General features: G+C 39.9%; 5 protein-coding genes across 9 annotated transcripts; 2 read left to right on the top strand and 3 right to left on the bottom strand.

Annotated features, from left to right (window-relative positions):
- Positions 1–81,155: 81,155 nt before the first annotated feature.
- LOC118230493 (pinin-like) lies at positions 81,156–89,199 on the bottom strand. Its single transcript, XM_035423583.1, has 9 exons — positions 89,032–89,199; positions 85,985–86,056; positions 85,806–85,874; positions 85,359–85,434; positions 85,014–85,108; positions 84,735–84,810; positions 83,637–83,792; positions 83,405–83,543; positions 81,156–83,268 (listed from the first exon to the last, which is right to left on the bottom strand). The coding sequence occupies exons 1-9, from the start codon at positions 89,142–89,144 to the stop codon at positions 81,992–81,994; spliced, it is 2,073 nt and encodes a 690-aa protein (XP_035279474.1). The 5' UTR covers positions 89,145–89,199; the 3' UTR covers positions 81,156–81,991.
- Positions 89,200–91,228: 2,029 nt separating this feature from the next.
- On the top strand, positions 91,229–99,354 carry LOC118230868 (zinc finger CCCH domain-containing protein 14-like). Of its 4 annotated transcripts, none has more exons than XM_035424286.1 (17): positions 91,229–91,434; positions 91,955–91,997; positions 92,163–92,277; positions 92,369–92,409; positions 92,639–92,831; positions 93,141–93,555; positions 93,672–93,856; positions 94,013–94,113; positions 94,397–94,558; positions 94,822–94,890; positions 95,083–95,242; positions 95,451–95,665; positions 96,986–97,121; positions 97,240–97,376; positions 97,487–97,563; positions 98,661–98,767; positions 99,117–99,354. In XM_035424286.1, the coding sequence occupies exons 1-17, from the start codon at positions 91,399–91,401 to the stop codon at positions 99,118–99,120; spliced, it is 2,196 nt and encodes a 731-aa protein (XP_035280177.1). In that variant the 5' UTR covers positions 91,229–91,398; the 3' UTR covers positions 99,121–99,354. The 4 variants fall into 4 exon arrangements, with proteins under 4 accessions (XP_035280177.1, XP_035280176.1, XP_035280175.1 ...); XM_035424285.1 differs by having other exon boundaries at positions 91,230–91,434; positions 95,448–95,665; XM_035424284.1 differs by having other exon boundaries at positions 91,231–91,434; positions 93,138–93,555.
- Positions 99,355–107,653: 8,299 nt separating this feature from the next.
- On the bottom strand, positions 107,654–113,115 carry LOC118230350 (transmembrane emp24 domain-containing protein 10-like). Its single transcript, XM_035423280.1, has 5 exons — positions 112,871–113,115; positions 111,644–111,764; positions 111,145–111,218; positions 109,753–109,879; positions 107,654–108,947 (listed from the first exon to the last, which is right to left on the bottom strand). The coding sequence occupies exons 1-5, from the start codon at positions 113,060–113,062 to the stop codon at positions 108,826–108,828; spliced, it is 636 nt and encodes a 211-aa protein (XP_035279171.1). The 5' UTR covers positions 113,063–113,115; the 3' UTR covers positions 107,654–108,825.
- An 11,255-nt stretch (positions 113,116–124,370) lies between these two features.
- Positions 124,371–127,245, bottom strand: LOC118229166 (proto-oncogene c-Fos-like). The gene is made up of 4 exons (XM_035420879.1): positions 126,907–127,245; positions 126,109–126,330; positions 125,698–125,805; positions 124,371–125,555 (listed from the first exon to the last, which is right to left on the bottom strand). Exons 1-4 carry the CDS (start codon positions 127,045–127,047, stop codon positions 124,932–124,934), a joined length of 1,095 nt encoding a protein of 364 aa, XP_035276770.1. The 5' UTR covers positions 127,048–127,245; the 3' UTR covers positions 124,371–124,931.
- Positions 127,246–133,792: 6,547 nt separating this feature from the next.
- Positions 133,793–137,160, top strand: LOC118229370 (proto-oncogene c-Fos-like). Of its 2 annotated transcripts, none has more exons than XM_035421279.1 (4): positions 133,793–134,085; positions 135,041–135,247; positions 135,623–135,730; positions 135,848–137,160. In XM_035421279.1, exons 1-4 carry the CDS (start codon positions 133,939–133,941, stop codon positions 136,517–136,519), a joined length of 1,134 nt encoding a protein of 377 aa, XP_035277170.1. In that variant the 5' UTR covers positions 133,793–133,938; the 3' UTR covers positions 136,520–137,160. The 2 variants fall into 2 exon arrangements, with proteins under 2 accessions (XP_035277170.1, XP_035277171.1); XM_035421280.1 differs by having other exon boundaries at positions 133,962–134,095.
- Positions 137,161–144,179: the final 7,019 nt, after the last annotated feature.

Below are 144,179 nucleotides of genomic sequence, written 5' to 3'. Positions count from 1 at the left end.
GTGTCTGTACTTGACTGAAGAAAAACTACAAAAGAATGATAAAAGAAAGGCACTGTTAAATAGCCAGTTGTTGGTAAAATTGTGTGCACAGAAAAATAAAGCACTTCTGGAGTCGTGCCATGTTTTGTCTACTTTTATCTACACACTTCTGCAAAATGAAATATGTATTTTTATTACTGTTTTTTAGTTTCTTCCTTGATCAATTTGAGACCCTTGAAGGCACAAACTTAAAGGCAATCTAGCTGGCCTCAATATGGAGAATGAAGGTATACATCTCAACCCTCCTTCAAGGCATTTAGGCGGCATAAAATATTTACTTCAATAGCTGCAGGGTCAGCAGGTCAGTCACGCAGTAATTGGACGGTCCCCTTCGGTTGAAACCAGTCCACAAAAGAGAACTGCCTTAGAGGAGAAGAAATGGTGTTTTATTGATGTTCCCTGTGACTGCTTTTAGAAATGGGGAGGGCCAGTCTTTAGATCAAGACTGATAATCGCTGCTCTGCATGACAGCTGGGTGAAGAGGCTTCCCCAACGGAAAATGTTCAATAACTATTTGGCATGGAGGCTGGTGTGAATCTCTCTATATTTTATGGCCACTTAGGTCCAGACTGTATTGGACACCTTGTTCAGTCTAGTTGCAAATACTTTGTCTCCAGATTTGAATAAAATTGATACAAGATACATTTTCTATTAAAACACTGTTATTTTATTTCAGGGACAGCACAATCAATGTTTAGTCCAATATTTGTTAAACAAATATAGCTAATTTGTTTCTTCACTATTGGCTTTTTATTAATTTATTTATCTTTTTGTGTGTGTGAAGTACAATGTATTATCTCACGGAACAACAGGAATGTTTTCTACTAACAGGACACTAAGACTTTGTGAATTTAAAAATGGATGGATAATGTTTTATAATATTCAGCATGGTTCTCAAATTAATACAGCCGGTTTGCACTGCACATCACCCAGAAAAGACGAGAAACACTTTGTAGAAAACTAAATCATATTGAACTACATATGAAAGTGTTTTCAGGATACTGAATATAATAGGTATGCTTCAGATGTTGATAATGTGGTGACCTTTCAATCTTACATGCTGTGTGATATAATGAGCAAGAAAAGAAACCACACAACAGGTGCAAATACTTTTTAAAAGAAAATAATAAATTTGGCATCCAATGTGGGGCTGACAGGGTTTCCACTCTTTTTAAACCTCTGGGGTCTAAGGGTAAAATGAGGCACACTGGTGATTGTGCGATGCTCTGACATTTGTGTAAATTTCATCAACTTTATATACAGTGATTCCAAAGTGTTTCATATCTTTGTTTTCAGCACAGACTCAGCTACAATAATCTGGCAGCAGTAAGTAGGTCATAATCATGTGTGGATTGTAAACTGCTCTAAAAACACACAAACTGTAAACAGTAGTTTTGAACATGCACAGGAAGGTTGTAATAAAGCACACTGAACAATTGTGACTAAGACTTTTGGTCACTGAAATGTGTTCATCAAGGTCTTGGGTATCAAAAGATGACAAAATATTTTAGCAAATCCAATGAGAAATATAAAATACATTGCTAAAAGTTAGTGTTGTGACTACTATTTTTCAACACCAGGTGAGAATGGGAGGGCAAATGGCCTTTCTGTAATGAATATGCATTGGGTAGGACGACCTGCCAGCTAAGTAGGCTATTCACACCTGGCCGCATGCCTCCCCACCACTAAGACAAAGACTCAGTGAGCCATTTAGAAGACAGAAACAAAGACATCTTTTGATTTTCAGAACATTTATTGAAGCAAACTATACGCATGGAAGATGAGATGAGACTGGTCTACGCTTGCGTGGCCTCTTAGCTAGTTGTGAACTAGGCCGTGTTTCCTGATCAGCATCTCTGTAAATATGATAAAAACAAAATTGTTAGGAAATGTGACATCAAATCAAACTTTATTTATATAGCACATTTCCTTCAACAGGTGAAAATTAAATGTGCTTTACAAAAAAGGGGCAAACCACTAACTAATGAAAACAAAACTTAGGAAATGTGACATGGTTACATCATATACAAACAAAGAACCAAACAAACACAACCAGACGCAGAGAGGTAGCCTATAATTTTGAGAAGCAATGGTTAGAATCGTTCGTAGTGTGGGAATTTACAAGCGCGCATATTAGTGAATATTCCTACAAACACACAGAGAATGCAATACAGCACACATTTACAAATAATGCAAGCTATCAACGAAACAACATTAGCTAAACTAAATAAACATTGCTATTCCAGCTCAACTACACGCAACTCATCAATAACAATGCCTCAATCTGAAGTAGGCTAGGTCTGTTTAGCTAAGTGGTTATTATATTGCTATTTCCCAAATTTACTTACAGTATGCTAATATCGATTGTGCGAGGACATCAGTTTTAGAATCTTAGCCACGCCACGGGCTATTTATTACCAATATGATCGAAAAACATACAGTCTACCTGATACTTCTAACACAACCAAACGCAGAGAGCCTAGCCTATAATTTTGAAATGCAATAGTTAGAATTGTTCGTAGTGTGGGAATTTACAAACGCGCATTTTGCTGGATATTCCTACAAACACACAGATACGTTGCAATACAGTACACATATTTACCAATATGATCATAAGAAATATACTTACGCATGAAGTTGATCCTCAGCTGGATCAGTTTGCTGTTAGAAATGACACCGCTCTTCATCAGTGTCGGCTTCCGGACGGACCATTTTCCAAAATTAAACGAAATGTTCACCTCAAAAGAAGTGAATTTGACACACACAGCTTCTCACTGTATATTTATGAAGCTTCTCATATAAACAGAAAAATATCACATGAAAGGCATTGATGTAAACACAATGGCAATTTCAAAAATAAATAAATATGAATTTTAAAGAAATTATTTAACAGATATATACAGACGGGTGATAAATTAAAGAAAAAAAAACAATATAAAGTGTCTTAGTAAAGTTTGGAGCCACCACGAGCCACCAGAACAGCTTCAATGAACTTCGGCATAGATTCTACAAGTCTCTGGAAGTCTACTGGAGGGATGGAACGCCATTCTTCCGAAAGATATTCCCGCATTTGGTGTTTTGATGATGGTGGTGGAGAGTGCTGTAACACATCAGTCCAAAATCACCCATAGGTGTTCAATTGGGTTGAGATCTGTCAGCAGGCCATAGCATACGATTCACATCATTTCCATACTCATCAAACCATGTAATGACCCCTTGTGCCCTGTGGAACAAAGCAATGTCATGCTGGAAGAGACCACTTCCATCAGGATATGTTTCATCACAGGGTAAAAGTGATCACTCAGAATAACTTCATATTTATTTTCAATGTCCCTTCCCTCTAAGAGGACAAGCGGACCAAGGCCATGCCAGGAAAATTCCCCCCACAGCATAAGAAAGCCACCGGACCCCCTCACTAAAGGGTTCAAGCATTCAAGCCTGTACCATTCTCTTGGTGTGCACCACACATGCACTCACCCACCTCTCGTGAATATGGTGAAGGATGGCTCATCTGACCGTATCACATTTTCCACATCTCTGAAGACCAGTGCCTATGGTTTTTGCACCAGTGAACTCTCAGTTTCGTCTCTGTAATGAGGGGTCAATGCACTGCAGCCCTACTATAATATCCCTCTATGTTGTTGCCGACTGACTTTTCTTGCTGATCACATCCTGCATTGACATTTTCAGTCACCTGAGGAAAAGTTGCTCGTCTGTTTTTCCTTACATATCGCTCTAATCCACAAGCATCACAGTCATCGAATGTACAATTTCCATCCCTTTTCCATAGATCTAAATGCAGATGTCATTTTAGTCACTGTTGCTATCGAAACACTAGCCAGGTAAGCAATCTTTGTGATTGAAGCTCCTGCCATCCATGCTCCAATAATAAACCCGCTTTCAAAGTCACTTAGATCTTTTCCTCTTGCAATCTTGATCCAAAATTTAGGTCAGCTGGGCCAGCTCAGCATTTTTATATATACCACAGAGCATGAGAGGATGTTAATTGCTTCATTGTATCATGCTACAATGTAGTACCTGCATGGGAGCATCTGCATTCGTTATGTTTTTCACTCCAGATTTGTGTGTATATATTGAAGTATATATATATATATATATATACACACACACTATATGGCCAAAAGTATGTGGATATCCCTTCTAATTAATGGGTTTGGCTACTTCAGCCACACCCATTGCTAACATGTGCGTAAAATCAAATATACAGTCATGCAATCTTCATCGACAAACACTGGCAGTAGAATGGGTCGTACTGAAGAGCTCAGCGACTTTTGACGTGGCACTGTCATAGGATGCCACCTTTATAACAAGTCAGTTCATCAAATTTCTGCCCTGGTCAACTGTAAGTGCTGTTATTGTGAAGTGGAAACACCTAGGAGCAACGACAACTCAGCTGCTCACAGAATGGGACCGTCGAGTGCTGAAGTGCGTATCACCTAAAAATCATCTGTCTTTCGTTGCAACACTCACTACCAAGTTCCAGACTGCCTCTTTAAGCAACATCAGCACAAGAACTATTCATCGAGAGCTTCATAAAATGGGATTCCATAGCCAAGTAGTCACAAACAAGCCTAAAATCAGCATGTAAAATGCCAAGTGTCAGCAGGAGTGGTGTAAAGCACACCGCCATTGGACTATGGAGGAGAGAAAACGTGTTCTCTGGAGTGATGAATCATGCTTTACTATTTGGCAGTCTAACAGATGAGTCTGGGTTTCACGAATGCCAGGAGAACCCTACCTTCCTGAATGCATAGTGCCAACTATAAAGTTTGGTGAAGGAGGAATAATGGTCTGGGACTGTTTTGTTCATGCCAAAGTCCACGTGCCTAACACCAACAAGGGCCATATAAAACACCACACTAAACGCACTACCACAGCACTGCACATGATCTCAATCCCAACACACAGAGTTAGGCTACATTCAGTTTATTTCCTTATACAACATACGTGGAGAAAAGAACCCACCCCACCCATTTCAGTGCAACCCCTTACACTGCCTGTCTACCGGCAACCTAATTATAAGCTTTATTAAAACAACACACACCCACAAAACATTAGACTAAACACAGTGCCACATTGCATAAATATTAAAATATCGCAATGCCCTGGTCACCGATTAGACCCCGCTGTCGTGTTCCAGGGAGGGGGTAGAGGTAGATGATTGGCGTCAAATCCCAAGACCCAGCTGGTACCCCCGTAACTAGTGAGCAACACTGAAAATGTCCAAAAACCCCCTACAGCAACCACTCTAAGTTATCTTACTATATAAGTTCCCCTCGCTATCTGGTTTGGTTTCGCTATTTGGTAGGTCATTGTCCATTGTTTTCCTTCTCTCTTCAAAAAACCTGAGAACCTTGGTATTCACTGTTGGACCATCCATTAAGATTTGCAACAGTTTCTTGGGATCAAGTAGTGACATGAATTCCTAAATTTTTACAGAGACTTGAATGCAAATGAGAACATCTGAACTGAAGTAACAAACCATTACCTTTCCCTGTTCTGTCAGGATGACTCTGTTCATGCACTCATCAAATGAAAGAACATAATTAGCAGTTTGACTGCTAAATGTCTTGGAAATATGGACCTCGACCAAAGCACAGGAAGTAAGCAGCTTTTGTTAGACCACAGGTAAAACACTTAACTATTTCACTGTCAGGAAACATTTTTGTGAAAATGTCAGACACTTTTTTCATTAATCAACTGAATAGTGGGACCTACGAATATTTTAACCCAGCAAATCTCAGTTTCAAGAAAACTTTCACTCTGAATTGAAGAGGATAAAGATGCTTGAGGTTCTGTGCTCAACTGTCTTCTGCTACTTGCTTCTACTGTGTTAGTTATCTGTGCTGGAATGGTTGGCTGCACTGAACTATGTAATACAGGACTGCCGTTGTATCTGGTTTGTAATCTTGCAGTGTTCTTTCCCATTTGGATGGCTTCTAATGGCAGAGAAGCCATGTTTCTGATGTGGAAAGAGTTCCCACCAAACTTGTAGTAAGCCTTGTGCACATCATCTCTCACTTCCCCTATTCATTACTGGAACTGAGGATCCTCCTTACTCTCTGCTTTAAACTTGCACTGCTTTTTCATTCTACTCAGCTGGTCATTCTAAATTCTGGATATTTAAAAAAAATATATATTCAACTATTTTTAAAAAAGATTCCAGAATTTTCTGATTTTTTAAAATTATAATTAAGCCATATTTTGCTGAGTGTATTTCTTCTTTGTATTTTGTAATTTAGTTCCTAATTAACTAACTAACTAACTTCACATATATTGTATGTTATCCTGCTTTCCAACCAACACAAACCAGATTTGCAAGCTGGCAAGTTAGTTTTATAGTGAGTCTGCAGTGACTGTGTGGTATAATAAAAGTGTGGCTAACGTTAGCTGTCAGCAAGCCCAGCCTTCTCTGTGGAGAGAGAAAGGGCTCTGTGATTTAACACATCTGTCACTACTGTAAATGGCAATGTGAATGTTTTAAGGTTACCTAGGGATTGAAATGACACACATATGCATTTAGTTCCACCTGTGAGTTTTCTTTTAACCCCATAACCTTGCAAGCACTTAAAAAGGCAATTTCCACCTGGTTTGCATTGCTCTTAAATAAAGCCTTATAACTTTGCGGTAACACACAGCAGGGACATGGATTATGACATTATTTGAAGGGCATAGGTGTACCATCATGATTAAGTATCAAAACCTAGGAAATATAAGATAAATTATTCATGGTACACACATAATGTACATAAAAATGCAACTCTCACAAAGTCCACATCAGAAAGCCTCAAAATGATTGTATACAGTTCAACCCAAGTTTCCCAGCTCTAGAAAAAACATTATGCAGATAAATTATGAAAGGGTTTTTCCAAGACATCCCAAAACCATATGTAATTACATTGTATATTGGCATTTAAAACTTTCTTCTGAATGATTTATTTGGTGATCTGAGGCTCTGTTCTGACAGCTGAAATGGTATAAGGGATTGTTTCATGCAAAGAGAAACAAGACAACATAACTGTTGGATGTATTTTAAAAATATATGTGTAATTATGTGATTAAGCATGTAATAAGCAATCGGTTGGAGGAGGTTCCTTTTGTTTTACTCACATGTTTTGCCCTGAATGTTGATAAGGGAACGAGCGGTATTGTTCGCCAGAAACAAGTCTATTGCAGGAGCTGAGTGAGAACTTGCAGCATGGTTGTCACACATATTTTAATAAATTGTGGATATTTGCTTTCCCTCCATTCTGTGGGTGGTACTGCCCACAACATTAGGGGGCCGGAGGGATAGGGATAAAATGCAAATGTGCAAGTTACTTGCGTGTTGTCAGTCTCAGAAACTGCAATGTTATTACAAAAAATTTGGAAACCATATCAGCCACTGCATAACCATTAGACTGGCCAGATAATAGTGTGTGTAACATGGTCATTGTCAACCCTTATCAGATTGCTATGTACTTCCAGTTGTCATTTAAAACATGTTTAATCATTTTTGTAACTTCAGAAAAGAAAGATGCACTTACCTTTGTTTCGACTTCCTGACGAGTGATAACACCATCATCATGCAAAGACATCAGGCAAAGTAGGCACCAGCATTACCTAAACATTTCTGTAGTTTTTAGTTGCTGCAATTAAAGGGAAGGTCTATGTTCTGGGTGATTTCAAGCAAATATAAGAACATTATGAGAGGCAAGGTACTTTAAAGTAATCTGCTGAAACCAGTTGATGTATTTAATGCATTAAATATTGAAAAGGTGTTCCTTGTGTAGCCTGGTACGTGCTAATATTAAATTAAATTATGGCAAGGTAAAGGCGCAAGAAGAAGAAACAAGTAGAAGTAAGAATATTATCAAGTTTTGATTGATAATCTAAACTTATTTTTCAATATGAATTGGCCATTGTGAATGCAAGAAAAGTATTAAAACAACACATCAAGAAAGAATTCACAGATTGCTTTAACCAAACAAGCCACCCAGCATGGTGTGAATACTTTTCAAAAGTATTCAAAATTTGTACTAGCTAAAAAAACACTTTGGTGAAACATATTTTGTAAGATTTGAAGCCTTTTTAAATAATTCTGCTGGAAAATTTTAACAGCTGATACTAATCTAAGTTGAAGTGCCTCTTCATTTTTCTAAACTCTTACTGACAGAAATTGTCTACAGACAACATAGATTCCATAGAGAGTTTTTTCTTTCTTTTCTTACCTTGGCAAAGAACCGTTTCCACTTACTCTCATGCATAATAAAATGACTTACCTCCACCATAATCAGAGGCATGAAGAATTTAGATTAGCCCTAAGGAAATGAAGCACTTTGCAGGATGATTCTTTTTCATCAAGGTGGAATGATCTTAGCTGGGTCTTTCACTGTTATGCCACTTGCACTGAAAATGAATACATGAGGCTTCCTATTAATTTGCAGTAGTGCAATACAGTACACTAGCCACTGTAGCTGTGAGGAAAATGTACACAATTGATGTCACATTTAAATAGAATAAAATTTTATTCCTTTCCAATCGCGGACTAAAATGAGTATGGACATATTTCACATTCATCAGCAAATACATGAAAACATTTTATGAAAATGTATGTTGAAAAGTGTATTTTTAATTTTATTTTGAAAATAAAAATTGTCTGCTATGAATTGTGTGAACATCAGCGAGCCTATTTCTATGCATATGACAGAAAGACAAAAAATTAGGGTAAGATGGTATATATGCATGTCCTCCACAATTATTCACCCCCTTGATGAAGATGAATAAACAAGGCTGTATAATTAACAATTCAGGTTTGCACTAATGCAAACTTTCTGCCTGTTAACATTCTTTGTACTTCAATAAATATATACAATTGTATATGTATTTTATTTATCTATCGAAGAATACAATGTCAGCACCCCACCTGGGAATAAAACTTACACATTTAGACAGAAAGTTGTATCCAAACTTCTGAGCTTTTTATAAACAGAGCAGCAAGTTGTTTTGAGTGTTTAAAATTCCCAAAAGAAAGAAAAAACCCTCTCACCAGAGTTAAGCAAGTCATATTCTGTACTGTACATTATGTGAGCTCCATAATGTTTGGACAAAGACATATTTTTCTTCATTTGGCTTTGTACTACACAATTTTAGATTTGTAATCAAACATTTCACATGTGGTTCTCGGCTCTTATTAAGGGTATTTTATATGTTTTGGTTTCACCATGTAGAAACAGCCCCCCATTTCAGGGTACCATAATGTTTGGAACAAATATCATAGTGTTTGGGACAAATGGTGTGTTCCATTGTTTCTTTGGTACAGGTAAAAGAGAGCTTTCAGTATAGTCTTGATCCCAGGCGTTTGATTGGCTTTTGAGTTATTGGCATCTGCCAACATGAAAACTTCCATTCTGCCAATGAAAGTCAATGAAGCCATTATGAAGCTGAGAAATAAGAAAAAGAAACAGTCAGAGACTTTGGCCAAATGGTAGGCTTACCAAAATCAACTGTTCGGAACATCAATAAGAAGAAGGAAAGCACTGGTGGGCTCAGTAATAGAGTGGGATTGGCCAATGAAGAGCTCTGCAGTTGAGGACCAAAGAATTCTCACCATAATGAGAAACCCCCAACCACCTGTCTGACAGATCAGAAACACACTTCAGGAAGCAGGTGTGGATGTGTCAGTGACTACTGTCAGCAGGAGACTTTATGTAGAGAGCTACAGAGGCTGCACAGCAAGATGCAAACCACTACTTAGCCACAAATACAGCATGGCCAGGCTACAGTTTTCTAAGATGTACCTAAAAGAGCCTAGAGAGTTCTGGATAAAGGTCTTCCGGGGTTCACTTGTTTCAAAGCAAAGTGTGGAGGCCAAAAAGAACTACCCAAGATCCAAAGCACCCTCCTTCATCTGTGAAACAAAGGTGATGGGGGTGTTATTGTTTGGGCATGCATGGCTTGTCTTCATCTGACAGCAGAAAATGAATGAATTCTGAAGTGTACAGAAGCAGCTTATTGGTTCAAACGCAAGGAAATGCCTCCAAACTCATTGGGCGGCACTTCATCCTAATGCAAGACAATGATCCCAAACCTAGTGCTAAAACAACAAAGGAGTTTTTCAAAGCCAAAACATGGAAAATTCTTGACTAACCAAGTCACTCACCCGATCTGAATCCAATTGAATATGCGTTTTCTATGCAGAAGAGAAAACTTAAGGCAACTAGCCCCCAAAACAAGTAGGAGCAGAGCATGGCTGCAGTATAGACCTGGCAGAACATCACTAGAAAAAATACTCAGTACTTGGTGATGTCTACAGGTCATCAAGCAGTCATTGCATGCAAAAGATATGCGACAAAGTACTGGCATGAGTAATTTCAGTTATGTAACATTAATGTCCCAAACATTGTGGTGCTCTGAAATGGGGGGGGGGGGGGGGGGGGGGGGGGGGCTGTGTGTGGCAGGATCCACAAATATATAGAAATTTCTTCTTAGAAATTCTTTAAATATTAGCTTTACAATACAATTATGAGCGTCATTCATCAATTTCCTTATTTGTTTATTATTTCCCCGTAACTAACACACTCTCACAAGTACTTAGGCATTTCATGTGACTATGTGTGTGTGTGACACAACAGGTGAAAAAAGGATTGATGCGCCAGCATGCCTATTAGCTGAACACTTGAAATTAAACAAACAATAAAGAAAATAATATATACGGTAAATGTGTGTGTTTGTTGTGGTTGTAACAAGCTTTCTATAACAGTCTTTCTGGGCATCCTGGCCACGTATTCCCTTGTAGAAATTAAGTGTGTATTGAATATTTCAAATTCAATCATTTTAAATAAGTGTTGTTCGCTGGCTGTCTAGTTTTGATACAACACTTGTCTGGTTGTAAATAAATACCCGTTTGGAAAATTATAGCAAACACCCTTCATGCTATATTCCAAACTGTCCCTTGGCCCTCCTCTGACCAAATTTTGATCATTCGATCATGAAAATCAATCAAAGGTTAAACCCTCTCTGCTGAGCCACAGGCTCAGAATTGTAGGGTCGAGGGCGTTCATGGGTAAAATCAAAGCAGATTTACTTCTCTTCATAGGTAGTATCAGCAGTTGCCATAATTAACTCACTCGATTAGCTTGTTGGTTTGCCTCATGTGACATTATTTCTGGGCTAGGAGACAAAGAGGCCTTGTATTGGTACATGATGGCAGAATGAACCCAAGTAAGTTGAATAATGTATGGTGTTTTTAAATTATGATATGAACATCCAATTACCACAGTTGTTTACTCAATAATTTTACGATAGCATGTTTAATCTACAATGTGCCCTTTGACCACATGTGAAATGTTTGATTACATTAAAGCTAATATGATGGAGTATAGAGCCAAATCAAGAAAAAAATATGTCTTTGTCCCAAAACGTTATGGAGCTCGTTGTATGTGAGCAGAATTTTCTGAATTGCATTACACAGTCACGATTTTTAACCCCAACTGTTTTCTTTTCAAAGCTCAACAGCATAATTGTAAAGTAAATTTCATTTGTAGCTGATGCAGACAAATTGAAGGTGTGGTATCAGCCAGAGGAACTGTTCTTGTGCAAATAATTCTGCTGACTGAAACTTCCTCTTCCTAAGTGACGTTCTTGCCAATTATGCATTACCCTGCAGAGCTGCTGGTCACTGACATCAGTGGCTCAGTCAAGATTTGACCCTAGACCATGGGGGTACACTCTGGTACAGTGACAGCAGGATGGCCAACCAAGCATCGAAACAATCAGAGTTGTAATAAATGTTTGAGATTCACCCAATGCCCCATATATGAATGAAGTTAGTAAATGAGGAATAACACTATTTCTACACAGCATTTGACATTTGTTACTGTAGATGATAGTAAGTATGTATTGCATTTTTTTTTCATGTGGTAATTTAAAAAATAAACTCAAAACTGCCATAGTTATCCTCTAACAAGTGTGTGTAATGTACATTAACAGCATATTTGTCTGTCTTTACAGTAATTCTGTGCAATGCAATTGCAAAGAACTTTATTGTCTGTTCAATTGCACATAAAATGGAAAGTCCTCATTATGTTGTTAATGAGCTTTGCCAATGTCCACTTATTTAAAACGAAAAAGAAATTTGTCAAGCGCTAACAATCACACAGGCTGGTAAATCTGATTACGTGTTTACTGTCACGGATCAGTGCCCAGCCCTAAACGCTTGCTCACCCCGCACCACAGGGCACCAAGCCCTCTGGTCACATTAGTGTGACAGAGGCCATTGACAGCCCCGAGAATTGAACATCACGTTTCACGTGTGGGCTGAATTGTTATGCTTGTGGCGTTTGACTAGCAGGCTAAAAGGAGAAGGGCATGACTTGATGAGAGTGTAAAACAGCAATGGAATTAAAAACTGCTTTGACTGTGTGTGAAAAGTAGCAGCATATGGCTCACAATAGACCTTTCTTGTCTCACAGGAACAGGAAATGGTAACAAGGGACATAAAGGCATGCCAAATCTCATACCAGGGACATAAAGACATGCCAAGTCTCTTTAATTAGTAAGGTTGGCATTCAGTCTAATCAGTATTTCAATAACAGATTTAGGCATGTGGCTTCACAGCATCAAGGGAAGAGTGGGTGTAATTTAGCCTTGGCTGTATTACTTTTGCCCAGTGACAAGCCAAGCACCCACAAGCTACTTATTTTCAAGTGAGAGACACACATCTTCTCCAATCAGCACAAGCTCTTTCCTGTAGTACAGTGTAGCCAGTGGGGTGTGAAACAATCAATAGCTTGCATAAGAGTATATTAGCTTATTGCACAGCTGAGGCTCTCCAAAAATGGGTGGGAAAAATGGGACCTTCTCATTATAAAGTGTCTTTCAGGATTGAAAGCATTCACTCCTAAATAGGTTTCTATAGACATTATTTTCCATGCTGATTGTTTATTTTTACTGGAATAGCACATTTAGTTGAGAGTATTGCTTGGTGGGTGGGGCTGGGAGCACAGAACAGTCATTGCTAATTTTCTTGGATAAAACGGACACTAGCTGAGAACAGTGGTATGTTTCTGGTAGCACAGGTAAATAACTTTAAAAATAGTCAATAGAATTCTGAAATGCACCCAATCTCGGAAAATACCATAATTTATTTCATGCAGTGTAATGGAGTCACTTGTAGGCCTTTATATCCTGTTCTTTTTCTATGATAGGCAACAAGAAGATTCTCTAGTTGCCTATCATATTCTCTAGGAGTCTAGTTGCGCCAAAGAATGAGACTGCCCTCCATGTTTCCAAACCATTAATGCTGAGCACAAAATGGGGGATATTCTGTTGCTTTAAACTGCTCATATTATTTGCTTCTGATTGTAATAACAGAACAAGAGGCCTGTTCTTTTTCCCCCTTCCGATTAAAGTAGACAAAGGGACACATCTGGATTCAAACAAAATGTATCCTCAATTGTGACATACAAAAAATTGCAAGAAAATCTTTCTTTAGGTCAGCAAACACTAAATTCACATCACAGAAGAGTCCAATAAGAAAACTCAAATTGAAAATCGACTTGAGCCTTTGAAAATGCAATTTGCGATAAATAGGTTTGTCAATGTTGGCACAGCGCACCTGTCATCGGCTGAAACCTTTATTCGTAATTGTGTCTAATGTGATAGAATCATGTTTTTGCAATTTGCATTCAATCACTTCAATTATAGCAAGTTCAGGTTGCATTAAATATTTGTAATTACGGAGGTGCTAGGTGCCTTATCTAGGAAATACACTGATAAAATCCTGACCGTGCCAAGCAATTGGCAGGCCCCCAGAACAGCACATAATTAGCAGTAGCATCACCCATCAACACTCATCAGGCAATAGCGCCTACTCCGGTCATTGGGGGTACGTTCAATGTGCCTGTGCCAGCTGCATGATTTAACAGCTGTGTGGCTCACCTGGCGGACTGCAGAGTGAAAAGATGTGTCGTCGGTAGTGCATACTTCTGAGGATAATACAGTCATAATTTCACACCCCATAAGCTTCTGTTTATCTCGATTGTTGCTTTATGTAGACTCACAAGTAGAATACTTTATCAGGCCCAGTGAATCTCTGTCGAATTTGTTCCTTCAGTGTTAGCTTTCTGAATAAAGCAACAGAAAAACACAATTTAATAACTTTATTAAACTTAACAAATTACACTTACCGTTAACCGTTTTTAAAAATGCAGGTGGGAAATAGAGGGATTTGAGACTAGATTAGACATTATTTATTGAAACCGCCTGCTGATATTCACAAAAAAAAAAAAAAAAAAAGTCAAAAACACATCAACGACAGTCATAAAGTCTATGTTGGTCTTTTAGAATTACATTTAATTATATTTAAATTTCTATGCACAAAGGTTTGTCCAGAGTCTGTTCCGTTTCCTCATAATAGTGTGCAATTCTCAATTTGTTCTGAGTGGAAAGAGGTGTTTGTTGGGGGGTTTTATTTTATTAATTTATTTATTTATTGCAATGGCAAGACATTTTAAATAGTCCTCCTCCAAGATGGAATTCAGAGGGAGAGTGACACAGAGGGATTCATATACAATAATGAAGCTAGGGGCTTAGCCATCATCATAACCATCACACCTTAGACAATGAGAAAGGCATTTTCATTCTCACTTCTCCCAGATTTCTGTCATTTCTCAACCGGCTTACTGCCACTGCTTTGAAGTGAATGGTGATTCTTGCCAGTCATAGGTACAATCTATTTTAATAAGCAAATTTTGAATACTCCTGTGCCTCATTACTCTCCCACCTCCAACTGTGCACGAAGCACTGAACATGAAGCATGTCTTCTCTTCTGAAACACTCATTGGTGACTATTTTGTTCACTGTAGACCACACAGTCGTAATGGCAAGTACTGACTAGACTCCTCCAGTGAAAGAGGAAACAAGGGTAAGTGTCATGGAAGTGTGACACTTTATAGCCAATAAATAAAACTTAAAGCGATATAAGTATATTATTACATTATCGACTCCTGTTATTACATTTTTTAATGATTTTTTAAAAACCCAGCTAATAATGTAATAACCAGCCAATAATCTAATAACTTATTACATTATGTGCAAAAAGTTATTACGTTATTGGTTCAGAAATTTTATTACATTATTGGTAAGTTATTACGTTATCGACTTTTATTACATTAAGAACGGAAAAATAATTACATTATGTACGTTATTACATTAACATTATTGGCTGCTACATGCCTATTTTTTAATATATTTCTAATATGTTAGCTCAAAATGTCAAAAACAAACATTTACCTTTCCAGAGCCTAATGTCAATAGATAAAAAAATGAGCTACATGTTTTTGTCTCTTTGTATGATATGGATATCACTTGTGGCTCAGACTGATTCCCTACTCTACATAGTTTGAGCTGAGAGGAAAAATATCCGCAACTGTGTTGCATGCCTCATCTATGCTGAGAGCTGTTTGCTTCACCCATCAGAAAACAACTAAAATGCTCTGTCTAGCTAGTTCTGAAATTTTTATTACAACAACTTTGGATTCAGGTTAAACTCGTCACAAATTCCAAACTCAAGAATGTAGAAGCTTGTTCCACAAACATGAATGAAATAAGTAATGTGAATCTGAGAGTATGCCAGAAAAAAGAAGAACTAAAGAAAACTGCCATGCAAAAGTTCTGAATTTCAATATTATTCTTGTTAACAGTTCTTTGTTCCACAAAGTACAGTAGCAGTCCTAAACTGTCCATTTCACAAGATCAACTATATACATTATATTAATCTATGAATTTAATATGTATAAGAGTTTGCTTTAGCTGTCACTTACCACTGGAAAAAATGATCAAAGTCCCGAAAATGTAAAGGCTTCCAGAAATAAATAAATAAATAAATATTTGTTTCAAAAGCATAGCAACTTATTGTTATCACCCTGAATCACACTCTAGCATAAAGCAATGATTTCTATCAGATCTAATCCACACCAAGAATCCGCCTGCAGATGGAGAAGTGGCTTATGGGGCTGATAGGGGTGTAGGGAGATGCCAGTATTTGTATTTATATCTGTGTTTCTTCAACCAACACAATTATTTGCATTTGTATTTGAATAGAAAAGGATGTGGGCATGACATACACCTCTTACTTACTGTCTCTCTGCAGGTTTGTGTGTGTGTGTGTGTGTGTGTATGTGTAATTGAGAAACTTGGTGCTGACTTCTGAGTGAACTGCATCAAAAAGGTGGGGAAAAAAATATCTGAATCCGAATAATATTGGCCAAATTTAGGAGGACAAAACTTTCGGAGAGAACGCATTGTTCAAGTGTTGCCAGTTATGGTATTTGTATTTGGCATCATCCCTAATGGCTAATTTCAAGATTCACTAAAACTCACAAGATATAAAATTTCAAGTCAGCAGCTGCCCCTTCAATGTCCTAATGTACCCCTGTAAATGAAAGGACATTGCCTAAGGACAATAGTTGCAGGTTGTATATCATAGATAACCCCAATGCTATTTTTATGCCCGTCGCGCTTTTTACTCTGTCAAATGAACTACTTGATGAACTTGAATAGGCCTAATGATGAGCTTGATTTGATCTGCAAATTAAATGTATTATTCTGCCCTGTAGGCCAATGAATGCATCATCTAGTATCCATATAAGCATATTCACTTTGGTGAATAGAGGAAATTGTGTTTATTAGCTTGATAATTTTTTATCATCTTTATTCAGTAAGAGATGAGCCCCCTTTATTAAAAAGAAACTATGTTTCAATCATCAACCAGCATCTTGACAGGTCCTTTTGTTCAGTAAAGGATTATCACACACTTCAAATAGTTTTTGAGCGCAAAACTGCAAGATTATATTGTTACGTATCATTAAACACCCCTGCCTATAGCCCACTCTTTAATAATAGATATGGCCAGCATTTTTATCATTTATCCAACAGACACATATATCAGGTAAATAAATACATTTAGAAATTATACTCTGAGCTCTAATATAGATTCATACTGTGTATAGTAGAACAGCAGTCATCTACAGAATATCTGCAGCCCAACTAAACATTGCTGCTCTATTCACAGAGGGAACTTGGTCTCAAAACAGCTCAAAACAAAACTAAAAAGACAGGCTCACCACAAGCTGGATGTTATCTAAAAATGTATGAACCAGAAGTTCAGTAAGAGTTCAAGGTACACACTAACTTTCTTCTGAATGAAGAGAAGAATGTAGATGACTGCCACCACTCAGTGATAACTTTGGTGGTGTGTGGTAATCTACAGGGCTGAAGTCAAGGTAGTCGGCACGGAATACCTGAGGACAATAGCACATACGTTCCTCTAACGTCATTCATATTTCACAACGGTGCAAAACGAGCGAGCTTGAGACAGCACACAAGCAACACACAATCACTCACATACTCACACACTAAGGAAATCACATAGCAGAAAATTAAAATAGGTGCACAAAAGAAGCAGAACAGAGGGATTGTAACATACAACCCACTGAGAAAGGAATTCGGAACCAGGAAATTAGGCCTGGAAAAGAAACTGAATATTCGCTTTAGAAAGAGCATGAAAAGGTGCCTTTCAATGAGGGGGGGGGGGGGGTTTGACCTTCTCCTATAAAGTCTGAAAGGTCCCTCTAGTTCGCTTAATACCTGATGTACCACTCCATTCTCATGGCATATCTCTGCAAAACTCTTTGAACCCACCATTGCACCCAGCAGAACTCTGCCTGTGGTGTCTCTCTCTTACCAAAGGAGTCTCATCTTGCGAGACTTCAAGCACAAAGCTTGCAAGGGCCAGTGATGTTATCAAACTGACAACAAGGAGGCCATTTAAAAACCACTGCTTTCAGGGTTTCTTTTAGTTTAGTTTCATCATCTTCACATTGCAGAACAAGTATTTTGTCAACACAGCCAGCGTCTTGCTCCCTCAAGCAAGATTCACACAGTAGCAATTACTTTGATCTTTTTAGTTAGTCGCATTTTAATTATTATAGTTTACTAGGCAGACACCATACAGAGATATTTTCATAGATTGCATTTATCATACTGTACAGAATACAGAGCACCATGATGAAAAAGCAACAATACGAGACCATTACAAACAGCTCCTCTAGTAGAAAGGCCACTATACCCTATCCAGTGTGCCATTGTGTTCTGTGCCAAAACTGGGCTCATTGCCCATCCATGTACACATTGAACCTTTGCCATATCATAAAGGAAATGGAAGGTTAAAATATATCACACTCATCATCATACTGATGGAGGAACAAGTATGGATGTATACAGCTGGATGTTTACTGAATCGATTCAAATTATGCACTTTGCTCAAAGGTACATGCGTCCCCCTTGGGAAACATGATTAGAACATCTGTTGCCAAGTCCATTTATAAATCATGCTTAGCACCAGATTTGTGTGTATACAGTGTGCATGATCCTTTCCATTGCAACTTTGTGATTTATCACATTTGAACTTGATCTGTACCTCATGATGCAAGCATGAGACCATGTCTATGTAAAATTGTAGTACAAGAGTCTTAGGCATATATTTTATTATTTTGCTAAATCAAAGAAGAGGTTGTGTATGTACCCAGGTATTCCAAGGATTCTGTTGTACCAGTTTGTTTCAACAAAACTCCGGGAAGCAACATGTCTCAATGACACATAATCATCAATCTGAATAATAATGTCTTATTTACAGAAAGATACATGTATAGGATTAATGTGAATTATTAATAAAACTTTATTTGTGTACCATACACAACTTTGATAAATACCTAATTATGTGCACATACAAGATAATAGATCTCAGCATACTCTCAAGTTTACAATGAAATTTCATGCCAGATTTGATAAATGAGGCCCCAGGTCATGACCTACAGCCTCATATCACTGGTGGATAATAAATGGATAAGAACTCAGGCAACTGACATAAATGGATGAGTGCACCGGCAACTGACATAATATGATTTACAGCAGTAATAGCACTGAATAAGGCTATTTTGGTGGTATAAAAGGGTAGCTGAGTACAAAGACTAGGCACCCTCTTGCAATATCAAGTCAATCATTTCCATTCCTGCAACCTCCAGCTGTTGTTTTGGGGTTTGGTGGCGTCTTGGTCACCATGGCACCGACAGATCAGTCGCTCTTTTCATGCCCTTCAAAGGAAAAGTGACTGGCAGCTGTGACCTTTCCTTTTGCCACGGCAACCTCAGACCCCTTGCCAAGATGTGTAAATTGAGCAATTAAAATGTCTACCCTGGCATTTGTGATCTCATCCCGAGCACCGGTCTGAGTCACAGGGTTGCGAAAGTATGCCTTTTTCAGCTTTACACCTGGGCCTCCAATGTAGAAAATCCGGGTAAAACATGACTCCGTGGTGCAGTGGTGTGCCCCATCATCCAGAATCAGACCTTGGCAATGCTGGTGCAGACCAGGACCTTTATAAAACAGCACACAACTGGCCTCAGTGCCTCCCAGTGAGGGAGGATTTAAGGGTCTTTTTGTGTTCTCACATAATTTATAGTCTCTCAGATATGACATGAGGTATAGCATGGTCATCCTCGAAATATCAATCTGCCCAATGAAACGAAATAATGACAAAAGAATGGAGGTGAATTACGGGTAAGGTAAGGTCATGTGTTCCCTGCAGCCTGATTTTTTTTTTTTAGCCTGTAGGCTAGTCCACATATTTTCTGCAGTATTGATCATAATGTGACGATAATATATTCATGTTCATCAGTAAGAGAATTATATTTGAGCATTGAAGTTAAGCCCCATCCTGATTTAACTCATTCTTTAATCTTGAACTGATACTTGTGTGAAGCATGGCGTTTGTGCAGAATAACTGTTATCCATCTGTGTACATTGCACCAGGAGGATCGGAATACTCTTCAAGCTCCACTGCAATTTACCGCAGATACTGTCCTGTGAATCATAGTTGTCCGACTGACCAGGGAGTCATTAGGGAGCGATGAACCGAGGTTTGCTCTGTCAGCTGTAAGCCACCCCCCAGGAAATGCTATTTCTAATACACTGCCCCAGTGACACCTGGCCTTTCTCTCTATAACATGTTTTACACATTTTCTCTTCACATGAAATCACTTTAGCTGTAACAAAAAGACTAATGGGGTTTTGGTTAAAACTATCTCTGATCTCTTTGCCAGAGTCAAACATGTGCTGACCTCCTTGATATAATAAGAATTACTCAATCTGAAGTGCAGGAAGCTATCGCTTTCACATTAGGCACCGTTAAGTGAAAAGGAACTGGCCACAGACAAGTGAGCCTCAGTGGAATTGATAAGATTGTTCATCGGTGGTCAGAATAAAAATGGACGACTTTCTATAGAAGGCTTTAAAAAAGTGATAACACTGTTTGAGGAGAGGTGGCACACAAACTCAATACACAGGACAGCATGGCCTTGAATATGGATGTGATGAGACCATTTTTAAAATAAATTAACCTGTATTATGCATAATACCTGATTATACATAATTCAATCACAAGTGGCCTAAATCAACACAACACACAAATCAGGATACAGTGCCGTCAAAAAGTATTTTCCTCCTTCCTGATTTCCTCTATTGCATATTCGTCACATTGAATGGTTTCAGATCTTTTGACAAAATGTAATTATAGAAAAAGGGAATCTGAGAAAACACAGAACATTTTTTAAAATTATTATTATTATTTTGTTTATTTAATGTAATGATGGACGGCAAGTGCAGGTTGTAAGTTGTAAGTGCACTTATGAGTAAATTGGCATTGTCTGTGCATTGCATTGGGAAATGTTAGTCTGTGTCTAATTTATGTTTATATTAAGGAAAACTGCTTTGGTGCCATGTATCTGATTGGTCCACAACTGTCAATCTGATTTTTGCTACTGTACAGCTACACAATGTAAAAACTAAAACATTTTTATTTATTTATTGTATTTAAAAATTGTATTCTAAACTGTATTTAACCTACTCTCCAATCCATATGTTATGTTGTTGCTTGGATTTAAAATGTAAAAAATTTTATTTAAAAAAAAATGAATGTGACCACATTGCACTAGCCCTTGCTTGTTTTCATTGCCTTCCCCTAAAATACTGTCTAAACCTCAAATTCTGCCCTTTGCCATAAAATAACTCAATGGGTCGGTTCTGCCATATGTCTGTGAGTTCATTATTCAGGCTAATCCTGATAGACATGAAAAGTCTGAGGCTGCTGGCCTGCTGTTCACCCCAAAAATTTAAAATATGGAAACAGGCGGCAGGTCATTTCACTGCAAAGCCCTAGAAAATGACAAAACGGTTTGTCTCATTATGCATAGAAATTGTAGGCTATTGTAGGATCATTATTTAAATCCAGATCAAAACCCCACCTCTTTAGCCTTTCCTCTGGCTCAAAGCCCCCTGCTCCTTGTAATGTACAAAAGAACCTGTACCTGCATGCCCTTAAGATTTTATGCCCACTTGCAAGGCAGACCGCTTTTTTCTTAAATGTTTTTTTATTCTCTTACAGTTGTCCTTGGCCACAGAAGGAATGTTTTCCAATGTTTTAATTAACTACCATATATGGTTGTCTTTCCTCTCAAGAGTAAATTGTTTATATATCATATCTTGTTCTTACAGTATCAAGCTAATTTGGGTGTCTCTTGACTGAAATCAAAAGTAGATAGATCATTTCTCATTGATTTGGGGGCTTTAGATATTAGTGAGTGATTATATTCTAGTGTGAATTATTTACAGGAAATATGCTCAGCAAGGCTTTTTAAAGTTTCCTAAGAGTGCTAAACCTAATTATTTTATATTCAGTCTATATATAAACATTCAATTTTTATATACAGTCTCTCTCTCCCTCTCTCTCTATATCTATATATATATATATATATATATATATATATATATATATATATATATATAGTGCGATTAAAGACATCCTTTATCATGTGAACAAATGTCATGTCTCCACTGTTTCATTTTTTGGAGAAAATATGGGGGGTTGATGTACAGTCACTACGAAAAGCCCTAGAGAAGCCAAAGCAAACCACCATAACTTAAGTTACTGTATTCTGTCTTTGTTTCACCCCACTCAAGTGGAGTTACTGTAGCCTGCTCTGCTACAAGCACACTCGGACATATCTAGCTCTAGCCAATTAATAAGGTAAACTAAAATTATTATTATAGCCTGGGTCTGGTTTCAGCAGAACGGCTGAATATTCTTTGGGGAAAGTGAATCATTTCATTATCCAAATAAGGATTTTTTTTTATCATAAGTATAATTATATTGCTTTTAATTGTGATCAGCAACTGAAGTAAAATATAAAATGACAGTTACTGTATTTTGCTATGGTATGACCCAATATGTTCTGTGTGCTATGCAAAGGCAGAACATTGTAACTTCCTATTGAGGGTCAAAGGTCAACTCAGAGGTCAGCATAAATATACGTAAAAAATGACCTAATAAAAAGCAAACAAACTGCCACATCTCCAATGATCAGTGAATAATTGGCTGGGCAAGAAAAAAGCTTTACTGCCTTTTGGCTTTGTAGGGCAATATTGTCTGGCGAGCGGTTTTGTGAAGAGAATTGCACAAATATATTTCTCAACTGATTTATTTTTTTAGGAAAAGTCATGGAAGAAATAGGGTATTACATGTACAGTGTTGGAGTCACTTTAATTTTAAAGTCTGAACGCGTGATGATGTGGCCTCTGGCCTTTCTCATGTTAACACAATATTTTAATGTCTCTGCTCAATTATTAATGCGAATGTTACCCTGTCTGTGTTTCAGGAGCTGCCTTTTTATTATTTTACTGTGTTTATGGATGTTAATACAACCCACATGCCATGGAGGTATTAATGCCATTTTTTGTTGGAATTTTGTCTATATTATTCATATGGCTGTTGTTTTTAAACAACTGAACTGATGCGTATATTGTCTTGTTCGTACACGACTCATGCTCTTTGTATATCAAAAGATCAGGATGTATGTATCATGCCTGAAAATCAGTTGAACTGCCACAAGGAATAGTTTTTACACATGGTCTGAAACTCGCGTAGAGATACATTTCAACAACAATGATACACATTTTCACAACAATGATACACAAGGTTTATTAATCTCAACGTTGACTGTGGATCTTTTTTGTTAAAAGCGCTATACAAACAAGAATTGAAAAATTGAATTGCTGTGGATCTCGGTGTGCGCATAATTTACAATCAAATCTGTGCATACGACCGTTTGATGCATGAGACCCCTGGTCTTGAAAACCCCTGCTACATGTCCTGGCAGGCTGATCCACACATTGACTACTCTCTGCATGAAAAAATGCTTTCTAATGTCTGTGTGGAATTCACCTTTTGTTAATTTCCATTTATGTCCCCTTGTTTTACTAACAGAACTCAACCTGAAGTAAATGTTGCAGTTCACTTTGTTAATGCCCTTTATGACAGTTCCAAACCCACCCTGAAATACATCCTCTGATTCCTACTGTCTTTATTTTGCCAATAAGTTTTGATGGTACCTTATCAAACGCTTTCTGGAAATAAAAGTATATAATGTCATAAGCCTTGTTATAGTCAAAACACTTGGTAGCTTCTTCAAGAATACCTAAATGTTTTTCAGGCATGACCTTCCCTTGCGAAAACCATACTGGCTATCCCTTAGAATGTTGTTTGATGACTGTTTAGACATCTGTGACCCATTGACAACACCAGATTCTGGGTATCTTCCCTGGTGATGCTCTGCCACGTCTGTACTGTACACCAGCCATCTTCAGTCCCTGTTTGTTTTGGGGTCTTTTTGCCTTCAGCCGGCTGGGAGTCCAGTAGCAGGGCTCATGCTAGGCTTACAGAATGACCGTATTTACAGCATGAGCCACCCAAATGAGGCCTGCATTTTTGCTTCTTAACATTGTACTGAACAGTTGATTTAGACACCCCTCTCTGATCAATTTTTTTTTCAGATTTTTCTGCTTTTTGATAGCCGGCTTTACTGGCATTGACTCTTGGTCTTGTCTTGTTGAAAGACAAAAGCAACGGACTCCAAATGCAAATGCCACACCTAGAATTAACACTATACCTTTTGTTAGCTCTCTTGTGCATGAACTAATGATGCAACGACACACAGCTGGCCAGGAAACAGCTGAGCAGACGGAGGCCAATTACTTTTGCTCCCTTAAAATGGGGGCTATGTATAAAAAGGGCTGTAATTCCAACACATTACATATGGATGTAAATACCTTCAAATTAAAGCTGACACTTGTTAACCTCATATTCATGGTTTCAAATCCAATGTGCTGGAGCCAAAACAAAAAGTGCGTCATTGTCCAAATACTTATAGACTGCACTGTATATGAAGTGATGTTCTCAGACATAAATAGACAAAACAGATTCAGTCATTTTAAAAAACATTTTCATGGTATTAATTATTGATGGAGTCTCTAGAGAAAATGATGAACTGGGATGACTTTAAAATTTAGTTTTGAATCAAACTTTATTCATTGTGGATGGTGTTTAACACTCAACAAACATGACAGACAAGTGTATTCATGAGATTCACCCCTAGATTCAATCTAATGCATTTATCCAGTTTAAGAATATAAGCAATTCAATCAAATCAAACTCAAGTTGTTTCATATTCAAACAAACCTTAAAGCTATTTGAGAAACTCTCATTTGGAGCATTTGAGCATATGCTCATATGCCTACAGCTCATGTGGGAGGTACACTTGAAATGATGGAGGAACAACATTCTTGGATGTAGAATGTAATGCACCATCACGTTTTGGGCAACAGGGAGTCTTCACAGCTTAACTGCTCATCGTTTTTTAAAGATCAAATGAACTTACCACGGATGGGGGGGGGGGGGGGGTCACATCAGGGGGCCAGGTCTCAGTGTGCATGCATAGTATCACAGAACACCCGTTTGTAGGCAATGAAAGATGGCGACATTGACAAGGGCCGCGATCACAGACCTCTTCCGGCATGTGACCCTAGGCCCAGGGGTGACTCTGATGCCAAGGTTGGTCTTCCTGTTGTCGGAGAGGGTGGAAGCCACAGGAACTTATTTTGTTCCACTCTCTGACCCCATCCGTTACCCCCCCCAAGACACGTACATGCACGCACACGCACGCATGCACACTTGTCTACGTACACACAGGCATTCGCACAGGGACACACACGCTTTTCTCCACGAAGGCTTCTCCGGCGTAACAGATGCAAGAAGTCATCTGGACAGAATGGCAGTAATTTACAGCGCAGAACCCGTGGGAGTTTTATTGACAAGCCGTAACTAATTCCTCTTCTTTTTTTTTCGAGGAGCACGGGGGCAAATTTGCATGCCGAGCATGTGTCTGACATTTATGGCACTCGGCAGTCCCTGGCTTGGCCCGCTGTCAACAGCGGCTGCTGATAGCCCCAGAGGCCACCGTGAGCCCCAGCAGAACAGCACGAGCCCCTGATTGGGGCTTTGGCAATATATCGGCTGCGGTGGCATTTTGTTTTCTACTCATTTGCTTTTAGAGGTCATCCTTCACGGAAGCTTGAGCCCGTTGCATAAACGATTTCTTAGTTTAATTCCAGGAACACGCTTTCAATTTTACTGCAAACAAGGAAAGAGACAGTTAAATAGGTCATAATCATGCAGTTTATTGAGTGAAGCCTAATGAAGACAGCGGTGAGCGTCTACAGGGATGGTAACCTCGGATTCTGGTTTGTCTCCTGGCTCTGTTTGAAACCTGAGGCGAAAAAAAATGTTTCAGGTATTTTGGTTAAAACACGAGTTTCCCCAAATGGCAAAAGTCGCACTGTCGATTTAGGCCCCACACACTCTGCCCCACTTTTTTTTTTGAAAACCATTTTCTCAAGCTATTTGCCTTGACAGCCTCTTATACCTTTCCGCTTCCCCAGAGATCAAGTCATCTTTTGTGTTATTCTCTGGCCCTTGATGTGATGCACACAGGAATAGTATCCAGGAGACAAGTTCCCTTTTATGTGAAAGCAGACACTTTTATCTTCATTTCAACTTCTCATTTTGTCCTATGGTCCTTGTAACAAGTAGAAAATGCTCAGTTGTTACGGCTAATCCATTTTCCATCCCAAAAGTAAGCTCTTACCTTGAAATGATGAGTAACAATATCGGTATGTCACATTTTCTTTTGTTTGCCTTTGTCACACCAGGTCCCAGCAGAACATTGTTTAACTGTCAGCAGAAGTCACGGCAGAGAGTATGTGCAGTTTTGTTTGCAGTGGTTTTAACTTGAACACTGATGTGTGTTTGCCATCTCGTTTCTAGTTCATATATTTCTGAGAGTCAAAAGCCTAAAACGTTATAGGATATGCACCTATATGAGAACAAGCAATCCAAAACTCACAAGCAGCCATGTATCGGTGTGACCGCAATTGTCGCATTTCGTGTTCAGACCAAGATCATTATACATTATCCACATATCCATGCAATGCACCGCTTAATTTGAGGGCAGTAATCACAGTGAACTTAATAAGTAGATCAAAGAGCATTCCCTGGCCCTAAAACAATTATTTGGCAACACATTAACACCACGCAAGCAAAGATGACTACCTCATTATTACGACATTTTTTATCTGTCAGCTCAAGCACACATCCAAAATTTCTTCCACAAAGGACTCACAGCGTAATTGTGTCACCTGAGGTCATCCCCAAAGCCGCATTCATTTTAAGAGCTCCGCCAAACCAAACTAATTAAGAACTCAGTTGGAACACTAGTGTGCGCTGGCACATACCCTCAGGAGTAGCATGGAGAAGCCCTGCAGCAAGCTATAATACCAACCAGGGGTCTGTGGAATCAGTTTTTGATCTGCAACGCACTTGAGTTTTGAATAGTCGGGTAATCATGCAGAAAAGCCTGTTTTGGTATTCATGTATTGGAGGGGTGGGAAAGAAGTTCCATCTCTGTTTCTGGATTTCATGCCAACTTCAGCTCTCAGTTATTCCATTCACCCAATCATTTACTTGATCTGCCATTTTTAGCTCTATTTCTTGATAGGTTCAAGACAGCGGAATACTGCTTGTGTAACAGAGATTAAATAAATACTTTATGATTGAAGTGCATGAGGATAAGCAATGCCTAAAGCACTTTTAAGCTCTGCAACCACTCCATGTCGACTGCTGACATGGAACAACAATCAACAAGAGTCACTATTGTGCGATGTGGCAGGGAATAACCTGAGTCTCCCTCCCAGGGTAATGAAATAGCATACACTGCCTTCCAAAATTATTCAGGTCCTTGAAATGCCCTCCAACATTATTCATGGCATGTCCTTGATAAACAATAGTAAATAATACTGTATAAAACAAATTAACCAGTACTTAATTATATGCTCCAACAATTGGGAAATTATATTATTTTACTCAAATATAATTTCTCAGAGAATAATAGGGTTTTTAATCAATTATCCAAGCATTTTTCCTCAAAAAGATATGTCATATTTTTTTCACACACCACACCACTAAATAAACTGTGTTAACGTGCTATTTTTATTTTTACTTTTTACACAGTCCCCTCATTTTAAGGGAGAATTTTAGGGGAGTCTTTGCATTATTAGTTCATGAAAAAGCAAGCAAACAAAGGGTCTAGAGTAGATTCTAGGTGTGGAATGTGCATTTAGAGTGGCTCTCTCTCTCAACATGAGGACCAAATAATTGCCAAAGACATGGTCAAAACATTATGTCTGTGAAATCAACTGTTTGATACATTGTTAGGAAGCAAAAATGCAATGGTGAGCTCAGAAATAGAAAACTATCTGATAGATTACAGAAGCCCACTGCAGCAAAATGCAAACTACTGAGAAGCATAGGATTTACCAGGTTAGAGTTTGCTAAAAAGCACTCAAAAACTGTTGAGTTCTGGAGCGAGGTCATATGAACAGATGAAACAAGTAACCTGTACCAAGTTGATGGAAAGAGGAAAATGTGGCGAAATTAAGGAACTGTTCATGATCCAAAGCACCCCCCATCTGTCAAACATGGTGGAGGTAGAGTTATGGCTAGAGCATGTATGACTGCCACTGAAATGGGCTCACTTGTCTTTACTGATGATGTGGCTGCTGACAGCACCAGTAGGATGAATTCTTAAGTCTACAGAAACATCTTATCTACACAAATCCAACGAAATACCGTAAAAGTCATTGGACAGTAATTCACTTTGAAGCAGAAGAATGAGCCCAAACAGAGTGTGAACGCAAACAATAGGCAATTTCAGGGCCAGAAAGTGGAATGTTCTTGACTTTTAATGTCAATCACCTGCCCTGAATCCAATTGAACATGTGTTTCACTTGCTGAAGACAAGATTAAAGGCAAAACACCACCAAAACAAACAGGAACTGAAGATAGCTGCAGTTCAGGCCTGGCAGATCATCACCAGGGAAGATGCCCAGCATCTGATGATGTCTATGAGTCACAGACTTCATCATCCTCAAATTAAAGGAGACAGTCTTCACTTTAACCCCATATTCATTGCTTTATTTGAAATCCAATGTGCTGGAGTACAGCACAAAAAATGCAATACTTCTGCATTTAATTGTAGCTCAGTAGTTGTATTGTTTACTTAGTCTTTTAGTTAATCTTTATCAAGGGTATGAATAATATTGGAGGGTACCATATATGACGGTCATGGGGGACTCCCAGTCACTGCTGACATTAACACGGTCAGGGTTTGATTCAAGGAGGTGGAGTAGATCCTAGACTGCTGCATACATTACTCAAGACTTTCTCATCAATTTGAAAAAAATGAGATTTCCATGTAACATTTAGAGAACTATCATAACATTGATTAAATTTTGAAAAAAAAATTCCAGCATGGTAGAACTGAGTGGAATGCTAGGCCTGACTGCAAAACTCAAAGATAATTAAATTAAATTTAGAGGTATTCATTTCACATAAGTATGTCACACTGTAATTATTCAAAATAAAAATGGTTATGACAGCTGGATTTGGCTTAATTTTGGAATACATAGAACAGCAAACTTCAGTCAAACACCTTCTTCATTTTATTGACATTTAATGACATTCTGTACAGAATGTCCCTCAGCTTGCTGTCTGTCCACATATTGTATTTTATTACAGCATACAGCTTGTAAATTATTTTATGCTAGTCTTTACTCTGTTACTGTACCATCATTTCCACTTCAGAGGGAGTCATTATTATAAGATTTGTGCACAGTAACCTCACTGCAGAGGGTGACAGCCAACAGTTAGGGCCATTTTACAGTCATCCTCACAAGCAACTGCATTAAATGCCCCAGTTCTATCCAATTTAAGAAATTAAATTATAGTTTTTTCCTTTGTTGCTTAATTTCAATTCATAGGTCGATGAACTCGTAATATTGTCGTAGGTGAAAAAAATGAAACCTCATTCATCTAATTATTTATATTGAGAACAAGGTGCATTGTGATTAAACCAAAACTCATTACCCTCACATTTATGTGTATAGATTTTCCTTTGAAAAACTGCAAGATATTTTTTGAACAAGTTGCCATTAATAGAACATTTTTTTTTTTTGGAATTAGTTTTATTATACTTTGCACCTTCTTGATGTTTTATCACCCTGGAGTCATAGCTGTTATAGAAGAATGGCAAAATATCTCAATGAAATGGGAAAGAAACATTTCAAACTCTTTCAGAGCCAGCACTAAGTAACTAGATCAAATGAGCCTTTTTGCTCTGTTAACAATCCCCCCCCCCCCCCCCCCCCCCCCCCTTTATAGCACCTCCAGGGGCATAAGATTCCACAAATGTTTCCTGAAGTGTGACTAAAATAAATAGGCTTTAGTCCTTACAACATGTATTGAAATCTGCCCAGTATCTGAGAAATCAAAATAGGCAGTTAAAGTGCATAATTGTTCCATGGGAAGTCGTGTGTGGAATCAGTTTGCTCTACCAAAGAGTGGCTGATCCTGTTGGAATCATGGTGGGTCAGAGCATTCACATTCACAGTGGAGATGCATCAGTTTATAGATGCGTCTGGTGCTTATTGTCAATTATCTGTACTATATCTCTTTGAAATTTTTACTCAATTTAGTCCGTTTAGAACAGTAAAATGAGTGGAGATTATTGTGAAATGTATTATTTAAGTAAGGACACCACACAGCAGGTACTTTGTATAGGCCTTGGCTTTCACAATCTCAGGACATTATATTGTGGTGCCAGAACATTTTCTGAAATCTGCATTTCCAATGGCCATGAAGCAGCCAGTAGTTATGACTGTGAAAGAGTTTACCTAAATTATATTGAAACTACTATCGTAGCAATATTACTTTTGTTTTTTAATTTTTAAAACACTGTGTAAAATCATGTTTCACCACTATGGATCATCGGCAATAGATTTTCTGAGCACGTTTCATGATTGGCAAGCCAATATGTATGACGCTACCCTTACCTGCAAATCAAGCAAACTGATGAGATGTCCTAATTGTTTAGTGATTGTATATAGAGAATGATAGAGAGATGTAATAATGTAAATGGTTATAGGATGTGTCTGTGTGTGATTAGACTTGCCATTTGGAAGTTGTGACTGACAGTTAATTGATGAACAGTCTTTTGGCAATATTTCACAGACAAGGTCCTGGGGCAGCCCACGTAGTTTTGGTTGTTCCATGTACGTGGCCCGTGTGCTTCTAAGCTGAGCTTTCATTTACTCAGGTTTGACTGAACAGTTGATGAAATACTGTTTGACGTCTCTACATTCACCCTACTATAAATTCTCTGTGACAGAAATGTGCTGCTGGGGATGCATTTGCACTAATAAAGAGTGCAATTATTTATTCAACATATTTTAACTTAAAGCTGTTCAACACATTTAGAGCTGCTGTTTTAATTAAGTTTAATCAGCTGTTCATTTCATTGTTCTATTCCCCCACAAAACATCCAATTATTCATCATAAATAAAACAGAATAACTGAGTCACTACATTCTTGGTAAATGGACTGCATTTATATAGTGCTTTTATCCAAAGCGCTTTACAATTGATGTCTCTCATTCGCCAGAGCAGTTAGAGGTTAGGGGTTAGGTGTCTTGCTCAAGGACACTTCGACACGCCCAGGGCGGGGTTTGAACCCCTCCGACTGCCAGACAATCGGTCTTACCTCCCGAGCTATGTCGCCCCTATACTTCTACTTCTTCACATAAAAAGAAAAAAAAAATCAAGAAGAAACTTTCCTGGGGAAATTCCACCAGAATAAACATTTCCAGGAGCCTATAGACAGCAACATGACTAATAGTATTTACTGTGATGTAGTGTCCGGATCAGTATTCAATTAACAACTTAACACTAATTAGCAAGGCTAGGGTTGTTGAATTTGTGTAATGAAGGGGTTGGAAATGCAGGTGACAACACAACAGAAGCACACCTATCTGTGCCGTAAGGCTGGAATGAACAGTCCCTTTTTTCCCCATTTTATTATACCCCTGGGACAAGCAAAGTTAAACCTCCAAATTGACCTTTAAACCTACACTCACATTTCCTCTGACAAGCAGGACAAGAAGATGCTCAGGGAGATTACCAGGAAATTCCACAAGCCAACTTTTAATCGACCAATCATCCGAAAGAGCTTGCCTACCATTTCATGCAAATGGAAGGCCATGCATTATCTGGATCCCCAGTCTTTTAAATCTTATTTGAAAATGTTTCCAGCGGAATCAAAATGGCAGGAGGGAAATGAAAAAATGCATGCACCTCTGCACTTTATTTTATGAAACCACCAAAAAAAAAAACAGTGAGATCACAGGAGATTCAAGGTAAGGCACATATTAATACAAACAGATGGGTGACATGACTCATTCCTATTTTAATTTCTCCACACATACGTATTGTTTCCCTTTTCAAAAGTGAGGCTGCAGGTGCTGCTTAAGGACATCATCAAACCAACGCTAGGCTATTATTCCTGCTCCACTGGCCTTGTTTTGCCTTCATTTGAGCTTTATTTGTATCTCCTGACCATGTGAAAATTCATATGCTTTTTATGCATTGTCTATCCAATCATTACCATTTTTCAGCCTTGGAAGCCAACAGACTGTATGAAAGCTGGCGTGAGGGCAATAAGTTCTCCACACAGACACATCAGCCTCACAAAAAACCTTTACAATGTAAAACCTTATAAAACATAAAATATAAAACCTTGTCTAGTTTTTTTTTTTTTTTTCCTTGTTTGTCTTATGAAAGGTATCGCAGGTTTGGCATGCATCGTAAGTAACAAACAGAAGACCACCTACCTAGTGATGGATTACTGCAGCACTTTCACCAAACAGCACACTGTCTGAAAAAAAAAAACAAAACCTATTCTGCTCAACTGTCTCGTTGTCTCTCATTGTCATTCGTTGCCATGGAATTGTCCAAAGGCCGAGTGATTTCAGCTGTGGCGTTACATGCTCCCCTCTGGTCAGTCGTCACTGAGACAGAGATAGTTTCTAATCATCTGGATGTTAGCATACTTCTAACGCGCTGTCCAATTAAGGCTGTGCGCCTAATTATCCGCACTCCGGGAGTGCGCATTTTTTCTGCTTCCCCATCGTCTGTAATCATGTGCCTGAATGCAATCAAGCTGTTTGTGCCATTTAACCTCTTCATAGCAATCTCCACTGCCTGACAAAACCTTGCCTGTAAAAAGTTGTCATTAGATTTTCATTCATTAATATGCCTCCATATATTGGCTTACTAAACACTATTTGATAAACTTGTACTTTGCAGATTAATTTCATTTGATGCATCTTATATGGCTAGACACCTACTGTAGTACTTCACTGAAATGTATAGCGTCTTTAAGATGTAGCCCTACAACCACCTACCTTTAATTCCCCTAATTCACAATGGCATGCTGTTTCCTTTGAATTATGAACTTGGCTTTTGGCCTGAATTCTGTCAACATACACCATGATGTAGTATCATAAATGTAGCAATGTACACAGAAACAAGTGACTAGAGACAAATAGCCCAAATACAATGGCACCTCATATTAGTTCATATGGTGAATGAATGAATGAATGAATGAAGCATGGCATTTATATTGCACTATTTCAGATGCTCCAAGTGCTTTACAGTTATGAGGGGGAACTTGCCTCAACGAATGCGTAGCAACCACCTAGGATGCAAGGCAGCCATTTTGCACCAAAATCACTCACCGCACATCAGCTGAGGTGGAGAGCAAATTAAATCAGGGGATTATTAGTAGGCAGGTTGAGAGAGCCAGGACACCGGGGAACCCCCTACTCTTTGTGATGAGTGTCATAGGGTCTTTAATGACCACAGTGAGTCAGGTGCCATCTCATCCGAGAGATGGCATCTCCTACAGTACAGCATCCCCGTCAGTGCACTGGGGCTTACTTGACCAGAGGGAAGATTGCCCCCTGCTGGACCACCAACACCACTGCTCACAGCAGCTTAGTTTTCCCAGGCAATCTCTCATGAAAGTGCTAACCAAGCCCACACTCACTTAGCTTCAGCCATTCGACAGTGACGTGTCCTTTGTGTTTCATTACTTTATAATGATGCGCCTAAGCTAATAAATAAAGCATGATAAACTGGTGGACAGCACAGGCTATGTTAATACTTCTCATTTCATTTATTATCCAAGCAAATTGATTAGCCGTTGCCACTGTTTTTTTCCCATCAACTGAGCTAATATTAGAAAAAGTTAGTAACCTAATTGGCTATACAATAGCACTGGTAATCAAGTGAGTTAGGACACAGTAACATAAGCTAGTAGCTACTGAGATGAAAATAAAATAAATAAAATCCTCCTGGTTACAGAGAATACACGTGTACACAAACCAAGATGACCATGCCAACAGTTGCAGTTTGGGTGTGATCACAGTGATCACAGTGACATAGTCACTTTCATGGTGTATTTGTTTTTAACTTTGAATGAATTAAAGTTACTTTGATTAAATTTAAGTGTAACAATTTTACACTTAGGCTACTAAGTTAATACTGGTGATCATTTAAACAGGCCAAAACTAGGCCTTTCCCAGTCCATCTCCATGTAGACAGCATAAAAAACTATTTGAAAAAGAGAACAGCACAAAGTAGCTGAGAGTTTGGAAGCAGTGTGGTTCATCCAGTGCCCTGAACAGACAGTGTCAAGCATATTTTAGTCAGGAAGTGTGATGGGCCTTACCACCTTATCTTCTGGGGAACAAGAACACAGTCAGGTAAATGGCACCAGCAAGCCTGTTGTGTTTTGTCCAAAATACAATGCAATTCATCTTCATCTTCATTCACCATCAATGACAATTCATTTGTTTTATGTTCCTGTACGAAGTTCTTCCAGTCTAGAGTTACATTACATTACAGGCATTTAGCAGACGCTCTTATCAAGACATACTTACACAACCTTTTGCATAGCATTTTACATTGTATCCATTTATACAGCTGGATACATACTGAAGCAATGCAGGTTAAGTACTTTGCTCAAGGGTACAACAGCAGTGTTCTACCCAGGAATTGAACCCAGGGGCGTTGCTAGACATAAAGCTCTACTGGGGCACAGGCCCCCTATTACCCAAATCACACAATTTGTTCCTTGAATGCCTGCTGCGTGTATGAAATGTGCTATATGAACTTCCCTTGCTTAGCCCACTGTTACTGCCACTGCCATACTGCTGCTGCTGAAACTGAAGCAACTACCACTGCTAAAAGGTAAAAATGTATAAAAATGAATTTTCTGATGTCCATCTACAGGAGTCAATAATGTTCAATAAGACCGTCGATATCATTAAAAAACTTACTTTAGTCTCGTCGTGTCATCATTCCTCAATCCTGATTCTTGTTTCGCGCGCCGATGCACAGATTGCTGTGTGCACGCCGTGGTGTATCGGTTACGACATGCACACTGCCGTGCACGGACAGTAACGTGCGCGCCGCGGTGTACATTAGGGGCGACATAGCTCAGGAGGTAAGACCGATTGTCTGGCAGTTGGAGGGTTGCCGGTTCAAACCCCGCCCTGGGCATGTCAAAGTGTCCTTGAGCAAGACACCTAACCCCTAACCCCTAACCCCTAAGTGCTCTGGCGAATGAGAGGCATCAATTGTAAAGCGCTTTGGATAAAGTGTCCTTACCCAGGAATCGAACCTGCGACCTTTCGGTTACAAGCCCAGTTCCTTACCCACTGTGCTACACTCCGTCCTCCGTGTACGGACCCGGACTGCGAGGTGCGCGCCTCAGCTCGTACTTTGGGTTAAACTGCGTTGCTTTGACGTTGTGGATTAAAAAAAAAAAATCCATTCTTTTCCCGTTATTATCTAAATGAATCCACTGCCAAATACAGGAGCTTGTTAAAACTCGAGCATGAGATTTTACTGGGGCACAGCAGATCAATACTGGGGCACGTGCCCCAGTAAAAGGGGTCTAGCAACGCCCATGATTGAACCTATGACCTTTTGGTTACAAGCCCAGTCCCTTGCCCACTGTGCTACACTGCCGCCAAGCTGCTGAGCTCCTAGTAGTACCAATTACTCTCTGAAATAAACAAGTGTTTTGATTTTGAGAAATCAACACCCTCCATGGCATCTGCTGAAATCACAACCACACCAGAAAGGTGTAGGTGCAGAAGCTAAGACAATTTTTTCACAGCTTTCCCATATGCTTGTGTTGCCAGTTTGTTCTATAAATACAATAATAATAATACTAATAATAATTTGAGGCCTTGTGCCCCTTATTGTTGGAGCTGTCAATCATCACAGTTGTGAGCTTTGTGGTGCTTGATGTTCTGTCGGTAATCATTTGAGACAGAAGGCATCTTGTAAGGTCAAGCAGTGAGAACACTGGCTATCGTTGCAAAGTACCTTCTGTGTCAAGTGAGACACTCATTGCTGCATGCGCAAAAAGGCGCCAGCTGGTGGTGACACAACAACCTCGAAAACATACGAAACAACCTTGCACCTGTCATAGCAGAATGTCACCAGCACTTGACTGCAAGATCCCTCTGGGTAGTGAAATAACAGATCCTTTTTTTAAAAAAAACTTTTGCTGGGTTATTCTTCAGGTTTTGCCTTAGCCAGTCTTAGTTCTGGAGTTATTCATATGCACAAGCAAGTCAAATCAGAATAGAACCAATATAGGGAGGTATTTTTGTAGAATGGATTCACAAATCTGTAAATGGTTTCACGAATCTCTAGAATGGTTTCACAAATCTGTAGAATGGATGCACAAATCATTAAATGATTTGTGACTTTTGCCCCCAAAATGCCTCCATACCAATAGTTTTAGTGCTTATATGTGTATTTCCATCTACAATTATGCACCTGTGTTTGGGTTTATCCTCAATAACAAAAAAAACGGGAATGTAACTAGTTCACTAGAAAGCTGTCCAATAACATATATGGGATTATATTAAATCTACTGATGTCGTTCAAAGAGGTCATCTACTTGTTTTTCTAGTGTATTTTTGTGTTTGTGTGTATGTGCACGGGTATAGTATGGTGTCGATTAGATTTGATTACATTAGCCATAATGGGTAATGTGACTAATTAGATTAACCATAGTTAGTCTTGAATCAAAAAATACTGAGCTTTTTAACCCTTCCAGTGTTCTTATTCAGACAACTCCATGATTCAGTTGGAACAGCCTGAGGCGTGTATCAGATCATGTCTTTTACAAGTCTCATCTTCAGAGAAAGCTCAAGGCAAATCTTCCCCATGCTGGAGAGAGAAGATATCTGATGTGATGTGGAAACCTGGGATCAATGGTGACAGGGTTTGGGGTTTGTCCAGTGGAGATACTACCAGGAGGGTATCTGTGATATCTTTCAGCCCCTGGCCCCTCTGCTCTGCCTGCAAAACAGCAACGCAGAGCCAAAATCCAACAGGAACACTCCCGGTGCATTCTGGGACTCAGGTTGTGTCCAACAAACCGTGAATGCCACCTGGGAGTGCCTCTGTATTGAGGTTATTGTTTGTATTTATTCAACAGCTGAGCAGGGGATCAAAACTGAGGTCTGGGGACCCCTGGAGGCCAGTGGTGGTCTTCAGAAATGAAAATATATATATTTTTTCCAATCATTTTTAAGATCATTTTGTTTATATTTCTATAGTTCATTAATTGAATATTTTAGATTTGAAGATACAATAAACTGCTATATATATATATATATATATATATATATATATATATATAAATTTGTGTCTCAATATACTGCAAAATATTGAAATAAAATATACTATCAAGATACCGCAAGGCTTTACAATATATAGCCAAGCATACAAATTATTTATGCTATGAAATAGTTTGTGCTTGTGACAGCTGTACCCTCCAGCACTGATGGAGGCCCGAGAGAGCCGTATGTGAATCAAATTATTATTTTTTGTTTGTTTCATTTTGTTTTTGTGAAACCTTGTTTTTGCACTTGTTTTGCCTGCATGCCAGCTGAAATAAATAATTTTATTCAGTGAGGACTGACATGTGTTGCAGTGTGCGGTGAGCATTACAATTCTTTGCAATTAATTTATGGCTTTACGCAATAGCAGTACATTTTGAATACTTTTTTGACTGAGCACAACCACACTTTTCAAAATTTCCCTCTCAGATACTGCAATATATACTTTAAATACATTGCTGTGAATTATTTATTGTTACATTTCCAAAAGGTCCACTTATTTACAATACATTTCAGTATATTTCTGAATATCCCATTTATTTCTATAAGTGCTCATACAACATTCTAAGTGCGACACAGAAAGAAAATATATGTATTATTTTTTTCTAGTTTATGTTGGGTTCAAACACAGACCGCACTATAACACCTGTCTGTACTTGTGAAAGTGGCTGAGGTGTCTAAAAATAAAAATAACTGTCTCCAGTGAACTCGCTTCCAGGCCCGAATGAAAAGAATGAATATCCTCTGCAGCCATGCTCTGTATACCAGCTAATGTAAAAATATTTCAGTAAATTCTACAACTCTCTGATAGGGAAAGCAGCTACATTGAGACATGAAGGTTCAAGCTTGAAGTGTTAAAAACCAACCTTGTCAGAATATATGGAGGATAAGACTCCCCTCATATACATGTCCCACAACACTTGAAAGGGTCATCAATAATGTGGTTACTGTTTTTAATATATATATATTCAGAGAAGAGAGGGTGTACTTTTAGCAGGTACAGGTATTTGAGGAATTCTGTCGCCATGTGACTCTGAAATCAATTTACAAAGAACATCTAAAATCAATTTACAACATGGCAGGTCAACTAAGACACCTGACTTGAGTTTATGACCCTAGAGCTGCAACTACAAATGCAAGATTTTCAGCAAATGAGACCCAACACAGTTGTCCATTCCCAAAGGAGAGCAATGCTGAAATTCTGTGGGCATCTTGTGCTGCGTGAAGAGGCTTAAAGACCAGCAACAAATGACGGTGAACAGTCTGCAATTGAACCACGCAAAAGTAAAGGGATCACAATGAGGCACACTCCTTCACAGACAGGGACATCCTGGTCAAGATGAAGAAGAAACTGTGCTGTGGCTTCACTTTACCAAGAGAGACCATGGACAAGTCACTTTTCAAACTGCACACAGGTAAGGTTTTGCCTGCAGTGCTTCAAAGAATGCTCTGTTCAAGTATACTTTCAAATGTCCTTGAGCCAAAGAGACACGTAGTGCAGGGAGAATGAACAGCACAATTTAGAGATAATTTCCCCACTTTCACTCATCATGCATCAACAGCAGCAAAATTTGGCTTTAGTTAGCTTGCAAGACTACAGCCAGCATACAAGCATTATTGTCGCCAACTTTGATTTTCATGTAAATGCATGTGTTGGTTTCTTCCTTTTTCTTCACAATCACAGTTTGGCAAGTCAAATGTTATGCGCTCTCCTCCTAAGCAAGCGCTTGGCTGCAACTTCTTTTTACTCCACAGTCCACAAATTGAGCTCACATAATAACAGTCTTTTGCATCAGAGGAGGACACTTCATATACAGCTTCTGCAAACAGAGTACAACGGTATGGGGTTGGTGAGACCTGCTCTAACTGCAGAATTAAGACTTTTCTTCCTGGGATAACTCTACAGGCAATTGAAGGAATTCTATGTCCTGTGGGGAATGTCTATTCAGGATTAGCCACCCAGTAGCCTGCCACTATGAATAGAGAGTATCTCGTGTTGAGAAGCTGTGGCATGAGGGATCAAAGGTCACAGGTTTGACTCCCCATTAAGTTGGTTGAATGAATATAATTACCGGTGTAATTTCATCATGACATTTCAGGTCGCAGCGTGAGTCCAAAAAAAAAAGGTGTTTCAAGAACTGAGAAGTTTGGAGCCGTACTTTAAAGTTTCCTGTCAGGCTTTTGAAGTGTAATTACTGCAGATCAGTGCTAGGAGCAGCAAAAACGCCAATCGCCTACAGCTAATTGAATTGATCTCTTTCCACACGAAGACTTTCCTACCAGTCAGTCTGCAGGCTTTTGCAGTTAATTCCCCACAGGACAGACGGTGAAGGTAGCGCTCTAAGACCCTGCCTGCTAAGCATTCTGTGCATATCCTCGGTTTACATTAATCTCCTTAAGAGGCTAAGTAGGTCTTTGACCCTGGATACTGTGAGGGAATGTGACACTTGAGTATTACGCCTGCAGAGAGTACTGCGCCACAGCATCTGCCTACGTTGTGCCTATGAGTTAATATCAATATAAATGCAAAGATAAAATGCTTAATTCCACATAAGAAGTTAAATTGGCTTTTTATATGCATAGGAGTGTAGAGATGGCGATTTAGTCTGTTATTAGGCCTTTTGTAATTCCTGAACAGAATATTGGGGTAGCATCTAACTAAAAGGCATCTTTGGACAATGTACTGCCTCACATTTACAATCATTTACAGATCTGCTGTGGGAGAGCCATTGATGTGTTTGCCACATTTTCTGAGGCTCACTTTAATAAAGAATGCCAGCCAAAAATCATTATTTTATATACTGGTTATCACCTTTCTATCTAATACTTCAGCTCTAAGCAAAGAAAATGTACCCCAAACAATATCACCTTGAACAATGACCTCACCTGAGTGTTACACCTCTATTTTCCCCTATTGTAATGAATGGCATAAAAAATGTAAGAGGCTGCAGATCAGATTAAATTAAAGACTCTTAAATATTGTGATTGTGACTTCAGGTGCATAGTCATCTCAGATCTTTGTAAAATAAAACATTAATATGTCCCAGAGAGCAGTACTTTTCACAAACTTTTCAATGTGTAAGAATCCCGACACACCAAACAGCGGAATTATATTATGGTGAAGGAATGCATGTAGTCTTATCTGGTGATACTGAAACAGGATTAATTTAATGATTGCTGTATCAACTATGTAGTCATGGGAGCATTCCACAGAGGCAGCACTCTAAATCTAAAGAGTACATTTGGAAACTATAAATTTGCTATAAAAATGCTCTTTGCTCCAGAGAACACACATTTTGTTTTCTGTGTTCAGAACAAGTTTAAGATTAAAACACTAATGAAAGACTGTTGTAACTTGTTGGCAGCTGACTGTATGGACTCTAAGCACACAAAAAACAGTAGAACAATATCATCAGTACATAAATGAGTCCTACAAGAAATCAAGGCTCACACAATATCATTGATATAAACAGTAAACAGGACAAGACCGATCATTGGTGTACACCGTTAGTGGTATGTAAAAACGGTGATAGATTATCGCCAGTTTTTACACACTGAAATCTGTCAGAGAATTAAATTTGCAACCATAAGCAAGCATCAGCGTCTAAGCCAATGTGAGATCATTTATTCTGCAGCAAAGAATGATCCACTGTATCAAAGACTTTGGAGAGATCAACAAAAAGTGCAGCATAGCACTTTCTGTTATTCAATGCAGACAGAATATGATTTAAAACAAGAGGCAGCAGTAATAGTGCTATGTCTAGCCCTATAGCCAGATTCAAACAAGCGCAGCACGGAGAATCTAGATGAAATGCCTTAAAAATTGATCAATGACAAGTGATTCCAGAACCTTTTCCAGACAGGATAAATAATTATTGAGCCATCTATAAATTAACTTATTTCTATCACCACCCTTATGAAGGGGAAGAACACAAGCCATTTCCCATGCTTTTGGGATTATACAGGACAATGCTGTTAATTAAAAAATTTGAACTATATAATATGTATAGTATTAAATCAGAATGGCTAAAAGCTTAAGAAAATACAGATCTAAATGATTTTTACCAGTTGATTTGTTGGAGTGTTTGGAGTACTGAATAACAGCTAAAGCAATGCAGGCTATAATAAGGTGCACAGCTCAAGTCAGTGATGGTATGGGGGACCATATTTTCTGTGGGGCTAGTAATATTAGTACATAGGTTTTCAAACAGATGACTTGATGCAGCAAAATGAATATTAAATGCAATGTTTAATGTATTTGTTACGGGGCACATATAAAATCTGATATTGCTTTTGTTACAGCCTAAGTGCATTAAAGTGCCTGAAGAGAAGCCAATGAGATGGATCATTGGTGTGTCTGGCTAGAGCCAAGGATTTATTTACTGAAAAAGTATTTATAGTTCAGTGCTGAACCATGGACTTGATCTGTCCTTTATTCTTACTTTAAGAGATGCATGTTTATCCCCTGCTGATTAAAAAAAAAAAAAAAACATTCATAAAATAGCTCAAAGCCAGTTCAGCATCTGGAATTTGCATAGTGTAAGATAGTTCACTGTGATAGAGGTCATAGAGAAAGGCTTGATCATAAAAGTTTACAAAATTCCTTTTGGCTACCACACATGGATTGGGCTTCTACTGTCTGATATCCCTCATGCAAGCTATTGGGCAGTGATCACTTGCACCAAGATGAAACACACCACTGACTACGTATTTCTCAGGCCTGTTACAAAAGATAAGATCAAGTAAGGTAGATTTACTCATATCTACATATATAGATAATGGATGGATGGACTACTGCATTGTCACCTAATGACACACCAGGTTTCCACAGGCGACTACTTACTTGTCATTGGTAAGAGATGTATTCTTTTCTGACCAATGTTAACTCTCCTCTTGTGTACAAAATGTGTGCATTAAAAATATGTATGCACATCATCTGTGGTGCTCCAGGCATACTTGAAATAATTCCAAACATAGGTGAAAAGAAAGGAGTGAAAATGTATTAAAGTAATGCTTCCATTATTAATAATTACCTTGGAGCATTCCAGTAAACAAGCAGCCCATGGCACTTGATAACGAGAATGCAAAGTAAGAACCAAAAAGCTTTTAATGCAGTCTTTTTAGGTTCTGTATCGTTATATTATTGACTTAAAGTTTTGCTATGTGTCTACAGGCCTCTGCTAGTCAAACATATTTTCCCAGATGAGATTCCAGCTCCATCAGTAGGATTTTCATAGATGTGCTCATGATTTTGCTCAAAAGATTTCATTGTCTAATTATTTTAGTGAAACAGTATGCATTGGCATAGTATTCCTCAGAAGACAAAAAAAAAATGTTTGAGGAAGCCTGAGCAGTATCTAAGTGATTATTAATCTTCTCAAACTTGATTTCACAACCAATTTATTTTCGACAAATGTCTTTAACTGTAACGACTTTTATGCATGTCAAGGGAAACCATTTGTGTAAGTGAGACATTTAGAGAATGTCAGTAACAAAATGTTTTAAAAAATAAAACGTGATAAAACAGTTTCACACCTCATAGCCCCAACTCTCACTGGAATCCAAGGCGGTTATTCACAAATTTTCCTGTGAACTTACATTTAACCCCACTCATTTACTTCTTTCCCCCCAATTTGGAATATCCCAATTGTAGTTCAGAACCAGGCTCATCCCTGCAACCATGTTCTGACAGCTGCCACTTCTTTTCGCTCCACAGTCCACTAGCTCCACTGCAGTCATTGCATTTGAGGAGTAAACTTCAAGCGCACCTGGTATCGGTAGACTGCAGGTGTCAGATAGACTGAGAGAAGGTAACTGGCAAATGTCAGTCCACCAAATGAAACCACGCCATGGCTAACAATTATCCTCCATCCTGTGGTTATGTCATCCACAGCCATCACTGGGATGGTTAGGATTCAATACAGGACTACTGGACCACATCCACAGACTGGAACAGCCGTCGCCTATACAGTGGGTAAGGAACTGGGCTTGTAACCGAAAGGTCATACGTTCGATTCCTGGGTAGGACACTGCCGTAGTACCCTTGAGCAAGGTACTTAACCTGCATTGCTTCAGTGTATATCCAGCTGTATAAATGGATGCAATGTAAAAGTACAAGGTTGTGTAATTCACTCTGGATAAGTGCCTGCTAAAAGCCTGTAATGTTAGTTCTGGACAGGTAATATGGAAATGTATGTATGTGACAGATAAACTTCATGTAAACTTCTATGTTTCCCACAGGTTGTGGGATTATATTTCAGAAGTAGTTTCAGAAATGAATAATATGATTGCTATTCAAATCACGTTGTTTTCCATTAAATAACAATACTTCATTAGCTCTTTGATTCAAAAGAGTTTTATACAATCCACTGGCAGCTGATTAAAAATAATATTTACTTACATTTTCTTTTCCGTTCTACATTTAATATTTATTGTCTGTAATACACAGGTGACCTGCAAGCCTTGGCTATGTATTTGATCACTGTATGGCATGTGCATTTCAATCAGTCATCAAAAAGAATATTGAGCATCTAAAGCATCTAATTCACCAGCTTAACAATATTATTACAGGTCAGTTGATTCATAGTAATTTATGGTGGAAAGCACAAACTTTGTCAGTATCCAATTTTTTATCACCAGCTTGGGCTGCAGATTTTCTGTTCAAAATTTGCAGCTTTGAAGAATATTGTTTTGAAAAACAATCATAAACCTTTAGTTATTTTTGAAACCTTTTCAAAAATATTTTGAAACTCAGAAACAGTTTATATTTTAGTATGCTCCCCTCAAGCTTAAAGCTAAGCCCCATTCAAAATGCATTTGCAGCTGAAAAGATAATGATCCTTTTTGTAGTTTTGTTATACCACTCAGATACTGAGAAACTCTTGCACTTAACATACTGGGATTGTTCATGCACTTACATCTCTTTCAGACCAGAAAAGGCAACACTTTTAGGAGAAGATCAAGCCAATTAAGCAGAAAGACAAAAACAACCTCAGTGCTTTCTGTTTTTTGGTGCTGAGCATAGTCCAATACATGGGTGTAGGGGGGGGAGTAAATTTAAACAGCCTTTGTCAAGAATACTTTTTTCCTGAAAAGAACTGTCACATCCCAAGTGCTGCTTATAAACACTTTCACACACTCCATTACTTTTTTCTTTGTGTAGGAAATGTCAGGGATGGAAGGCCAACAGTGACTCTCCAAGTTCCTCTCTTTCACTGCAAGCACCCCCTCGACCCCTCACTGACATTGATGTAATGGCATCAATCAGCAAAACAAACACACAAAGCATTTTTGGCACAGAAGCAGCTCCCTCACTGGTTCATGTCTCTGCTAGAGGTCTGCACGTAGAAATGTGGCCTGAGCCTGCTTTGGCCTGACGTCTTTACGGCCAGATCCAAGCATCAGCAAGACACCCTCTATCCTCTATCTAGAATTTTGAGCTTGAACCAAAAATAGACCAATCACTGGAAATGACAAGCAACAACACCATACAGCACAACAGAAAATAATGCAGGAAAGCTGCTAGTGATGGTGCTTGTGATCAGGGAACAGGGGGGTAACACTTCCGCCAGCTGTTAAAGGCATACTATGCAGGATTTTAACCTTGAAAATAAAACAGTCATCACTATGATGCACTGGCAGTCTGCGCCTGTGTTCACGTCTGCCCAGTCCTTACTAGCCTGCCTGTATTTGTTATTCAAAAGTTAAATTGTTATGTTTTTGCTCCTGTGCTGTCAAATATGGCTGTTTAAATTTGCTCGCTCCACATAATGGTACATTACAAAAAATGGAAGTTTTGCACCATTGTTGTCAATCATTGTTAACAACAGCTGGCAGAAGTGCTGCTACACTACTATTTGAAATATTCTGTATCTAAAAGTGCAATGCTAGCCTCTGCATCAGCAAAGCCCCTGCCCCCGGTGGCCTTACTGTATGTAACAGCATGGAGGGCACACACTCAGGATCATTAGTGGCCTGGATAAGCCCTTGCAGCAATGTCATTCCTGTGTTTCCTTCAGGGACATTGTCAGTTGAGAAACACCACTGACCAAGCTCTTATGAGGGCAGCAGGGTGGCAGTGAGGGTTAATGAGAGCTCTGTGTGCAGTGAAATAGCATGGGAATGGTAGCCCCACCTTCTTACTGCATCTCCGTGGGGTATGGACAATAAATGCTTCTCCTCATTCTCCCATGTGAATTGACTAACAGTTCCTTCCTGAGGTACCACTGTGAATTAGCAGTTGTCAGGGGAGGGGGTGGGGTGGCTTGTTAGCTCATATTATAGATGTATCCTCAGGAGAGGAAATGTGCGAGAGTCGAACAAAGAGCATTCACCACCGTTTATGAAAGCACCCCGACCGGTTGCACCGATTCTTCAACAGCGGAACGGGGAATACTGGGCAGGGTTCGCAGACACAATCTCATCAATCTAACTGCCCACCAACCACGTACCAGGTAACTTTATTTTTCAACCCGGTTCCCTTTCTTTGGTCCAGGCTATTTATGTTTTCATGCATCCTTTGTCAAGCAGACGTTTCAGTGGCCCTAGAAGGACATGGTTTTGGCTCCAAGATTTGCTGTAGGACTTTGAGCCATTCAAGGGGGAAATTGATGCATGACCGGTTCAATGTGCTGCCATTTTGATATTTAGTAGCTGCAGGCTCATATGTTCGTTGGATCCTGCCCATAGATTTCTTAAAGAACGCCTTTCATGCAGATTCAGGAATACAACTCATCAGATGGCTTTGACTGCATGATGAATAGAACTTCCCTGAACGTGGAGGCTGGTGAGAAATGGAGGCTGTTAAATGAACTGTTTGATCAGTCAAGTCAGTTTACCCTCTGACACATTTCTAATTGATGAGTAGCTTTCACAGTGTAGTTAATTAATGTCCAGCTGGGTAACCAGACTGCAAAGCAACATTTCACAAGGCTTAGTAAAGGCTTGTTAATAAATTCATTCAAATATGTTGGAATGAAAAGTTTAACTGAAAGGTTTCCATTCATTGATTTATTTCATTTCTAATTATGAAAATATAAAAAGCATATAAGGCATCAAGGACTCATCAAAGACAAGTAAATCTAACACTGGCCGCTCATAAATAAAAAAGGATCTTGTTAACAGGGTGTGTGTGTGTGTGTGGGTGGGTATATATATATAGTGCCTGAGATTATTTGTAAGTAAAACTCATCTTTTTGAGTTGTTGTAGGTAAAAAGTAGAGAAAAATTGGCATTTTTTCAAAGAACTAATAAAGCCTTTCAGCAATGGTGTTCACAAGAACAACTATATTGGTTTATACACGAGGGTATGTCTTTTAATCTCCAGAGAAATTGGCTCTGATTTTTGGAAAGGGGAGAGGAAAGAGAGAAAAACATGCCAATGATCATCAGGTGACCAGGACAAGCCATTTTGTAACATTATTGTGTGGATCATTTTCAAATTACCCATAGCAATGCATATTGTCTCTCCTTCTCATATGCCATAATATCCCAACATATAGACCTTCGACAAATAGACAGCTAGGATGGAATTGAGTTTAAGATGCAGAATTATGTAACTCGCTGTCCCACTTACACAGTACGTGACATGACAGAAAAAGGGTCATGCTGTGTAATTATCAAGGATCCCAACTTGTAGAATTTTCAATTTCCTTTATCAAAAACTGAAAAAAAATGGCAAATAGGGAAAAGCTAATTCTGCACTTTGGGAGACAGGAGAACACACTGATATATCTGTCCTTGTAGATCTTCACCCTGAGGAGCCAATTGCCTTTAGACCTGGGACAGAGGAAATGAAAGATGGCACATCTTATTGAAATCGTTATAGTTGCTCAATTAAGTATTGTGGCCTCTGGCCTTGGCTGCAAGACATACTGCCTTAACCAAAAAAAAAAAAAAATGAAAATACATAAAAGAGAAATGAGAAATAATGAATTAAAATGTGTTTTAAAAATATAGATTCAAGCAAGAAGCACAAGCAGCCCTTACTTTTATAGTGCATTGTATATAGATGGGAAACTGGCTTTTCAGAGAGGTGCAAGATACAGTCTATTTCATGCAGACATTATCTGATTGGCTCTGTATGGAGCTTTAAGCCAATGACTGAATTAAACTGAACTTCGCCCTATAAAAGTAATAGACCTCGTGCGAATTGATTTAGCTTTCAAAAATGTTTAGTGTATGGATATTATCCTAACTGAAGATAGACACTTGAACTACAATGCATGAGAATAACCAGCAGCTCTCAGCACCTGTGAGGAAGAGTGGGTGATAAAGATTAAAAATCTCAGCCGCAATTGTGTCTGGTGGCCACACATTGATTGCCATTTGGAAGAGCTGGACAGAATACACAGCAGATGTCAACAGACTCAAAAGTGGGAGTGGCCCACTACCCAGTGGCAGACTGTACATATTGATTACACTAGACAATTCCTTGAAAAACTGCGCTTGGTCATAGTTGACAACCACTCCAAGTGGCCTGAGGTTTTATGCACCAGAACAGAACCACCACGTACAGGGCTCCTAAAACATATTGTGGGCGATAATGTAAGTCAGTTAACATCCGAAGAGTTCCAAGTATTCATCAGGAAGAATGAAGTAAAGCACACCACCTCGGCTCTGTTTCACCCTGCAACAAACGGAATGGCTAAGAGGTTCATTCAGTCTTTCAAGCACTCATGATAACCCATGATAACCCACATGCACAGGGTTCACAGTCACTATGAAGTCACCACAGATGTGTATAGCACCACTGCTTTTAACCACAAGCACTTTGGTGCCCCCCCCCAGTCAGACTAGTCCACCTTTGACAAAATTCCCTCCTTTTAGGTTCAAACTACCTTAACAAATAAGGAATGTGCTTGTTTATCCCAAGTAGTCTCAAGAAAACCAAGATCTAAGTTCAAAAACCAAAAGACATTAAGCTAATCAGCATGGGAACTTTTTGTTGTCTTTTTGTCCTCTAAAGAGCTATCAAAACTGACCATTTTCCTTGTACATCCAACCATTTTCACTCAGCTTTATGTTCTTGTTCATCGTTTTGTGGTGTAAAGTCTATTTTATTTTCATATAGCCTACTCACTCCCCTTTTCTCAGTCATTGGCTTACTAGTCACTGCATGGATGCTCCTCTTTATTTATTTCTCCCCAAAGACAGTCCACTTTTCTCCCTGGTTCGGTAAAACGATGCATGTGGAAGGGTTACTTCCACAATCGTCACCTATTTTTGTGTTCGTCAACATTCACAACATTAAAAAAATAATCAGGAATCAGGCTTTCAAATATAACTGTCTTTACTGGTATTAACTTGAGGAGTTCAACAATCAATTGTATCATTGTGCTTCACACTACACCAGCATGTATACGTCCTCAATATAATATAGTATGTAAGTGCCTTATGGTATACAGTACATAACACACAAAATGTGTCATCTGCCTGGGGACAAAGCATTTGCTACTCTCAGCATGAAGGTTGCCTGCACCTTCAGCCTGTCATTGGCTTCAAGCCAATACCCCTACAGAGCCCATCAGTTTTTTCTTTCATAACACTTTCATAAAACCAAGGTTACCTCTATAAATGGACATTTTAACATACCCTTTTACATGCATTAGCGGTCTTCTGATACATTTCAAGGGGCTCCGCTTAAGCTGCAGGTATATTTTTATATATTTAATGAACACTCAGTTAAACTCACTTTCATTTCCAATTTTATTCAAAGGTCTTGATCTGGGTGTATCACGCAGAGATCTGCTTGACACCCAGTACACCCAGTTAAAAACCTTTGAAAAAGAAAGTAAATGGCTGAAAAGCTGTAGAATTTTGATTGCCCGTGAAATTGTTCCAACAGGTAAGACTACCTAACGGAAAAATACATGTAATGTTCAGACACTGAAAATCTGAATGTAACCCACACTGATAGCTTAATTAGCCTTTAAAAAGCTTAAGCTGAGCTGAAGCCTCTTGAGACGAGAGCCAGGTTGTCACTTGAAAGTAAAGGGTATGAAATGTTAATTGCTACTGAATATGGAAAAAACCCTTCACTGGACCACTGGCATGGATACTACCCAACTATCAAACCTGATACAATCTACACGAGTTCTACCTGACACTACTAGCAAACCTGTTTCTCTGAGGTACAGTATGTAGTCATTTTGCAATCAAAGGCATAGTCACATCTGGGACACACGCATACAGAAAATCTATGTGAAAATAAGTTGTATGCAATGAAGGGCTCTAGCTGTTTCTAAGAGCCAGCATGGTAACCTAAATTTACTGTGCTGGGCTTTATGAGTTCTTAAGTTTTTTTTTTTCTTTTCCAGTTTTGTGATACAGTGAGACTGGCCCTGCAGGCAAAAGGCTACAGATCTCAGTCTCAGTTGGAGTGCTACCACAGTACCATTGAGTTCAGTTCAAGCCTTTTAAGCCCTTGAAGCCCAAAGGCTATGAAATTAGATGCCACAGTCTAAAAATAACATTGTCTTAAATTATTGTTCTTAACAGTCATTGATTCAAGATGCAGCGCTATGACCTGTATACGGTTGTAAAGGACCAAACTTCTTCCCTTAAAGACAGCGAAAAAAATATCTGAATTTGACAATCCAGTGCCAGGTAAATTGCCTGAAATCAAGATACTGCCTAAAAAAAAATCAACACTCTCTATAATCTAATCATAGTGACTTTTACCATTTGAAAACCATGTATACGTTACAGTAGCTTTACATTTGTCAGGGTTATTTCCACAGCTTTTGAAATCTGCTTATAGCTTCCTTCTATCTGAAATAATCTATCGCGCAGAAGACAAGCTACAACTTTTTGGGCACACAGCATCTATTGTTTAACAGGGCTTTGTTCATACGAGGACGGCTTGGATCCTTTTCAGGGCTTTTGAGTCTAAACTTCTATTAGCTGTTTACTTATGTTTCTGTTAGTTGTGCTATTATGTTAAATAATGTCATTTCTATTAGCATTTCAGTCATTTTCAGGTTTTAGGCTCACAAAGTTGGCTATTTTGTTTTTGTGATTATGATAAGGTATCTTTATTCGGCTTCTGTATGTGCCAGTCGTAAATATGTGATTTACGTAGCTAATGTTGTATTATGTGTGTACAAATGTAGGCCTGTGTATTTGACCCTCTTCCATCCATTTCTGCAAACAATGATTAGGTGCGCTGTTACAAACGGCAGGTTTTGGAGATGCCCTGTTCTGGGATCTGTGGCCAGTAGCAGGGCAAAATGCACAAATTTTACTTACATATTTATTTGTATAAGATTAGTGCTTGTACTAAAAGAGCATAGAAAGGATATATACACTACATGTCCAAAAGTATGTTGACACATGACATCCAACATCTCATCCAAAATTATGGGCATTAATATGGAGTTGGTACACCCATTTTAAAATACAGGGCTTAGCCTTATTGACAAATGTATTTATTTCTATAATTAATTAATTAATTATTTCATTTTGGCTGATTTAGTTTTCCATTCTGGACCAGCTTGAACGTGACCAGTGACCATGTGACATTGCATCATACAGTAGACAAGCTAGCAGCAACATAAAATCCATTGGAGCAGTAGGTCAATGACAAGTCATTTCCTAACAGGAGGAAAAGTTTTCTTTTTCCCCTCATATCCTCTTATGACACAGCAATTCATTTTTGTCCCCTGTAGGGGACATAAGTCTCTGATCACTGATGCTGAAACCAACACTACATTCAATAAAAAAAATTAATAAAATAAAAATTGGGAATATACTTTCACTGCAATATGTTTGTCATCCAAGACACTTGTATTTTGTCAAAAAATGTCAATACTTTTTCTTCCTGCCGGGTCACATGAGCATATATTTGATACTTTCATTCGGGCCTGGATTCAAACTAATTTATCCTTAACTTTGACTCATGAATTAAATGCAATATTGTTGGTTGGTCAGCAAGAATTATCTAAGCTTGTGAAAGAATACCTTTTTGTTTCAGTTACAGCATTGAATTTTAAAGGACAGTCAAGGTTTTGGACAAATGTTGGTTAACTGTGTCTCAAACATGGTAACGGGAAAGTATTTTCAAGTCAAGTTTAATTATATTTTGTACATCTGTGAGAACAAATACTAGCAAGAAGTGATTCTTAACATGATGTCTCCCCAGTGCATCTATCTCAGAATCAGAAAGACGGGTGGGAAATATTAAACTGGGTTCATTGTTCATTAGCGCACGTTCAAGGTATACATGCAATATATTACTAATGTCTGATTTAGGTGAGAAATATCTTTCATGCTTTCATTTCAAGAAATCCCAGAACCAGCAATTCATTTGCATTTCAAATGATGCCCTATGAGAGGGAAGGATTTCTGTGAAGGCCTGGTGATAGCAAATACCATCACCAGGGGGCAACTGTAATTGCCTGAGCGCCAAAGTGTTTGCGTTAGCAGAAACCTATACTTTAAGCACCCTAAGTGAACTAGATAGGAGACGCTCATTGTTATGGATTAGGGAGGGATGGCATTTGCACACGTGTCTGTATGCAAGAGAGAGAGAAAAAGAGAGGAATGAGGTATCAGCATAACACAGCCACTGTTATCCCAGCTATTAGGAATTCAGCCTCCGTCTTGTAGCTGTAATGAAATCTTCTCCCATTAGTGTTCCTTTCATAGACTTACACTGTGTTGGGGGCTAAGTAATGGATCTACAAGCAAAGTAATTACGGGCTGCTTCTAAATTTACTTCTGTTCTGCAAATATGAGTCAAACAGAGAAATACCAGTACTGCAGTCTTTTGATTTCAGGGTTAGAGGGAAAAGCAAGATATCTGATTCACACCAAAGGGATCCACTGGTCACATATTACATTCCATTAAAACCCACCTCATGTCATTGGTGTCCTAAACAAACACACACTTACTATTGAGGGAATGGATCTGACTTCCAGATAATGTATTCTATGCCAGATTCACCTGGAATAATAAGACCAATGGCTGCAACTTAAAAGGCTATCCGTACAAATACATAAGAAAACTGCCAGGATGGAATTGAAAATAGACAATGTGGCTCAGGTGGACAAATCCCCACTTAACAAGAGAGACAGATATAAAATACGGAATATAACTGATTGCTCTTTGATTTTTCTTGCTGTTCACCTGCTGTCTTCATTCTTTTTGCAAGTCACTGGACAGGATTTGGAAACGGCTAAGCAGTAGCCTATCTGCAAATGTTCACGTTTTGAATAAGCCATGCATGTTTTACATTATTATTTTATTATTGCACTCCTTGACCAATTTATATTGTATATTGTGTTTTTGGTGTTAAGCATCATATTGTTATATTGCTTTTCATTATTCTTTCCTCTTATGAATGCCTTTTTCCTACAAATGCCTTGGTCTCGCTTGTTGACATAAAAGAGAAGACATTCCCCATGCCTGGTAAAATGAATACATTAAATAAAAGTGAAGTGAAATTTTGTTGGTATATTTTCCAAACAACTGTGCATGTGTGCAGTTCAAACAGATTTTTTTCTATAGGAAACAACCTCTATTAATCAGTCATTTCCTAATAATTATTTCCTCACTGCCAGAATACTAAAAAAATACCATATTTCATATCATGGTGAGTGCAACCAACTGGTCATTGATTTTTTTCTTTGCTGTCTGAGTGTCCAAGTGGTACTTACACCTTCCATCTCACTCTTAGTGCCATTCAACAATAAGAATACTCCTAAGCATATGCAGTCAGCCACTTTGACTCTACAATAAACCATCTAAACTGTATAGCCATTGACTGGCTAGTGCATGTAGACTGCAGGTTGACTAGAGTTGGTAGTTTATGTTGAGGTAGGTGATATTCTGTTGACAGTAATGTTGCCAATGAAGTGCTGTCAGCCAAAATCCTTACTGCCATAATCATGATCCTTTTCCAGACCGTAGGGCACATCACTGCATGAGGCCTGGGCCCTTGGCTGGATACGTCACTAGGGACCCTCTTAATGTGATCTTCCCATCATTTTAGTTGTCTGTATGGATTTAGTTGCAGTAATGGATGGTGAACAGTAGTCTAAATGAGAATTGTTTGCCTTCACCCTGGCAATATTCCCTTTTCCGTCCCCCATTTTGATGTGTTATTTAAGGACAAGCTGCATATCTCTGTTCCCTGTACACCAACAACAGCAAAGCACAGCTGAACACAGCTTTTCCGCTGACGCTGTTTCATGTTTTTTTTTCTTCTGTTCACAGGAGAGACACGGATCGCTACAATTCACTCACACAAAGGAGGCTTAATGAAATTAAGCGCATTAACTCCCTGACACTTAAACTGGCACGAGTCAGGGTTGAACGGCAAAGCCAGGACTGAGGGGAGCTTTCTGCTCGGGCTGACATTACACACATAAAAGGGGAAAGCCCCTGTCCTATGTAAACAGAATGCACTTTGCCCTTAATTTTGAGTGACAAATTTGAACAGCTACTAGATGGCATCATGAGTTGGCAGCCATTGAAGGAACAGGAATAAAATATACCAAGAATCCAAAACAATTAGAGCTTAATTCTCATTGTTGTTAAGTGGCCCCGGGAAAGGTATACAGAACTGAAATGTCGAAGGACAATTGACATCAAGCATGGCAATGCAAATCTTTGGGAAACTCTGGACTTTTAATATAGAAGATGCTTTACCTAATGTATTTAGATTTTCTTGTTTATGTAATTGTTTGTAATGACTTGTATAAATTGAAATAAAGTTTATTTATAAAAAATAAAAAAAAGGAAAGGTATACAAAATTCCTGACAAACTTCCCAACCTGGAAACATAATTATTCCCAAATTAAATCCGCTCAATAATTTTATCCCTCTCTACCTCAGCTGTGCTCCAAATTCTGGCACAACATGGTTTCCAGGCATTGCCCAGGTGCGCGCAACCCATTGGTGGTAGTTTGGGTGAGATTTCCCCTCTACTCTAAAGCACTTGGAGATCCTGAAATGAAAGGCACTGCATAAATGGAATCAATTATTAATTCCACACCAGCGCTGTGTTACGGATGAGCTGTAAGTCTGTGCTTGTTTTCAGAATTGCTTTTCATCCTTCGCGCTGCGGCCAGCCTTCGGCATCAAAAAATCAGGTTTCTGTCCGCTGGGGGACAGGCCTTGTGAAAGCAGTTTGCGCGAAACAGCTCTCTGCACCGTGGGTGCGTAGATCAGTCTAACCGGATCGATAGAGGTATGTGGGTAGACATTGATTACGAGAGTCTGTCTTTCATTTTGCTGCTCGGCCCCGAACCAATATTCATCGGCTTTCATCCTCAAAGCTCTGGTGCCGCGACCTTTCGGTTTGATTCTGAGGTCGACCGTTACATACCAGCAGGACTTCAGAATGATACTTGCACCAAGACAGGAAGGCAGTATATTCTGCGATGAAGAAAATATGTGCATGCCAAATAGTTGGGTATTCTTTTTTGATGCTTCAAAAGGAAATGCTGGTGGGCTTATCCTGAACGTGTCTGGCTGTTTTACATTCCTGATCAACCTGCCGGTGGTTGGCTTTGACCAGTGCGGTCAAAGACGAGTTCCAACATGTGAAAGAGACAAAAGACTGTGGCCATTTCCCCAACACCCATCCTTACCAGGTCTACATCCAGATGAGTTATGTTCCACATATGGCTTTTAATTCAACGGTGTTGCCTGGTGACCAGTCTCTGTTGGGTGTCAACTTATGTAGTTTGGGTGCAGAAAAGATCACAAGGAGCAATCTTCATTGATTTAGCGATTTAGGCCCTGGACAGAGGGTGGAGAATGGGAGGGGGAGGGGGAGGGGGGGGCAGCGAATGAGGGACAGTTTAAATAATGTCTCCAGAGGACATCAATCTTTTATACTCTGCAACTCCCTGGCGAGAGTGTTTTACAAGTGCAAATCCGATCGGAAGGTTCGGCTCCTACTCAAAGGGCTGGAATTGCTCGTCGCCTTTCAGCAGTGGATGATGTTTGTGGGCACGTGACACAGACTGAGACTATCTGTTGTCCAGCTTTACAAAACCCTTACAAAAACGGTGCTACAGTTTTAAAGGTCTGTGTCCCAGTGATAAAAGTCTTCCGGTTTTACCCTGAATTTTAGCTTTGGGTATTTTTGAACAACCATAATACATTTTGCCATTCCACATTCTAAAACTCCTTAAAAAATCTAATGGAAAATGACAGATTTGGTTGGAATTGTCTTCCGCACAGGCACAGCCCTGTTAGGCACTCTGGCATCAAACACTCTGTGCACTTGGCACAAACACTCTGGCATCTTCATCTTGCTATCTTGACTGTGATTGGTTATTTTATACCATGAAATGTGAAGCAGTATAAGCTAGGAGTAAAAACAACAACACAGTCAACAACACACCATCATGCATATAGAACTGCAAGACATTGTAAGCAAGGAATAAAACCACAAACACATTGAAATATGAGAACCGGGGCAGCGTGTGTGTGAAGGGTGGGCATGCATAAAAAAGATCTTAAGCAACTTTCTGCACAGAGATCAGTATTTATGATAAATAAACTTGATGTGAGAAGAAGCTTACCCTCCGCATACACAAAATTTCTGGGAGACTGATTTTGCAGCCTATTTTGGCAACACACAGAGACAATGAAAAAATCAGTCGTAAGAGAAGATAGGCCTACAATTATTTTGCTGTCTTGACTCTCAGTGGGGTGGCCTAATGTTTGAGTTCAATAAAGTACAGTGACATTCAGATTTGTGCATTGTAATTTTCCATGTTTAATTCACCGTTTCATCACTGCATGGTGAAATTATGATTTTACTGCAGATCAATTTCTTCATAATATAGACAGATAATTAGGTGATGTCGGCTCCTCTGATTCCTATAATTTGTGTAGCCCGGAACTGACACGGTTCATTGCAGCAGTGACGTTCTGTCACTCCACACCAGTTTCTTTTTTTTGAAATACCACTAATTTTCTTTTATGAATCTCTTCAGTTAAGGTTTCAATTTCACAATCTGTTTGTTGCTTTTTTTCCACACTCTACCATTCCAGCTTGATGGACACAAATGCGCAAATTAATATGCTAGACAGGTTAATTATGAGCATTTTCTGACCATTTGTGGTGAATGTAGGACTGAACATTAAGCATGTTCATGTGCGCAAACATTTTTGCTGATTTCATCTAGACACTTTGATTTATTATGTGAAGCAGATGTACTTGGTGTCACCAAATTTACATATGGAGAAATACAAAAACATGTGTGCATCTATTTAGTGCACAGTCTACATAGAACTTCATACATGCAGCCCCTTGTGTATTAAATTTTAGTCTGTATTCCATTTAGGGTCACCAAACAGTTTTACTAGTGATAAATGCAATTCTGTAGATTTTAACCTGTGTGTTTTATCTACTGCATAGTGCAGGAATAATAAAAATCTTATATACTATATTTCCAAAATGTTCCAGAAAAAAAAAGTTCAAGGTGAAATCTAATCATTAGACTGTGCAAGACTACACCTCAAAATATCTAGATTTTCTAAATTTTCTGGTAAATGTCTACTTTATAGTAAAGAGATTACCAAGATCTTGCTGAAATGACAAAATAATTGCCCTAAAATAACTCAGTGTGCCAGCTGAAATCTAGTCATCAGAATGCCCCTGAATGCACCTCATCTAGATTGTCCCCCAGACCTCCCTCTGGGCCTGGCTTGGACCTTCAGACCACACCCTCCAATACTTCACGGGCTCAGTTCAATACCCCCCAAAATGAAGTTCAGGGCTTTTTATGACCATTACTGGACGTAGAACCTGTTAATTATCAATAGATTGCAAAAATACAGCACCTACTGTAATAGATTTGTCATATTGAGAGTGATCCTCCATATAGAAACAATCTTATCTTTCTTTGTCAGGTGGCTGAGAAAAAAAGAAAATTGGTGGGGGAAATGGAATACAAAGATCTCATTGAGTAGTATACATGTGAGTTTGGATACTGATAAATGCTTAATCTGGTGTTGGTTCTTGTGATCCTTTATAATTGAGGGCTTCTATGAAGTATTACAGACACAATGATGTGTTATGATTATATGGTTGGACGACATGACAGTTCTGAATAAAGCCTGGATTAACTTGGACTGGGAATTCACATTTCTCAATGCATAAACGCTTTGAATAATAGCTTATTCAGTCCATGCATAAATAAACTGCAAAGACTGAAATATGCCTTCTACTAGCCCACTGCCTGTATTTGATGAGTACAAATAAGAAACCAGAAGGATTTGGTGGAACTCCAAGCAAAAATGCCTATTTTCTTTGCACAGGCGGCGATATTAAAATGTAGGCGGTCCTATTATGATTCTAGTGAGCTGTTGTTAGGGGACCACAATCTCACTAACATTTGGAGGAGGTCCTACTTAGCAGTAACATCCGACGTGGGTGGGCGCTCTGAAGCGTCTGGGCAAGATGATGGACATTAGTACCATGAATCACAATTCCCAGTAATTAAAAGGTCAATGTCCTATTTCTTTTGGCAGTCTTTTGTTTGTGTGAAATCCTGAGAGACAATAACAGAGGCCAGAGTTAATAAAGATTAGTAATTACCCATAGAAATAGCCCAAGTGGCATTTCCTCATTAGCCAGGGGCTGCTAACATGGGGTTTCAGTCGGAAAGATTAAGGGTCCCTGCTGGTTTTCTCCCCTTCCCAGCAAACAACATTGGTGCTTCTCCATTCATTATTTCATACATCCATTTCCCATGGACTAATTAGCTAGCATACAGTATCAGCCCTGAGCTTTAAAAATATAGATGTGAGTCACACAGGCTGCCTGTACACCAATCAGAAGCTGTTCAGCTTGTCAGGTCAAGCAAAAAGGCACAGCAAGCTTTTCTAAAATCAGATACTGAGCCTGTATGAACATGGCTGCAGTTTGAACAGGAAAGAAACATGCAGATTGTCAGCAATGTGAGCACAGCAGCAAATCTTGATCATGTATATTTTAAACCATCCACTGGAAAACAAAGCAAAATTAAGTGTCTCTTCATAATGGAGATCAAATATCTCACCGTTTGTCTTTTTTCTACTCTTCTTTTTTCTTCTGTTTTTGTACAATAAAAGCACTGTATATTATACTTGCTGTTGCAGTGTTTAACTACTTTTTAAAGGTTTCTTTATATTGATGGTTAAGTATGAATTAGTCAAACTTGTGATCCATTATCAGCCCTCACAGAGTACAGCATAACTAGCTTCATCAACACCTATATTTAATCACATTCACCCTATATTCTTTAAAACATTATGCCTTACATACATGTAATATACTTTTATTGTTTATACATTATATATGTATATATATATATAATTAAATCAATGTGTTTGGTATATGCATACACAGTTCAGAGGGAGATTACAGGGCCACTGATAGTGGTGTCAAGATGACCCAGTAACAGCCTTGTCTGGTTTCCCTTGCTGAACACAACACTGAACACTCCAGTAACAAAAAGGAACTGATGAGGGCTAGCAGAGCATCATCAGGGAATTTGCTTGGTGTCTGTTGATGTCTATGGGTCACTGACTTCGGGCAGCCATCAAATGCTAAAGATGTGCAAACAAAAACTAAATATGACAACTTTATTTAAGGTTATGTTAATCTGCACAATTACTTTTGTTCTCATAAAATGGGGTGTTATTTCCTACTTGGATCATTGGATATGGATGTATATACCATTAATTCAAAGCTGACAGTCTGCAGTTTGACCTCATATCAAATGGTTTCGTTTCAAATACAATTTTCTGGAGTACAGAGCCAAAACAATGAAAATTGTGTTTCTGTCCAAATACTTACGGACTGCACTGTATATTCTTTGGAGGATGACAATTCGGCTAATATATGACTGGCTTCACACCTCAGCAAGTATATGAGGTTTCCCAGAGGTCTGGGAAGCTCATACTGAAGGAGTGTTCAATGAAGCAATCTACAGACAAATTAACCACATGTTGAAGCTACCAGAGCACTTACACAACAGCAGAGACTCTTAATAATGTCGGCAAGATTGTGGCTCGTAAAAAAATGGGCGAGAGATCCATGAATCGGTGGAGATTATCCACAAATTCAAATGCAAATATGAAGGGGATTAAGATGATATGTCCCCATAAATCCTTTTCCAAGGAGTTTATTGAGCAGATTTTAGAAGACACTGGTTTCATTGACAATAGGTTCGGTCTTTTTTGTTCTGGGATTCTCGGGTATCCCAACAGCAGTCAATGTTGTGGCATGAGAAAAGCTACTCCGCTGCAGTTTTTCACTAAACAAAATGCATGCAAGTAAAATCATAATTCATTTTATTTTTCAGAAAAGCTGCTCATCTACATTTCTTTTTAATTTACATATTCCAGTCATCCCATATCCATATTGTGACAGTCTATTTCTGCTGTGATGTACTAGTTGAACAATCCTCCTTCATAAGTTATTGTTGGCTTGGTTGTCTGCGGACTCATTATCCACCAGCTGTGCCATGCTAAGGAATTTTGTGCATCGAGATCCTGGAAATGGCTTGTGGTGTGAAAACAGATGTACCCTCAGATTAGATTCCCAGTGTCGGCCTTCAAAAATCAAACATATACAAAAACACAGGGCTTATGGAATAGTCCTGTTTTGAATTATGTCTGCCCTGAAATTTGCTGTTGAGATGAAGGAGGGAGTTGGACGACTTTATGTCAGTCCATGCAGTACATTTGAAATGGGTTTGACTCAGTTTAATCAACTGATATTGACTGCATTTGCCAATTAAGATGACTTGAGAAGAAATTTGTAGAACATCAAACAAAAAAGTCTTCGATCTTGATGATCTTGATGAACATGTTCAAAGTCCTTGAAGTTCAATGTGAAAAGAAACATTTGAAGTTCCATTCTTTTGGAGAAATTATTTGAGTTTTGTTGAACAAGATCAATGCATGCAATGGAGTAAATATAGCAACGGCACAATAAAAAATTCAAGCAAAGCTATAAATTCCATGGCCCACTTGTGACAACTTGTGAAAATTTGTGACAGAATGGTGTAGGCTTACCCTACTCTCCTCATGCATCCTTTGAGCAGGCCTGAGGGGCTCTGTCTGGAAGTCCTTAAGATCCAGGTCCTGTCAATGCGAAACAACCCTATAACGTCAAACATCCACTACCATACTTTACCATAGGCTTGACATCCATAAGCGTACTTCTTCCAATGCCAAGCCCACTGCTGGTGTCCCTGGCTGAAAGCTTAATTTTGGTCTCAGCTGAACACAGCACCGGGTTCCAATCGAAGTTCCGTAGCAGGTGTTTTCTTTACCATATAACATGGTTGGAAGAAGGATGGAGGAAATGGAGGACAGGAGCAAAAAAAAAAAATTAAGGACTGATCCCAGTTCAGAGTAAAGGTTCTGTTTCACTTAAGGCAGGTTTACTGGGAACAGGACACAGAATGATCCTGGAACTGAGTCTGCCTGTGCGTGTTCCCCCCGCCCACATTGCAGTTAGCAGTTCAGCAGATAAATGACCTGCAGGTCTTGCTGTCATGAAGGTACGTGACAGGAAGCAGAAGAGAGGGAGCAAGCTGGAGCGCTGTGGTTCATTATTCTGTCAATCTTGTGGATTGCTCTGCGGCTCCTGACTAACCTTTGGCTTGGGGAGCCAAAATTTAACAGCCACTCTCTGATCAGGCGTCAATATTTGTTCCCTCCTCTGTTCAAAAACACTGCAAAAGACAAACAAATTCACCTTCAAAACCTAGCTATCACAGCTTCATCTGCACCACAGGTATATGCAAAACAAATGTGTATGTTCTAGCATAACAATATCGTTTTTTTTTTTTTAGAGGGTGTCCGTATACAGGGAAAATTACAGCTGAATATTTGCTGAGGGAAGAATATTTATTGAGGTAGTACTCAAGGGCACAATGGCCATGTCTAATCCATGACTCATTGGCCAGTTCCTACCCCACCCCACCATCCAGCTACCCATAAATGATAGGCATCTCGTTAATGCAAATTATTGCAGTTTGCTGCTCTTTTTTAATACCGTTCCTGTAAAATGAATGCGCATAATTTTATGAAATGCTCGAGGAATATCTGTATGACAGGATCAGGGTGCACCCCATGCCTCTGTTCCATTTCATTCTGCATCAGTCTCACAACCTTTCGTGGGGAAGCTAACAGCTGTTGACAAGTTTGGTGATAGCAGCCCACCCTCAGCCCAGGCCCACAAGCAAGCTGCTATGAAAAGCTACTTTCGACAGACTCCCTTGTGAGATGGTGTCACGCCATAAATTCTCATAGTCGTCCTTAAAAATCATTTTCCTCCACCGCTAGAATTCTCCACCCGGCCATCCAGAATATTCTTACTGCTATGAAACGGTTCGTGTCTGTGCGTGTGTCGCTTTTCATGCGATTGCGCGTCCGTGCTTGTATCACGACCCCGTGGACTAATGAATGCAATGCCACTTACTTTCAAGGATGATGCCTGTTACAATGAGGGGAGTTAAACTGACTCAAGCAGCACTCTTTTTTGCATGATATTCTAGAAGAGCATGAAGGTAGAGAGGAAATTCATTGAACTTTAATCACTCAGGAAGTACATTAGGTAAAAGTGAGACAAATTTCACTGGACGTATCTGTGGCAACGCAATTCCTCGGTGGAATGCAAATGGGTTTCACATAAGTGTCCACATCCACACTGAATTTCTGAGGGCTAATTTCGGGAATTCCACGCAAGTGAACTAATGTGAACTGTAGTATGACGCACAGAGCTGTAAACTTAATTACAGAAAGCAATTTAACTGATTAGTTAGAGCAATAAATTACACACTTGAATCAACAAAGTTCTCATTTCTAATGACATCTGTATCAAGCCAGTTCTCCATATTCTCCATGTTAAGGAACGGGATCCTTCCCGTATTGGTTATATCCATCTACAAGGGCACTGCTGTTGTCCAGTTGAGCAAGGCAACTAACCTGAACTGCTTCAGTAAATATTCATTTGGATAAAGGGAGTGTTAAATGCAAGTCCCTCAGGGTGAGGTGCCTGCTTTTAACATAGTGACAACATTAATTAATTCAAGAGCAGCATGCAGAAGGTTCTTCTTGAGCCATCATGGGGGGATTTCATTCATACTGTGCACTTCTCTTGGACCCAATCCAGCCAGAGGGAAACACAAAAAAGAATGCAAACCACAGCTCTGCTTTCGGAGCTGGGGTCCAGTTGAGTTTGGCAATTCAAAGCACTCCGATAGGGCCTCGTTCCGGGCGACTGCGGGAATGGATGTAGTGTCCTCAGACAGACGTTTGAGACCGGTGAGACGGAAGGCTTCCGCTTAACGTGGCGGTGAGCCCCCTTCCCGAGCGGGGAGATGAAAAAGAGCCGTGGAGCAGTTATCGGAGCCTCCGGCTATCTCCTTCCCGCAGCTTCCCCGAAGCTTGCAGTGGTGAATATTGATCGTGCGTCTGTTTCTTCTCATCAGTCCGCTGATGGTGCCAGGGCCTGGAAATAAGTACAAGAATAGAGAGAGTGGCTTGGAATAAAGGCCAAAAACAGGGCTCTTTTTTTTTTGTAAACATATGGTGACTCAAGCCCTGATTATCTTCTGAACACCATCACCTGGCTCAAAAAGGTCCAAACTGTGTGTATGGCAGTAACACTCAACTAGCTGACTGTAATGTATCAAGAAAGGCTCAAAGCTTTAGTGGGGGGGAGGGGAAGCTTTTTTACAAGTATCCTAGCTTACGGCCCTTTTAATACACAATGTAGATTCTGTCAAAATGTCTTTACTTGAGAGGGATTACGTAATAACTGTAAAGTGTAAAGGGCATGTCAATAAGTGCGAAATAATGTAATCAAGCAGAAAGACGATGACTCTAAAATGCCATGCAGCCTGACATTGCCATGACAACAGAGCATGAGCAGAATATAAATAGATGTAATGGTTCAGTTTCAACCAGGCCACACATTTGAGATGCCATGATTCCTTCTTAGTCATCTCTCCCCTCCCCTTGTTTTAAAATGAAATAAAGCCTTCATCAGGCAAGGGAACTTAAATGCTTGAGTAAAAATTACTTGAAGTGGCAGATTATCTTTTAAACTGTGTCCCACAACAATATATCATGTTTACCTCTTTGACTCAGTTTGTGTTTGATTGAGCAATACAACTTATTCCATGGAAACTTTCCTGAGCTAAATTCAGTTAAGCAAATATATATATTTGAAAATACAGTACATTTGAAACAGGATGCATTTTAACTTGATAATGGAATCTGGGGCAAGATCTCTTCTGGCTAAAAGAATGAAGCCGTAGACCCTCCAATGAGGACATCAGTGGCAAAAGAAAAAGGGAAAAATAATATTTGACACATGAGGAAGTCAATGTTTATCCCTGTAGTGAAAAGAGTTTAGCAGGATGATGTAATAGCATAAGGGGTTGTCTGGAAATGTGTCTCCCAGACTGCTGTTTAAAATTTCAGATGTTTTAAAATGAGTTTTTTTGTGAAACCTAGAAACAATTGAAAATGCCAGGCCATATTAGGAGAATGTGTTATTCACAACTACAAACAGTCCCAGATTAATATCTTGCCACACAAGCAACAAAATCCTCCCTTACAATTTAGTGATGCTTTTGCTTGAATCTTTGGATCATTAATATAAATCAATCTGGGAAAGGTTTTTGGTTTTGATTTTTTCATTGAATAGCAGGTTCCCTTAAGACAACATAGTGTGTTTCACTGAATCTATACTGCTGTGTAGCTGTGATCCAAAAGGCATTAGGCCAGGTATGCTGTGGATCCAGAGGCATTCAGTAATATCCAACTTTATTGCTGACAAAATAAGATACAGAAGCTAACACAGTAGAGGGGGGGGAATTACTCTCCTGTTTTAATAACAGTAAGTATTTTAAGTTTAATCCCAGTCAATTTACCATTGCAGACCTTAAATAAAACATGCATGTATGTAAAATGTATGTATGTTTGCGTATCATATATGGCAAATGTGCACTAAACAGCAAACAATGTACAGAGATTTGAACAAGTATTTCAGTTCTAATGTCTGGGTTCCTTCAATTCTATTCTATTTCAGTTCTTTCAATTCAAAATTAAACACATTAGGACATAACTCTCATCTAGTCCTCACCAAGTCCCAACAGCAGATAAATATAACCTCATTTGACACTTGTCATTATTTATTCAACCAAAAATAATGGAAATGCAGAACCCATATTACATAACAACATGTCACTAATATTATGTCCTAATATGTAAAACTATTTAATTGAACAAAGGTGCATTTTCTTTTTCACATCACTGCATAACTTCAGTAAAATGTCATTTAAAATATACAAGTGAGACTTCACTTCAAGAACACCCTGTACAAGCTTTGATTATCAACACAGGACACATTTGCTGTATAACAACCTCTGCAAAACAATAAAAATGTTTCACTGCTTTGCAAAGGCTCGGCTATTTACTCTCCAACCCAAAGGGAGACATGAAAAACAACAGACAAATACTGCTTCCAGCGAGGATGCAGACAAATGAAGCACACAAAACTTTAATTAGACATGACAGTTCTTCCTATCGGTTACATTAAATCTCTGAAACAAAGAGCAAGCCTGTTATCCTGCGTCAGTGCAAAAGCAACAAACTTCGTAGACTTTTGTTGCAAAGTATCAAGATTAGAAATGATCTTCATATTACACAAAAAAAAGATCTTAACTATGATGCAAAATGCTTTCATGGTGAATTTTAAGTTATACAAATTGAATGGGGAAAGGGCAGATAGTTGAATAAAATATTTGACATGTGAATGCATGGATTATGTGGTAATCACCTCTGAAAGTGTACAGTACACTATGGCACACTCTGAGGCAGCTTTTCCAATACAGAATACGGGAAGGTTGGCAAGGAGAATTAACTTATTTCCATCAAATAAGTCCGTTGTTCAAAATAACATCCTACTGATCTTCTCTTTTAACCACCCACCACAAAATTGCAGCCTATTGTTTTAATTTGTGAGTGAAACTAGTGATTTTAGAACAAATATCAGCTGGAAGCAGTGGTCTTAAGTTTATGGTTACAGTATGGCTATTGTGTACTGTAACACTAGAAGCAATCATACCAAACCTCCTGGATTCTATGGAAAATAGTCTGTGTCACACTTCAACCCTACAGTGAGGTTCCAACATGTGTATTTAACAGTCACATGTTTGAATAAAAGAAATCACCCCCCACAGCCTAGGGCCATGTAAACGGTAAATGGACTGCATTTATATAGCGCTTTTATCCAAAGCGTTTTACAATCGTTGCCTCTCATTCACCAGAGCAGTTAGGGGTTAGGTGTCTTGCTCAGGGACAGTTTGACACACCCAGGGCGGGGATTGAACCAGCAACCCTCCAACTGCCAGACAACTGCTCTTACCTCCTGAGCTATATCACCCCCATGTTTAGCATTTGTTCTACTTGCCTGGTACCTTCTGTGGCTGGCTCAAGACACTTCAGCCCTGAGCTTTGACATGTGAAAATAAGAACAAAATCACCTGGGCCAAATAAATAAATGAATAAAAGTAAACCTGAAAGTAGAAAGCAAAAGCCCCAACAGGCTGAACACACCGTTCACAAAAAATGTAGTCTGTGCTTACAGCAAGTTGCTTATCTCTCACCTAGGCTATCTTTATATCAGCCTTGGTGCAGGCTGATCTCTTACATGTATCTGACAATTCACTAGGGCTAACATTATGTTCACACAAAAAGTATGTTTCGTGAGAAATGCTAACACAAAAAAATCCTCTCCAGGTGAAACTCTGTTTTAGGCAGATATATAAAGAGGGTATTTAAAATTGTGCTGCCTTAAGTGTTAGCAACGGTTAAACTAAAACACCGAAGTGAGAGGGGCATTTTAATGGATATTTGCTGCTCTGATTTTACCACCATGTTCTCAAGCTCAATATGCATCACAGAAACAAATGGTCAACAAGAAAAGATATCCCTCCAGAGGCCGTGCCTTTGATTTTGTTTGTGTCTGACACACATTATAGCAGTAGGACCCTCTGTGCACCAGTTGCTGCGTACACCAGCCTATTCATAGTATGGAACCCATGACAGGCTATTTCTGGAAATGGCAGAGATCCTACTGGTGGATAAAGGGACCGACAGATTTCAGCTGCTGTTTGCAGCCAAGCCTTGCTGCCAGTTAGAGGACTGCCATATTTTTTCCCCACTCAATGGGAAGCACATTGTCCACGTTTCCTTTAGCTGCGAGTCACATTTCTTTGGGGGAACGCGTGCCGCCATGTTTATGAGCTGCCAAATGTGTGAAATGGGTGTCTTTTTCTGTGGTAGACAGATCTGCCAACCTAACACCCTGACCCTTATTCAACACAGATCTCACCCCCTCCAACAACCAGCCAAGCCCTCTTCTCTTACTCCTCTACCACAACACTGAAGATAACTTCCACCATTAGCCAACCCCCCCCCCCCGACCTCCCACCAAACTCTACAGTACCTATGTCCAATACACTCAGCCCCACTTAACAACAAACTGCAAACCCCCACCCACTAATATCCTCACCCAACACATGACCCCGTAGACTCCACAAATAAGTCAGAATGGCAAATAACAGTAATTCAGTCTCCTGTTACATGAGTGTGACAAGATGCATGCAGGTGTTTACACCCCTAGCCAGAGTATAATCATTTCTGCTGGGTCAGTTCCAAGGTGAGGCAATATCTGTCCGGTGGCACGGTTGCTGTTGCAATCCGTCACAAGGCACAAGGTAGCAGTCGGCGTCATAAACCAGGTGGAAGGCTCAGGGATGCTTGGTGACGTTTACTTGCATTAATCACTAATCAAGGTTTTTTTCCAGAGTAAGCATGCATCGGGTCTATTAGGACCAGCCCTGAACAGTGTAGCATTCATTTTCTTGTGAGACAACAGTTTTTGATCATGTTCCATTTCACAAGCGTGAACTTACTGTTTTTTCCACCACCGCGACTCCATGTGATGGACCCTCTCTCGCCAAAGGTTTGGGATTGTGTTTCACTGCTCTCAGTCAAATGCAGGGCTGCTTTTAGAGGTATAGCTTCGGAGGCATAACATACAGTACATTATGGAGACCTAATGAATCATAAAAGGATCTGTTTATATAAATCTGTTTCCATAAATCTGCTTATACTATGTATATACAGTGTTTTCCACACAATAACTTTATTTGATTTATAGATAGATAAAATAGATTTGCCCCTGCCCAAAAAGATTTTTTGATTTTAGTTATTTCTAAAAGCATCACGCTTTATTTTTCAACTGTCATTTTTCTGCACAAGCTGCCCTTCCCCCCTCCCTCTTGTAGCCCACACATGTAGAGCTGAGCAGCCACACATCAGTGCATGAACACAAACACAATTTGATGTGCAGTCCTGCGCCATATCTGTGCCAGGTAACAAAATGTGTAAAGTTTTACAAAATTGGCAAAACTTGTGTTGTGATGCATCATTTCCTCTACAGGTGTCCTCTGCCCCAAGCAAGACTGTTAGTTGTTAACAACATGACGACCCTGATGAAGACCTAGTTCTAGCCCATTTAATCAAGCCTTTTAATCAGTTTTTTCACTTACAGGTTTTTTTCATTGGTACCGCACTTTTTAAAATGTATTCACTTTCCAGAGGTGATGTCTTCTTAAAAGACTGTTGTTGAAAGTTACAAACACTATTTAGATTAATGTTAGCTAGCATGTGGTAAGCATCAGCATTCACTCAGCTAATGCCAGGTTAGAAGGCTAGAGTTAGCTAATGAAAACCTTAACTTTTCACTTTTGACAGGGGTGAGTTTTTTTTTTATTCTTCTTTAAAAACAGAAGGGTAGACGAAGGGAGAAATTGCACTAAAGCTGGGTTACCATAACACTGCTATAGTAACAGTGGTAATGTTAACAGTTACTACTTTAACTGAAATCAAAACAATTGCGTTGTCTAGAAATGAGGACATTTTGGATATCAAGCACCAATGACTTTAAATCCCTTAACTTATGTTTAGAATTTGTATGTGATTATATTATCCTCCAAATCATTCTAATAGCATATAGGCTTGTCTGTAACTGAGACCATGACGACAAAAATTGTTGTAGTCAATATGGGTTGTGTTTCTATTCTGTTCATTCCATGTGTCCCCGGTACAACTTGATGGGAAAAGCGCTGTACAGATTTCATTTTCTTCTGCAGACAGGTCCAAAGTAAAAAAATAATTTTAAGTACCTCAACACAAAACAAAATGAAGTGCCCTAACACAAAATGTGAAGTCTGAGCAGCAAAATTGTATAACCTGTAAACAGTTACAATACAATTTAACAAACAATACAAACAACCCTCAGAAGTACATTTTTTGGTGCAAACTTCACCCCAAAACACACAAACAGAGTCGACCACCACAAGTAAATTCTCAACCTGTAATGCTGATTGTTCTATGGCGTTAAGGACAATCAGCATTATTACATATCTGCCTGAGAGCAAAGTGACTACCTTTCTCTCATCTAAAACATTACAACTGGAAAAAAAAGCCTTGAATTGGAATTCAGCTTCTACTAGAGCAGATGCCATGATTCCATACAAGAGTGGGGCAGAAGACAGTCAACTTTTTCTAAGAAAAAGCAGAATGGTGGCTCAGTAGTCAGAATGGAACGGCAATTTAATTCAGAAGTAAACAGCACAAGGACACAAACAGTATTAGGCAAAGGAGATCACCTACAGGTCATGGATAACTGGCAGAGTCTAGTCAGAGCATGGGTTAATTCGTCTCCACAGAAAAGTGTGCCTTGAACTGTGGAGCTCGTAAAGACTTTCTCATGAGAGTTCAAGTCACTGGCAAAACCTCAACACATTATTCCACAAATAAGTTGTAATAGTAGCACTAATGTTATTATTATACATTTTCTGTGCAGACCCCACAGTTCAAGTATTATAAACCATAACCAGTCATTCCTCAAAAAACCTTGAATCATAGTAATAAACTGCAAGATACAAATGCATAAACAATAATATTATTCCTCCTCCTCCTATTTATAATCATTAGTAGCAGTAGTTATGGTAGCATTAATACTATTATTATTATTATAAATTCTGTGCATACCCCAGTGTCCAAATATCATAGAATTCAAACAAGAAACCTCCCTACCACTAGAAAAATAAGAAACAGCTGCTATTTGCTTTATTGATGAAACATCAGATCACCCCACCCCCATTTCCTAGCCCCTCCTAAAGTGTATCTGAATTCAAGAAAATGTGATAGCTGTGTATTAGTTCACACAGTGAATGAAGTAGATCTTCCACAAAATGGCAGAACCTTTTTCAATGTGCTTTGAAAACCAAGGACATGAATTAAGCCTTTAATGTATGAAACGTGAACAACAAGCTGACCAATTGGTGATCGAGGCCAGGCCCCTAACATCTCACGCCAATGTGTAAAGCTCTCTTCACACCTATTATGAGAGTTGTAGCTGTCAGCCACCTAAGGACATTGCAAAGTAGCAGGTTTCCTTGACATAAATTAAAAAATTATTTTTTTCACTTGGGAGAAGTGGGTGTTTGATAACTTTTTTGATTAAATGAATGAAATAATAATTTTTAAAATGTGTTTTGTGTTTACTCAGGTTTGCCTGATATTACAGTTTGTCTAAAGATCTAAAAGAACTCACTGTGAAGAATATGCAATAATAGAGGAAATCAGGAAGACTTCAGAAACACTTTTTCATGGCACTGTATGTGGTTCTTAATATTTCATTTCAAACTAAAGGAGAAGAACTTTGTTTTTTCGTTTTTGAATTTCTGCCAAGATAACTGCTTTTGTGGCACTTAATTTCTACATATATTATGAATATTAACTAATCTACTGGTATTGTATAAGGACTATTAGTATTGTGAATGGTACACGTGTCTTGCTTCATTTAAGCCAAGTCTCTGTGATGCTCACATCTGGAGCTATAAAGCCTTAAATAGAACACCCCCTAACTGGGTGAGGATTGGCCAGATTTGGCATCAGTGCGAAGGGGTTAATGAAGCTGCAAACCCTCCTACTAATCCCCACTCCCATGTCTCGCCAGATCCACTCACTAATCACGCATCGCTAATCTCCCTCGAATCCAATCAGTAATCGCACCTCCTCGGATCCCCTTACTAATCACACATCCCTAATCATCCCCTGGTTCAGTCAGTGATCGCTACTATCAGATTTCTCCCATATCCAATCATTAATCAGATCCCCTAGAATTTTCCAGAAGGTGGAAGTCTTCTGAATTGAGCCTGGTTAGTATTCAGATGGAGCACTTTTTTTAAAAAACCATGTTGCTGCAGGAAATGGTGTCGACTGGCCAGTAAGGGGCATAATTCCTTTGGGAATATGTAGAAAGCCAATGCCATGCTGAAACTGCACTGTTGGAGACACATTGTTCAAAAGATAAATGGCCTCACTTTAGCCATCAAAGAGAATGACTCAGTGACATATCACTCTGGAAGAAGTAGGGCTTTCTCTGTCTGGCCAATAGCTGTAAATCCTGTCACCTCCACCTCAGCTAATGCCACACGTGGACCAGGCCAGGGGCTGGGGATGCATGGCCCAGGGTGAGGGTGAGGAGAAGGGACAAAGGTCACAGCACAGAGTGAGAATCTGTGTGACGTGGGGTAAGGGGCATGTTGGCAGTTCTTGAAGCACAGGGTTTATTTCAGGCCAGCCTGGCCAACTGCTTCTGAGGGGAGAGCCTACAGCAGGGAGGCTATCAATGCCGATTCATGTTCGGGAGGACATCTGTAGCACAGAGAAAGGGATTTGCTTTGATATTCCCCCACCCCCACACTTCCAGTCTAACCACTGCCCAGAGCAGGCCTGTTCCTGGCCTTGATCCAGCAGGCCTTCTGCGTTCCCGCCAAAACCCATCCAAGAACAAATGCAAACACAACAGCTCTTCCGCTCCTCACTTGCCTGGAGGCCCGAACAGTGGAGGCTGTGCTTATCGGGGAGAGGGAGCGTGGCTGCATCACACTGCATTCAGCCAATGAGAAGGTGATCGTTTTTGGGTTTTTTTTCTCCCAGCACGCCGCATTGTCATCGTCCCCTTCTTTTACGGTACCTTCCTCCGCTGCCGAGTCTTTTTTCACATCAGGCTTTCAAATTACATTTCTAATTTCCCCATTAGCTTTCATCAATTTGGATATCCAGGCAGGTGCACTGGACATTGTGAACAATCGCAATGCTTCCCGTGAATTACGAATGAATGAGATATTTGCCCATGTTCAATGTGCTTAATAAAAATTCCATTTGTTATCATTCTTTAGAGAGAGGGCAGACTAGCATGCCCGTTCATCTGCAGCAAGCCAGCTCAGCTACATTGGAGAACAGCACTGCTAATTTGGCTGGTGAAGGTAGACTAACTGCCCAGAGGGATTGTTCCAGCGCAATGAACTCCTGGCAACTGAAGCCCTCTCTGCCTGGGCAATGCTAGGCCAAACTGAGCACCACCCTGTGGGGCTGCCAACCAATGCAGGCCCTTGCACAGTCAGGATTCTGTGCTATACCATGTGGTTGTTACATGCACAGAAAACTTGTGCTTTAATGGAACATACCACCCACCCCAAACATAATTTCCTGATATGGGGTACCACTTTAGTTAATGCTAATTTGACTGGCAGACCGGTTCCATTCAGGTTTACAACCTTTGTACAGGCGCATATAGAATCTAAATTCATGGGAGCTAAAATCTGCTTCATGGGAGCAAAGTAAAGAAAAAAACAAACACGAGAGCTGGTGTTTCGTGTCTGTGCGTGTGATTGGATCTAATCATCAGTTCCCGCCACCGTCCAAAAGGACAAATACACCATCTTCCGTACATCAGGCTCTTTCGCCAGACCTTCAGAAAGGTTTGATTCACCGTGAAGGAGACTTCTAAACCCTCAGAAGAGAGCCTGACTGGGCTGTTATCCACACTGCAATGAACAGAGCCGCTGTCAGAATCATCGCCAGGCAGCGCTAACGGTAAACCGAACCACCCCCGGCCCAAAAATTCCAGCCTGCTATCGCCATAGCGACACATCTGAGAGCTGTGTCCTTGGTCAGAGCAGACAATGGTGTGCTTCTCCCTCACAAAGCAGGTCACGATTCGCCATAACAGAGCAGCACCTTCAAGGTCACAAGCCTTTTGCTCTCAAGTCTCAGGTGACTGGGCAAAATCAGCATCTGAAGCAGCACTGCACCCATGTGCCACGCGTTCGCTACGCAGACGCCACCAGGAACACCGAACACCGGAGAACACTTTTCAACAGCGGATTATTTCTGCTTTTCCCAGCAGTGTTCAATACAACTTGAAAATAGAAAGACAATGCTAATGACTGAGAGAGAACTGCTCCTTAATGAAGCAGGTGCTATTCATAGCAGTCACCACTCTATATAGGACTGCACAGTCCCAGTAAAGTCCCCTGATACAGCATCTAATTGGTCTTTATATGTCATATGGAGAGTGTCACTGACTTATGATAAAACACTCAATGTTCTGCTAAAGAACATTAGTACATTGATTTGGAAGCACTCAAACTTTTCTCCTCACCCGTAATGTATTTCATAAAATTTTTCTATATTTAGCCAACTTGGATTATATACACTGATGAAGCAGGAAAGTTCAAACTTTACAGCTCAGACAGTATATCTGTTTTCCTCTGTGTAAAATATTTTTTGTACTATTCATGTATGGAAGCTTTTTCGGAGTGACCTCTGTGCATGGCCCTCTTTCCTGTGAGCTGTGTCACATGCATTGTGACCCAAAGGAAGGAGGAAAGAGACAGGCATTGGCATTCCTGCACAGCTGAAGTGCAGCGCGATTCACAACGCGCGATCAGAGAGGCTGAATCGCTCATCAGGAAGGGACGCACTACTGGGCTGAGAGATGGGAAGGCAGAAGCAAAGCAGTCAGCAGCATTCTAGATTTTTCCAGGCATCGTGAGATACAGGTTCTCCACAAGGGGTGGGGAGGCAGGGGTGTTTTAGAAGGCCGGATGACCGGTCGCCTGGAATATCACCCATGAAAATTGTAACATGCCACAAAGGATTGACAAACTGCAATGAAATAGTACACATCAAAGGCTTCACTGCCAGCCTGACACCAAATGGCTAAACATCTTAAGTGTGAAGTGTACAAGGTATTTTTTCTTTAGATTTTTGGTGATTACATGTACTAAGTTTATAGCGGTTTACATTAGGCCATCAGTTTTAACAGCAAAATCTGTACAATGCAATTTTACCATTTTAAACTTTAATAAAATGTCCTGTTATGTTCCATGTTTACATATGAGATATATATATATATGGAAATATTGCATATTAGACAATGTAGTGTGTGTGTGCGTGCGCGCGCGCGCGCACGTGTGTGTGTGTGTGTCTAAGCATACGCAACAACAATAATGCTGGATATAGAACTCTTCAATAGAGCAGAGCAAATTGAATAAGTATTGATTTAAACCATAGGCATGATGCTCAGTAATTACGCTGCACAATATAAATACATCAAAAATGCTGCATAAAAACCCTGACAGGAAACCTACTGTGCTAATTACCCAGAACATTAATCAGAATGCCAAAAGGTTAATAAAACTAAAAAATCGATTTGACTTATGGCATTGTAAACCAGTAGAAGATGGTGTTCTCTGGTTAACGCTGCACAAGTACTGAGGATAGGCGCGCTATTGGATAGCTGGAAGATAGACCTATTCTATTCAATTGATGGCCCAAGGGCCAAATAAAGCCTGCCATAAACTCCTGGTATTAGATAAAAGTATTAGTCTACTGCGTCGTAATACATCGAGATGTTTACGAGGAACGGGTCTGCATGTGGCTTAGAGGCAAGAGAAGCAAACTGACAACCAGAAGGTAGGTGGTTTGAATCTCAGCATAGCCACGAGGGTGTGTTCTAGTTGGTGGAAAACAAAAGGGGGTCCTCTGTAGATAAATAAACCATATTTAAATAAGATTACTAAATGAAATGACCTTGGCGCAAATCCAAAAGACTCAAGATAAGATGGAGGCACCATCTCTTCTTCTAAATCTTCCCATTTCTTGATTCAGTAGAAACAGAGCAGTACTATAACACACCCAATCTTTTGGCCAAAGCCGTTTTCAGGGGTATTCCAGATGTGGACTAGCACAACACTGCCAAAGTGCCCTTTAACAAGGCACTGACCCCCATGACCCCCATAACTGCACTATGACTCTGACCTCTCCGATGATTTCATGCATGTATGTAGAGGTACTATAAATGGCGCGACCACATATGTTTGTGTATCAAGGAAAGACGGCAAATAGTGGATCTTAATCAAACCTTAATATTATAGTGACAGAATGACTCTAGTAGTTGGGCTCAAGAACAAATTAGTTGAAAAACCCTGCCTTCAGTGTAAACGAATGTGCTGACATCAGATGTAAAGGAACAACAGTAAGAAAAAACCAACAAGGTTTCCACGGGGGAGCTCAGTGCTGATTCTCCCTGATACCATTACACGTTTTTGTTTATCTTGCAATTTTCAAACGCCATCGATAGGTTTCGTTGTCCGGCCCTCATTGCATGCACATTCCTAATGAGGCTGAAAAAGATGACGGGTCAGTTTTTCAAACCAAGGAAGCGGACCCTCCAAGTCACTCTGGACAGTTTCAGACATGAAAACCCTTACCTCTTGATTGGAGTCATGCTATCCACACTCCTTACACCTCATTTAGCTATCATGTACAAAAAAAATATGTATAGGCATTATTTATTCATTACAATTTGGACATTCTGACAACTCAGGAATATTCATGACAAACTTTGGAAAGAGAACCAATAAAAAACACAGATTCTCGCAGCAAGCTCTGGTGTAATGAATGTTTAGAAAGTGTTGATATGCAAAATCATCAAGGAGCTCACAAAAAACCAGTCCAGTTTTTTGGGTAAATAATATATACAGTAGTTAACCATATCAATTAGATGGTCCGTAATAATGCTAACTTTTCAGAAAGGTCTTTCTGAAGGAATACAGGAAAATGAACCACATCAAGCTACAGGTGAAGTTATTCATTGTCAGAAGCCAAAAGAGTATTTATTTGCCTTCATGTGGCAAACAGCTAAAGCTAAGCAGCGCAGTTAGTGCATGGATGGGAAACCACCAAGGAAAAGGAAGCTGCTCAGATGTGGCTGTGGTGTGCCCATCTGTGGTATTCTTCCCTTAAAACCAAGTAAAATCAAACATCCCGGTATAGTGGAAGTAAACTGAGGTCATGTCTCATTGAGGCCATAAAAGGCCAACTGGAGCTGTTTGACTGTTTTAACCCCAGTATCCTAGCCGAATCAGCACACTGGCTACCTCGACCTAGTACAGCCAATCAATCCGCTCCTGTAAAGCTGATCGTCAGTGCAATCACTCATACACCTTACACATTGTTATTATGCTATATAAATAGGTGGGTGACCAGGGAACTGAGGACATGGCGGATTGGTCTTCCTCTAATCAATTCTCCCAGCTGGTGAACGGGCCTGATCACCATGCTTCAAACAGGCCGGATCGTTTTGTACCCAGCTTTGAAAATACCAAATGACCAGCTGGAAAAAATCTCAATCCACCCCTCTCATGGCCAAAACAAATTTTGCCATTTCATTGTGTCTGGTAGCCTTCTGCTTTCTGACTGGACAAGCTGTCCCCAGTGCTGGAGGCACAGAGAGGACATACTGTTCCACACACAAACAGAAAAAGAAAGGCCTTTCTTACACATCGCTTATTAATAAATCATCTCAGTTTCTGAGAGAATGGTGACTCAATGGGCTCTTCCTGCACAGCTCTCCATATTATTCTTGAAAAACAACCTAATGAATACTGGGTTAGGGCGAACAATACATAGCAGGAAGCAGTCTATAGTCTAAACAGAGGCTCTACTGCCCCCAGGTGGCATCTCTTGTACACTGCACAAGACACAAGGAAAGCAGTCTGGCTAAAGGGCTATTTTGTTCAGGTTAATTTACTGAATTACTGAACTAAGTAACTGGCGGGGGTGAGAATTCATTAATTCTTTCTATTCATTAGATGCTTCCATTTTCATGCTTGTGGTCATTTTGTCCAAATGTCAATTTAAAACACATCAATTAATAAAATAGGAATAAACAAGGGATGTCATCCAGGGACCGCGGTTACTATTGTGAGTGATGTAGAGGCCAATGAGCTGGGCTTATTGCCCAAAAGTTGCCGATTCAATTCCCTAATGAGACATTGCTGTACCCAAGAGCATATACACGTGCTACTTAAACTCTCCATAGATTGATAAGGATTATTAAATACAAACTGCAGTGATTATTTGGAGTAATAGAGCAGTTTGCTACCCAATTTGCTACAGTAAATAACCAGCTGTACAGATAGAGTATACAAAACAGAAGCTGGCAAAGGACAACAAATAAAACCTCAAGTGTAACTAATCAAGGTAAACAGTTGGTCCAAAACACTTCAGTGTTTGCAGTTCTAAATCGAGGTCTGAATCTTTGCATTAAAATGGTTCAATGAAAACAACATTTTAACACGCCTGGGGGCCCAGAACAATAAACAGAAAGGGCAGTTTACAGTGGCACAAAATCCTTGTTCTGTATGCAGCCAAAAACCAAACTGTAGTGGAGGAAAACCATGATTCTGTATTTATGAGACATGTACACACCGTAACTGGAAAATGTGCCAATGTACATTGATGTGTCTCCGATAAAACATAATCCCAACATGATCTTGCATCACAATCATTGATTACTTCATGGCATAACCAATTCATGACTGATGAGGTAATTACCATTTAATATTTTTCACGCAATGCCTCATCACTTTCGCATGCTTTATTGCCTGCCCTTATATTTCAAGTACATCACACATTTCATAATCAGTAGGTACTGCTTTCCCAAAATCTTGTCATACTTATATCCCATCTTCTGGTCAAGGAGAACATCATTTCATGAGGGGATGGGAGGTCTTCTTCAGGTCAGTGTCACTCGAACATAGCTACTCAACTTCTAGTCCTGCAGGCCACAGGCACAATCCCAAACACAGCCCTCTGGACTCACGAATTATGGATTTGCAGACTTTATATTGGCGTATTTCCGGGAACAGGTAAGTCCACGAGGCGATATACAAAGGGTGAAACAGGACAAGACATCTAACGTCACCAAATACGTGACACATTGCTGAGAGACGGAGACGCAACCTTACTCAAATTTATGACAAAAGAGGAAGAGGCGAGTCGTCCGCCACTTGAACCAGGCACGTAGGAACTGTAAATTGCCAGGGGGTGCGCTGATAAGTGTTTCCAAGGCTTCACAGACCAGATGTTAAATAAATTAATTCTAATGACTTTTGAAAGGAAAATGACGTGAGAAGGGGCAAGTGAGAGGAAATAATTTGTTTTTTTTTTATTATTGCGGGTTCATGTAGAATCATAAAATTACAGTATGAATAAGACGGGGCACATTTGTTAGGGAAAATGTTGGTTAGTTGAGCAGTCATGGCAAAGTTGCTGAAAATAAAGGAAATCTGAAAAAAAGTGTTCAGAAAAATTTGTAGTTTGTCTAATCAATTTGGTTCCTCACAGAAAGAAAGAGCATGCTTTCAGTTTTTATAAGCAAGCCATGCCCCTGATTACCTTAACAAGAGGGTAGAAAGAGGGCACAAGAAGCGCGCAAGAGCGCTCGCAAAAAAGCTGTTTTTACACTGAGACAGCCCTAATCCTTCGTGGAGTTGACGGGAATGCTCCTTTGAGTACACAAGTAAAGAGAATGTCGTAGTGTCCATTTGCTCCAACCATGCGGTACACACCTCACCTCGCTAATTAATTCCATTAATTACTATTGCAGTCCATTTACCATTAATTCGCTCATCAGTGAAATTGGGTGGTGTCAGAGGTCGCAATAATGCAGGATTTTGCGTTTCTTATACGGAGAGAGGGAGCCAAAACGCAGGAAAAAATATACTGCGTTCCACAAACGCAGACATTCTGTGGACATTTTTTTTTTAGTATTACAACCCAGACTTGAACCACAAAAAAACCCAATTACTCTTGTTTCTGTGAGTCAATCATCTTTGCTAACTGACGTGTGTTGCTTATATATCATAAGTTACGCAGTCATGGGAGCATTGCCAGACTCAAAGAGTGATGCTTAATTTGACTGAAAAGTCGAAAACCAGATGCCACACTTGCTTTTTTTTTTTAAGACAATGCATTTGATGTGTGTCATCTTTGTTCCGTACTCAGATAAAACTGAAACTTACCGGTGCAGTAAAAAAGAAAGAAGAAGCCGCCTAGTAGTACTGCAGTAAGGTTGTTCTCAGTATACAGAAGTGCATTCCGAATTAGTTTGTGATGTCACCACCTCCGCATCAACCCATCACTGGTAAGATAAAATTGTTTAGCTACATTCTTCATGTCTGCCGAGGCAATGTTACTATAATGTGATCACTACAGGTACTTTATTGTACATTAGTAGGTTGTTGTTTAAAAATCAACTTTGTTCACAAAAATTGTTGGCTTTTTAGTATAGCTGATGATTTTCTGCAAATGCATACTATTTTTTTTATTATTATTTATTTATTTGTTTATTTTGCTGGTCTTGTTCCCCCGACTTTGTTGTGTATCTCAGCCATCCAATTTTAATTCTGTTATTTCCGGTTAATTAGGGCTAATAAATTGTGCCTGTCACGAGCGAACACACGCTTTCTAGGGAGGGGTGTTTGCATTGTTGGTTTGGGTTTATGTGAAGCCTGTGCTCTCCTTGCGGTGTACTTCAGCCTTGCTGTAATATGGATTTATGTATTTACATAATTGTGCTTTTGTAACACCATACGGCGCCAGAGTTGGAATAGTTATGACGAATAGTTAGGATTACAGAAGTGCCACAGGACTCGCTCCCAGGAGCGCTAGAGTGGGGCATAGCATGCGCGGAAAATGCATTCTGAATAAACCAATCTAGTCGGCCTACCCACTTTTTCACAGGCCTACCCAAAAAATAATTTCTGCCTACGCCTCTGTAGCTAGCGCAACATGAGTGAATAAAACATAAATCGCTCCTTTTTTATTATTAGCCTGTGGCAAAAATTTGTTTTGATCAGAAATCCAAAACATTCTTATTTCTACCCGCTTCGGTTACAAGCATCATAATAAAAACATGAACGACATACATTTATTATGCCATTGCCGAGAGTTCACATTCAAATTGCCTTACAGAAAATTTGTGATGGTCAAGCCAAGCAGAAATTTTATCTTAATCGCAAATGCACAACAATTATTCTTTTGAGCTTTCCAAAAACTAACATTCTTAATAATCAGGTGCTTTCCGTGAATGGAAAAGGAATTACAAGTTTCATGATAAATGGGTTTCAGTATGCAGAATTATACAAATATTTTATTTATCACTTGGTGCCTAGAATATTCACTTTCAGAGGTACTTTCAACCACTAAAAATTCTGCATTCATGTTAAATTTTCCAAACGTATATTAATATTTTATTTTAATGCCACAAGTTAGATTTCTAACTATTAATGCTTCTGACAACTGCCCTCTAGGTGCAAAGACACCCCCAATGCAAGATTGGCTGGGTTCCAGTTTGACCCTTTATCCACCAAAAGTTGGTTGCAGTGAAAAAAGTTGGTTCACAGCAGGGGATGAACTTGGCGGCTCCCCATCACCAGAACGCCAAAGATGTTGATGCACCTGCTGCGAAATATGCAATGCATACATTAACATGCATTCACACGAAAGGACAAATAATTTAGGGTGTACAGGTCATTGCTATACCTTTTTTAATACAGGACAAATTCCATCAGGGAATTATTGCACCAAAATGTACAGCAGCATCATTTAAAGGAGCAGTCAGGTTTTTTTTTTTTTTTTTAGTATGCATCTTAAATATAACCAGGCCACAGTCCTGGTAGACCTCAGCCATCATGCAGAGGGTCACCAGAATGTATAGCTGCTGGTCATAAAATCCTTCAGAAAGCAGTTTGCACCATATACAACCTTCCAGGACTTTATCCCTGACTGACCTCCCTGTTATGGAATGCACAAACAGAACCCCTACCTAGAGAATCACTTACCATGTGCAAGCATCGTCCCAGAATGTTGCAATTCCCAGTTAAAAAACAAGTTTTAAATTGCAGATCAGTTCCTCTTGCAGCAGCTCCCAAATCTTTTGTGTAGTATTTAATCAACACCCCTGAAAATGAGTGCTTAGCAATTTGTCATTCCATGTTGATCCTTGAAAATAAATTCCCGCGCTTTTAATATTGAAAATGCAGCCATATAACTTCAGTCATACATTTCAGATACCATTACCTTAAAACTAAAAAACAAACAGGACCCCAGCCCAGACCCACACCAACCCTTAAAAAAACCATATGCACATCCCCAACACAAATACTCCTTTCAAAGCATCATACTGCAGGCATTAAAAATCACAAGTGTTCACTGACATACAACATCTATGGCAGAGAAGGGGGGATGACAGTAATTCAGCTCTACATAATTAGCATCTGTTTGGGTTTGAGAAGCACTGCATTTAAAGCCATTCCAAGCAAATATGAAAGCCACCCACAAAAACTGCATACCACTTCTAAAAAAAAAAATAATAATTTTTTTTTTTAAGTCACACCAACAAAAAAGTATGCAAACATCAAAAGTCAAATCCACTTTTGAAATGGAGATTACATGTTTTGAGGGACTGCTCAATAGCCCCCCGCTTTCAGGCAAAGTCCTCAATGTCAGTGAAAAAAGACCTTCCACAGAGCACAAGTGTTCATCACGGCTGCTGTAGCTTCAAATACTGCACTACAGTAATGAATGGTCAATTAAGCATATGCTGCCACAAAGTTGCGTAGCTATTCAGATTCGAAACTACTTACAAAATGGCACTACTTTTGCTGACAGGAGATGTTTAAGATGTGAAAACAGACTGATAATACACCTTAAACCAAAGCACATCAACAGGAAAATGGTGCAAATTAATGACTCCATCCAGCTGCTTTAGAACGAATGCTCATTTTTATTAAATGGAATGTTTTCATTCACTTGTACAAAAACAAATGCGTTCGGCAAGTTCCCAAAATACGTGCCATGAGCCTCCGGAACCTCCGCCAGATCGTCCTTACAGGTTTACAGATCCAAGATGGATTAAATACAAAAGTATGTCGTTCCACTACACTGATATTACAATCTCTTCTCACATTTGAGGGGAAAAAAAACTGGGAACATTAAACGAATTTAAAAGCTGCCAGTACATCCGGAAAGAAGAATGGTGCAGCTCTAAAAAGACAATTTAATTTTAACTGCTGGCTGGACCAAAAATCATGGCCCATAGTCCAAAAAAAGGCTCCAGTTCAAAAACATCGGATTGGGTGACGATTACAGGTTGGCCAAACTGGCAAATGGTTCATCATAAAAGCAGTAGTATATTTTTTTTAAAAGTCAGAAACTAAGCATGTACAGTTTTTTTTTTCTCCCCTTTGAAATTCAGCATCACGCCTTTACCTTCACGTATGTGAAGTGTTTAGGGAATTTCCCCTCCAGTTTCGTACAAGAACAGCAGAAGGTCCTTTGCATTACCCTTTGATTGTTATTTAGTCCAATTCTATGAACAAGGTAACAGGAACACAGCAATGCCATGTTGAAAGGTGTAAACCTAGGAAACTACACATTATGGGCCCTCAAGCTGTCATATGCACGTTGTATTTTGAACAATCAACAATCAATGGGGCTTTAGATGAAGTTTACCCACCCTGCACAGAACTCCACTTCCATTACCGGAGATCTGGCTTCCTAATAGCAGCAGGTGGGAGTCCAATTTGTTGGTCTAGTTTTAACGTCTCTTGTCCTTCCTGTCCGACCTGCGATCCCGGTCACCCCGAGAGGATCGCTGGCCTGAGGTGGACCTCTTCCTGTCGGACTTGGAGCTCTTGTCCTTAGAGCCCTTGGCGTCGTGACCGCCACCCTTGGATGGCTTACGACCCCTGTCTCCGCCCGTCCCACTCCGCTTCCCCCGCTCCCTGTCCCTCTCCGAGGGCCGCTTCCGGTGCTTCCTGTCCCGGTCCCGCCCGCCGCTAGCCCCGCCCCGGCCATGACTCCGGCTCCTGCTGCTGGAGCTGCTGCTGGACGAGGAGCTACTGCCGGAGGACGAGGAGGAGCCAGAAGAGGAGCCACTGGAGCTGGAGGAGGATCCGGAGGAGGAGCTGGAGCTGCTCCGGCTCTTCTTGTCGCGGGCTCTCCCCCGGCCGTCTCCCTGGGGCCCCGGGGCCTTGACCTTGGGGTCAGGCTGCTGCGGCCGGGAGTCCTGCTCTGGCCTGGGCACCGGAGCTGGCTCGGGTTGATCGACAACGCCACCCTGCTGGGGAAGCTGGGTCTCAGGGACTGTTGGCGCGGCAATTTCTACGGCAGGCTCCGCCCCTGGTACCATCTGGGCCGCTGGGGCTGTCATTTTGGCTGGAGTCTGGGCTTCGAGGCCATTCCCCCCGCTGTCTGACTCCATGGAGGCTTGGGGTGGGTCTACTGGGGGCTCTGCCTCTCCTTCCATCTCAACTACCTCCTTCCTATCATTACCTACCTCCATATCTACTACAGTTGGGCTCTCATCTACCAACTCCTCCATCTGCTGGCCTACATCTCCCTGCTCCGCACCCCTGACATCTGCAACAGCCACCTGCTCCTCTCCCCCCCTGACCTCAGTGGTCCCTACAACCCCGTCCTCATTTTCCTGCCCCTCCTTCTCCTCCTCGTCCTCATCTTCCTTATTTGTCTCCGCCTGCTGCTTCTGCTCCTGCTCCTGCCCAGTGGGTTCCTCATCCTGCTCTTGTTCCTGTTCTCCATCGCTCTGCACTACGCTCACCTCCTCCCCTGCCTCCTCCATCTCTACATCGTTCTTGTTTTGCATGTCTACCTCCGCCTCCAGGCTGGCCGGCTTACCCTCCGTCTTCCGCTCTTCCCTCCAATTGGCCTCTTGGTCTTCTCTCCGATTGGCCTCTTGGTCTTCCATCCGATTGGCCTCTTGGTCTTTGTCGCGCATGGACTGGCGCCGAGGCCGCCGCACCTCCATCTTGTTCAGCTGCTCGGCAAACTCTGCGCGCCTCTCCTCCAGCAAGACTGTGTGCCAGACAAAGAGCCACACGTCAAGTCACTTAACATTCCTGGATTCAAGTCATTACCTTCAATGAAAAATATGACCAGTATTGAATACAACTGACCTACACAAACGGTAATGAGGGGCCTGGATGCTTACCATTCATTTTTTTCTGAGACTCCTCGAACAGCTTTTGTGTGGCAGAGCACATTCGTCCAGGAATGTAGAAAATCGGTGGCTTCGTTTTTGTGCGGATGTATTTTATGATTTTGACATTGTGCATGTTCCACTCTTCTTGCTGCAAAACACAACGTTTCAAGTAATTTGATTAAAATGAACCAAAATCTTCACTAAGGCAACTGCGACAATGGAGGTGCTTGCTGCTGCATACCAAATGAGCGAGTTCCACTTTTTGTTCCAGAAGTCGGAGCTCGGACTGCTTGGCTCGCCGCTCCTCAAAGAGCTCCCGCCTCTCGCTCTCCACTTTCTTGCGCTCCTGCTCTGCTTGGACCTCCAGCTTTTGTTCAATCTCCAAGCGCTTTCTTTCCTGCAAGAATGGGTTCAACTTCTTATCCTGCCATTTCGGAGTGCCTATCATCTATTATAATACTACCACCAAAATGCATCATTCCAACAGTGTGAGTGACTAGTCAGAGGATAGGAATGTAAGTGTGGCACTTCAGTATGACTAACAGATACTGTTGTGAATGCACGGACATCAACAAAGTGTCAGACAAACGGTAATGACCAGGATTTACTTCTTATGAAGGCTGATCGTAAAAACTGTAAAAAGAAAACCAGCTTGTAAACAAGCAATATGGCTTTCGTTTTTGTTGTCTGCAAGGCACATTTCAGCAATCAATCTTAATGTGTAGAGGTGCATTCCAAGCCATTTTAAATTCAATTCAATGTCTGGCTTCAGACACAAGCATACACGAAACCATTTAGTTTCAAAAACATCAACAACATTAATTACATCCATTGATATCTCAATCGTAAATTTCAAAGCCTTTATGTGCTTTAAAAATATTTAAATGGAGGACATTTCTTCATCAAATATGAACAGAATAAAGCAAATATGTATTGAAATGCATATTTGATTGGAATCATGCTTTCTGCAGGTAAGCTGTTGAATAAGTGGGATAATGTTTGAAGGCCGAAACATTACACAGATATCTAGAAAACTAGTGAGATCTGGATGGATAAGGCAGTACTCCAGGTAAGTGGAAACATACCCTCATTTCATTTTTGAGTTACTGCCATGTAAAAAACTACCCTATTATATGGTACAAAATCTCCAAATTTCTGAAGGAATTGCAGATTTTAAATACTACAAGTCTGAGAAAAAAAAACAATAACACATGTCTCACAGGTGCATGGTAAATGGAACACTGAATAAATCAGAAAGGATCCACAGTTTCTACTACAAATTATCTGTACAGAACAGACATCCTGCACATGTGAACCAATGGTCTCAATCATTTCATACCTTCTCTGTGGCCACTGTGGACTCCTGTTTAAATTTCTGAAGAGTACCCATCAACAGGCCAAACATGCGCCGATTCCTGCAGATGACAAACGGTTAGCCCAATTATTAGAAAATCCATTTACTTTTCTCAAGAAGTTTCAGAAATGATTCTTCCTAGAATCAGGAAGACACGTCAAGTTACTAATTATAAGAACTGCTGACACTATTTTAGCCTATTCTGATTTTATTATTCTGAAAAATAAAACATTGGCCTATGTCCATTGCAAAAGCATACGCTACCGTTGCTTCCCCTTTTCATCCATGGTTTGATCCTGAATGAGGTCACGACGTGTTCGTTCTTTGGCAGTAGCGACCACAGATGACTGCAAAGCTGGCTGTAAGGGAAAACAGTTAAGTCTCTAACTGTCAGTAGTTTTAAGCTAAAGTTGCAATGGGTGACCACGGACCAATTGTGCATGGTCCTGGCCACAGTCGGCACTAGCCATCAAACCGCCATTCCAGTCTGAAGAAAGGCTGCATTCTTCTGAATAATTCAATTAAGCTACAGAAACTGTTTTTTTAAACAATTCTAATGCCACAGCAATGTGACTAATCAGCTGGCCTTCTTCAAGGTAACCCCTTTACCTTTTTGACATCGTCATCATCGTCAGCGTCACTGTCATGACGGGAATCTCTCCTTGCCCTCTGGTCTCCGGCCAGCCTGGAAAAATGAGTGCTGCAGTTACATTTGGCTTCCAGCAGTCCGAAAGAGTGTACTACATTAATTTATGATGTCCAAAGCTAGCCAGCACATTTTACCCATATTAGAAAGTGAAGTGTGAGGTAGGCCCAAGGTTTTGCATAAGATATTAGATACTGAGTGGATTGGACCCTCATGGAGGAGTAATGGAAGAGAAAGGAGGTAACAGGTGTTACCATGTGAAAGACACCACTGAACACAATGGCATACACACCACTGGTAAACTGCAGAGACATCACTTCAATAGTGAGACTAAATGAAGCCAAAATCACTTAATCGCATTCCTTCAATTTATCAGTCTAACAAGACTAGGACTAGGGGAAAGGACTCACCTCAGGAGGGCCCCTTCAATGTCTCTCTGCTTACCCGGGGGTCCCCCTCCACTGTCGGAGAGCCCACGCCTTAAAAAGAGAAATGAAACTCATGAGCACCCTCCATCTGCATAGTAGCCATGACGGCCCAAAAACACAACATTTCATAAAATGTCCATGAAATGTTAGAAATGGCATACCTCAACAAGTTAATCCCTCGGCCTCTACCTACACCAATGCCCGGAATGGTTTGTCTTCTTGCCTGGCCAGGTCTAAGAGAGCAAAGGAAACTTGTTATGCTATACAAACATTTTATTTAAATTTACACAAAATTACAGTAGTTCAATAGCAGATGATATGAACTTAAAACTACTTTTGCTGGATTGTTAAGCAAGTACTTATTTTCAACTCGGTTTTAAATTCTTAAAGCCCAATGGCCATGAAATTAGGCACCAGCAACTAACAAGGGGGAGCGCTATAACCCATATACCTTTGTAAAGCACTCTTTGTAGCCATTAGCAATCGATCCACTCTTTTGTACACAGGCTAGGAAAAGTCAATGCATTAATACTACCTGAAAAATTTGATCCTCTCTATGATCTACCAATTGTGAATAGCCCCTGCTTGGAAACCCTGTATATGTTACAGTAACCTTACACTGTCAGGTTCTTCAAGCTCATTTACACAGCTTTGAAATGAAATTAACAGCTAGGCTACCTTCTGGCTGAAATTTTTGCATAGCTATTCTATTGCAAATTGACTTTCTTTCACTTTCCTTTTCGCATAGAACACAAGCGGCAACTTAGCGCGTGCTTGTTTATCGAAGCTTTGTTTGCTGACAAATGCTTGCATAAAAGACACCGTGATAGTGATAAAGGGCACTATCACTGTAAATCGCTTATGATTTGATGATATATTTTTGTAAATGGTTAAAATTTTCCTCAAACTTTTTGTTCGAAACGACCCTTTTGGTACAAGAAACTAAAAAAAAAGACGCAGTGTTTTTAGTTTGAATGAAGTGGTGTGCGCATGCCCCCAGCGCTAACTGTAATAACATTATTTTTGAGATTAACACTTTTGAAGGAAAACTGTCTGAACTCTAATAGTAGGTGTTGTAGTTATACAAGTTTAGAATTCCAGAGACGACACTTTTGACATATCTTCTGACAGTTTTTTCCTTAAAATGACCCTTTGAATAAACTGAATAGACTACATGACAACTGCATGAAATGCAACCAATTTGTGCGTGGTCCCTGACTGAAGAAATAATTTTTTAAAAATAAAATCAACTACCTTTTCCATTTTATGTCTTGCCTTGCACATTTTAACACTTTTCCCACTGTGCCTGTAACATGCCTTGATACATTTTCCCTTCCCTATAATGTAGAAATACAACTGTTAAAATTGATTCAGTTGTGTTTTTTATTTCAACAAAATAGTCTTACAACATATGGTTTGGTAATACTTATGAAATTACGTCTCGGTGGGTGTAGAAATTGATGCTGCAATGCTAGGAAGTAAGCAGCTTGAAGCGACAAAAAACAAAGTACAGAGAGTCTGTTTTGAGTATACTAACAACGGTGTTCGAGGACGTGTTCACCGGCAATTCATTTTAAAAGAGTATGCATGTCATTTGGAGTATGCTTTATAGCAGCCCGACACTGAGGTGCAGGTCAGAGCATACAGTTATGTAAAACCAAGTGGTCTGAATGTTTCTAAGTGAATTTAAAGTGTGATAAGTGCCCACCAGCAATGTTTTATACCCTGAAGCTCTCCAAAAGGACACCTTTTGACAGGGCTTAACCAAAAAGAGAGAATGGGTGAATAAATATTAGCCTATTTGTTTTGTGGGATTCCAGCGGGTACCACCCTCAATAGAATTTGCTTATGGAAGTGGAATATGGCCGGCGGGAAAAAGATATGCAGAATATTCCAAAAAAGGAGGTCACAACAGCCAGTTAAAAGGCTAATCCGGTGCTTCCGGAGAGGTTTCCGGGACACTTGGGCCCACTTTTGTGAAAACACGTCAAATTTTACTGCTTTATTCAATCCACTCTAAACCTTTGTCCTAGTATTATATACATCCTGGGGTAAAATTTGAAAAAGAAATCTGTTTCAATCCAGCATCAGAAGTACAAGTAATCACAACAGAATAAAGAAAATACAAAATGATTTTTGTTTTTCTGAATAAATATGCCCTGTATGTTTACTGAGTGAGACTCTTGTATGGATCAGGGGATTTGATCATTTTGGCTCTAATGTGCTCTTTATTTAAAGCTCTGAACAAATTCTGTAATGTATACAGTATTGGAAATAATGGGATTTACTTAAGACATGGGGGATTCTAATAAAAGCACTGGGTTTTAAGGGGTTAGAGTAATTTCATTTCATAGGGCACCACATCTTTACATACTATTCATTCATTATGGTCTCTGTCATTCTGCAGTACTGTAATCAGGAAAAACAAATTGTCTCACCAATATCATGTTACCCATTTACAGATGTCAAAAGGTCATGTTGCCATGACGTTTCAATATATATTAAATGAGTGCATAACAAGGAAATTCTTAGTATTAAATAGACAATTCAGCATAAAATTGCCATTTTTACATTCACTTCACCCAAGTCTATTTCCCATGTTTCTTAACAGAGAGTCTAAAGCCCTCCGGTAGTATGCATTAGCTTTTGCTGAAGATCAAATCTGATCACACTGTCCACCGACTAACTTGCCGTTCAACAAAACAGTGGAGATAACTCGCGACTTTATCATTTATGGAGCTAGAAAACGACTCATACAGGTGAAGTCATGATAACGTTATACCTAAGATTCAGTTGCAATATTAATGCACATGATTTCTAGCAAGATACCAGGACTTGCTGCATGAAAAGAATACATAGCTAACCAACTAAAAAATCGACATGTGCATGTTGCAGACCTCACTAGGCCCGTTTAAACCTTACTGTAAAGCTACCGTGCATAGTCTATCTGCCGTGATACAAACGTTAGCGAATTAGCTAACAAACTGCCATACAAACAAACTATTTTGAAAACATTAGCTAGCATATTAGACGTGTAGCCAGAGGTTTAACTAGCTTACATAACGTTGCTTCACGTCAAATGACCACACCATGAACACTAGCTAGCTAGCAAGCAAGCAAGCAAACGCGGCGTGTCATTAGGTTGCTCGTCGGTCAGTTTACAGAAAGCTGGCAACATAAACCTAGTACGTATTAGCTTTACATTTACCTAAGCTCATTGGGATCCCTTCCTGTTAATTTCCGAATGTTTTCATCCACATTTTTCAAGCTTTCCTTTGCCTTTTCCAGCTGATCCTGTAGAGACCTCACGACCACCGCCATTTTAGTACCTTCCTTAAGGAGTCGTTCACACAGCCGTAAAGCACCTCCGGGTGAAAACACTAGTGTTGCTGTTTTATGCACAGGCTCTGATTGGCCCCGATCTATAAGCCGCGAATATAAGCCAATCAGAATTTAATATTATTTGGCAAAAGGAAGAGTACACCAAGATAAAGTTTGGTCTGCTCTGCAATGAGCTGTCCTAAAACCTACAGCAAAATCATGGTCCCATGCATTACTACCATTGTCTTACGCAGCTGTGAACCAAAGTGGATGTTTGTATATTTTCTTTAAAATTTGAAATGTCTTCATGTCACTTTTTACCAACTTGATCACGCAGATCTATTGAAAGCATGGCTAGTTGTCCCAAAACTGGCCTGGAAAAGACCACTCCCATCAGGATATAAATGTTTCATCATAGGATAAAGGTGATCACTCAGAATAACTTTGTATTGATTTGCAGTGACCTTTCCATCTAAGGGGACAAGTGGACCCAAACCATGCCAGGAAAAGGCCGCCCACAGCATAACAGAGCCCCTCACTGTAGGGATCACCCATTCAGGTCTGTACCATTCTCTTGGTGTACACCACACAGGCACACACACTTGTGAAGGATATGGTGAAGGATGACTCATCTGACCATATCACTTTTCCACATCTCTGTCAACCAGTGCATATGGTTTTGCGCTACTAAACTCTCACATGTGCATTTGTCTTTGTAAAAAGGGGTTTATGCACTGCAACTGTACTATAATATCCCTCCCTGTGTAGTTATTGATGGACTGTTCTTGCAAATACAGTCTGATCATGTCCTGCATTACATTCTCAGTCACCTGAGGAAGAGCTCTTCTGTTTTTCTTTACATATCTTACTAATGCAAGAGCATCACGGTCATCGAATGTACACTTTTGACCACAATTTCCAACCCTTTTTTCTGATGTCTTTCCCATAAGATCTAAATGCAGATGTCACTTTAGTCACTGAACACTAGCCAGTTGAGCAGTCTTTGTGACTGAAGCTCCTGCCATCCATGCCCCAATAATGAACCCTCTTTGAAAGTCACATAAATCTTTTCCTCATGCCATTTTGATCCAAAATCAAGGTCAATTGGGCCGGCTTAATTGCCTTTGGTATCATGCAGCATTGCTTAATTGTATCATGCAGTACACCTGTATGGAGGCATCTGCATTTGTTTTGTTTGTCCAGATTTTTCCGTTCAGGTTTTTCCTTTCAATTGTTTGTGACAAATGAAAGGAAGACGGGTGAAAAATGAAAGTAAAAACCTGAAATGAAAAATCTGGACAAACATAATAAATGCAGATGCTTCCATACAGTGTACTGCATTATACAATTAAGCAACGCTGCATATTTTTCTAAAATAAAAAAGACATTTTTTTATTTGGCTCTGTACTCCACAATTTTAAATTTGTAATCAAACAATTCACATGTGGATAAAATGCACATTCTCAGCTTTTATTTATTTAAGGGTATTTTTATATCATTTGGTTTTGCCATGGAGAAATTATACTTACCTCATCAGCACATGTTTGCGTTGATTGTGTGTGTCAGTTGAACACACAGTTGAGGTATTCAAATAAAATAAAGCAATTGCTAATTTTAGAAACACATAACTGGAAATAAAGTTCAGCATTAAATAAAAACTAATCATTACACCTCATAGGTCTTATGTGTCTGTATTTTGTAAAAATAAAATAATAAAAATTAAAAATAAAACATCCTGATGGTCTGTGTGGCAGGCCAAAAACAGTTTGGAATATACTTCAGACAGTGCTGAGAGGGTATCGAGATCTATCAAATTTAGGCATTTCTGTTTTTTTTATTTTTTTATTTTTTTATCATTGGTCGAAGTGAGAACCAACTCATTGAAAGAGAAGTTCTACAGTTTTGATATGCAACTGGTCTATACTCCCGGGTTTAGTGATATGAACCAAGGCGCAAACTGATATTATTGCTTTAACCAGTGGAGGTCAGTAATACGCGTCCACGTTATAGGAAAATAGCACCAACAAGGAGAACTATCTTCGTTCGGAGTGCATTCCCAGAATGCAATTTTTCTAGCTAGCAACTCTACGCTATGTCCTGATTCACAGAACTACAATTCTGTGGTACGTATGCAGCTAGGTTTAGCTACAATGACAAGAGGCCGGTTTTTTGATTAGATAGTTTAGTCTACTAAAATAGATAGTAATTTGTGCTTTATTTGTAGCTGTATATTACTTGAAAAAACGGGGCCAGGATGGAGATTGGGACGGAGATAAGTAAGAAAATACGGGTAAGGAATTTCGTTCCATCAGCAAGATAGTTGTTGCAAGTAAAGATGAGCTAGCTACGATGCAAACCAGTAGGGCCTAAGTGTATTTATGCAAGTTTGAATGACTATCTAACATTAACGTTAGTTCTCAGTTACCTTGCGAAACAATTTGGTAAGAGAATAAAATAGTTGCTAGCTAGCAGCTTATGTAGTGGTACTGATTTTAGCAGTTCAATAGGGGTATAGTTTACCGGTATTAACAATCCATCTAGCGCTAACTGATATAACGCGAAGATAGCGAATACTGAGGTTCATTCTGAACATATTGGCTGGGAAAAGGAACGTGGCTTACACATTAGCTACTTCGCTAGACTAATTTACAATATCAACGTAGCTGTCTGGCTTTATTTTATTATTGTCAGAAAAGGATGAAAGTTATATTGCTCAAGTTATTCCGTTGGGCAGTGAGACATATTAGCTTGACCGGCGTGTTTACCGTCTTAAAAATATAACGTTACTGTCATTATGTTTAATCTTTCAGGCTGCAATTAAGGGTAAACTGCAAGAACTTGGTGCATATGTGGGTGAGTTGGAAATTGGTTTAAACTAAACTCCTAATTTAGCTAATCATAATTCAGCTAGAACTGTAGCTCCCAGTGGTGCTGCCTGAGATAAACTGCTATACACTGCATTTTGAGCCTGGATGTCTTACGTTAGCTAACAACTTTGTGACTTTGTTACCGGTGAAGACGAAGAATTGCCGGATTACATCATGGTTATGGTGGCAAATAAGAAGAATGCACAGCAAATGGCAGATGATCTTTCACTCTTTCTTGGCAACAACACTATCAAATTCACTATTTGGTACGTATGTCTGTTGCATGAGAGTGTGTTTAGTTTATCCCCATGTGACTGACTCACCAAGGGCACCTAGTACAATGTTATTTCATTACAGGTTGCATGGCGTTCTGGAGAAACTGAGATCAGTTGCTGTTGGTAAGTTTCTTCCTAAAGTATGTTCAGCGACTAAATGTTGGCGCAACAGTTTTTTACAAAGAGCAGAAATTGTTATAGCTGAAAATTATGTGTATGTAACTATATTATAGCTTTTATTCTTTCTTTAAATTAAACAAATGTGATTGAACTCCATCTTTTAATTAAATGGGTCTAGTGCCATTTCACCTGGTCAAGAGTGTAATCCTATGGTACTATGATGTGTGTTTAGAGCCTGCTTCCTTAAGGCCACAGCAGCTGTACACTCATTCCAACGCTGAGGCAGGGAAGGGTCGTGCCCTGGGTGTGGAGGACAGGAGGAGGGACGACCTACGCGGCCTGACTGTGTCTAGCTCACGATCTGACAGGACAGAGGCCCGTGTCTCCACCAGCTCTGCCCATGACCACCACAGTTCTTCAGGAAGGTTTGTTTTTTTTCCTATTTGGTAGCAAAAAATGATAACAAACCAAAGCTGTACTACTTTGGGGTGTTGTATTTAAAGGATACCTTGAGGCATTGTGGTTTGCATGCAGAAGGAGGTGACCCACATTTTATGCATTTAGTAGATGCTCTTATCCAGAGTAAGCACCTCTCCATTCTTTTTACATCCATTGTTAATACAGCTGGATATGTACTGAAGCAAACTGGGTTGAGGACCTTGCTACACTGCTGCCTTTGTGTTTAATGTTGCTTAACGTCGCATTGTATGACTGTGCCTGTCTTATTTTAGCAGGGACTCTAAAGAGAGGAACGTCCCCAGACTGACGTCCGCAGTAAAGCCCCTGATGGAACCTGCGTCTGCCGAGGCCATCATCGACATCAAGCCCGAGCTGGACGACGACTTCATCGGCGAGGACCTGATTGAGGAGGGCCCGCCCTCAGGCGGAGCCCGTGGCAAAGCCAGGGTCTCCATCACATATAGCTCCAGCCGACCCTCGGCAGCACTCTACAGGCCCCCGCAGGGTGGCCGGCAGTCCAGCGGCCCCTCGCGGGGCCCTGGCCAAGCCTCCGAGGGTCTGTACAGCTACAGGTCTTCCGAGGTCACCCAAGGGCAGAGCCGGTCCACTGGTGCCTACAGCAGGGGACAGCATGGCTACGCTCAGGATAGCCAGGGGTCCAGAGGCAGCATGGACAGAGCTGCCAGAGAGGTGAAACCGCAGTCTGCAACTTGGCTTTATTTACCATTAATCAGCGATCCGTCCAATGGCAATCTTCGATGTTAGAAAGACTGCCGTTGGCTTACGCTTTACCTGCGTTTCTATAGGAGGAGGGGTCCCGTAAACGCAAAGCCCCAGTGGCCAGCTCTATAGTCCGAGTCAACCGTGGCAGTGACGAGGGGCGGGACAGCGATGAGTTTGAAGAGGAGGAGGAGGAAGAAGAGGACGAAGGCTACTCGGCAAGAAGCGGGGTTCTCTCCAGGGTCTCCCTACCGTCAAAACCGGAGCGCAGGTTTGAATGCCCGCTATACCCAACAGCAGGTCTCCCTACCATAGAAAATGCTATCGATAATAAAGTGATTTTTCTCTTGCTTTCCTTCAGCCGTACATGTGTAGTGTCCACAGAAATGATGTGTAAGCCTTGATGTTTGTCTTTGTTTTCTTTCAGACCCTCCTTGCCCCCTGCAAAACAGGCAAACAAGAACCTGATATTAAAGGCCATCTCTGAGGCGCAAGAGTCCATCTCCAAGACGACAAGCTATACAACAGGTACCAAACACATGCACATGGGAGCCGATTTCTAGTGGGAGTTCCATTCATGACTTGGTTGGCAAATAAGAAACACAGCTGTCTTTAGGCGTCACAAAAAACTAAAGCATTTTTTAAATTTATGCTTTGATTATCAGTGCATGCTGGCTTGTTTATATAAAGGCTGTTTGTACATCTCTAGAGACAAAGAGGCTGTTGTCTGTTGATATGAGGACGTGCACATGGCCCCAGTGTGTTAATTTTATGTTGATCCCTGCCCCGCTGCTTTGACCCCCCCCCCCAGTGCCTCAGAAGCAGACAGTCCCCGTGGCCCCTCGCACACGCTCAGCCGGCGAGGAGGAGATCGCAGCCATCCAGCTGGTCCAGGAGCACGTCCATGCCATGACCCCCGCTGGACACCCTCACGTCCACACCCCTGCAGGGCCACAGCCAACCAGGCAGACAGGTCAGTCACACGGCACTCATCACAGTTCTGATTGGTGGCACCCCAGTTCAATACAAAGACTTTCATGGGTATTATAATTGTTGGGGTTCTCCTGGGGTTGTCCCCGTCTTGGAGACAGCCTGCTTACTTGAGGCCCCTGGTGCTTCCTGAGGACTCTTACGATTATTCAAAAAGACATTGCAAAATTGAACCAGTTGAAAAACATATGAATCCGTGGCACCTAGTATTATTTCCTTCTGAGTGGTTCTTGTGCTTGTCCGCAGTTCAGAGCAGAGGCTTGGGATCCCGGCTTCAGTTGGACCTACCAGAAGACAGAGTGAGAGGACAACAAGGTGACCATGAGAAATTGACTGCAGTCTAGAAACCAGTGATGGGCCTGTTGGCTCTGATAGGAACAGCAAAGTCCTTGCCATTAGGTTGATAACTGCTGTGAAGCCCTTTGTCATTATTAACAAGGTTGCCTTTTTGTATGGACTGTGTGGCCTGTACTGTGTGCAGATGGGTAATGGGGTGTCTCTCTGCAGTTCTTATGGTAGGGGATGTGGGGGGACTGAACCCTAGCGACACACGCTCCTTCATCATGAGGAGGCTAGAGCTGGAGGAGGCGGGATCTGTCCGCGGGCGATTGGGCGGACTGATCCGGGAAGAAGCTCCGCCCACAGCAGCCCGCACAGTACAGGCAGGGTAAGTGCACCCTATAAATCAGCATTCTGCTATCCTCTATGTAGTGATGGTAACAACATTTTTACCCACCTAAGATAGAGCAACTGAACGATTGATGGTTTCTTAGTTTGACTAGTTTCTCCATCTCCCAAAACCTAAATGAAATCACCCCAAAAGGGATAAAGTGATACTGCAGTGTACTGTATTGTGTTATTTTATATGTCAGCAGTCGGGATGGGGTAGAGACCCTGGGCAGCGCCAGCCCTAAGTTTATTGTGACCCTGGACGGGGTGCCCAGCCCCCTGGGGAACGTGGGTGAGGGAGACCCAGATGTCGAGGACAGTGCCAAAACGGTCAAGTGTTCCGTCCCAGCCAGCTACCTGGAGAGAAAACCAATGCCCAGCGTACACCAGAGACTACAGAAGGAACTCCAGTACTCTGACGGTAGGGCTACACATTTGTATACTATTGCTAGTTACATTTTGATATTAATTGGGAAGAAGCGGCAGGGCCTATCTTAATTAGCCAGTATAGGCAAACTGTTTTCAAGCAGTTTGCAAACAGCCCAACAGTTTGCAGCCCTCCCCCTGTCTGCAGTTAGTCTATCCAAATATCACATGGTTGCTTGTGTCACGGTTGACTGGCCAGGGGCAAAGTTAAACTTTGTTTTTAACTTCACTGTTCTGTCCCGTGGTAGCAGGTAGTGTCTGGATCGGATACAGTAGAACGTGGTCGCTTATCCGATAGGTTAGCCACGATAGAAGAATTAAATGCTCCTTCTAGGAGGAAAGTTTGACCTAATTTGTTAGCCGAACTAAGGATAAATAGTTTGGACAGAAAGGTAGCTAAATAAAAGTTGGAGAAACTAGTCATGCTAGGTACTTAGCTAGCTACGTAGCATTGCTAGTTTCTCCATTTTCTATAGGTAGTTTCTCCATCTTTTATTTGGCTACTGTTCTGTTCAAATGATTTATCCTTAGTTTTGGCAAACAAATTAGGTCAAACTTTACTAAATATATTTATTCTATCATGGAGAACCTATCGGTTAGGACACCACAACCTGAAGTCTTCTGTACCCTATGCAGACAACCTTGGCAGCACTGTCTTGGTTGTGACTGGAATACTTTTGAGACAAACTTTTAAACAAAAGGTTGCTGTTGTACTCGTGCAAGGATATTGTGTCATGTTCATCGGCGAGGACCTGATTGAGGAGGGCCCGCCCTCAGGCCAAATCTCTTGATCACGCAGAGATTTTAAAGAGAACAAAATGTGCTCAAATTCCTGGCACAAAATTTCCACGTAGCAAAGCAGCTTGGAGAAATCTGTGTGATAATAATAAATACAGAACATGGAGTTGCTATTGAGTATACTAGTTTGCCAGTGGTTCTTTTCCTATAAATTCACATTTTGTCAGGAGTATACTGCCTACTTTAGTGGTTTGGTAACTTTACATGTGCGTTGTACCATAGAGGGACACAAATACATTATTTTGCTGGAAATGTACTGCTTGCATATTTTTTGTCATCCCCAGAAAACAGTGAAAAATCCTGTAAAAGTTCAGTTTACTGTATTATCTTGAAAGTGCTGTAGTCGCATGAATAATTTCTTTACTGGAGTCCTGTGGAACGGTATGAAGCCGTGTTTGGTGTTTACAGACGGCACTGGTTTTGGCTTGCTAGATCTTTGTTGTGTGGCTCTCGTTCACTCTGCTAACCATTGGACACTTTGTTGTTTGCCTTTCGCCATTTCTTCACTCTCCTGTAGATGAGGAGGAAGGCGATGGGGAAGAGGACAGAGGCGTCCCGGTGAAGAGGCAGAAGGTTCTGGAACGCTGCAAGTTCTGGCCTGTGTGCAAGAGTGGAGATGAGTGCCTGTACCACCACCCCACAGCTCAGTGCAAGTGAGTTTGTTTTGTAAACTTTGTGTACATCTCGTATGTGCAGCCAATATATCCCCAGGCCTGGGCTTGAGAAGCCCTGCCATAGCAAATGTATATTCTTTCCTCTCCATCTTCACAGGACCTTCCCTAATTGCAAGTTTGGGGAAAAATGCCTTTTTGTCCACCCGAACTGCAAGTACGATGCCAAGTGCACAAAGGCCGACTGCCCCTTCACCCACGTCAGCAGGAGAGGCCCTGCTCCCCCACCCAAAAAGGGTAATGCCCCCTTAAGTTTCTGTGCAGAATTCATTCTTTGCGATTTTTTATTTAGGTCTGCCCATGTCTGGCTTTGTGATGAATATGTATCATCCCTTCGTTTCCCACAGCGCCGGCCTCTTCCAGCAGTGCGTGCCGCTTCTTCCCCGACTGCAAGAAGGTTGACTGCCCATTTTATCACCCAAAAGTAAGCTGCGTTTCCCTTGTGGGGAAACAGAAACCGTTAGGACAGGAGCTGGTCTGGTGACAATATAGGCAGAGGACGGATCAGGGAGCGGGCACATTGCTAATGTGAAAGTGAGGCTTTGTGGACCACATGTGGGTGGTGCCACATTCAAAGTTGTCGTAGAAACCATTACATGGAGACCTAGGGCTCTATTTTACAGATTCAGGATTCAGTGTCATGGGGCACATTACATTACATTACATTACAGGCGTTTGGCAGACGCTCTTATCCAGAGCGACGTACAACAAAGTGTATAACCATAACCAGGAACAAGTATGACGAAACCCCTAGAGAGAAGTACCGGTCCAAGTACAGGGAACAACCGCATAGTTCAACTTGGACCCTGATGGTTAAACTGATTAACACTAACAACGAGAACGGCAACAACAACGCAATTAACTGCACATAAGCGCAGTTAATGGCGTGGCCTGTGGGCGCCCTGGTTGTGGCTACTGAATGCTGGTATTTTTGTGACTAGAGGCGAGGAGCGCACAGCTCAAAGTGTGCGGCGCAGGTTGAAATTGGGCTGGATTACGATGAATATGTCATCAGTGGGTGTGCTGCAACTGAATTCAAACATAGCCAATCAAATGACCTCTTTTCATTCGCTCTAAAAGCAGGGTGCAAAGCACCCTGACTTTCTGCCAATTTCCATGGTCTACTATTGCCGCACATCAATTTTATAGTGCTGTCCTTAAAATAACTATGTAATATAAGTGCATACTGTCACTCTTATAATGCAGTTGTGTCAAAAGGCAAAGTCTAAAATCACAAGTTAAACTTGTACCAGGTGCTTAATCAGTTTAAATTGGCCTACGTAATAACATTGCATGCAACTGCTGTTCATTATTTTTTTTAAAAAGAAAAATCTAATGATGATTCTTTTGTTTACATAATGTATCTTTTTCTAATACTATGTTTGTGTTACCAGCCTAATTAGTCATTTGTTAAGCCATTTATAAAGAAATCTTTTTCTTTTTAAAAAATATTCATGCGAATGTTGTTCTTGGTGCATCATGGTGCACCCATTCATTTTAATGTGAGTTTTTGTCTCTTAGCCCTGTAGGTTTGCAGGCCAGTGCAAGCGGGCAGGCTGCCCCTTTTACCACCCTGCACACTCTGTGCCTCCCAGACATGCCCTCAAATGGACAAAAACCCAAAACAGGTACTCACCCACTTACTCTCAGACCAAGTCATCTTGGGATTTTCCCCTTCATGCAAGAAATAAATAAAGGAGAAACTAAAAATGTCTCCATTGTATTGCGATTTGTTGTGAATTTTAAAGATTTTTAACGTTAACATTCACAGTTGTATTCATATTGAGGCATTTGGCAGATGCTCTTTACCAGAAGTTCCTTACTTCTTCAGAATGGGGACCTTATTGCTATGCCTGAATGCTTTATGTATATTGTCAATTAGCTGTTCATTTTTTACAGAATTATATTTATTTAATCTTTTGTAAATGAGCTCTTACTGTGAAATTAGTTTTTAACTATTTTCCTTATATCCCATAGTTAATCTACTGGGAATGTGGACATTGTTTCCGGAGCTGTGAAGAAATTGTGAACGTTGTCATTATTCTGTCAGTCCTTTGATTTGTTGATTAAGTTTTTTGAGACTTGTTGTTTTTTTATTTCTTTTAAATTGTGAACTTTTTTTTTTTTTTTTAAGGATAGACAAAAAACATAAAACTTTTATAAATAGCTGTACATTCATGATAATGGCACGTATATTAAAACAATTTCAGACAGAGTGGTATTGATTCTTTTTTCAGAACCAGAAATTGAAATCATTGTTGCATTTCTCAAAACACAAACGCTCCTATTGCACTATACCCACTTATCATTCACATCACTTGTTAAAAAGGCAAGCTTATACTGATTTTGAACTATTAGACAGATTCACAGCAGACAATCTTAAGTCATGACATGGAAATGAAAGTAAATGAGAAGCATTTGTGAATCTGAACAACCCTAGTAAGTATATTTGTCCTCAAGATGGCTGGCCAAGATCATTCTGTTACTGGACTTGAAACATAATTGTACTAAGTGAGCATTGCCCTTTTTAGTTTAAACGTGTCAACACAACTGTAAATGTACTTTCATGCTTGGCTCAAGGCAAAAAATACATGAAAATGCTGAAATACTTTATTGTTGTAATGATGGCATACAATTAGCCAGTGGCACAGAAATACTGTTCATAGAGTTTGTTGCATCAATCAGTGGTCCACTTTACATTTGTTCGATACTATATCCGTTCAATACTAGTGAAAGTGAGAAGTAGCCTTTAAACATACAGCAGAAAGAATAATTCGTTTTTCATGGTTTGTCACTTATGTTTTATAACTATTTTATTCATTAATCTAAAAGTTTGAATCAAGGATCAAGAGTTTACAGAAAATGGTGAGATGCACCAAAGCATCCAGTGAGTGGCCAGAAAACCTTGTATGGTGTTTTGAGAGGTCAGAGGGAATAAGCAGACTCGTTCAAGCTAACATAAAATGGGCCATATGCTCAAATAACTGCTATTTACAACAATGGTGTGCAGTAGGGCATCTCAGAGCGCACAACACATCTAACATTGAAGCGGATGGGCTTATAGAAGTTGAATACCATGCTGGGTTCCATTCCTGCCAGCTAAGCACAGGAAGATGAGGCTACAGTGGGCACATTTTCACCAAAACTGGAGTAATGAAGATTGGAAAAACGTTGCCTGGTCTGACGAATCTCGAATTCTACAGCAACATGCAGACAGTAGGGTCAGAATTTGACATGAACATATGTATTCATGTTTTTTGACATACATTAGGCTTCTTAATACCAATTGAGCTCCCGTTGAATGCCGCATCATACCCAAGTATTGTTGCTGACCATGTGCATCCATTTATGACCACAGTCTACCCTTTTTCAAAGGGATACTTCATGTAGATGCTCTATGTCACAAAGCTTGCATCATCCCAGGCTGGTTCCACTAAAATGACAGTGATTTCAGTTTACTCCAATGCCCTGCACAGTTCCCAGATCTCTGTCCAATAGAGCACCTTTAGGATGAGGAGGAACGAGAATTTGCAGCATGAATGTTTGGCTGAAAATATGCAGGAACTGTGTAATGCTATTGAATCAACATTGACCAGCATCCTTAAGGAATGTTTCCAGCACCTTGTTGAATCCATGCCCCAAAGGTGTGCAGATGCTTCCATACACGTGTACTGCATGATACAATTAAGCAATTAACATCCAATCATACTCTGGCGTGTATAAAAATGCAGAGCAGGCCCAGTTCCCAGACCTCAATTTTGGATCAAGATGGCAAAAGGGAAAAGATCTAAGTGACTTTGAAAGAAGGTTCTTTATTGGTCCATTATTCATTATAGAGCAACTATTCCTCAGGTGACTGAGAATATCCATGCAGGATGTGATCAGACTCTGTCAGCAAGAACAGCCCATCAACAACTACATAGAGAGGGATATTACAGTAGGCTAGCAGTGCATAAACCCCTAATTACAAAGCAAAGTTTACTTTTAATTACTTTTCTGGGTTCAGTGGTGCAACAACCGTAGCTCTGGTCAACAAAGATGTAGAAACAAGGGATATAGTCAGATGAGTCGTTCTTCACCATATTCTCGACAAGTGGGTGAGCACATGTGTGGCGTACACCTAGACAATGGTACAGGCCTGAATGCTTGAACCCTACAGTGGGGGGTCTGGTGGCTCTGTTATGCTGTGGGGGGCATTTTCCTGGCATGGTTTGGGTTCACTTGTCCCCTAAGAGGGAAGGGTCGCTGGAAATCGATACAAAGTCATTCTCAGTGATCACCTTTATCCTGTAATAAAACATTTATATCCTGATTTATATCTCTTCGAGGATGAAAATACCCCCATCCACAGGGCACGAGGGGTCACTGAATGATTTGATGAGTATGAAAATTATGTGAATCATATGTTATAGCAATCGCAGTGACCAGATCTCAACCCAATTGAACATCTATGGGAGATTTTGAACCGACGTGTTAGAGAGCGCTCTCCATCACCATCATCAAAACACCAAATGAGGGTATATCTTTTAGAAGAATGCCGTTCCATCTCTCCAGTATAGTTCCAGAGACTTGTAGAATCTATGCCAATGCACAATGATGCGGTTCTGGCGGCTCGTGGTGGCCCAACACCTTACGAAGACACAGTTGTTGCAGTTGTCAGGGTCTGTGCATTACACACCCTCCAAAATATTCAAACTGAAGTTACACCCTTGATGCAGCCTATATAACCTTAGCTCAACTGAACAAATGCCAAGTGTTGCATTGTGAATAAATCCAACTGTCTAGTATGTCTAATGAACAAAGACACTGCTTTATCAGATATTTAAGCCTGAGTAAATAGTCTAACCATTGTCTTCGATGTCTGAGGTATTCCAGCTAATTTTATCTTGAAGTGTACAATCTAAATCTAAAATAGAACACTTCAGTACATAACCAGGCCTTTACTTTCTACACACATTTGCAGGCCTATAATGCCCCTCAGCACTGAAGTTAGAAGCAATTTTCATTAGATAGGATCACAAATATCACCACACTTTACAAAATTAGTCAAGTACATGTAACTATATTTTCACTTCTTAATACTACAGCCTCATTTATACATGGCAAAGTGGTAAATTCAAATATTATTCGGCGGTGAGGGTGAGATTAGCAGTTTTTTCGATGTATCTTTGTTTACTGTAGCCTACCACTAGAGGCTTTCTTCTTTAAACCCTTAAAGAAACATACTCTGTTTTCGCCGGGCGCTGTGGCGTGTGCCTATAATCCAAGCTACTGGGAGGCTGAGGCTGGTGAATCGCTTGAGTGCAGGGGTTCTGTGCTTCAGTGCGCTATGTCGATCGGGTGTCCGCACTAAGTTCGGTATCGATATGGTGCTCCTGGGGGAGCCTGGGATCACCAGGTCGTCTAAGGAGGGGTGAACCGGCCCAGGTCGGAAACGGAGCAGGTCAAAGCCCCCGTGCCGCTCAGTAGTGGAATCGCGCCTGTGAATAGACGCTGCTGTGCAGCCTGTGTGATACAGCGGGACCCAGTCTTTTCTAACCCATTTATTTAAAAGATTTTTTTTAAAGATAGGCCTATCTATATTATCCCCTGTTTTAATTCAAACTGAAATGCATCATCATCTAGCTGGACAGATAAATAAATCTAACCAGACAGCTGTAGGCCTACGCTAATTGAATCAGTGCATTATTGTCACGTACAGCAACAAAGCTGTTCTTTTGCCCAGGTTTTAATTATCGCCCTCTGCAGCAAACTAAGCCAAATAGGCTATTATTTTGTAAATGCACTGCTCGAAGGATCCAAAAATCGAAGGTGTTCCTGCTGAAAGGGAAGTATGAAAATTAATTTCGAGTTAAAACAATGCCTGCCCTGGAAAGAAGTTTAGAAAATATTATGATTGTTTGCCTTATCATAACTACAAATTAAACCTGACGCACTTGCTCGAGGAATATGACAATAAAACAATTTTAGAGCGTTGTTGCGAATTTATATTATTGCAGCCGACATCTAAACTTAACTTGAAAGGATAGTGCTCTAATTTATCGTGTGCAGTCGCTTTATAAATCGTTTAATGATCTATATGTAAATTAGAATCGGCTACGTAGTGTTCCTCGTTATATATTGAGCAGACCCATCAAAATTAGGTTGCCATAGTGTCTGGCATCTGGGGCATTGGGCCTCATTCAGGAAAAAGGGTTACAATCAGATTTTACTGTAAACTGTGAAGAACGTTTCCACGAACATCTAGGCATCTATCTTTTTTTCTGAATTTGTTTATTGATATTCAAAATCGTGTGTCTGAAACATGTGTAAAGGCATATGAAGAATTATTAGAATGCTTTATTATTTCAGCAAAGTAAATTTACAGATCAATAAACAACAAAATGTTTGTCAATACAATTATATGCCTAAATGGGCTATTAAATAACAAACTCGAATTTTCTCTTTATAATTTTAAAATTTCAGTTTACAATAATGTAACACGGTATTTTTTGAATTTTCGTTGATGTTTAGATATCTTGTTTCCTATTTGTATCTTACCACAAGAGGGAACTGTATGCACAGAAATTCTGAGTGGTGCCTTCTTGACGTCACGCCCCTCCCGTCTCGAAAATCTGTAGAATCCTCCCTGGTTTTCGCCGGGCGCTGTGGCGTGTGCCTATAATCCAAGCTACTGGGAGGCTGAGGCTGGCGGATCGCTTGAGTGCAGGGGTTCTGTGCTTCAGTGCGCTATGTCGATCGGGTGTCCGCACTAAGTTCGGTATCGATATGGTGCTCCTGGGGGAGCCTGGGATCACCAGGTCGTCTAAGGAGGGGTGAACCAGCCCAGGCCGGAAACGGAGCAGGTCAAAGCCCCCGTGCCGCTCAGTAGTGGGATCGCGCCTGTGAATAGACGCTGCTGTGCAGCCTGTGTGATACAGCGGGACCCAGTCTTTTCTAACCCATTTATTTAGAAGATTTTTTTTAAAGATAGGCCTATCTATATTATCCCCTGTTTTAATTCAAACTGAAATGCATCATCATCTAGCCGGACAGATAAATAAATCTAACCAGACATCTGTAGGCCTACGCTAATTGAATCAGTGCATTATTGTCACGTACAGCAACAAAGCTGTTCTTTTGCCCAGGTTTTAATTATCGCCCTCTGCAGCAAACTAAGCCAAATAGGCCATTATTTTGTAAATGCACTGCTCGAAGGATCCAAAAATCGAAGGTGTTCCTGCTGAAAGGGAAGTATGAAAATTAATTTCGAGTTAAAACAATGCCTGCTCTAGAAAGAAGTTTAGAAAATATTATGATTGTTTGCCTTATCATAACTACATATTAAACCTGACGCACTTGCTCGAGGAATATGACAATAAAACAATTTTAGAGCGTTGTTGCGAATTTATATTATTGCAGCCGACATCTAAACTTAACTTGAAAGGATAGTGCTCTAATTTATCGTGTGCAGTCGCTTTATAAATCGTTTAATGATCTATATGTAAATTAGAATCGGATACGTAGTGTTCCTCGTTATATATTGAGCAGACCCATCAAAATTAGGTTGCCATAGTGTCTGGCATCTGGGGCATTGGGCCTCATTCAGGAAAAAGGGTTACAATCAGATTTTACTGTAAACTGTGAAGAACGTTTCCACGAACATTTAGGCATCTATCTTTTTTTCTGAATTTGTTTATTGATGTTCAAAATCGTGTGTCTGAAACATGCGTAAAGGCATATGAAGAATTATTAGAATGCTTTATTATTTCAGCAAAGTAAATTTACAGATCAATAAACAACAAAATGTTTGTCAATACAATAATATGCCTAAATGGGCTATTAAATAACAAACTCGAATTTTCTCTTTATAGTGTTAAAATTTCAGTTTACAATAATGTAACACGGTAATTGTTGTTGGTGTTTAGATATCTTGTTTCCTATTTGTATCTTACCACAAGAGGGAACTGTATGCACAGAAATTCTGAGTGGTGCCTTCTTGACGTCACGCCCCTCCCGTCTCGAAAATCTGTAGAATCCTCCCTGGTTTTCGCCGGGCGCAGTGGCGTGTGCCTATAATCCAAGCTACTGGGAGGCTGAGGCTGGCGAATCGCTTGAGTGCAGGGGTTCTGTGCTTCAGTGCGCTATGTCGATCGGGTGTCCGCACTAAGTTCGGTATCGATATGGTGCTCCTGGGGGAGCCTGGGATCACCAGGTCGTCTAAGGAGGGGTGAACCGGCCCAGGTCGGAAACGGAGCAGGTCAAAGCCCCCGTGCCGCTCAGTAGTGGGATCGCGCCTGTGAATAGACGCTGCAGTACAGCCTGTGTGATACAGCGGGACCCAGTCTTTTATCAGTGTTCTTTTTTTTTTTTAATTGTTTAAAAAAGTTTTTTTTAAAGGATACTACACTATTTCCGACATTTCTTCGTTTTAAACACGAAATTATCATAATCTAGCAGGTCAGATAAAGTAAATAAAACAAACAACACAAAAAATATGGAATGCAACACTATAAGTAAATAAATCCAACCAACTAGAGAGCTGTTACAATGAATGCAGAAAACACCCTGTTCTTGCCTTATCACATTGGAACTCAAAGCTTGTGTTACAGCCAGCAAAGTCATGTTTTGTGATAATAGAAGTCTCAGTATCGCCCCCTCCAGGAAGCTCTTGGCCAAATATTATTTTGTACATGCAGTACACAAAGAATCCGGTAATCGCCGCTGTTTCCACTAAAAGGGAAACAGCCAGAGACCCTGTTGACACGGAGCTTTTTCAAAACGTTTTGATAGCATTCTAGAATGTGTTGGCAATACAACGGTTGTAGCCTGTGCGTACACACACATCAGTAGGAACCGTTCGCTAGCTAAACAATAGCCTACCTGCGGTCTGTTCCTGGTTTTCACTAGGTCCCAGGTTCGTACATTGATATTTTGGAGGAGACTGTCAGCCGTAGCAGAAATTGCGTTGTCAATGAGCACCGATTATGTGTCAGGCTTCAATGGCTGCTCTTGATGTTAAAGGGTAGGGCCAGTTCAGTGGGTCAAGCGGTGAAGCCAAGGAAGTAAAGGGAAGCAGCCTGTACTGTGCATACTTGATGGCGAAAGAGCATACTGCCCATTGAATTCAATGTAGAAAACCAAGGTGATTTAACAACCAAAGAAAACCTCAACGGTCAATTTTTTCTGATCATAACATACAAGATCCATCAGTCAGGTGTCTTGTATCATTAATTGCATTCTGAAAAATGATATGCAAGACTGTGCAGTTGTGTGCCATTTGCCCAATGCTCAGTGGATCCTGTTAATTACCACTTCCAGCTACATTTCCTTTTTAATAGTATAGTAGGCCCAGACATACGGTATAACATAGGAATATCTCGGCGATACCTTTCCTCATTTTATTTTGAGCAGATCCATTGAAAGTTTGATTGCCACAGTGATTAGAGAATTTAGTCTTGTTTACCAGAATATACAAGACTTGTAGCAGTTGATGAACAGGAGCCTGAAGATATGTTCAGTTAAACCATCCAAGTAGCTAGCACACTGTTATTCATTTTACAGCAAATTAGGCAGAGCACTGCTCATTTTAGAGCAGCATGGTGTCTATTTGGCCAATTTTCTGTAACTAACTGTTTTCAGCTAACATTAACTTACCTGAGCTAGTTCCAGTATATGTGATAATGATTTAAACCAGATGAATCTTATAAGGCATATTTTGTTTTCGGAAATAATTACAATAAAATAGTTTACAATTCCTGGAACATGAGTGTCAGGTATAGGCTAATCCCACACTGATAGTGATGTCAGACCCATATGGCTGACCCCCACTAAAAAAAGCAGACAATGCTCGATACTTTTGGCCAACACCCAGTGAAGCTGCTTGAACCCGTTCTTCAAAATTCTAAAACTTTAATATTCTATACAAACATAACTTAGCCCATCAAACATTAGACAATATAATGGACAATGCTAGAGTCTGTAATGGAAAGATAATAAATTGACACTCCCATGCATTCTTTTAAGCATTGGCTGTCCCTATAGCTTTAGTTTTAAGAAATGGGAAGGAATTACTGCTTGCAGCCATATTCTTTTGTTTCTATTACGACATGCATTGCATAGGAGGAAAGTTTACACTTTCATCACCACTTGGATCGTACCTTCTTCACACACTCAGCAAACCAAAGATGGAGGATTCCAGCTTCATACTAGGCAAGGCAGAGATGCGTGGTCCACCAGACTTATGCAATCACTGGTACAGTTTGCAGTGGGGAAGTGCTGATCTGCTCATATCATCTCCCCAGAATCAAGAAAGTGCCCCGTCTTGCTGATATCCTGCTCCATGTCCACCAGGAAATATAGACTTTACTGATTGGTCAGTTTTCTTGTCAGTACCTACCACTATTAAAATGGCAGTTTTCCCTAAATTAAAATATGCTGACCATAATTGGCAGCTAGTTGCCACCATATGTTGGATTAAGAAACCAACAGTAACATTTTCCCAAGATATTGTGCAACTGTTAAGCATAAACAAATACCTTTCACAAAACCCTTTTTATTCAAATTCCAGATAAAAAAGCTTTTATGTATTATGAACATGAAAGCTGAGCAAGCTTTAAAGAAAACCAAACCACTATGACATCTAGTAAAAATTGTCAAAATAAATGAAGTTTAACGGTTCACTACAGCATGTTTAAAACACAAAAGATTAAAGAACACACAGCTGACAGAGCTGTAGCCGGAAGGTGTGTATTGAGGGGACTAATTGAAAACAATTGGCAAAGAAACATCTTAATGAACATAAATCACTTCAGGCCTACCATATATTAATATCCCCATGATTTGTTAAAATATATTCAAATGAAATAAGTCCTCCAAAAGTCCTCTTCATGAGAATGTTCATAATTCAAACTCAGTACTATTAAACTTTACCACCCCCCCCCCCCCCCCCAAAAAAAAAAATAATAATAATAATTTGAACACCGCTTTCTAGAGCTTGACTGCCAAAAAATGCACAGTCCTGGGTTTGATTCAGGCTAGATCCCAGTTTTAACACAGCAGAACAAAAGACCAAATGTACCAATACTGAGGGGGCAAAGTATGTGCACAGCTCTTTTTTAACCGATATATATATAAGGTCTTATATTAACACAGCTAAAAGAACAAAAGGCTGCATTTTACACAAAAATGTAATCTATAGATTTACACATTTCTTATACAATTCTAAAGAGAATCTTACAGACCCATTTGTAAATCTCATAGTTCTTTGATTTGAATGACAACATTCCAAGTTTTATTACAGGTTTTCAGGTATTTTATGAAACACTTTAAAGAAGGAATGGAACTGAAAAGTCAACAGAATGATGGAGGAAGAAGCATAACTGCTTTCTTATACAGCGTTGGGGGGGGGGGGGGGCGGAAATCATCTCCATTATAAAGTCTATTTACAAAAACAAAATTCACCATTAAACTAAACAGACACCAATCATTTGTGAGACTGACTGAAGAGAGGGGGTGGGAGGGAAAAAAAAGTATTTCAGTGGTAAAAGTGTAACCTTCCTCAGAAAAACTACATTACGTCGTTCAAACATCCACAAAAAAAAAACCTGAACCAGTCCCCTTTTGACCCGTCAACTGAATGTGGTGGTGGTGGAACAGGAACCGGGCGGTAAGCCCCTGACATGTTCCCTGGCTGAAGCCAGCAGTCTTACTCAATGAGCTTCTTTGCTTTGAAGAAGCGGCGCAGGTAGAAGACCTGCCAGGTGGCCAGTCCAATCAGACAGCACATGGAGAAGATGCTGAAGTACAGGACACGAGTGTTTGTGGACTCTGGAGTGGGGATGGAGAGGACAGAGCATAAGGCAGATGTGCAAACTGGATCACAACAAAGTTTTATAGCATTTTCATGGAACAACCTGTTCACCCAATCAGTGCGTCACTAGGATCTCAATTATGTATTGTGGACGAGACCCATCCATTCCAAGGCACAGTTAAACAAAACTCTGTATCTTTGTATTTTTTAGGTAATAAATATTTAGAGGGTGGATATTTGTATTTTACTCTTCTTTTTCTCCCCAAAGTGGAGCCATTAAATATGCCTCAAGTCACCACTGTGCCACCAACACCCCCATAAGAAACACAGAAGCTGAAGCATGTGTACTACTCTGATGAATTCATCTTCAAGCCAGTGGCAATTTACCACCATACACACAACACAGTACTACAGGAGAGCGCCAACACTAAAATGTGCATGTATGGGGTAGGGAGAAATTGTCTCTCAATTTCATTTTATCATAAAATCAGTTTGGGTGCAAGGTTGTGGTCAATTTATTTCAATTGAGTCAATTCAGCTGAAATTAAACGCACTCATTTCTATTTCGTGAATTGAAATGGAATTGACCCCTACACCTTGGTCAGGTGTCTTTTCAGCTTTAAGTACTATCAAAGCATATTACCTACTTATAATATTGCAAAATACAGGTAGAATTCACCGCTCAAGACACAAAAGCAGCATTTTGTTTCTGTTCAATCACATAATATATCCATTCTATGCATTTCATTCTGACAGGAGGGCTCAGAATCAAACAACAAAATGTGTCTGAACTCCATGTCCCAAGTATCTCTGCAGCCTTACCATTCGTGTCCCTCATCTCCTCTTCACGCTTCTTCATGTAGGCAAAATCGTTGACAATGGACTCGGAAAGGTCTTCAAGCCTCCGCAGCTCCACCTCCAGGGGCTTCAGCTTCTCAACCTTGGCAATCTGGGTGTAAAGAGGCAGGCATCACTAAAGGGCGCTATATCTGCAGACAGCAGTGCCGCAAGTCGTGACAAAGGGAGTCTGTGGGGCTTCATGAACCCCAAAATGGATGGACATATTGTCAGTTTTTAATGACTCACTGACTTGCACCAATCATATTGATTTGATGTTGACAGCAGTGTCTCTTGATAAGTTGTTGCAAGCTGGCCACTGAAAGCTCAGTTAAATTTTGTTCAGGGAATTCATGAAGCCTGAAATTGAGTATTGAAAAACAAGGAATCAAGAGCAGAAAGCATCTAAAGAAGGGCTACTGGCCTTCAAGCCTCCTCCCCTCCAGCAGGTGGCACTCTTGGTCACAGATCGAGTCTCAGCCCAGAGTTTTTTGGCAGCAAGCTGTCACACTTTGAAATGTCTGGTATGCAGACGGCACCACCCAAAGGGATGGTTCTCGCAGCATTTACCCCCAAATTCTTGTGTAAAATACAGGAGAAAAACTCAAACCCATCAAGAGAATAATGGAAGGAAGCACTAAAACAATGAATAGTTTAAGCAAATTTCCCAGTTCCCTGAACACACATGCACAGACATAGCCTGAGCCCCCCCCCCCCCCCCCCCTTCCCTCCCTCCAACTACTCACTCACAAACTACCCTGGTGCTGAGGGTAGCTGATACCCAAGTGAAGTTACTCAAAACTATTAAATCACCCCTTTCCCACAGCCTTCAACAGAGACAAGATACCAAAACTCCAATCAATAAACTTCGATCAACTGAAACAAAACTCAGCAAATTAAACTGAAAGCTAACCTGACCACTGATCTGGATTCGTAATTTTAGTCTGACACTGGTGGGAATTTCTCTAAGCATAAAAGGATGCGCTATCCCTGCAAGGCAGTATCACCCTAGAATGAGCACACCTCCTCAATAGTAAATCCAGAAAAATGAACACTAAAAGCATGTATAACTGTGAGTTTTCATTCTAGATTAGATGTTAAATTTCAACTCTGACAATGATTAAATGAAATAATTATACTGGACATTAGGCAAAAAAGAGCAAGTGTTCTAGCCTATAGTAAATGCTATTTTTGAAGAGCTCTTCCTGTGGAGGAAGGGGAGCCCCTGAGGCACAGTCACAGGGTGCAGCCCAGCTTTAATGGTGTTGGGAAATGTCTGCCTGGGTTGGCCTTGTTGAATGTCCCCCTTCTGAAAGGGAGAACTAAATGCAAACCAGGCCCAGGTGGACTCCCTTCATCCCCTCTCCCCTCACTCACCTCCTCATAGTTCTTAGCCTCCACACCGTGCTTCATGTCCAAATTGACCAGCTGGTCGGGAACCCGCCCAGTTCCTGGAACAAGTATGAGCAGATTTACTGTTAGGGTGCCGAATGTTTCGGGAAACGGACTCAACCCTTCCATAACACAACATCCTCCCCAACCCCGTTCCTGGGTCCTGCTTTTTTTATTATTTTTGCACACCAGTAAGTAATAATTATGACATATTGACTGACAGACAGAAACTGTTCATTATGAGTTTTCAGGTTTTTCACAGTGCAATACGAGTCATCATGAATGAAGATGGTTGGTATACTGCCCTACACTGCCTGTATGCTATGGCCACCTGTTTATACAGCAATTACAAATAAATGGACTGCATTTATATATACAATATATAAATATAAATACAATATAAATACAATATGAACAACATCAATAATCAACCCCATTACCTGCTCTCTAAAAGTAAATTTACATGTGAGGTCATATAGCCTACCCATTGGAAACTTGCTCTCAAAGCAGACTTCAAACATGTCATAATCCTCTGTGGTGAAGGCAAACTTCCCCTTCGAAGCATCTTCTTTTGAGTACAAGATGTGGCCAGAGGAGTCTGTAATCTGTCAGATAGATTCAGAATAATGTTCCCAATAAACACAAACAAGAACGTCTCACAGTGTTGCAAAGTAAATACCTTGCACAGATAGAAAAATACACTGATACCAAGCTCAGACAAGCACAAGTGTTCTATTTGAATACAAACAGGGACTTTTAAGCAGTGCAATGGAAATTTAAAATGTCAAACAAATAGCACCCTCGCAAGTCAATAACTGTTTGTAAACTGAAAATACTTTGTAATTTACTAAAACATTTAAGAACGTGTGCGTTATTTCCATTCAATATACTGCACAATAGTGCACACATCCAAGCTTTCACATGTACATTTTGCGTAAATGAATAACGTATACAAGCATATGGTAAAATTACCCAGAACATACGCAACTACAGCTCACCATATATCATCATATGTCGGTGCGCTCGCAGGTGACGAGTGCAAGTTACAAAGCTAGCCAATGTTAGTCGAAGCAAACCTGCAAAAAAACGCTGGACTGGAGCACACAGCAGACTGCGAAGAATGTAAAATAAATCAAATTACAATGAAAACAAGTTTTTGAATGGAAGCCGTGAAAACAAGGTCGTAATTATTAGAGTAAATAGTTAGCACTACTGCTGTCAACCGAGGAACCTCCGGCCTTGGAGATTGTTAAGAATGACGTGTTCATTTTTTGAGTCAATGGGTTTCAGCTCGTATCGCAGTAAAATCGCTGTTGTGCTTTGGATAGCTATTGAGTATTAAGAACTTCCGCAAAAAATACACGCATTACGTACATTGCAAAGAGATACAGTTAGCGCTAGCTAAATAACGTTAATCACCTGGAAACCAACCAGAAATTTGGCAATTACTCAAGCCAATTGTCGGGAAATTAAACAACACACAGGTTGCTTACGGGGCCTAACGTAGTAGTCTCAAATTTCAGTAACGTTAGCTAACGTTAATACATTGCGATGATCCTAGTGCATTACGGTGTACACAAAAACAATAATACAAGGCAGTTAGCTAGCTGTGTTGTACGAAATATTTTTTGCAGCAGCTCTCTTGTTGGCCTAATTTAAATCTTCTCGTACATCCTCGGCATTTCCTTAGCTAACGTCCCGCTGGAGTCACCTTAAGATTGGTCTTCGTATTAGGCTGCTCGCCGACTTCGTATTCCCCAGTGACAAGGACGTCTTTGTGGATCTCTTCCCGCAAACATTTTCGGGAATTAACGGGTAAATAAAAAGAAATTGAACCTGCCGATTCAAATAAAAATGATAGAAAAAGTAACACTACCGCACAAAACCGATACATGGTTGGCATGGCTGGGCTGAACACAACGTTCAGGGCAGCGTAATGCTAAAGTGACGCCAGCCTTCACGAACAACACTCAAATTCAATAGCACTCCCTGTGGCGTGGAGGTGAATACTGTGATTCAGAAGTCACAGCGTAAAGGGTCTGCGAATCCATTCTAATGTCTTATACATTGATTAGCTTGAAATGATATCAAACAATGATTCACTCATATTCCACGTACTAGGCTCTAGCTGCCTCATGAGAAAGTTGTTCTGGGACTTAATGTGGCTAGTGGGTCACCACAGGAAAACTCAACAAACACTAAACATCTTCTGATGAGATAAACTTGTATTATTTTATATCATTACTCTGCGTTGCTTTTTCTTAACGGTTTATGGGCTGCAATATGTCTACATAAATGTTTGGTAAATTCATACACACACTCTAATAATGTATAGGTTGAATTTAATTCCAAGTTACACGAAGATAACATAATTATACAGCATTTTATACACAATGGGCCAGGGAGAGGAGGAGCTCAACAAATGCCCATGAGAAACTTTTTGACAGCTTTACGTGTGATTTCAAAAATCAAGTTACTATAGTACTATACACATCAACAAGAAACCTGGATCAATGCAATTGGAATGAGTTCAATCCACAGATTGTCATACAATGCTAATGAATTGGGGTGAAGTGTTGATATATTTTGAAATACAATTAGAAATTGAGCCAACAAAGCAACAAAAGCATAAAACAACCACAAGTTACATTAGTAAAGTTGCTGACTTAAAGGTATAGCCAGGCATGGGGGGACTTCTATATATCACAGAGGGCTATATACATTATATAAGCATTCAGGAGGCAGCTCAAAAAAGTGTGAAGAAACCAGGGCTCATTTAGAATTTATAATGGATTTTTTAAAAGTGCAAAAGCATTTCTTGGCACTTCAAGAAATAATTGAGTTTATATGAGAATAGCATGTCTATTTGCAATACATTATAGCTACAGTTAAAAAAAAAAGAACCTTACATACAATTTCTTGCTATGAAAAACATGCAACGACGTCACTCCTCTGAATGATGTGGCCATGCCCATCCCAGGTTTTATGATTTCTTGTCTGGTGTTTATAGCCTGTCCACACCTGATAAAAAACTGATAACATCAGTTTCTATGGAGTGTAATCCATTTAACTGCCCTAAGGAAGTGCAATTTTATGATGGAGTTATAAGTAGAAAGAGGTCCAAAATAAAGACCACGCCATGGGTCAAAAGAGGTTCACATTTACCTGCTTTGCCATTTTCATTTCAATGTGCCAGCTATTTCAAGAAAAAAGCACGTCTTCACAACTTTGGAAGGTAAAAGCCTTATGATTCTTACCATATACAGAAAAGCCAGTAAGTATTTGGACACTGACATGATTGTTGTTTTTTTTTTTGGCTCTGTACTCCAGCTCATTGCATTTGAAATAAAATAATGAATATGAGGTTTCAGTGCAGACTGTCAGCTTTTTTGAGGGTATTTACATCCATATTGGGGCATCCATGTAGGAATTATGACCCTTTTTATGCATTTTCATACATATTTCAAGAAGACAATGATCCAAAACACACCTCAAAACCAATCATGAAAAGAACAAAAAATGAAAGTTTTGCAATGGTCTTCACAGTCACCAATCTTGAATATTATTGAAAAACTGTGGTGAGATCTCAAACATGCAGTGCATGCAATATTTCTGAATGAGAAAGATTCTGTGGGCAAGAATATGACACTTTTTACATTAAAATATAATGCAAATCAGCTTTTTAAGACTTAACTGCCTGTAATAACAATTTTAAAGACTTGGCATGTTTTTCATCAGCAGCACATAAATGGGGAACAAATGTTCATCCATGATAGGCAATGGAACACTGTCCTGGAACTGGTCTACATTTTTGGTATGACTAATTTGAATTGTAGATAGGGCGAAATGAGAAATAATAACCTGAAATAAGAAAAGTGGCTGCGTTGTTCAGTGGCTGTTTCTAAACTTTACTGTTATATAGACCCAGTGTCTTTTATCTTAGAACACATGACGGCCTACTGGGAATGGTCGGAAGAGATGGAAAAGCCTTCGTTCACTGCCCTGTCTTTAGTTTAAGCTAGATAGTTTGAGAACTTTGTAATGGGCTAGAAATGAGTAGCCTATGCTTCTGTGAACTATGGTGCTGAAACTGAATTGGCTGCTTGTGTGTGTAAGCGAGCGTGTGTTGTCAGCAATCTTGCTTAATGTCCTGAGCACATTCACGTTCATTTGGAAAAAAAAAAAGTATAACTTCTGGTATGAGTTTGTTTATATATATATTCTTTTTTTCTAGATTAGGCAGGTTCACCATTTTCAGATTTGGCAACACTGCTGTAGAACCTAATACAGGGAAACAGTATGGGCCGGAGCAAACACTCAACAGTGCGGCTAACAAAAAAGTACTATGGATACAGCAAAATAGAAGCACTGCAGGGAAATTCTTTAATGCAAGTGAGGAAGTAGACCCTACGACGAATACAGTGATGCATGGCATAATAAAGAATAAACTATGCACTGTTTCTATGTCCCCAGTAACAGTCATAATACCCATGAATCAGTCAATGCTAGTTCTACGGCATCAAACTCCGGTAAAAAAAAAAAAAAAACCTAAAACGAAAAACAAAAACAAATGTAAAACAAATAACATTCATGTTATGCATGGTGAGATAGTGAATAGTTATACTCAGTTTATATTAAGTGAATGTAACCGATTCGATAAGAACCAAATTCGATAAGCAGAATCGGATTGGTAATTGGAATTAATACAATCTAAATGATGCCCAATCATAATTGGAGAAACTGCCAATTATTCTGATAATTTGTGGCACAAGGAATTCCCAGTTATATTTGGCTGAGCTGTCCAGTTTCCAGGGAAACATCCCTCTTCAGTCTCCCCTGGGGCAAGATGACATCCAAACACTTACGCAAATTCAGCCTGCCAAATGTACCGTCTGTCACCACACACGGCACTTGCTAGATCCCAAAATCCCTGTAGATTTCCCACCGTGTCAGACAAGCCTTTAAAAAGTAATCCGCAAACTGGAGATCACATCCAAACTGCCTTGCATCTCAATAATGCCAGGATGTGAAAATCTGACACCATTTCACAAGTATAACACTTTTCGGACAGCAAGCTCTATCTTGCAATACAGTGCCTTTGGAAAGTATTCAGACCCCTTGACTTTTTCCACATTTTGTTACATTACAGCCTTATTATAAAATAGATTAAATTCATTTTTATTCTGATCAATCTACACACAATACCCCGTAATAACAAAGTGAAAACAGGTTTAGAATTCTTTTGCAAATTTATTAAAAATAAAAAATGGAAATATCACATTTACATAAGTATTCAGACCCTTTACTCAGTACTTTGAGGTACCTTAGGCAGCGATTACAGTCTTGAGTCTTCTTGGGTATGACGCTACAAGCTTGGCACACCTGTATTTCTCCCATTCTTCTCTGCAGATTCTCTCAGGCCAGGTTGGATGGGGAGCATTGCTGCACAGTTATTTTCAGGTCTCTCCAGAGATGTTCTATCTGGTTCAAGTCCGGGCCCTGGCTGGGGCAATCTTGGACATTCACAGACTTGTCCCGAAGCCACTCCTGCGTGGTCTTGGCTGTGTGCTTAAGGTCGTTGTCCTGTTGGAAGGTGAACCATCGCCACAGTCTGAGGTCCTGAGTGCTCTGGTGCAGGTTTTCATCAAGGATCTCTTTGTACTTTTCTCTGTTCCTCTTTCCCGTGATCCTGACTAGTCTCCCAGTTCCTGCCGCTGAAAAACTTCCCCATAGCAGGATGCTGCCACCACCACGCTTCACCATAGGGATGGTATTGGCCAGGTGATGAGCGGTGCCTGGTTTCCTCCAGATGTGACGCTTGGCACTGTGGCCAAAGAGTTCAATTTTGGTTTCAACAGACAATCTTGTTTCTCATGGTCTGACAGTCCTTTAGGTGCCTTTTGGCAAACTCCAAGCGGGCTGTCATGTGCCTTCTACTGAGGAGTGGCTTCCGTCTGGCCAGTCTACCATAAAAGCCTGATTGGTAGAGTGCTGCAGAGATGGTTGTCCTTCTGGAAAGTTCTCCCATCTCCACAAAGGAACTCTGGAGCTTTGTAAGAGTGGCTATTGGGTTCTTGGTCACCTCCCTAACAAAGGCTCTTCTCCTCCGATTGTTCAGTTTGGCCAGGTGGACAGCTCTAGGAAGAATCCTGGTGGTTCCATACTTCTTCCATTTAAGAATGATGGAGGCCAATGTGTTCTTTCAGGACTTTCAATGCTGCAGAAACCCTGCAGAAACCCTGTACCCTGTACCCTTCCCCAGATCTGTATGTCGACACAATCCTGTCTCGGAGGTCTACGGACAATTCCTTCAACTTAATGGGTTGGTTTTTTTGCTCTGACATGCACTGTCAACTATGGGACCTTATATAGACAGGTGTGTGCATTTCCAAATCATGTCCAATAAATTGAATTTACCACAGGTGGACTCCAATAAAGTTGTAGAAACATCTCAAGTATGATCAATGGAAACAGGATGCACCCGCGCACAATTTTGAGTGTTATAGCAAAGGGTCTGAATACTTATGTAAATGTGATATTTGTTTTTTATTTTTAATAAATTTGAAAAAAATCCTAAAAACCTGTTTTCGCATTGAAATTCTGGGGTATTGTGTGTAGACTGATGAGGATAAAAATTAATGTAATCAATTTTAGAATAAGGCTGTAAAGTAACAGAATGTGGAAACGGTGAAGGGGTTTGAATACCTTTCGAAGGCACTGTACGCCTACATTCCCTCTATTGTAATTAATCAATGATAATGCGATGCTGAATGGTTTTGCATGGAGTAACAGAGCACTAGTTTCTATTGCCAAATGTATGAGGCAATGCTTAATAAGTGTGCCAGAATCTAGGTCAGGGCCCGAAAGGAGACAAGTAAAAATGGGTAGGCAGTCTGACGCTGTTATCCCTCCACACCCTATTGCAATGTACGTCACTATCTGCAGTACACACCTTGCTCACAAGGCTTTTTCCAAATTAAGGGAGGGAACTCCCACTCACTCTCCACCTTACATACATAATGTTTAGTCATGACATATTTTGTAACCGGCCATCAGATTAAGCTTCACAATGATAGCTATGGGTAGTAAGTTTGTTCATAGGGGTTTACTTTAAGGTTAATATTTCTCCCAATTCCTATTTTATCCTCTGCACCATTTGTAAGGCAGGACTGAAAACCACCACAGTGGGATCAGAGCAACAATGCTTATTCAACGTTGGCATAAATTAAAATTCAAAACCAAACCTCTCTTATTTCATCATTGCATTGCATCATGACATTTGACTGGCACCTACACACATATAGCCTACACCCACACCCACACAGAAGGTGACTAAGTCCAACAATAAAATCACAAAAATTACAGATGTTCAAAGGCTCAGGCAAATCCTTCCCCTCCTTTCTCCCCCCACCTGAATCCAGGAAAGATTCTCTCACCTCAGCACTCCCCCCTACCCATCAGCCACTGTTTCTAACCCCCCTTGGGCCGAAGCACAGACGCAGGTTGGCGTCACGGCGTTTCTAATTTTACCGGCGTACTGTTGATGCTGATGTTAAAATAAGCGGCAGCTATTTCAGCCGGCACTGCTTCTCTCTAGGGCTGACAGGCGGTATTTATAGAATGAGTTACTACACGCCGAATGATCTTACAGGAGGGATGGCTTGCTGTGGTATTGCTACACTTTATGTAAGAGAACTGAACTGTTTTACAATAACCTCTCTGCTTTTCAAAGTGACGGTTAAGACATGATTCTTCTATTCCACAAACAATCACCATCAAAAATGACAGCCAAGCAATAGTTATTCCCAAACATTTCATATGGCAGAGCAGGGAGAACAATGGTGTGATTTTACTGTAATTATAAAAGTGGTGGGATGTTTCACGGCTAGCGTATTTCACAAAATGTCTATAGAAATTGTAACCGAGTATGACCAGATAAAGTAAGTTTGTTATCATGAGTGATTGCCATCATTCCCTGATGCAAAAGCATGTTCACACACCCATACTCACACACACTAGTCATTTCCTGTGACATCTGTATGCTCAGTCAATTCAAGGGAAATACAGGATACAAGGATGTGAGTGCAAGCAGTTGCAAATATTGAATGGTGTGATGAAACGGCTATTAAACATCTGTGGTTTTGTCTCATTACCAGGAAAATTGCAGTGCCCATGACCAGTGTGCTAATATCCGGCAATCACTAGAAGACAAATAAGAGCTGAATAATTAATATATTATCATTAATTCCCAAAATATTGTGTTCAATTCTGAAAGCTTACTAGTGGTGGACACATGGATACCTATAATACATTATCATCCATTTAACATTAGCCCCTGTTAAGTGGATTATAATGTAATATAGGTGAGGTAGGAGTTAAATTGCTGTGCGGCTCAGGCCTTCCATCTGATGAGTTCAAAGTATTGTTATTTTTACAGTTTTGGGGAAATTTCATTTAGACACAATTCTGATGAATACGTAACTCATTAATTTTACACTAGAGTGAGGAGTATGGTGTGCTTATATCTCTAATGGCTGTCTGTATGATATCATTACCCACACAAGAATTCCCTCAACATAGAAAATTCAAGTGTTGTTTTAACAGGTAGGCTTACCTCTTTGCCACAGTAAATGTACAACATAAAGTATTTTATTTGTGGAAGGTTCAAACAAGGGTGGAGTGCACAATGGTAATTTAGCGGTCACCTATGGCAGCAGAAAATGTCATCCTTTCCACAGGGTGTCTCACTGATTAAGTATGGGCAGGAACATCACATCCCATATCTAAATATTTTGTTATTCATTTAATAAACTGAGGCTGTGGAAGAATATCCAGGAAATGAAATATGAAGGTACATAAATTTGTACTTTCATGAAGATAATAAAAATGATCTTGCATAACCGGGCTCTTCGAATGTGCCAAACTACAACCTTATTTCATCATTTCATTCCACAGTGAAAGTTACTGAGCAATTGCAAAACTCATGGGGTTTATGCTGAGCAGGAATTTCTCCAAAGCATTTCAGGCAACAAGCTAGATTCTTACACATATCTCTTTTTTGTCCTTTCTTTGTCATTTTGATTTGTCATCTATGCAGCAAATCTCATGCAGCAATAGGTAGGGTTATCGTAATTGTGGCATATATCAGTAAGTGCAAAGTTGGTTCAAACGTCCATGTGCCCAAACCACAACATTATGTTGATAAACAGCAAAACAAACAATTTTTGTTGCTTCTAACAAATAAAATTTGAATGAAGTTTTATCAAAATACATTTCCAAAATATGTGGACACCTGAATATGACACCCTTGAACTTGTTGAACATCTTATTCCAAAACCATGAGCATTAAATATGGTTTGGATCCCCCTTTGTTGCTGTAACAGCCTCTACTCTTCTGGGAAGGCTTTCCACCAGATTTGTCTGTGGGGATTTGCTTCCATTCTGCCACAACAGCATTAGTGAGGTTGGGCACTGATGTTGGGCGTGGCTCGCAGTCGGCACTCCAATTCATCCCACAGGTGACTAATGGGGTAGATGTCAGGGCTTTTTGCATGCCAGTCACCTTCTTCCCAACCAAACTCAGCAAACCATTTCTTTATGGACCTTGCTTTGTGCACAGGGGCATTGTCATGCTGAAAAAGGAAAGGGCCTTCCTCAAACTGTTGCCACAAGTTGGAAGCGCACAATTCACAAGAATGTCATTGTATGCTGTTGTATTAAGATTTCCCTTCACTGGAACTAAGGGGCCTAGGCCAAACCATGAAAAACAGCACCAGACCATTATTCCTCCTCCACCAAACTTTACAGTTGGCACTATTCGGGCCAGTACAGTTGGAATTATGCATTCATCCAAACCCAGATTCATCCACCAGACTGCCAGATAGTGAAGCGTGATTCATCACCCCAGAGAACGTGTTTCCACTGCTCCAGAGTTCAATAGCAGTGTGCTTTACACCACTCCAGCCAAGCTTGGCAGTGCACATGGTGATATTATGCTTGTGTATGGCCATTCGGGCCATGGAAAGCCCCTTCATGAAGCTCTTGACAAAATAGTTCTTGACGAACAGTTCCAGAGGTAGTTTGGAACTCTGTAGTGTCAGTATTCGGCGGTCCCATTCGGCGAGCTTGTGTGGCCTACCACTTCGGGGCTGAGCTGTTGGTGCTCTTACACGTTTCCCCTTCACAATAACAGTACTTATAGTTGACTGGGCAGCTCTAGCAAGGCAGAAATTTGATGAACGGACTTGTTGGAATGGTGGCATTCTATGACAGTGCCATGTTGAAAGTCACTGAGCTCTTCAGCATGGCTGTAGGCTTGATTTTATGCACCTTTTAGCAACGGGTGTGGCTGAAATAGCGGAGATCCGCTAATTAGAAGGAGTATCCACATACTTTTGGAAATGAAGTGTAACTGCAATTTTATTATCATGACCTGCGGACAGCAATATTTTGCAACACTCTAGATAGCTAATTTCTAACATACTACATGGCAGCAGAAAATATCCTTTTCACTGGGTGTCTGAATGATTAAGTTTGAACATGAACATCACAACCCATACCTAAATATTGCGTTATTCATTTCATAAACTCAGGCTGAGGAAGTAAAATATTAATGTACATAAACTTGTACTTTCATGACGGAAACGAAAATGATCTTGTGTAACTGAGCTCTTCGGATGTGCGAAACTACAACCTTATTTCGTAATTTCATGTCATATCATATACTGAGCAATAGCAAAACTCACAGGGTTTATGCTGAGTAGGAATTTCTCAAAAACATTTCTGACAACAAGCTAGATTCTTATACATATCTTTGGGATAGTGAGAAAATTTGGCCATTCTGTGTCATTTTGATTTGTCTCCTATTCAAAATTCTCATGCAGCTGTCCATAGGCCTATTGTAAATGCTGTGTATTTAAGTGTGAATTTGGCTCAGACACCTATTTGACAACACCACAAAAGTATGTTGATAAATTGTGAAATTAATGTTTTGTTGCTTTGACAAATCCACTTTTTTGTTGATTTCAGGTATCTGTGATGGCATGTCATGGGAAGTGTATATATTGTTCCAAGCATTGGCATAATTTGATGAATGCCTGTTTTCCAGTTAATTTATTTCTGAGATGGAGAGTTCACATGAGTACCAAGGAGGAGAAAACCGATTTGACCCAATTTGATCAGCCTCAGATGTAAGAATTTCTTGTGGGTTCAGTTTTTGTTATTTATTTCTCAGCCAGGCTAGGCTCCTGTGACATCTGTTTGGGAGGCACATACATTTTGGGGTGTTAACAGCATTCAGCAATGATTCAGTGAAGGTTCTAACCACTTCCATGCTAAATGGACCAATAGTAAAATGATAGCTAAATTCTTTGAGCATGCTTACTCAGAAACATAGTCCTACTGACCTCCCTATGAGTGACAGTCTCAACCGTGGTCCCAGAGCCAGACCTGTTACCAACCTTTGTCATGGGGACCAATCAAGTATGCTGATTTTTTCATCAGGTTTTACAGACCACAACACCAGTCTGGGTTTGTGTTGTGTTTAAAGATTTGTATTACTTTTAATTAAACAATTAATTGTGGAAGGATTTAACACCACTAACTGAAAAAACACACTTAGCGTTGTAGAGACAGAGGCCGTTTGTTTAAGGAATATGTTAAGATAGTTTCACTGAATCAATGAAGATAAGACATGCAAATACAGAATTGTTCCACAATTTAAATGCCTACTGGCCGCCACGAGGATCAGGACTAGGAGGCTTGTGGAAACAGACAAAACCAAACTCAAAACAAATGACAGACTGACAGTGAAATTGCTTGTGGTAATTTTTTTTTTGAAAAATTACAGGTGGAAATTGTACTGTTTTAAGGTAATAAAAAATAATATAAAAACGCGCGACAACCAATTTACAATTTTATTAAGTTATTATTTCAGCATATAATTTCTTCCACTCTCTTCTTCCGCAAGACTCACGTAAACAACGTTGTACACATTCGTAGCAGCTATACATACACGTGCATGATAAGGAGTCTTGACTGCAAGCAAAGCGCAGATGGCAAGGCAGCCAACTTGATAGAGCGACCGCAATGAAATATGTAGCTGTCTGTCATCAAAACGAACATTTTCTCCGAAATCGTCGTGAAAAAAATCTGTAGACGGATCCCAGAAAAGGCGCCATAGACAAGCATTCTCATGTCCCTCAGTACCCAGCACAATCTGTAAATTAGGCTTGCCGAGAAAGAACGAACAGATTGCCCGCTCATCAATATTAGCGTTAACCAAAATGAACATGAAAAGATGGGGAGTATTTACAATTTTACTGATGCAATTTAAAACGCGTCCTCTTAATTTTATTTTTCAGGAAGGCATACTGTTTACACGGTCAAAAGTATCCGGAGAGCAAAATGCTTAAATTAATGACAGGCGCTATCCAAAAATGTCATCAAAACGGCTGCTCGGTAAATCTGTTATAAACAGCTGCTCGTATATTTTTTTGCTAGCCTTATGTAGTCCTCAGGAAAGCTACGAACTAGCAAGGCTATTGCAGAATTATTCACAGATGCACTTTAAAATAAACTGCTGAAGATATGTTGTTATCTTTTATTTTTGGGTGCCTACCTGTATATCGTTGTCTATTTGATCAGCTTTCCCTAATTTCCGCATCTAGATAACCTCTAACTAATCGCCTTGGTAGCAACGACATACTCGGTTACAATTTTCTAGAACTTTCCTCCCACCTAGGGAGAAAGTGAATCTATATTTGGTCACGGAAACAGACGTCATTCCGTTAACGTAGTAGGGTATACAAAGAAAAAAATCAGAAAAATGTAACACGCTCTGACGTTTGCGCGCTCTGACGTTTTGTGTTAACCTTGGAGACGGAACAGCAAACAGAAGCAGTGGAGCGGTTGGGAGGACTATTTTGGGAACGTTTATTTTTTAATCTAAGAAAGACTGGGTCGTAAAAGTTTGTGATCGTAGCCTATGATGGTTTTTCATAGATACGTGTGCAGTAAAAACTAGAACCACATTTATTACCTAGCCGAGTTAAGGTTATTCTCTGCTCTTTAGTCTACGGAAAGGCGTGTGGTTAAGCATGGCTGAATTACACACCTCATGAAGGGCGACTACGCCGATAAATACGTATTAGTCTGTACATTTTCCTGCCATGTGTGTAGATTTTTATAACACCAGAAATCACAATCACATGCCCTTTTCCAATATTTATTTTTGTATATTGAGCAAACAATATTAATGAGCTTGTTTTTTCATTTTTCAAGCTATTCAAGTAGAAAAATAAAAATGAAAATATAAATATCAGAAACAGATTTAATAAATAAATAATAAACACAGCGTTTTCACAGAAAACTTCCTCATGTGCTCAAATTTACCCCACTCACACAATAGACAAAGCACACCCTTTATAAATACCATACAATGTACAATAAACATACACATTCAGTAAACCAGAAACAAACATCAAGTTAATTCTATTGCTGTGAACACATTTTAAGGTCAGCTGCACAAATACAACTTTTAATATCTAGCACCAATAAATAAATTAAATATTTGAACCCTAGCATGGTTTAACTTGCTTTTTCATGATGTAGAACTTCATAAACATTTTTTTTTTTTTTCATTTTTTGCTACATACAAATAAGCTTGTCAATTGAGGGAGAGAGTGATGAGCTTCTGGTATTCCATTCCATAGTCCAGCATCTGCACTACTTTATGCTAAATGCATGCATCCTAAAAAGTCATTGAAATGTCCTCACAAGGCCAGCAATGTGGGTGAGCTGAGGGAATCTGAGGACTGGTCATTGCTACTACTTTCTCTCCTGTGAGCCACCCCACAGGTTGGGAGAGCATCAGCATCTGAGTAGGTGAACACAAAGGAAGACGTGTATGTTGTGCATGCAGGGGTGCATGTCACCACTGGGGTGCAGAGGGGCTCAAGATCATTGGTGGTGGGTGTGTAGAGGGGCTCCCAGTCCTGAGTGCAGAATGAGCCGGACAAGTCCATGTCGGGGACAGACCGCACTGTCTCCACGGTGATCTTTCTCAGGGGTCTCAGCAGGTCTAGCGACTCCTCCAGGGAGTTGTTCAGGTCAGACAGCTTCACTGTAGAGTTTGGGTTTACCTCTAAGGCAGAGTCGGCAGAGAAGATGGAAGGTCTGGGTGAGACTGATGCCTCTAGCTTGGGGGAGCTGAGCTCACTGGAGATGCTGTGAGCAGGGGAGATGGAGGTCTCTGGGAAGCCGGCCTCCAGATCTGAGGGGATCTTACAGACAGGCCTGTGAGCCATAAGGATGAACTCCAGCTTCTCCCTCTCCTTCATGAGATTTGCAATTTCAGTCTTCAGAGCTGATTTCTCATCCTCCAGCACATCAGTTTCCTATTCACAGGAAAGAAAAATATATATTTTGTTAGATTTTCTGAACAATGGCCTCCAAGTCTTGGAGGTCAACATGATAACAAACTTTTTAAATTACTTTTTAATTTTTTTTTTTTTAAGTCCACTTTTTAAAAATACTTACAGCTTGCAAAGTGTCAGTGAGTTCTCTTCTCCGGTTACGACATTTTGCTGCTGCCATCTTGTTCCTCTCTCTGCGAAGCCTTTTCTTATCATCCTCCTCAGGAGAAAGCTATAAAAATCAAAAGTGATTAATTCATATTCATCAGATATTCCAACTTCACCAGCAGATTGAATTGTTAGTCTGCTTTCTCAGTGCTGATTGGAAGATCCTTCCACAATAGCATTCCAACTGGAAGCAGGTTTTTTATGGCTTATACCTCGAACAGCAGTCATGCTGCATAATATATTTGGTTGTTCCAAAGATCTGAGATTTTACACAAGGGTATAGTCACCAAACATCTGTAGGCTATAAATATTTTGTAGGATATAGAGATGTAATTTTGTCTCCCATCGGTCGATTATTGAAAATTACCTGCTCCCCGTTGCCTCTTTTGCGAGTGTTCAAGCCCTTGGTTCCGGCACTTGTGAACGTTGTCGATCTCTGGGCACTGTATGTGCTGGCACTGGTATAAGAAGGGGCCACAGACGAAATAAGATTTGTCGGCTGGATCATCCACTGCAAATCCGCACTTGTAGAGATCGCCGTGACAGTCGGGATGAAAGATGTGTTTGAAACTGTCAGATCTGTGAAATCCTGCAGAAAAGATTGGGCAAATATGTAAATATACATTAAAAAATAAAAATAAAAAAACAAGCGAAAGTGTTCATTTAATATTGCGAGCTTGTGTAGATGTTACAATATCGGTCAGAGATATCCACAAACGAATAAATATGCATGACGCAATACCTGCTGGTCTGTTCTATAAAAATCGAGACCATTATAAATATCCTAGTGATGCAACTCATGACGTGGGAATCTCGACGGAGTTTCCTGAATGAACTTTGTGTTCTGGGCAAACAGTTGTAGCCTGCTTATTGCAGTAGCAGACGGAGTAGCCTACTGACTAGCATGGTAAGCTGTAAAAGGGTGCACAGCGCAAATTCACGTTTTTGTCGTAAAGTAATAAGATAACTATCTGGCCCCCGCCAGAGCTCTGTTTTGTGAACGTTTTATTCGATAAATAACTTAAATTAAAGCGTACACATTAGCATATTAGTTGTAAAACACAATATAACGGAAAAATTGATGCCTGATCCGAGGCATGCAAAATAAATATAATTTACATTGCCGTGTTGGCCTCAAAATGAACAAATATCTGATTAATCTTACCTGACATTGGGTGACAGGGGAACCCATACTGGAATACGAGCCGGCTGGAGACGGGTAATAAGTGAGCATTTCGCCAGCCGGGGAGGCGGTACTGCAGCGGGAAGTTGAGTCGCACTCTGAACCGAAGCCTGTGTACATCATCGTTGAAACAATCCCAAAGTAAACCTTAAAGAAAAATACGTCTCCAATTAATTATTGCCTAGGTTTCAAATGTTTAAATTATTCTTTGACAGATTTTCCGTATTGGCTGTCAGTTTCTCCGGAGTTTTTCAAACTATCTCTTGATTATTTCTAGAGAAAATGAGCAGCCTATGCGTCCAGGTCCGACTGGCAACTCGAAGTTTTAAGTTTCAGCTTTCGCTGTCACTGAAGCTTATATAGCCCAGTTCCTCCGCCACTTAAAAAAAAAAAGTTATGAATGGAAGCCCAGTTGCACTGCAAGTAAATGAAGGGGACTCCGTCGTCTGTAACCATGAAGAAAGATGTGTACGAGTGTAATATAATTATTAGAACACATTAATTACGAATTGTAGTTAAACATAAATTGCGCTTGCTTATTCAATTGATTTTAGATAATCTACTTTTAAAACACTTAAAGGTTGTATTAAACATCGTACCTACCGTTAAAAATGGACTGTTCCAGAGAAGGGTATCCCAATACGTAAGTATCCTTATATGGAATACATCCTGTAAAACGATGCGGGTTACTGACGGGAAATGTACCGAGCCACAGAAACTGCGCGTGAGTCGTTTCCCATTGGTCGGTGCACAGTAACGTCAGAAGTAGCGTGGTAAAGGAGAAGGAGAGGCAATTGTTTGTTGCCTAGAAACCCTCTGAGAATTTGACGTTCCAGTTGGAATGCGGGTATAGCGGTATAATGACAGAATATTTATAACCACGTCGTGATAACGTTGTATTTTAAAACTCTCATGGCCGTGTTACCTATGACCTGATTTAACTCCACCCGCGTGTCATACCATATTGTCGTCATTACTATCACAATTTGGCCAAAGATTATATCATATTGGGCTCACTCAGATCGAAACTGAAAATTGATTTAGGATACATATTTCAAACGTAATATCTTATTCATTGTTATTGCTTAATATTTACTAAGATAAACCTAAATCAAAGTTGGAAAAAAATGAAAATAAAAACATTTTAAAAAACCATTTGGTCCAAACAACAGTTATTCCCAGGAATTAATTTGCAATCACATGCAGTAGCCTAATAGAACACTGTTAAAAGAGAACAAACAGTAACCATGTATCCATGTATTTTATATGGATGGATACTCAACACTTTACATATAGTGATTTTAGTGCTAATGTGTATCAATGGCTAGCATTAGTCATTTGGCAGGGCCATTTCAGTCATCAAACACTTCAGAAATACAGTGGCCAACCTGACCTGCGTTGAATGCTTCGTTGGCCATGTTTCACGTATTTTATGAAAAATTGAACTGGTGAGTTCATTAGTTCATCTAGGTATTCGTCCAATGCTAAGAATGTTGCTTACTAATCAACCATTAACATATTTTCAGGTTTCTTGGACATTTCAGTTACAACATCTTCCACACATAATCTTAAACATTATGGAACTGAATTACCTTTTTACTAGCTTACTATGAAAAGAGTTAAGCAATTTATGTTCATGGCCACTACTACAGCATATGTCATTTTTACTAAATTGGAAATACAAAAGGAAAATTTCCACTACTCAATAATTCAATCTTCTGTGTGATTTGGCCTCAACTGAAGAATCCACCACCAAGTTAAAAACAAGCTTAAGGAGTATAGTGATATCTGGAAACCATATTCACATTATTTTTCTAAATGATGATTCTTTTTATTGGAAAACTGGCCTTACATTATTTTTACCCTCATAGCATACAATGTGTTGCACAATTGTTTGTTGTTGTTGTTGTTGTATTTTGGTAACATGTTGTTTACTTCTTTATGCATAAGGTGAATATGTGTGAGATATGTATGCATGTGCTTTACTGAAAATAATAGTTACCAAGTGAGGATGAAGGAGGTATAAGAGAGGAAGATGAGTGAGATGTGACATAGACCTGTCAGAAAGTTACAAGCGCATAGATACAACTAGAGGACGACCATTAATATCACCATATATTTGTAGTTTTCCATTTGGATCTCACTATCACTTACTCATGGTATTTCTCCTTTATGTCATTCAGCAAAGAGTATACATTTGCATAAACAGCGAGCTCCATAAGGTTTGGGACAAAGCCATATTTATATATATTTAGAATTATTACTGTACTTTATTATTTTAGGTTTGTAATTTAACAAATCATATCAGATTCTCAGTTTTTATTTTATTAATCCATTTTGGTTTCACCATGTAGACATAACATACACAGGTAGACACACCTTCAGCTAACCTAAGCCTGTGAAATCCCAGAAGTAAGCCTGTACTGTGCATGTTGAGGACAAAACATTGGAGCTCCCAACAAAGTGGATGGAGAATATCAAAATTCCACATAAAAAGTCTCCGATGCTATTTTGAAACTCGAATAATGACTGTTATATTTCATATGAAAAGCAGGTTGCAAAAATATGTAATGTAATATGTAATAAAATATGCAAATTTTAATAAATATTTTCCCCAGACTTCTGGACCAACACAACCATTTTTTCACAAACTGCTGCTCATAATAAATTTATGATTTATGATAATGATGTTTTCTTTGGTGGTAAAATCACTTTGATTTTCTACATTGAATCAAATGGGCAGCAAGCTCTTTTGCATGCGCAGTAGAGGTTGATTCCTGTTATGTCCTTGGCTTCACCACCTGGCCCCTTCTACCCTCTCTATAAGAAATAACAGCACGTTTTATACATAGTCATAATGTCTGGGACAAATGACTTCACAGGTGTTTCTGAATAGTCATGCTTGTTCAATTGCCTCTTTAGTGCAAGTATAAGAGCGCTTTCGTATCTAGTCTTGATTCTAGGCTGTTGATTGCCTTGGGGCTCTGTTATTGGCATTTTTCACCATAATTCGAGGAAATAAAAGTTAAGGAAGCCATTATGAGGTTGGGGGATTTGTTAAAAACAAATGAGAGGTGTAGGCCAAATCTTTGGTTAACCACAATCGACTGTTTGGAACATCATTAAGAAGAGAGAGAGGACTGGTGAGTTCAGTAATCGCAAAGGGCCTGGTAGGCCAAGACAGACCTCTACTGTTGAGAGACCTCTAAACCCCCCCCCCCCGCTCGCAGTTCTTCGGCAGTTCCTTTTGGCTTCCACACTTTGCTCTTGCTGTCACTCTGATACAAGTGAATCTTATCTGTCCACAAGACTTTTTTTTCCAGAACTCTGCAGCCACTTTTCGGTACTTCTTAGAAAACTGTAGCCTGGCCATCCTGTTTATGTGGCTAACTAGTGGCTTGCATCTTGCAGAGTAGCCTCTGTAGTTCTGTTCATTAAGTCTTCTGCAGACAGTAGTTATTGACGCATTCATGCCTGCCTCCTGAAGAGTGTTTCTGATCTGTAAGACAGGTTTCTTTATTATTGTGAGAATTCTTCAGTCATAAACTGCAGAGTTCTTCCTTAGCCTGCCAGGCCTTTGGGATTACTCAGCTCACTAATCCTCTCTTTTTCAGCCACATGGAAAATAAGGACAATTAAATCTTAGTAAGTATTTTTCCCAAGAGAGCTGCATCCTATGAGTGTAGGACATGTAGGTATGTAGGTGTGTTTGTGTGGACATTCAAGTTGTGTACATTCAGTAAAGAAACATACAAAAAAAAACACATTACGGTTGCTAGAGTTTTGGATGGTTGATGCAATCCGTCCTGCTCTGGCAGTGTATGTATTCATTTTGCTACTTTTTAGCTGTTCAGTAGGGAGTTTTTTCTCGACAGCTTATGCTTCCTCAAACTTGTTTCCTCCAAACAATCTGGGTGGCTGTAGTAATGTCCAAGCTCCTTGCTGAAGTCACACCTACACGCAATGTAAAGACGTATGGTGATTTTGTGGCAGCAAGTGAGGTAGGAGGGGCCAAGCAGTGAAGCTTAGGAAGTAACGGGAAACAGCATCTACTGCACATGGTGGGTGCAAAAGAGTTTGCTGCTCATTGAATTCAATGTAGAAAACCAAGGTAATTTAACAACCAAAGAAAATGTCACCGGTCAATTTTTTTGTGATCATGATTTTTTAATGTGTAGCATATTGTGAAACAATTGTTGTTTTGGTCCAGAAGTTTTGGGAAATATTAATTTAAAATTACATATTTTTTAAACATATTTTCACAGTCGGCTTTTCACATTAAGCGTAATGATCGAGTTTCAAAATACCATCAGGGAAGCTTTACTTTGCCTTCAAAAGTCTAATAGGCTATTCTTCATTCACTCTAATGGGGGTTCCAATGTTTTGCATGCAACATGCACCCTAGATAGCAAGTTTTCAATAAATTTCAATACGGTTTCCAATCAAATGTTAGTTATAACCCTGGTGGATTACTCCACTGCCAGCTTCATCTTCGCGCTAGGCCTATCAGTCAGGCCTTTCTAAAGGCCTTTCAACAGATCACTTGCTGTACCTATAACTATTTAGCTTAGCCAGCACGCTAATAGTTGGTAATAAAGTCCAAAGCAGATCCCACACGAATAAACATTCCATTAGTTAGCAGCTATTGTCGTGGAAATCGACACAGTTCATTAATCTAAGGAAGAGAGACTGAGACACTACTTCAAGCCTTTTATTATATCTGCAGATAGGAGACACAGTTCAAGAGCTCTCACAGGAGCTCGGGAAGCACAAAAAATCTTCTGTCTGTGTTCGCTTTTTTACACTTTATAAGGGGCACACACACTCCTTTGTTCCTTCACACCTGTACTTTTCCACTTGCATGTTGTTAGCCTAGGCTATGTGGGTCACACAAACTCTAGTCTGCTGGCATGAAGTTTGACCTTGGTGATAAAAGAGGAGTGGGACGTACTGCCGCCTACCTAAGAGCTGGCAGGGGTTTATCAGAGAAACAGAAAAAAAGTGGTTTCAACAGATTATACATTAAAAAGACAAGCAGATAATTGCATATACACAGAGGCACAGTTTAGAACATAGGCAATACATAATGCGCGTGCCTTATTATTCCTAAAATATTGTTTTTTTTTATTATTAACAGCATTAAATCCAAAATTTTCTATCACACTTCATTTTGTTCTACATTTTGGAAGGTGTAAGCAGGTTAGCTCACATTTAGTCTGTTTGATTTTATTAAATTCATTTTATGCAAGTGTAATTCCGTTATTAAAACATAATATTTAACCATGGTACAATTAATTGCTATTAGATCTGTAACTGTCCATCACTGAGAAGGATATGCTTTGGTCCATGGCATATTAATGACCTCCTTCCTATTCGGAGTGCTAATAAGTTAAACAGCGCGTCATTCAGGATAATAGCTACAGCTGTCATTCAAGAAGCCAATTTTTTTCACATTAAAGCTGTAAAGAGTTCACGTGGTAAAAAATAATAGTCACAACTGATTATCAATGGACAGTTTAAATAATATACTGGTTTATTGTTACTTTTGGTACAACAGTGAAATAAATGTCAACAACTGTTTTTTAAATAAATTATCACATAAAACGTTTGCTGTAAGCAAAACTTCATATGTCTTTAGTTTAATGTGGATTTGGTTCTAAGGAGTTTGAGTGGGTGCAAGTGGTCTACCTTTGTTTGATTGTATAACTCTACACATACACCAACACGCACAAACACAATTATGTAGGCCTACTTTCTGTATTACTGTATAACCTCAGATTGAGTTTTATTCAGATTAAACGTACTTTTAGCTCATTTATTAAAATTCGAATTTAATTCATGATTTCACCCATAGCAGCAGTACCTACTAAGTAAGAGCTAACATTGCTGATCAACAGTTTTTCTTCAAAAAAGCGACCAAGTGCAATTTGAGGTCATGTGAACAGGATGTACCATATATGGTATGATAACTCTCCCCTGTGATTGGCTAGATGACCAGCTGCATGTAAATGTTCTGTATTCCCGGTCTGCATTTCCAGACTGCACAAAGGAGGATACCATTAGAATAGGCAGTTGAAGTGGTTGCTCGCTGACTGTGATTTCTCCCCCTTGGAATGAGTATTCTGTGTTTCTGTTTGCATTAACACTGCCTATTTTTTTAACTCGTTGTGCTTCCACTCCTCTTCGTGCTATATATGAAGGGAAAAGTAGTTGACCTTGTATTCAATTTAGAAATAGGCCTAGTGTGTGCACGCACGCTACAAGGTGAATTAATAAAATGAGCTACCTATACAATGGATTAATTTCAATATTTTTAAACGATAACAATATTTTTAAATTGATAACAATTAAAATAATGGTCTACGACACATGATGAGGCAGAAAACTATGTCTTTATAATAAAATGAAAATAAATGAGTTTTTCCACATTTGTTCATGGCCTTTCTCTCTGTTACTGCCCAACATATGTGATTTGACTACGGCTCTACAGTGTCACAGAGGTATGGTTAAGCAGTTCATCCACAAACGACTCATTTAATTTTTAATTTGAATAGCTTTTATTTCTGTCATTTGTGGGGGGAAAAATCAATGTTTCATTCGTTTCTGAATGGAATTGCAGACACCATGTTATAGGTCTGAGGTCTAGCGATAATGTTTACGCTTTTTATAGACTACGCATTTTAATTGTTCCCTATAATGCAGTTATCCAACACAGACAAAATATAATTCTATAGTAGTGTACGCTAGTATTGCTCAGTAACGGGAAAATTGAGTTGTTTATTTTCTCATCAAAGTCTCTCCCCTCTAGAAATGGTACAGCCTTTGCGCACAGATTTCATTCATAAAATTGTGACAGTATAAAAGGAGGAGCTAGCAAAGTAACCTAGCAGTTACCAGGTTTGTAAACCTGGAGAAGAAATAGGGAATACTTCGTAAGGGAGAGAGAGTATCGACAGCATTGAATTGACATATTCAGAAGGCATATAATTCTGTATTATTGTATTTTGTCGGAAAATGTTTCAAAACTTAAGCCCCGATTACGACTCATCTTCTCGCTGCAGTACTGCATCTCCTGCCGGGGACACCCTCACGTACAATCAGCGGTCTCCAGATGATTCGTTTTCTGGCACCTCCGCTTCACCGATGGAGAGTACGCAGCAGGTAGCCTACCGTAAGAATTCCTAATTATGCTTATGATAAAGGATATTGCATTTACGCAGTGGCTATTTACCTTGCAATGAGTTATGGAGCGCACAATCGTGCTTGAGTTCACGCAGTAAGGAGAAAAACTACCTTTGACAGATGCGCGCTCCCGTCCCATTCATAAAAATGAAGTTCGGTAATTGTCATGATAACGCTATAATTATGATAATAGCATATGAAAATAAATAAAAAATTCTGACCTTGGCCGTTGACTCGCTATAATGCATGCATTTACAGAAATGCAAATAATACATTTTAAAGTATGTATTAGAGTGGTCGCATTTTTTATATAGAATGTTGCTTACTGGGATATTCATAGTTTTTCAGACATTCAAGGCTGTGGTAGTGGTGGTGGTTGTGGTGATTGGGGGGGGCGGGGGGGGGGGGGGGGGGGGCGTGTTTTGCGAAGCAATTTTGTAATAAGCGGATCATAAAATGTTCTCGAATAAAATTACCTCAAGATTAAATAAAATCTGCACACATTTGCTTAATTGGGATATAAGGCATGACGTATGGCTATTACTCGCTCTATGTGCCCTCCTAAGGGTCAGGTTTGTTCTTTAGAAAATTAATAATAAAAAATTAGGAGACTCCGCGGTAATTTTGCGTCAGTGTTGACGTCAGTGACCGTTATAAAGCCTTATATTTATTGGGAGGTGAATACATGTGTATGTGTACATATGTAAATTCATAGGCAGCCTATTTACGCCTGTGTGCAATATACGTAGATATTATGAACAAGAGCTTCTTTGCATATTTAAACGATCCAAACATATATTTATCAGTGCATATCAATATAAATGACATTTTCTGTAGATTTGAAATGTTTTGGTAATCACTGCAATAAAACAATATATGGATGTTACATGTAAACCAATCTTTCATATCTGAAATATGCTATGCTATTCTGCAGGAATGTTCTGAAATGGATGCATCCGAGTCTCCCTTTGTTCCAACGGTGACTGCAATTTCAACTACCCCTGACTTGCAGTGGATGGTCCAGCCAACCATGATCACATCCATCGCACAATCCCATAAAGCACTGAGCTCCGTGCAAGCAACTCACAAAGCAGTCAGAGGCAGAGGACAGAGCACTGTCAGGAAGACAAAGAACGAGCAGGTATTTTTACTTCCTTTTCGCCACAATGCCTGTTTAGATAGATCAACGCTGCAGACTTAAAGCCCAAACAAAATGTCTGATGCTCAGTGATAGCATAATTAAAAAATCTTTTTTCCTTTTTAATCATCTGGTGCTCTGCCGACAGTGCAGCCTTTTCGTTTGCATGCTTTAGAGCTGTGCATTGGGCACAGGCACCCAATTTATATTCAGCTCATGGTGAGTCTGCAACAATAGTCTATTTTTAGATGCACTTAGTGAAGGATACGTTTGCCACTCTTTCCCAAGAAAAAGAAATTGCCTCCAGAAGTCAAGGCTTAGCAGATGAAATAGCGAGATTGATCAGGATAATAGTTTTTTTTTTTTTTACTGAAACAGCTCTCTCCAGAAGAGGAAGAGAGGAAGAAGATCAGGAGGGAGAGGAATAAAATAGCTGCGGCAAAGTGTCGCAACAGAAGGAAGGAGCTCACCGACACGCTGCAAACTGTAAGTGGACCTGTTACTTGTTGCATGGAAGCTGGTCAGCTATGTCTGGCGATGCGGAGATGTGTGCATTTGTGAGTGAGACTCGTCTGTGCTAAATCTGCCCCATCCTCTCTGCAGGAAACAGACAAGCTGGAAGAAGAAAAGGCAGCTCTGCAGGCAGACATTGCTAGCCTCCTGAAAGAGAGAGAGAGGCTGGAGCTCATCTTGGCTGCCCACAAGCCAGCCTGCAGAATTGCTGATGATCCAGAGGGTGAATTCAGGGAACCTTTGGGGTCCCCCCAGCTCCTCTCTGTCCTAGAGGATGGCAAGCTCCCAGAGGGCAGCACATTGGAAGCAACACCACTACAAGAGCTAGATGGATCCAGCGTCCCCCCGACCACTGCCATCTCCGGAAACTCCAACATCCTCTTGTGTTCTAGTGTGGCTGCAAGCGCCAGTGACCTAGAGCCTACCCTTGACCTGAAAGAAGAGCCCCTGGACAATCTGCTTCCGAGCCTGGGGAAGGTCTCCATGGAGACAGCACGGTCTGTTCCAGATGTGGACTTGAGTGGGTCCTTGGGGGCCACGGATTGGGAGACCCTCTACAAATCTGTGTCCAATGACCTGGAGCCTCTGAGCACTCCTGTTTTGACTTCTACCCCCTCCTGCACCAGCTACTTGTCACTGTTCTCGTTCACCTACCCTGAATTTGACTCTTCTGGCAATGAGGATGAAAGCTGCAGAAGTGGAGAGGACAGAACCGATCTGGTGATAGATATTCTCAATTCTCCCACCCTCTTGGCTTTGTAATGTCGATGTCATTAAAGGTAATCAATTGGATTGCACCTGGAAATGACTTTTTATGGGATCTGCCAATGAGATCTGATCCCACCTAATGTGACATTGTGTTGGTTTGATGTGATCAAGCCTTTGATCTAAATGTTGCATTCATGAAATGTTTACTGTGGTCAAACCTGTATTAACTTCTTCCAAACACTTTGGTGTAGATAAAGCATGGCTATTTATTTCCTGTACAGATATCTTAAGTATACAGATGTATTACAAGCATGCAAAGAGGTGGCATAGAATTTGAAAGTACCCTTATATTTTTGCTTTGATTAAAAAACATTTTTTATGTTAGATCTCAATGTATTGTGGTGTCCTGTTTTGTGGTTCCATTCAATTGTATATTAATGTGAAAAAATTGAATATAGTGTCCAAGAGTAATCATGACATTTACTGAATTTGCATGGATAGCTTTTACTGTTCTGTGATTTACAGTCATTTAAACTCTTTAGTTTTCCATGAAAACATTTTGTCTGCTACATTATCTGTCAAGATAAATTTTATGACATAGTTTATTTTTCTACTTTCAAAGTTTTGACTTGTTTGTCAAATGCAACAAAAAATGAGCATTAATTGCTTACTATCATTAAATATATTTGAAGTGATGTTTTGTCCCTTGTTTATCTCTTTTTTAATGTCTAGAGTGAAAACTAAAGTTGTTTATGTCCAACCAAAGAGAATAGATTATGCTCAATAATGTACTATCAGGGTCCTGATACTGAATATAATAAAAACTTAAACATAAATTAAGAGTAATTGCTTATGACTGACTGAAATGAAGGAAAATCTCTCTGACACAAAAACCCCATGTGAAAACATTTCAAGAACCTTTGTATAGGAAATACCTGTCTGTGCCCTTTTCTTTATGATTGTCTACATAGAACCTTATGCAAAGAAGCTGCACCATCAAGCTTAAAGTGACCAGCTCCAGACCAGACGTGCAGGATGTTACAAATGTTCTACAAAATCATGCAATATGCGCAAACAGGACAGTTTGACATGTACACTATTTCACAATCAGTGTATTGGTACATTCAAGAGCAATAAGAAATGCCAGGTGAAAATTTTCCTTTGAGAAATAAAAACAATATGTGGATTGTATTTGATTTTTCCCCTAATAATAACAGGTTTTTTTTTAATTAAACATTTTTTTTTACAGTGAATGCAGAAATACAGTTCAGTTGTTTGGGTTACTTATTCCTACTACATAGGATTGAATTAATTATTGGGGGCTGTAAGTAATATCTTGAGGTCAAATATTTACTTTCTATGTGTCTATTCTTAATTTATTTGGAATTAAATGTACCCATCATTCAGATTACCAACATTTCCAAGTTTTCTAAATGATATTAGTGATATGAACGTCCTTGAATTATGCTGACCTATAAATGTAATCTGTGCTGGATCCAAACGAAATGTCAGGAAAAGATAAAATAGGCAGCTGATATAACCGCGGTTATGGGTCACTTTTAAAATTTATTATTGGTGGACGTGGACGTTCGGCAAAATATCAGTCTATTTTCTGTCAGTTAAGCTACCCGATTGCTTGCCCCACAGCGTGAAGTGAATTACGTCAGAGCACGTTTGCATTCCTACGTTGCATGGCACGCGATTTCGTTTCACTTCCATGTACATATATGGAAGGGGACGTATGCGACTGACACCTTGACACGTAGTCGCTGGTTGGTTTTGGGCGGGTCGCTCCGCCTGAAAGCTGAAGATCGAATGGCTGTTCTGTTTGGTCTCCATGGGGATGTGCGGAATAGGGTTTCACACTGGGCAGGGAAGCTTTTCTCGGAAAAATACAAGGGAAAGCCGACAATCGGACTGCTGCCCTGTTTACGGGAAATAAACAATTAGGGCATCCAGTTTATTTCTGGAACCGCAACGTTAGATTCTCGGACGTTTGTCGCTTTCTTGTGCGAACGAGTCTTTTTTCCACAAAAGCAGGCTAACCTAACATAAGCTGGCAATTTGCTAGTTTTTAAGCTAACGTTGTATGTGCGAGCATAAAATAATCGTAAAGCTGTGCATGGCTGTAGCTTGATTGTAATCGTTAATTTAAGTATTTTTTATTGTTGTCTATTAAACCTAACATGACGGGGCACACCAAGCTTTAGAGAATAGTTATGAGGATTGGAGTTAGCTTGCTAGTAGCCAACGTTAGTTAAATGCGCCGGGCACTAGACATTTTTGGTGCAACACATAGGCGTTGAAATAATGGCTGTTGTCATGGCGCCGATTTGAGTTTGCTTTAGAATGGTTTTAGATTTAAACGTAGCCTGCGACAATTGCACAACGTCATAGTGATACAATCATCACCATCTCACGAGCTACGCATCAAAAATGCTCTGCAGGTTAGTAGCATTGTCTATGACAGGTGACGTTCAGGTTGTTTTAAATCAAAAGAGCAATGGCGCAGCAGCCACAACTTGCGTGCACAATGGTCTGTGCTAAAAAGACTCATCGCCATGATTATTAGAGCTTTTTCACTGCCAGTGTGCTGATGTCAAAGACAGAACACTTATTAGTGTAGGATTGTACAATCGCGTCATTAACCATCAAAAACCTTTTGAGCCAAGACTAAAGACTTATGATAATATTAAACATTTTGTAGAATCGGTTAAGACGGAATCGTATGTCGTGACGGGGGTGCACATCAACTGAGGCAAGACTGGCGTGATTTTCTTCTAACATAAGACTGAAATATTGTCTAGTGTAAGGTCACCCTAGAGAGCAAAAAAAGCCCAGTGTGACTGAATCAACACCAGAGGGGGTTGTGAGACATCTAAAATAGCTTTGTCCCATACTAGTCAGTTTGTCTTAGCCTCTTCTCTGGATGGTATATTCCTTGTTTTTATTTTTGGTGCAGTTTAGTACATGTGGACAGGCAAGCTCTAGTTTTTGCAGACTTACTTTCAAGATGGTAATCTGTCTTAACTCATAACATAACCACATCTCAGAAATAAAAAATAAATAAAAAAACAATGAAAACATTACCAAATAAAACAAGAAATACAAGTGGAAAAAATTACTAAATGAACAAACACAGGAGAAAAAAGTAAAATGCAGAAAAGCAAAAGGAACATTTTTATACTCTGTTCACACTGGTATTATGAACAACAGACCAAGGAAAAGAGATGATAGTGAGTTGAGGTGTTGGAAATGATCAAAAGACACTTGAAAGGCCCACAAAGAGTCAAGGGAGAAGGTGGATTTGCTGACACGGCCTGAAGTCCTGAGCCATTTTGTCGGATGGTTGTGGTGTATGGTTAGTTTTATACAAACGTTCTTTCCAGGGGCTAATTCTTCCCACATCTCTAATGGCAAGTCATTGACTTTTATGCAGTCCAGCAGTGTACCATCATGGGTGAGATTTTGAAAACTCCTCATTTGCACAATCAAAAGCGTGGTGGCCTTTTGGTAGACACTTACATTCATCCTCACTTCCCACAGGCCTTGTTTCATGTTGATCAGGGCAGATTCTGGGTATAGGTGACAAGGGCAGTTTCTAGGGTGCCATCCACCTCATGGGTGCCAATGAAAGTGCAAAGAAATGCATACAATGTGTCCATGATAACAACCCCCCCCCCCCCCCCACCATCCTCAGTGTCGCCAAGGGTGGCAGAAAGGTCAGCACTATTCCTGGTGTTGGTACATTGTCCAGGAGGACTAGTGAGGATGTTCTTAAATGTCAAGGAGGACACTGGTAGCAATTTGAGGAGTTTGGAGGCGAACACTACCAAAAAAAGATCAAATTAAAAAAAGAGTTTAGTATCAGCAGCTATATGGGCGGTCCTCAGTAAGGAGCATGTTTCGCGCTATGGCTCTACTGTTGGGACTGTACTGCCTCTAGTGGTAAAATGTGATTACTGGTCACTCTGTGAGCAAACAGAATTTGCAGATTCAACTGAAAATGTCACTTCCTGTAATGAGCTTTATGGCAAACATCTTTCCGAGAGGGGTTTCATTTTTAAATAGATGCAATTGTTCTCACAGGCAAAACCAGAGGGGTCCTAATTGCTGAAATTGTGGACACCTACTTACTGACACAAAACCATTTCTGGAAAAGTACTTAGACAAAGCAAATGGCAATGAGCCAATCCTATATTGTTAAAATAGGTTTATATAAAAATGGAGCATAACATGTTTTCAATTACCTAAATAAAATAGAGTTGCTACATTTGTTCAAATAATTCCATCCTAATTGTCTACATTTCCAGGGCTTGACTTTATTTATAGTGTCAGTGTCAAGTGATTCAAAACAAGTCAGATCTTTTCCACACAATTTCAAAGTAATTGGAACATTCATCAGGAGGTGCTGCAGATGGAATATATATGTAAGGATAAAATTCAATTGGAGTGATATTTTGTCACCTGATGTGTGTGATGACAGCAAATGATGAGTATTTAGTAGTGATTTAATTAATCTTCCACTGGTGCAAGTCATGTGACAAACACGGGCATCTTATCCTGTTTTAGCATGAGGCTCAGTATGACCAGACATCCTGAATTATGAACATTTTCTGTCATCCCCACATTTATATATAATATTATATATAATCAGGACCCCGCATGGCCTGATAAAAATGTTAAAGGAGGCCTCTTGTAATTTGGTTGCCCTCATAAGTGCACAGAGCAGCAGTATATCACCACATTCATAACACATAATCAATTTCTTCAGTGCAGAGTGCCGAGAAGGTACTGTTTTTGGTGGTCACCTAGTTGGGCACTGAATCCACCATGTTCCGCTGTCAGAGCTAGTGTTGAACCACAAAGTTACAATAGTGTGGCTATACATTCCCTTTCCAGACAAAACATTTTCTACTGGTAACCTCAGCATATCATCAGAGTCATTTGCTGTGCCACAACGGGCAGATGAATGGACATGGCGGCGGGGAACACGTTTACTGGTGGTTGCTGTAGTGGTGGAACTGTCTATTGGCTATATGATGTCTCTCAGAAATACCTTCTGTAACGCCAGATGACAGTGCAGCACAGCTGATGGGACATGGGAGTGACAGGCAAGGACAAAAGAGCCAGAGGCATTATTGGGTTGAATGGAGCCACAGGTCTACCAATCTGCTGCCCGATTGACCTGACTAATCAGTACCACCTGTATGCTGTTTGTCACTTCTGTTTGTGTACTTGTGTTCTTGTTCGTGCGTGGATGTGTGTACATGCAGGATTGTGTGTTCTGTGTATGCACATGTGTATATGTTCCTGTATGCACATTGGTAAATGTGCTTATATATTTGTATTTGCCTGAGAGACAGACGGATGGACAGACAGGCAGACAGAAAATGGAAAAAGGGAAGGGAGGGCTGGGGACCAGAAGAAAATAAGCAATAAGAGGAATAACTCATTAAAAAAAACAGCTGGACTATGAACAGAAAAGGCTGATGTATTCATGCTTTTCCACTGGCGACTCACAGATTCTGGGCTGATATACGCAGACGTGACCAGGCTGCCCTGTATGTTTAGTCTTATAAATAGAAGCCCCAGATGATGCAGATGTTAATTAATTTGATTGATTGGCGACATAGCTCAGGAGGTAAGACCGATTGTCTGGCAGTCGGAGGGTTGCCGGTTCAAACCCCGCCCTGGGCGTGTCGAAGTGTCCTTAAGCAAGACACCTAACCCCTAACCCCTAACTGCTCTGGCGAATGAGAGGCATCAATTGTAAAGCGCTTTGGATAAAAGCGCTATATAAATGCAGTCCATTTACCATTTATTTGCACAAAATGAAGGACAGAAACACTTAAATAGTGAAGTACAAGCAAACACAACGCGCAGGTGATGTTAAAGAAGCCTCATGGGGCTTATAATGAGACATCAACATTGCAAGTCAGCTGTTTTCCTGCCATTACAGTGCTGTCCCCAGGACTCCAAATGTGTGTTCCACTTTTCAGCTTTCTAATAGCTCTCGTCAATCAAGTCACCATACACTGTACCCTTGAGCGGCACCTGTAATTAACGTTATTTGTGTTTTTGGCAAGATTATTAGCCTTGTAGTAACTGAAATTGAAAATATGAAAATAAGAACATAAACAGTTACTGGAGTTAAAAACTGCCACATCAAACAATTTGACTAGATTCGAGAGGCAGTAGTTTAATTCTTTCATTGTGATTAGGTATATTTCTTTTGATTTCGGATTATGATTACATAGATATCAAAGAATGCAATGGCTGTGAGTAATTTTGGCCAAAAGCATCAGATACATGCCCTAACTGTGATTTGCTAATTCAGCAGCTGGCGAGGATGGTCAATACCAAGGCTGCCAGAATCATAGCTATGGCACCAAACGTAATTGATTTTGACAGGCTTGACCCATATGGTGCCCCTGAGCTTTTGAATCCCCTAGTATCTCCAAAATAAGACATGTAGGACTCTGACACAGAGGGGAAAAGTTAATTGTGGTTGATCAACATGAAATACAGCAGGAGAATCATCGCTATGCGTTTTGGTTCCCTCCATTCACAAAAGGCAATTGTGGCTATTTCTGTCAGGGAAAACTAAGCATTGGCAGAAACAGAGAACTGCATTAATACCGGAGGACCCCAAAGACAAGCGGTGGAAGGAACTGGCCTGTACAAAGTGATGATGACTCGTGCACAATATCCGTTTGATGTTATTTTTGACAAAGAAGCCGGGGGGCGGGGCTAAGATGGAGCAACGCTATGTCTGGGTCTGGGTTACAGAAAGGAAATGATTCAGAGCCATCTGCACAGTCCGAGTGGCCCGTTTTGGCACCTGTGCAACTCCACACCTGCCTCTGCACACATGCAGGATGGCTCTACAGTGTATAGACATAGGCACCATACTATTTCTAACATAACATAACATAAAACATAACATAACATAACATAAAACATAACATAACATAAAACATAACATAAAACATAACATAACATAACATAAAACATAACATAAAACATAACATAAAACATAACATAAAACATAAAACATAACATAAAACATAAAACATAACATAAAACATAAAACATAACATAAAACATAAAACATAAAACATAACATAAAACATAAAACATAAAACATAAAACATAAAACATAAAACATAAAACATAAAACAACATAACATAACATAACATAACATAACATAACATAACATAACATAACATAACATAACATAATGATGAGAACAGGTCATCAGCTCAACAATACTCGCCATTTTCTAACTAAATTTTACTTAGTGCTCTGATTACCTACAGGCTAGATAGTATCACTGTATCAAGCCTGGTCTTGAAAACCCCTAGAGTTTCTGCCTCTATTACATGACCTGGCAGGCTATTCCATTCTGTGACTACTCTCTGCATGAAAAAATGCTTCCTTATGTCTGTGTGGAATTTACCTTTGTGTACCCCTTACCCCTTGTATCTGGAAGGTGGGCAGAAATACAATCACTACATCACACTTGGCTGTGGATGTGATTCAGATAAGCAGCCAAAGACCTAATCTGCATTCCAGCTTCAGGCTAAGTTTAATGGTCTTTAGTGTGGATTTTTGCCTTGCACAAGTGAATTAGATTAGTTATCTACATAGCACATTCTGCTGATCCAGAATCATAGGCATTCTTTTTATCTTGTCCATGATTGAAAAAGA

This window comes from Anguilla anguilla, chromosome 6 (genome assembly GCF_013347855.1).
Source record: "Anguilla anguilla isolate fAngAng1 chromosome 6, fAngAng1.pri, whole genome shotgun sequence".
NCBI classification, from domain to species: Eukaryota; Metazoa; Chordata; class Actinopteri; order Anguilliformes; family Anguillidae; genus Anguilla; species Anguilla anguilla.
This window is presented reverse-complemented; position numbering and strand designations above follow the sequence as displayed.

Excerpts from the sequence above, each read along its gene's own strand:
- LOC118230493 (XM_035423583.1), bottom strand. The coding sequence starts at position 89,144 with ATGGCGGTGGTCGTGAGGTCTCTACAGGATCAGCTGGAAAAGGCAAAG. Across the intron at positions 83,793-84,734 it reads CCACAGTGGCCACAGAGAAG|GAAAGAAAGCGCTTGGAGAT; the intron begins GTATGAAATGAT and ends CCATTCTTGCAG. Across the intron at positions 83,269-83,404 it reads GTCTCAGAAAAAAATGAATG|TCTTGCTGGAGGAGAGGCGC; the intron begins GTAAGCATCCAG and ends TCTGGCACACAG.
- LOC118230868 (XM_035424283.1), top strand. The coding sequence starts at position 91,399 with ATGGAGATTGGGACGGAGATAAGTAAGAAAATACGG. Across the intron at positions 92,410-92,638 it reads ACTGAGATCAGTTGCTGTTG|AGCCTGCTTCCTTAAGGCCA; the intron begins GTAAGTTTCTTC and ends ATGTGTGTTTAG. Across the intron at positions 94,891-95,082 it reads CAGAGTGAGAGGACAACAAG|TTCTTATGGTAGGGGATGTG; the intron begins GTGACCATGAGA and ends GTCTCTCTGCAG.
- LOC118230350 (XM_035423280.1), bottom strand. The coding sequence starts at position 113,062 with ATGCCAACCATGTATCGGTTTTGTGCGGTAGTGTTACTTTTTCTATCA. Across the intron at positions 111,765-112,870 it reads ATACGAAGACCAATCTTAAG|ATTACAGACTCCTCTGGCCA; the intron begins GTGACTCCAGCG and ends TCTATCTGACAG. Across the intron at positions 109,880-111,144 it reads AGGCTAAGAACTATGAGGAG|ATTGCCAAGGTTGAGAAGCT; the intron begins GTGAGTGAGGGG and ends CTTTACACCCAG.
- LOC118229166 (XM_035420879.1), bottom strand. The coding sequence starts at position 127,047 with ATGATGTACACAGGCTTCGGTTCAGAGTGCGACTCAACTTCCCGCTGC. Across the intron at positions 126,331-126,906 it reads CCCCTGTCACCCAATGTCAG|GATTTCACAGATCTGACAGT; the intron begins GTAAGATTAATC and ends TCTTTTCTGCAG. Across the intron at positions 125,806-126,108 it reads AAAGAGGCAACGGGGAGCAG|CTTTCTCCTGAGGAGGATGA; the intron begins GTAATTTTCAAT and ends TGATTTTTATAG.
- LOC118229370 (XM_035421279.1), top strand. The coding sequence starts at position 133,939 with ATGTTTCAAAACTTAAGCCCCGATTACGACTCATCTTCTCGCTGCAGT. Across the intron at positions 135,248-135,622 it reads GGAAGACAAAGAACGAGCAG|CTCTCTCCAGAAGAGGAAGA; the intron begins GTATTTTTACTT and ends TTACTGAAACAG. Across the intron at positions 135,731-135,847 it reads TCACCGACACGCTGCAAACT|GAAACAGACAAGCTGGAAGA; the intron begins GTAAGTGGACCT and ends TCCTCTCTGCAG.